We start from the raw sequence: 138,951 nt of genomic DNA, 5'->3' as shown, positions 1-138,951 counted from the left end.
CAGGGGGAAAACGGGAACGTTTTTGTTTTAAGGCTTTTTGTTTTTTAAAATTCTTATTTATTTGAAAGGCAGAGTGACAGGGAGAGACAGATCTTCCACCCACTGGTTCACTTCCTCAAATGGCTGTAATGGCCAAAGCTGGGCCAGGCTGAAGCCAGGAGCATCATCCGGGTCTCCCATGTGGGTGGCAGGATCCCAAGCACTTGGACCATCTTCCGCTGCTTTCCCAGGCACATTAACAGGGAGCTGGATTGGAAGTGGAGCAGCCGGGACTCGAACCCATGCCCATATAGGCTTAACCCACTGCCCAACGCCAGCCCAGGAGAAAAGTCTCAGTGATGCTAGCTTTGATTGTCTCACCTAATTGGTCCTTGGTTGAGAGGTGGTTGTGGCATCGTTTTATTTGGAAACTGCTCTGGCACAAGACCACTGAGCCGCATGTTGAGGGAAACGCCACCCTGGTGCCCCTGCACACAATGCCCCCACCTTGTGCTTGGGGTGGGACTCAGTGCATGACCCGGAAGTGATTCTGCCAAGTGGAACTCAAAGCCTCCCACAAAGTCTTCTTCACGGTGTCCCATACCTGCTGCTTCCAGAAAATGGCACTGCCTTGTTTACAAATGACTTTTTTCCCATCAATAACTGTATTTCAGATTAAATGGCTACCTTTGGGTCCCTGTTTTTCGGGGCAAGAAGCTGAAATACTGGATTGTCCAGTTCATTATCAGGCACTTGGCAATGCCAAGTGACTTGTCCAAGGTTCCATGGAGGAGGACTGACTGGAGCAGGGCCTTGTACTGGTCCCCCAGCCCCCAGATCTGAGGAAGGGAAGGGCCTCAGACACCAGGAGCCCGAGTAGCCCCACCGCCGCACCCTCCTGTGCTGTGGAGCTTGGAGGCTCTGAGGCCTCAGGGGCCACCTAGAAGGGGAAGTAGGGAGCTCTCTCACCCCTCCTCCCACCCACGTGCCCACTGGCCATGGACTTGGGAGCTCACACTTGCTTCTTGACCGGGGCTGAACTCTTGGTCACTTGCTGCTTCTGCCTGTGTGCAGGGGTGGGGCGGGGAGCGACTCTGCGGGCAGGTGGGCAGCGGGCAGCAGGTGCCGGCTGGCTGTGGTTGTCTGGAGGTGTGGTCTGGTCCTACAGGTTTATCCATGGGTGCCAACGATGACAGCAGGGCCCGTGCAGCAGGTGCCGAGCTCTGTGGAGGATCTGGTCCGTTCTGCCCTTCCTTGTGGGCCCAAGCTTGTAGCCTGTGCTTTCCCGGCAGCCTTGGCCACACTACGCTGGCCATCGATGCTTGGAGCTTCCCTTGGGGCCTCTTTCCCAATCTGGCTTCCAAGCAGAGCTACTCAGAAGCTTCCAGGCCCAATGCCCAGGCTAGTTCTTCCCCCTGGCTTAGGTTTTAACTCTGCAAGTTCTCCCCACTGCCTCCTGTCACACTCCTTCAAGTGGCTTAAACAGGTGGCACTTCCTCCCAGGGTCTGTCTCCACCTCTCCACCTTCTATACTTCCCAAGAGGATACCCCAGTCTGTGTGTTGGCAGCAGGAGAGGGAGGTGGCCTGGGTTCACCCAGGCCCACTCACTTCCCCTCTCGACAGCCTCAACTCCCATCCCCACCCCCCCAGCTCTGGTGATCTGTACAGGACAGGGTGGCAGGAACAGAATGTGACTCCTGAGACCAAAGCTCAAACCATGGAGACGGCGGCAGCTGCTGAGAGGGATCAAACTCCAGGTGGCTTCCCCACGCGCTCTTTCCTCCTCTGGCTTTCCTGGTTCCAGGAGCCAAGAAGCTGATGGGGAAAACTGGCCAGTATGCAAATTCCTGCGCTGTTGGGAAATGACAGAGAGGACTGGCGCCTCCCACCCACTTTTTCCCACACCCCCAAAGGCCCTCCTTCCACCCCGGCCTGTGGCTGTCTTGGACAGGTGCCCAACCCTGGGCTGTCTTGCAAGTTCTGACTCGCACAGGGGTTCACCCCCGCTTGGGGTGCAGATTGCAGAAGCCGGGATGACCATGGCCTGCCCGGAGAGAAGGAAGCAGCCCACAACAGGAAGGCGTCCTGGCCGCTCAGTCCCCGCCCCCTCCTCCCCACCGGGGGCAGCTCGGCAGTGGCTAAGAACCGGGGACCTACACTAGCAGCAGGAGAGCGTGCTCTGGGCTCCGGCGGAGTGGCTCTCCCAAGGCCCGCAGTGCTGCTGGTCCGCTGCAGGCTGAGCTGAGAAGTGGCCGGGCCAGCCTCCCGCGCTGTGCGAGGTGCTGGGCAGGCCCTGTCAGACAATGTGCCCATCACAGAAAACTGGCTTCCAAGGAGCTGGGAGGAGCTGGTTCCCAGGGGCTCTTGCCCTCAAAGGCAGCCCAAGGACTTTTGCCTGTGGGCTTCTCAAACCCACAGCTCATGTTTTTCTTCCTATTCCACAGCCAAGTGGGTGGTGGAAGCCCATTCCGGGGACCTCCTGGCTCACGGGAAGGGTGGGGCAGACTTGGCTGCGGGAGGCAGGAAGTTGGGCCCTATAATTAAGGAAATCCAGGCCATCCCAAGGCGGTGGCGTGTAAATCCTTCCGGTTGGTTCCTGGAGCGGGAGGAGGCCACAGGTTGTCACCCAGGGCGTGGCTGTTTGAAGCTCCTCTGAACACAGCTGCTGGCGATCTTCAAATATTCACCTGTTTGAGAAATGGCAGCAAAACGAGGCGGGAGGAAAGGCTCGGGGAGCCCACCACACACTGAGCTGGACCTGCGGCTGGGAGATCAGGTCACGGGGCCGTCTCAAGGCAGATTCTGGCTGCTCTCCAGAGGAAGACCTCACTGAAGGCCAAGGTGCTGCTGGCACCTCGCCTGCCACCTGCTGGCACCTCCCGGTACTACTGCCTGGCACGAATCACGGGGAGACCAGGGTCTCCTGCAGGACCCAGGCAAAAGTGGGCAATGCTTCATGGCACCTGCAGCTCCGCCTTGGAAAGCAACACCAGAGGTCACTGCCGTGCCTTTGGCAAAGTCTAAAGCTCCTAAAAGTGCTAACTCTTCCAGGCATTAAAAAAAAAAAAAAAGTCTAAGTAGAACAGCAGCAGAAGGAAGAAAAAAGTACAAGGATTCACATTTAACAAATGATTTCAAAAATAGAAATAGTGAGGTGCCAGCATCCTGCCCCTCTCGTTTCAGCTCGGTCCTCTTGCTGGCAGGGATGCCAACAACAGAGCGGAGCCAGAGCTCCAGGTTCCCTGGGGTGGGGGGAGCCCTTGCCCCTTGACTCAGCAACCTCCCTGCTGGGCACTCACACTTGCAAACCACGTGTGTAAGACTAGCCACAGGGCTGGCGCTGTGGCATAGTGGGTAAAACCTACAGTGCCAGCACCCATATGGGTGCTGATTCGAGTCTCAGCTGCTCCACTCCTGGTCCAGCTCTCTGCTGGCCTGGGAAAGCAGTGGAAGATGGCCCAAGTCCTTGGGCGCCTGCACCGACATGGGAGACCTGGAAGAAGCTCCTGATCGGCATGACTCCAGCCGTTGTGGCCAGTTGGGGAGTGAACCAGTGAGTAGAAGTCCGCCTGCTCTCTGCCTCTCTGTAACTCTGCCTTTCAAATAAATAAATACATCTTAAAAAAAAAAAAAAAAAAAAAAAAAAGACTATCCACTACAACACCATTGGAAGCTTGGAAGCAGCCACGACGGAAAATAGTATCAACGCCATCAAAACAGGCTGGTTAAATGCATTTTGGTATACACATGCAATGGAATATTAAGCAAATAAACTGAGGTCACTGTAAATATGGAATGTTTTCTAAGTTACACTGCTAGATAAAAAAGGCAAGGGTAGGCCCGACATTGCAGCGCAGTGGGTTAAGCCTCCACTTGGACATCTGCATCCCCTTTTTGAGTGCTGATTTGAGCATCAACTCCTGATCCAGTTCCCTGCTCTGGGATGGCAGCAGCTGATGGTTCGCCGCCAATCATGTGGGAGACCCTGATGGAGTTCCTGGCTTCTGGTTCCCGTCTGGTACAGACCTGGCTATTGCAGCCATTTGGGGAGTGACCCAGTGGATGGAAGCTCTCTCTCTGTTGCTCTACATTTCAAATAGATGAATAAATCTTTTAAAAAAAAACAATAAAACAAGGCTAGGTCAGTAGGCGTGGTGGGCTACATGCTGACAGGCACTCAGGTAAGTATGCAGTTGCCCTGTTCCCACAAGTTCCTGTGAAGGTGCACCACTCAGGCTGTCTCTGGGCGGGGGAGCTGGAGGCCCGGGACAGCAGGACCGGCTTCACTGAGCACACCTGAGCACCACTGAACTGGATGCTTTCCGCCTGGTGCGTGGTCTGAATGTGCGTCCCCTGCACAGCCCCCGTGCTGAATCCTTTCCCCAGGTGACAGTGCTAGGAAGCGAGGCCTCTGAGGGGTGATCAGATCAGGAGACAAACCTCATGAATGGGGGGGGGCTGCGTCCAAGAGACCCGTGGGGTCACGGCAAGGGACCATTTCTGAGCCAGAAAGGGGGTCCTCACTAGATCGGACTTCCTGGCCTCCAGGAATATAATAAATAACTGTTACTCAGAAGCCACCGACTCTGGTATTTTTGATTTAGCTGTCCAAAGAGACCAAGACACACATATGCAAATTAAGTATTCTAACGCCATTCCCCTAGGACCACCCCATGACAGAGAAATAAGTTATGGGTTTACGGGTGAGGAGCTGGAAGAGCTGTACTGGCCAGGGTTCTCCAAAGTTATTTGCTGTATATGAACTATAAAACTTGATACACATCTCCAACATGTGTATGCTGCAAAGCTAATGATATGGGCCAGCACTGTGAGCTGGTTTAAGTTCATACGGGCACGGGTTCAAGTCCTCGCTGCTCCTTGCTAATGGCCTGGGAAAGCAGTGAAGACCTTCTTGGGGGAGTGAACCAAGATGGAAGACCTCTGTCTCTCCCTCTATCTGTAATTCTGCCTCTCAAATAAATAAAAAATAAATAAATAAAAAAATAAAAACCTATGATAGCAGTCAGTGCTGTGGCGTAGCAGTCAAGCTGCTGCCTGTGATCCCAGCATCCCATCCAGGCACTGCTTCGAGTCCCAGCTGTTCCACTGCCAATCCAGCTCCCTGCTGATGTGCCTGGGAAAGCAGCGGAAGATGCTTGGGCCCCTGTGCCATGCACGTAGATCAGAATGAAGATCCTGGCTCCCGGCTTGCAGCTGGCTCAGCTCAGGCCACGGTGGCCCGATGGAATATCTCCGCATTTCTCCCTCTCTCTTCAACTCTAACAAATAAACTATAAGAAAAAAAAAACCCTTATGATAGTTGCCATTTGTCTACAACAAAATAATTAAGTATCAGCAACTTCTAATTGTTCAGACCAATGACATATATTATCTGCATGCACTGATGAACTCGTATTTACATGTATCACGGAACGTATTCAAAGTGAAGGACTAAGTAAGGCTGCACCTGAGAAGTGCAGACCAAAGGCCAGATTCCACCCCACACTCTTTCCCGTGGACAGTACTGTGCTGGGCGAGGGTCAGCAAGAATCCTGCCACGCCGCGGTGCTGCCTCACTTTCAGCCGCCAGCCGCCAACTTTTACTCCACAGAGTTTTGTCAAAATGAAAACTGTGTTTCAAAACATGAAGCTTGGAGCTGGGGCTGTGGTGCAGCAGCTTAAAACCCCAGCCCACAGTGCCAGCATCCCATATGGGCGCCCGTTTAAATCCTGGCCGTTCCACTTCCAATCCAGCTCCCTGCTAATGCGCCTGGGAAAGCAGCGGAGGATGGCCCCAGTCCTTGGGCCCCTGCACCCATGTGGGAGACCCAGAAGAAGCTCCTGGCTCCTGGCTTCGGATTGGCTCAGCTCTGGCCATTGCGACCATTTAGGGAGCGAACCAGCAGATGGAAGACTTCCTTTCTCTGTCTCTACCTTTCTGTAAATCTTTCAAACAAAAACAAATAAAAGAATCTTTTTTTAAAAAAATGAAGCTTACCCCTTAGAAAATGCAGAGTAGCTAAGGGTAATTCAGACTGATCTGGAATGGAAAATCCCAAGTCCTCTTCACGGCTGCACCTCATATGCACACCACCTTCCTGGCACACATGCCACAGCATCCTGGGAGGAGCAGATGCAAACAAAGCAGCACCCGCATTCTCCCCACACTTTCAAAACAAACCAGGGCCCCTGCAGCTGGGGCTGCAGATAGGAATTTTTATTTTTAATGTATTTCAAAGAGAGGTATCATCCACCTACTTAGTTTACTCCCCAAACCCCCGCAGCAACCACGCTGGGCAGGACAAAGCCAGAGGACAGAATGCAGTCTGGGTCTCCCATGTAGCTGGTAGGGATCCAAGCACCTAAGCCATTCCGTGCTGTCTCCTAGGGTGTGCAACAGCAGGAAGCCAGAATCAGAAAGGGAGCTGGGACCCAGGACAGGGGCTGCACCAAATGCCCATCCCCCAGATAGGAATGTTTACGCATAATAATGCCTCAGTAATTTGGAGCTGAGATGCAGATGAAGCCAAAGCAACATAGTTGCCTACTTTCAAGCTTTAGCTACTGAACACTGGTTTCAATTCTCTTCTTTACTGCGTATATCCAGATTCGGATTTGGAAATAATTCTGATGCCCGTTCCTGCTCTTTCAGAGCAAGGGGTTTTCCTCTAAGCAAATAAACCCAATCATGGAGAGCATGTTGAACCTACCCTATTAGTGATCAGTAGGAAAGAATGCCAAATCCACCCAATTACCGATCAATTTCTTCCAGAGCTCCAGGCTCCTGGACACATGGCCTCTCCAGACCAGTGCAGCAGCTCTGAAGTCCACATACTCTCAACCCACACTGGCCCTGTGCACGCCAATAAGCTTCCACACTGTGCCTCCCCCAGCCCCCTGTGGCTTCTACTCCTCTGCTTTCTGGGTTGCTCACATTCTCCATCTTGAACTTGTAGGGTCGGAGATTTGGAATTTAGACAGATGAAATTCCTCAGTCCTAAGGAAGAGCACACCCGGAAACCCCCAAAGCTCTGTACTGGCACCAGCCTCCCAGTCGAAGACAAGAACTCTAACTACAATGGACCTATGCTTGCTTTTTAAATGTCTTACAACTACCAAGGGAGTAAAGGACAAACTCTTCCTCCTGAGAGGGAGGAGGATAAAGTGCAGAACACAGCAGCACGGCTCACGGCTCTCAGCTCTCAGCCCTCAGCCCTCCAGTTCCCTCTTGGCGCCTCTGGCCTACCAGGCAGACAGGCTCCAGACTCAGCTCTGTGTAACTCGGCTCCTGCTTTTTAATCCAGTTCCTTTTTTGTCCCCATTCCACACGCAGCTGCGGCAGTGAAGCATGCCTGAGACAGAGGCGCCTTTTCTGTCCTGGTGGTCGTCCCAGTCCAGGGATCACTGCTGGGGGCTCTGGGATGGGAGGCCACAGGCCACTGGTGGACTCCACCTGAAGTCACCTACTGTCCCTCCAGGTTAGCATATCTGTGCTTTGGATCAACGACTTCTCCAAAGTCATTAGCTCATACTGTCTAAAAAGTAAGGCAAACCCAATTTATAACCAAAGCTAATACCATGAGCATGGTGGAGGGGGGGGTGCCTTTTCCCAAACCAGCCCTGTGTGGGGACTGCAAACAACCTCTCAGGACGTGAACACCTACGGCAGAATACGTTCCCTAGTCCCCTACCCAATGGTTAAACCTTAGAGAAAAGCTAAGTAGAAAGCAAGCAGCCTGTCTCTAACCATGACTATGGTGTATTCAAATGCAGAGAGGCTTCTCAACAACACAGCTTTCCAAGGGCAGTGCTACTGTGTTTCTGGCAAAAGCCAAATTCTGAGGGTCAGACACATTCTAAGGCCCACTGTGTGCTTTCTAGAGTTAAGGAAGTGGCAGGCACCCCACTCTTCCCTCCCCCCATAAGAGGACAGGAGAAAAGGAAACAGGATGCTTCAGGTTTCGTTTTTCTTTTTTTTCTTTTTTTAAGGAACAATCTAAATACAAGAAACTATTTCCTTAAAAACCCTGACACGGGAGTTCTGTTAGCAAAGACATCTAAATAGCCACAGAGTCCAAAAAGAAAAAAGAAAGAAAAGCTTGAGAACGTGGGTGAAGGTTCTGCACACCAGACAAGGCAGGCGGTTTGGTTACAGATGCCACTGTCATCCATGTTCGGCTCCATCAGTGTCACAAGTGGAACGGGTTTTTCTTTAAAAAATATGGGCAGAAGTAAAGGACTGGGACCAACTAGAGTTAAGGGAAAGGTGAGGCCCCAAACTGTATCCCTGGACTGTCTCCTGACATGGGATTGAACTCAAAAACCATTCCGTGTCCCAACACAAAGATCTTCAGCTTGGCTTTTAATCAGAATTCCACGGACTCTTTGAAAGAAAATCCCAGTCACGTGGCTGTAGCCGTCCTCTGGAGTGTCTGGGGTGGGTCCCAGGCGTCAGTGTTAGGTTCACCAGGTGACCCCGGTGCACAGCTGAGGACCAGCACTGCACAGAGGCAGGGAGTGACGGCGCAGGTTCCTGGGCGAGGACGGGCCATCTGCTGGGCAGCACTGGCTCGCAAACCCTGGGGGCTCTCTGCTCAGGAGTGCCACACGTTACCAGCTTTCAGCGTTAACTTTGAGCCTTTCCATACACTTTGGTGATTTTTAGAGCAATATTTAATCAGGTAAATACCAGCAAAGAGAGAGGGGGGGGGGGGGGGCAAAGAAAGAATCTCCATAAGGCATGATATGAATGAACAGGTGAACAAACAATCTCGGGTTTAAGAGTAGTGCATGAGAAGTCAAAGCCTATGAAATTTTATTCATACAAAAGAATAAAAAGATCTATTTTAAGAGGATTGATTTGAACTGATGTTTTTCAGCTTTTCCTGTTCTATGAACATGAAATTGTTTCTCAGAAAGACTTAAGATAGGTAATCATTAAATAAACACCTTTACCTTACCCCTGCAAAAGGACAAAAAGCCGAGCGCCCCACTTTACAGACGGCAAAGCAGACTCTTTTCAGTTAAGGACACTGGCAAGTGCATGAAACTGATCTCAGGCACGCCAGCCGCCGTGCCTGCGGACAGGAAGTGATGAGCTGTCCGAAGGCCTTACGACAAGTCCCCAGAGACTGAGATGGTCAAAGCAACACCAGGAAAACAACAAAACCAAAACAAACGGCGCCAGCTATTTACAGCCTCCATCTGCAATGTGACTCGGGCTCCACTTTCAGCACAAAACAAAACCAGAGCACAGACGAAGCAGGTGCCAGCCAGGCTGAGGGCAGAAACGCGCGGCAGCAACCTGCCAGGAGCACAGCCGTGTCTTGGTCTTCCTGCGGTTCTGTCACTACAAATGACACAAAGTAAAGGGGCCAATGTCTTACAGAAATGACTCGTCACCACATTTAGGACAAACTACTCGAAGTCACAAGCACTGGGTCTGGGAGAGCAGAGTGGACGGCCACACACTCAGATGAAGGATGCGCGTCTCCATGAGGCTGGAGAAGGGAAGCAGGGCTCTGCGCGGCCGGCGGCTTCTGCACGGAGGAGTCTTCTAATAGTCCTGGACACAGAGACAAGAGCCCCGGCTTACTTTCGGCAGAACACTGGTTTGAGTCTAAGGAAAAAAATCATAGCAACAGTTCTGCTAGGGGACTGTTCTGTAGCTGGATTCCATTTCAAGTGTGACGTACAGCGTGACGACATACAGCGTGACAACCTCAGCAAATGGCCCGGGCAGGGACTGACACATCAGTTCTGCTCTTACTGAACACAGCAGCTGGCGGTGGGAGGCCGGCCTTCTTTAATCAAAGGGAATATTTCTTTAGTAAAACTGTGTGTGACCTTTCTCTCTCCCAAACATACAAAAAAAAAAAAAAAAAGTAACTAATACTAGAAACTAAACGGTATCCAGATGGATGGCCCTGACTTTGAAAGGAGAGCACTGATCCCAACTGGGAGGGAGCCCTCAAACTCTGAAAATGGATACACTTTTCTAATCAGTCACAAAATTGCCAGCCTGTACCAAGTGGTCTGATACTTACAGCTCGAGGTTTTTTGTTTAACTTCAGATCAATCCTGTGAGAGGAAAGATAAGAGAGTTGCATTTTAAAGCACGGAAAGAGGGTCCAACAATCAGCTACTGCACAGGGCACAGGCTATAACAGAGACTATTGGGTTAAGTCAAGTCCACATTCTTCATTAGACTATGTCATATTTAGCTGTCTACCCGGATAGTATTAAGCAAGTATTAAAAAGCGAGCAGGTAATTTGCCATAAGGCAAACTTGGGTGACTCAAAAGGAAATATGCAGCAGTTACAAAAAAAGCCATACAATTTTTAAAAACTATTCCCGTATTATATGTTAAAGAGATTGAATTAAGAGGGCATGCTCTATGTTAATGTGTTAACTCTTAACTATTTATCACTGAGAATTACTGAGACACAGGTGATTAAGAACAGGAAAGAGACTAGGAGTTTGTATTTCTGGACATGAAACACAAAAGAAATTAAATGAATTTTAACTTTTTAAATCTTTCCAAAGCAAAGTATCAAATTTTTAAACTATTAATCTCCTTAAGAAGCAAAGCCAGAAAATCAATTTGAATATGAATTAAAGGTTATCTATTTAAAAAGAAATTAAAATGCATAAAAGTGAAGTTTACTTAATTTTGCTTAAGTTATTAAATAAAATGTTACCTCCATCACGTTTTTCTGTTTTTAAAAAAAACTTCCCAGCCTAACCTAATATACATACCTACAATTAAACAGATAAACTATGGGTTAGAAGGGTCTCAAAAAGGCATACCGGTGTCTACACACTAAACAACACAGCACAAATACTAATTCAAATCAAACTTACTCAAAGTCATAATCAAACATGCCAGACGGGCTGGGGCAGCATTGGAAAGGAAGAAAGCAGTAGAGATTAATACACTAATTGAATCAATTAGTCGATTAGCCACCTTAGCAAGATTTGTAGAAACAAAATCAGCTTTAGGAATCTTAGGCAATAAAGGTTCAAATATCAAAGCACCAAAGATTTGTGGTCAGGAGACTCCCTTCCCTCAACGGAATTCATATCAGAAGAACAGACTATGAAAAGAAACGTTATTTCATTAGAAAGCTACAGAAACCTGGAGCCCTTTTATCAGCTGCCAGATTCAGAGTTAGAACTTTTAACGTATTGAATTAAATTGAAAAATATCATTAGGACATTAGAAGAAACAGAAAGGAAGGCTTGGTCACATAGCGAAAGGCATTTAAGACAGTGCCAACAGCTCAGGGCAATACACCTTCACTACAATAAAAGATGACAAAAACAGTCCAAACATTAAAGCAGGAAAACATATGGCCACTTTTGACTCAAGTGACAAATTCTAAAGGTGGTCCAGGGACACGGTACCCCTTCCCCACAGCCTGCATGCTAGCAGCCCACAGGCGAACAAGCACACTTGGGGGCAGGTCCACAAACAGAACAGCAGTACGACTGCCCCCAGGCAGGTGATGACAGGGACCCACACGCATCAGGGCTACATAAAGGACAAGGAAGTTCGCCAAGCCCCTATTAAAACAAAGGAAAATTGGCATCCGTAAGTATCCAAGACTCAGGGGCCTACATGGGAGTGGAACAGACGGCCACTTTGTGACATCACCACTCACAGAGGTTGGTCTGAAAAACACGCGCGACCCTGGAGCTGGACCCGGCTCCCTTGCTGGCTCCCATGCCTTTCAGACTGCAGGCGGGGGTAAAACCACATATACAGATGGCCACACTTTCCTCCCAACGTTTACAAGAGTGACGCTGGAAGAAAGCTTCCCACTGGCATGGATCTTCAGCAGGGGACACGGTAAATGTACAGGAGGGATTATCCACACTCCGCTTTCAGCCTGACTCCGCTTAGCTCACAGACTGAAATGCACTAGACCTGGCTAACCAGCATTGACAGACTCCCTGGGAGAATTCTAGGGTTTGGTATTGTAGTAAAAACCTGGAAGAGCAGCTGTGAGTTGTCATTTCATCTTTTTCATTAGTGGCACTGGGACTTATTGTTCAGACATCATGAAAACATCAGGACACTGTGATCATTTATGCTAAAAATTATCTGATAAATTTTCACATTCATGAAGAGGGCAAATTCAAAAGCAACTTCTTTTTGTCTAAATACCATTGCTATCTGTACTTTGCCTTGAGTAAATGAACAGTGCCTGGCACGCGGTGAGCCTTCAAACACCTGCTGGAGTAACGGACTGCCGACGGTCTACCCGACGTGGCATGTGGGCAGGGAAAGCCTGTGCTGGCTGCAAACTTCCCAGTGCTGTAGATGGTGTCTGTCCCACCCCAGCCAGAGCTCCTGACTAAAGATGGCAGGAATCCAAGAACCTGAACTGGCCACCAAAGTCCCTGCCCCACGGGCCACCGAACCTGGCTTCCCTAGACAGAAGTCATCAGCTCCCTTCTCCCTTGGGGCAGAGGAGAAGACCAGCTAGACGCTGAATCAGAGAAAAGACGGAGGGACAGCAATAAAAGCCAGGATCCTTTCCAGTGTGCAAGCAATCACTAACACCAGAGACTGACATAAGTCCTCGTATTTTTCTGGAAGCAGATGCCTCCTAAGGTGCAGAGCTGAAAGGATGTGGAAGAAGTGCTGACACCAACGCAAGTTGTTGAATGCTCTGTTCAGTCCTTGTGTCAGCGATCAGCTAATCCCTCACTACCGACAATGAGGCGTTACCTGAAACAGACAGCTATCTAGAGTCCACTGCCCAGCAATGGAAAGGAGTCCCAGAAACTCTCAAGGAATCTTCTCCCTACTCTAGACGCCCTGGAGTAGGGAAAGAATGATTACTTTCAGATCACACTGGAGCAAGTTTAATAAAAACAACGTGAGTATGACATTTGGCTATCTTGACAAAATTGAAAGTATTTCTTAAAGAGCATGGTTCTCTGTTTTTTTGTGATAAGCTAGCACCAGTTCTATCACAGTGGCCAAATAGATTGAAGCTTTACAAAAAAAAAATATGCAATTTTTGCTATTTCTTACTACAGTTATGAGATTAGTATGGTGAATTCTGGTTTGCAGAAAAATGTTAAGTAACAGTCCATCATCACTGTTCAGAAGAAATACTATTTCTGTAGTTCAGAAACACCACTACCATCAACAACAAAAACTCTCAAAAGAATTAATCAGCTGGTGCCAAGGAGGCTCCATAAGAGTTAATCCTACATGATCCCATCATGCCATATTCCCGAGGCTAACAGTTTCAGTATCCTGGGTACATAAAGAAACAGCCTACAGGCTTGCAAAGGAAGCCAGAGACTCACCCATTCCTTGCATGCCCCCCTTCGCTACTCAGCACACAGGGGAGTAGGACCAGCACCAGCCTATGCATACGTGGGCTGAGGCCAGGGCAAGATGCCTTACTCTGTGAACCATGGATTACTCTCTCTGAGTGACGCTGCCTAATTCTCAACATTTGAGTTCCCAGGCCCCAACATTATCATACAAACTGCAGGCACAGGGAGCACTACCATCACCTGGGTGACACCTGACCTTTCTGTCCACGGATGTCCTGGCTCCTTATGGACTCGCCGCAAAACACACGACGGAGCAATGCTATCTAGGAAAGCAGTCTCCTATTTTGCAGGCTTCCTATGGTTCTTCCAGTATCTGAAGTCAGCACATTGCGAAGAAATACAAAAACAGAAAACCACAAGCAACCAAAAAACTTGCACTGAAAAGGGGGGAAAAAAAAGGCATGCTAAATCAGTTTTCTCCATCTACAAAGGAACAGGGTAGAAAGGGTCAGGATTAACAGCAAAAGACCGTACCCCACTGGACAGCTTCCCAAGATGTACCGTGGCATTTGTGAAACACCAACACACAGGTTCTGCTTCCGTTTCCCCTCTTTTCCAAAAGGATTCCAACGCACTGTGTCAATGTTGCTATGGAACAAAACCCTTCTGCACTAGAAACGGGGGGGAGGGGTCCCAGAATTCTCTTCTGGGTTACTCTATGCCCTCCGCCCCACAAGGGAACATCAGCCCAGTTCATTTGGGCCAAAGGCAGCTCTTCCGCAACAATCCTGAAGCGTCCTGACGAAGTCCTCCCCAGCAGTGGCCACTGACCTGTGTCGGTTTTTATTCTTCCGCTTTTTATGGCTGCTGTGATGACTCCCTGAGGAGGTGGAGGAGGCAGCCTTCTGAGGCTTCACCCCCTGCACAGATCCGTCCAGGTCCTCCGCGTCCTCCTGGCTGGGCTCGTTCTCCTGATTGTGGAAGTCTGGAGAGGTATCACTTTCCGTCCCACTGCCGGGCTCCCCTGCAGGGAATAAACACAGGCCCACCAAGCGCCATCAGCGTCCCCGGCAATCACGCCAGTGCCCGGAAAGGGCTGCTGAGGCAGGAAAAAGCGCTTCCTTTTCCTCAAGGTCAGACATTCTCAAGGCCAGAGCACAATGATACTAAGATCACGGTCACCAGGGGTCATGAAAAACATAGCCCGGGAAACAGGGTAACCAGAGGCAGCAGCTCTGCTCACTGCTGGGACGCCATGGGGAGAAACGCACAGGCAGGATGACCCCACTGCACAAAGGGAATTTAAACAGAGACCATGCTGATGGGACTAACATAGTTATTCAGTAGATAGGTTTCCAGGGGGTAGAGGATATCTTGGGGAAAAGCCCATGGTTGGGACTAGATCCTTTCCCAAATCATACAGGAGTCCTTTTTCTTCTTTCAACAGAGCTCATCTTTTCCCTTTTTAAAATTTATTTGAAAGGCAGAAGAGAAGAAAAGAGAGACACAAAGAGAGAATATATATATTCCCATACATGTTCACTCCCTAAATACCTGCAACAGCTGGAGCTGAGTCAGGTCGAAGTCAGGAGTCCAGAACTCAATCCAAGACTCCAGTGTGGGTAACAGGGACCTAACTACCTAAGCCATCACCTGCTGCCTCCCGGGGTGCACATTAGCAGGAAGCTGGAATCAGAATAGGGCCAGGAGGACTCGAGCTAAGGCACCTCAATATGCGATACAGGCATCCCAAGCAATGTCTTTTTTTTTTTTTTAAGATTCATTTGAGAGGCAGAGTTACAGACAGAGAGGGAGAGATAGAGAGAGGGTCTTCCATCCACTTGTTCACACCCTAAATGGCCACAACAGCCAAAGCTGGGACAATCTGAGGCCAGAAGCCAGGAGCTTCTTCCGGGTCTACCATGTGGGTTCAGGGTCCCAAGGACTTGGGTCATCTTCTACTGCTTTCCCAGGCCATAGTAGAGAGCGGGATTGGAAGTGAAGCAGCCAGGAATTGATCCAGCACTCATTTGGGATACTGGCACTACACATGGCAGCTTTACACACTACGCCACAGTGCCGGCCCCTCTCCAAACAGTGTCTTAACCGTTGTGCCAAACGTCCACCCTAAGAATTCTTTCTCTAAAGAGAGGTCCAAGGAGACAAGCCTATTACCCAAATAACTCTGAGAGGCTTCTTTTCTTTTCAAGATTTGTGTATTTATTTAAAGGCAGAGCAATACTGCAGGGTACAGGTTGGGGGAAACACAGAGATATCTTCCATCTGTTGGTACACCCCCTAAATGAGCACAACAGCCAGAACTGGGCCCCTGCTACCCATGTGGGAGATCCAGATGGAGTTCCTGGTTCCTAACTTTGGCCTGCACCAGCCCTGGCCATTGGGGTCATTCAGGGAGTGAACCAGCAGATGGAAGATATCGCTCTCCCTCTCTCTTTCTGTAACTCTGCCTTTCAAATAAGTAATTTATAAATAAATCTTAAAAAAAAAAAAAAAGAGGACCTAGTGCTGTGGCATAGTGGATTAAACCACTGCCCACAGTGCTGGCATCCCATGTGGGCATAGGTTAAAGTCCCAGCTGCTCCACTTCTGATCCAGCTCCCTGCTAATGTGCCTGGGAAAGCAGTGGAGGATAACTCAAGTGCTTGGGCCCCTGCACCCATGTAGGAGACCCAGATGAAGCTCCTGGCTTTGGCCTGGCCCAACCCTGGCCATTGCAGCCATTTGGGGAGTAAACCAGCCAATGGAAGACTCTGTTTCTCCCTCTCTATAATTCGGCCTTTCAGATACATAAATCTTTAAAAAAAAAAAAGTGTGTGTTTTTTTTTTAAGATTTATTTCTTTATTTATCTGAAAGTCAGAGTTACAAAGAGAGAGAAGGAGAGACAGAGAGACAGAGACAGAGACAGAGAGAGAGAGAGTTCTTCCAGCCACTAGTTCCCAATTGGCAGCATTGGCTGGAGCTGCATTGATCTGAAGCCAGGAGCCAGGAACTTCTTCCAGGTCTCCCATGCGGGTGCAGAGGCCCAAGGACTTGGGCCATCTTCTACTGCTTTCTCAAGCCATAGCAGAGAGCTGGACTGCAAGTGGAGCAGTTGGGACTTGAACCAGTGCCCATATGGAATGCCAGCACTGCAGGTGGTGGCTTTACTAACTACAGCGCTAGCACCCCCCCAAAAAAGTGTTTTTTAAGAAGCATGAATACAGCCGGCGCCGTGGCTCAATAGGCTAATCCTCCACCTTGCGGCGCCGGCACACCGGGTTCTAGTCCCGGTCGGGGCGCCGGATTCTGTCCCGGTTGCCCCTCTTCCAGGCCAGCTCTCTGCTGTGGCCAGGGAGTGCAGTGGAGGATGGCCCAGGTGCTTGGGCCCTGCACCCCATGGGAGACCAGGAAAAGCACCTGGATCCTGGCTCCTGCCATCGGATCAGCGCGGTGCGCCAGCTGCAGCGGCGGCCATTGGAGGGTGAACCAACGGCAAAAGGAAGACCTTTCTCTCTCTGTCTCTCTCTCACTGTCCACTCTGCCTGTCAAAAAAAAAAAAAAAAAAAAAAAAAAAAAAAAAAAAGGCACGAATACTCTTCAACTGACACATTTCTAATGTGAAAAATCATCACATATTAATTAAACAAAACCAAGTTCAAGATGAACTCGTATATGCCTTGAAGAATATAACTAAGCCAGCACCATGGCTCAATAGGCTAATCCTCTGCCTTGCGGCACCGGCACACCGGGTTCTAGTCCCGGTCGGGGTGCCGGATTCTGTCCCAGTTGCCCCTCTTCCAGGCCAGCTCTCTGCTGTGGCCCAGGAAGGCAGTGGAGGATGGGCCCTGCACCCCATGGGAGACCAGAAGAAGCACATGGCTCCTGCCATCTGATCAGCACGGTACGCTGGCCGCAGTGCGCCGGCCGCAGCAGCCATTGGAGGGTGAACCAACAGCAAAGGAAGACCTTTCTTTCTCTCTCTCTCTCTCTCTCTCTCTCACTCTCCACTCTGCCTGTCAAAAGAACAAAAAACAAAAGAATATAACTGGATATATTTTGATAAATATATATTTACTTTCCTGGAAGGAATCTTTTAAAACTTTTAATAATCAATTAAAAGGCAAAGTAACAGAATAAGAGGAAGATTATATATATAGAGAGAAATCCTCCATCCACTGGTTCTTTCCTCAAATGCCTGTAACAGCAAGGGCTGGGCCAAAGAGGTGAGTCCAGAATTCCATCTGGGTCTCCCATGTGGGTGGCAAGAACCCAAGTACTTGAGCCATCACCTTCTGCCTCCCAGGCACACAATGTGGAAGCGGCTTGATTCCAGGCGTGCTGTGACAGGAGATGCAGGCATCCCAAGCAGTGGCTTAACCTGCTGCGCCACAATGTTCACCCCAGCAATTTCTTAATAGAAATAAACAGGTGAAGACTACACTTTACTCAACTCTTGGGGGACCCTAACTACAAACATTATCTGTTTCTAAAAATTATCTAAAGGGGTTACGTAGGCAGCAGGATCAGCAACCAGTAAGCCCACTCTTTTTTAAAGATTTATTTATCTGAAAGACAAAGTGACACAGAGAGATCTTGTATCTACTGATTCACTCCCCAAATGCCAGCAACGTCCAGGACTGTGCCAGCTGAAGCCAGGAGCCAGGAATTCCACTCAAGTCTCCTACATAAGTTGCAGGAACTTACGTCATCATCCACTGCATCCCAGAAGCACTAGCAGGACACAGGGTGGGCAGCAGAGCCGCTGGCACTCAAATCTGCACTCTCTTACGGGATGCCGGGGTCCCAAGCAGTAGCTTTACCCTCTATGCCACAACTCCTGCACCCTGGTTTTCTTCTTTTGGCCTTTTTATGATAAACTTCTAGGAAGAGACTTTGAGTTGAGTAGCACATAGATATAAGAAGTAAAGAAGCAGTCCCCAAAACTAAGAAATAGCCAGATCCGAGAAATCATGCAACAATATTTTTGAACACATTTCATGAAAACCACAGGAGAGGGAGTACTAGAGATATTAAACTGGAAAAAGTATCCTTCTAAATTCAAGAAAATGTATTTCACATAAAAAAAATCACAAAAGAACTCGAAAACTTACTACACAAAGCTACAATAAGCAATACTGCATGGTACTAGCATTAAGCATAAACATGGAGATCCAGGGAACAGAATTCAGAGTCCAGACACAAGCCCTCACATTCATGTTCAGCAGTTTTGTGACAGGGTGACAAAACAATTCAATGAAGAAGGAAGAGTGGTGCTGGGACAACTGGGTATTTACATGCAAAGGAATGAAGCTGGGCCTCTCTCCAGTTCTATACAAAATGTAACTCAAAATGGACCACACACCTGAATATAAGAGCTAGAAGTCCTAGGATCCATTGTGTTAGGCAGTGCTTTCTTAGTTATGCCCACAAAAGCAATTCCAACAAAAGAAAAAGATAAATTGGGCTGTATCATTTACTTAAAAACTGAAACACAAAAAAAAATGCCACCCTGAAATTGAAAGACAGCTCATAGAATGGGAGAAGATTTGTGAATCATATACAGTATCTGAAAATGGACTTGTACGTGGGGGCCAGCCATTGTGGCATAGAGGGCTAAGCTGTTGCCTGCAACACCAACATCCCATATGGGCGCTGGCACAAGTCTCACTGCTCCACTTCCAATCCAGCTCCCCGCTAATGCACCTAGGAAAGCAGCAGAGAAAGGCCCAAGTGTGTGGGCCCCTACACACACATGGGAGGCCCTCCTGGCTCCTGGTTTTAGTCTGGCTGTGGAGGCCATTTGGGGCGTGAACCAGCAGATGAAAAATCTGTCTCTCCCTCTCTGTAACTCTGCCTTTCAAATAAATAAATAATTTTTCAAGAAAGGGACTTTTATCTAATATATATGTAAAGAACTCAGAATTCAATAATAAAAAGACACAAATTTAAAAAGTTGGCAAAAGATTTGAATAGACATTTCTCCCAAGAAGACATCCAAATAGTCATAAGCCATTCAGAAAGATGAGTTAGGATAACACCAAGCTGCTTAGGATGGTTCTCTCAGAAAGCTGGAAGTTAGGCAGCACAGGAGCTAATGAACCCTTTTCACATTCATATCTGAATAATTACTTGAATGATTACCATTTGCTGATTTTAAAAACCAGTGAGATACAGTTTATAAAGACTGTTCTGGGGCTGGCGCTGTGGTGCAGCAGATCAAGCCACTGCCATCCCACAGTGCCGGTTTGAGTGTCAACTGCTCTGCTTCCCATCCAGCTCCCTGGGAAACAGCAGATGCTGGGTCAAGTACTCGAGTCCCTGCCAACCATTGTGGGAGACCACGATGGCGTTCTTAGTTCCTGATTGGCCTGGCCCAGCCCTGGTTGTTGCAGTCATTTGGGGAATGAAACAGTGCATGGAAGACATCTCTGTCACCCGTGTTAACATCCCAGGCATTAACAGATGATGCAAAAAACTGACGTGGACATTAAATACCCTGGGAGTCAGAGAACAGTGGACTTCTGAGAAGAAACTTTCGTGCAGGGGATAGAGTTTAAACTGAAAAATGAAGTCAAGATAAATACAAAAGGCCGGCGCCGCGGCTCACTAGGCTAATCCTCCACCTGCGGCGCCAGCACACCGGGTTCTAGTCCCAGTCAGGGCGCCGGATTCTGTCCCGGTTGCCCCTCTTCCAGGCCAGCTCTCTGCTATGGCCCGGGAAGGTAGTGGAGGATGGCCCAAGTGCTTGGGCCCTGCACCCCATGGGAGACCAGGAGAAGCACCTGGCTCCTGACATTGGATCAGTGCCGTGCACCAGCCGCAACACGCCGGCTGCAGCGGCCATTAGAGGGTGAACCAACGGTAAATGAAGACCTTTCTCTCTGTCTCTCTCTCTCACTGTCCACTCTGCCTGTCAAAAAAAAAAAAAAAAAGATAAATACAAAAAACAGCACAAGCAAAGGCACAGAGGTAGGCAACATAAGGTGCATTTGAAACAAACAAATGGAACAGTGTTTCTTACACAAGGAGCTTGAGAAGTGAAAGGTAACACGGAAGGACATGTGTACATGTTTGTGGGCCCAAGGGAGACAGGATGAAGTTAGCTAAGAAAACTGACTTGTCCCCTCTTAATCTTTTGAGCCATTTCCCCATCTGCAAAACACAGTCTCCTGTGTCAACTATCCGTGCGAATCTCTAGGGTGAGGCACCTGGCTGGACCCTGAGCCACAGCAACGTTCCCTAATTTCATGCAACTTGCAATCTATGCCAACCTCCAAGGACAAGGACAGGCTTTGAGGATTAAAGAAGGTAATGGAAGCACAGTGTCTGGAACACAGAAACGCAAGCATGAAAGTCAAACTCTAAAAACAGGGAAGATCATTTGTAGAAAAAACAGCTGTATGCAGGACCTAGCAAGGGGAAGGAATTTCCAACAGAGCAATGACATAAAATAATGACTATCTGTGTTCTCTTTACAAACTCATGAGGATTACTATGAGAGAAGTGGTTTATAAGAGGAATTTAAGAGCCAGGGAGATTGGATTAAACACTATTAAGATACAAAGGGAGGGTCAGCACTGTGGTGTAACAGGTCAAGCCGCCACCTGCAGTGCCCGCATCCTATATGGGTGCCGGTTCAAGTCCTGGCTGCTCCACTTCCCATCCAGCTCTCTGCTATGGCTTGGGAAAGCGGTGGAAGATGGCCCAAGTGCTTGGGCCCCTGCACCAGCATGGGAGATCCGGAAGACGCTCCTGGCTCTTGGCTTCAGATCGGCCCAGCTCCAGCCACTGCAGCCACCTGGGGAATGACTCAGCAGATGGAAGACCCACCTCTCTCTCTCTCTCTCTGTAACACTTTCAAATAAATAAACAAAATATTTTTTAAAAAGTTTTAATGGAGGAAGACACCAGGAAGGATGCTTCCTCCTTGGCACACTATGAATCCTGAAGAGACCCGGCTGGCTGCGAGTTTCTGAGAAGCCCAGTAAAACAAACAGCAGAGACTGTGCTGAACCTTAAAAGCAAACGAGACAAAACTTGCCTGTTCTCTATTCTATTTACAAAAACAGGCAATGCTTCACAGATTTGCATGAAATTCTTCAGTGAAGCCCAGGTGAATGCACTCTACCCTAGTCTGGGTATGCAGGAAGCCAAATGAAGCAGAGAGGAACCCATTTTTGAGGAGCATTTTCAGAATGGCTTGAAAGTAAACTACCAAAAGTGGAAAACTCAAAAATCCTTGAGATCAAATTCTATGCAAGTCAAAATTTTAAGAGAAAAAAATATTTTACTCCAATCAAAGCTCAAAGGCAAAAAAAAAAAAGGAACTCATTCCACAAGATTTGTTATACAGAAATCCAGAGGCGATGGAGGGATTTTGTGCAGAGGAAAGGAACAAGAGGCAAAGAACATTCCTCTCACAGAAGCAAAGCTGGGTGTGCACCACCTGGGTCATCTAGCACTCTCGAGGCCTTGGCCTAGTTCAAAGAGGGGCAAGCACTTGGCAGAAGGCAAGGTCTCTCCGAAAGACGGGACCACCATCCTAGCCCTCAAGTTATTTTGCATACAGTCAGCCTTTTGCTTCTCTACTCTCCACACCTGTGGATTCAAAAAAACACAGATCAAGAATATTTGGATGGCCAGCGCCGTGGCTCACTAGGCTAATCCTCCACCTTGCGGCGCCGGTACACCAGGTTCCAGTCCCGGTCAGGGCACCGGATTCTGTCCCGGTTGCCCCTCTTCCAGGCCAGCTCTCTGCTGTGGCCAGGGAGTGCAGTGGAGGATGGCCCAAGTGCTTGGGCCCTGCACCCCATGGGAGACCAGGAGAAGCACCTGGCTCCTGGCTTCGGATCAGCGCTGTGCGCCAGCCGCAGCGGCCATTGGAGGGTGAACCAATGGTAAAGGAAGACCTTTCTCTCTCTCTCTCTCTCTCTCACTGTCCACTCTGTCTGTAAAAAAAAAAAAAAAAAAAAAAAAAAAAAAAAAAAAAAAAAAAAAAATTTGGAAAGAAAAACTGTGCTTGTACTGAACATGTACAGACTTTTCTTTATCATTATCCCCCAAACGACAGAGTGTAACAACTGTTCGCATACCATTACGGTAAGGTATATAGAATGAGGTGCATAGGCTCCATACAAATAACTACAAACACCATATATGGGGAACTTAAGCATTTGCAGATTTGGGTATCCTGCCCTGAGGGCACTGAAGGATGGCTGTACGTTTAACTATAACGAACAGCACACAAAGATAACCTAGCAAACAAGGTTATCACATTTTAACCAAGAAAAACAACAGATGACAGAAACAGCCCCAAAGACTTCAGAGATTGAAATTACACAGACTACAGAAGAGTTACTATGCTTAAGAAGCTGCTGAACAAATAACAAAAGAAGATCAATGTGCATTTAGCAACAACAGAACACTACACGTGTGACACAGTGAACTATGAGCCCATTCAAAGAGACTGGGGCAAGGGGAAGTTTTGCTTGTTTTTTTTGGTTTAGTGATTTATTTTCATCTACTTGAAAGGCACTGTGATAGAGAGAGACAGACACAGAGAGATCGAGAGCTTCCATCTGCTGAGTTACTCCTCAAATGCCCACAACACGCACAGCTAGGCCAGGCTGCCACCAAGAGCCTAGAACTCCATCCAGGGCTCCCACGTGGGTGGCAGGGACCCAAGCACTTGAGCCATCATCTGCTGTCCCCCAGGATGCATCAGCAGTAAGCTGGATCAGAAGCAGAGAAGCCAGGACTCAACAGGCACTCCATTATGAGTCGCAGTGTCCCAAGCAGTGGTTTAACCCACTGGACCACAATACCTGCCCCAAGGAGAAGTTTTTAAAGGCAAAACAAGGAGAACCACACTTCCCATCAATCCCTATCCAATAAAATGATTCAATCAAGTTTGAATGTATGTGTGTGTGTATGTCTATATATATGTATGTATACACATACACACGCATATTTTGGGGGTCAGTTATACTTGGCTATCAAGATCAGGAACAAGGTGGCATCAGTTCAAAGTTGGACAGACAACTGCTGGACGTACATCCCTACGAAAGTACTTCCTGTATAAGGCGTCAGTGACCTCTGTACAAGGCTGTGGCTCTGCAGCAGAGCTGTGAGACGGCTCCTGTCAGGAGTGAGCGCTCCTCCTTCAGAACCTCTCATCTTTGCTTTTGTTGTTGTGAGGTTCTGACACAGCAGCTCCATCTCGATTCTGATCATTTTCACAAAGTAAAAGTTAAATAATTCTAGAAAATCTATTAGAAAACTAAACACTATATTTATAACATAACAAACCACTGAATATTAAAAATGAAAAGGAGATATAAAATAAAGAAGGGGAGCCTATCAGGTCTAGCAGTTAGGCTGCCTGGTAAGACACTCCCACTCCCAGACCAGGGCGCCTGGGTATCTTGATGCCCACCTCCAGCCCCTGTTCCAGCTTCCTGCTAATGCAGACCCTGGGGAGCAACAGTAATGGCTGAAGTTACTGGGTTCTTGGCACCCGTGAGAGAAACCTGGATAGAGTACCTAGCTCCCAGCTTTGGCCTTGGCCCAGCCCTGCTGTCACAGGCAACTGAGAAGTGAACCAGTGCCTGGGGCACTCTCTCTTTTTCTCTCTCTTTCCCTCTCTCCCTCCCTCTCTTTGCCTCTCAAATAAATAAAAACAAAGGAAAGGTTTAACAGATCAGAAACAGCTGAAAAGAGTACTGGTAAACAGGACAGAAAAAAATGTTCATAATATAGCACAAAGACAAAAAGTAAAACACATAAAAGGTAACTGGATAAGGTTCAAATACATTAACCAGAGTACCAGAAAAAGAAGGAAGAAGGCATGGGGCAAATGCTATATCTGAAGAAAACAGCTGCTAATTTTGAGAACTGATGAAAACTACCAAACAGTTCCTTTTTCTTTGAAAAAAAATATTTATTTGAAAGAGAGAGAGAGAGAGAGAGAGAGAGAGAGAGAGAGGTCTTCCATCCTTTAGTTCATTCCCCAAATGGCCACAAGAGCCAGAGCTGGGCTGATCCAAACCAGAAGCTTCTTCCAGGTCTCCCACATGAGTGCAGGGGCCCAAGCACTTGGGCCATCTTCCACTGCTTTCCCAGGCCATAGCAGAGAGCTGGATCGGAAGTGGAGCAGCCGGGATTTGAACCTGCACCCATGTGGGTTGCTGGCACTGCAGGCAGCGAATTTACCCACTATGCCACAGCACCAGCCCCCAAACAATAGTTTTAAGAAGCACAGGACAGGCAGGCACTGTGGCATAACAGGTTGAAGCCACAGCTTGGGACATCCATATCCCACCCTGAAGTGCCAAGTCCCAGATATTCTGCTTCTGATCCAGCTCCCTACTAATGTGCCTAGAAAGCAGCAGATGGTGGGGCCAGTGCTGTGGTGCAGCGGGTTAAGCCACTGTCACCTGCACTGCCGGCATCCCATGTGGGCGCCAGTTCAAGTCCTGGCTGCTCTAATTCCAATGCAGGTTTCCGCTATGGCCTGAGAAAACAGTAGAAGACGGCTCAAGTACTTGGGCCCCTTCACCTGCGTGGGAAGACCCAGAGGAAGCTCCTGGCTCCTGACTTCAGATCGGTGCAGCTCCGGCCATTGTGGCCAATTGGGGAGTGAACCAGTGGATGGAAGACCTCTCTCTCTCTCTCTCTCTGCCTCTCCTTCTCCTTCTGTGTAACTCTTTCAAATAAATAAATAAATCTTAAAAGAAAGAAAGCAAGCAGCAGATGGCTCAAGTACTTGCGATCCTGCCACCCACATAGGACACCCAGATGAAGTTCCCGGCTCCTGGCTTCAGTCTAGCCGCTGGCATTTGGGGAGTAAACCAACAAAAGGGAGATCTCTCCTCTCTCTCTGTTGCCTTTCAAATAAATAAATCTTTAAAAAAAAATAGTCCAGTGAAATACTATTCAGCCATTAAATAGAATGAAACTCATTTTCAGCAATAGTGATGAACCCAACATTATGTTAAGTGAAATGTTACATAAGCCAGGCACAAAACAAATATACACTACATGAGTCTCACTCATTTGTAGAATCTAAAAAGTTAATCTCAGGAATAGAAAGTAGAACTGTGGTTACCAAAGGCGAGGAAAGGAAGGGAGATAGGAAGAGCTGTGACAACGCATACAAAGTGACAGATGGCAGGAATAAATTCTAGTGTTCTACTGAACAGTAGGGTGACTTTAATGAACAATAATATATTGTATTTTTCAAAATAGCTAGAAGGGCAGGTGTGTGGCATAGTGATTAAGAAACTGCCGAGGGATGGGGCCGGAGCTGTGGCGCAGTAGGGTTAATCCCCCGCCTGCAGCGCTGGCATCCCACTTGGGCGATGGATCTAGTCCCGGCTGCTCCTCTCCCAATCCAGCTCTCTGCTATCACCTGGGAAAGCAGAAGATGGCCCAAGTCCTTGGGCCCCTGCACCCACAAGGGAGATCTAGAAGAAGCTCCTGGCTCCTGGCCTCGGATCAGCCCAGTTCCAGCCATCGTGGCCATTTGGGGAGTGAATCAGCAGATGGAAGACCTCTTTCTCTCTGTCTCTCCCTCTAACTCTGACTTTCAAATAAATAAATATTTAAAAGAAAAAGATTTCAATAAAAAAATCAAACAAGTTGCATAAAAAAACTGTTCCAAAAGGGGATGATAACTAGTGCTGACACAGAGGCCTGTAGCCCGCTATTACTAACATACAGGCCACCTTCTACACTCAGTACAACTCAGCAACAACCAAGGAATACTGACATGATGCGTTCCAAGGGTGTGGCTCAACCCGGGGAGATGACGCAGCTCTGCATTCTAGAAGTGGCACTAACTGAGCATAAGAGTCACCGTAAAGGAAAATCAAAAGGACTCAGTACAACTGACTAGGCTGGCAAAAAGGTATCAAAAATGACTCTAACGTTGTAATGGAGGAAGAATGGAACCAAAAACTGGGCACATGAATTTTAAAGGAAATACAATGTTTATTTTAGACAAAATGTTTGCATTGGAACATCTGAGTAGAAATGTCTAGAAGAAAACAAAGAGGTTAGGGGCAGAGCAACAATTTTAGAAATCTGTATACAGAGACCATAACTGAAGTCACTGTGTAGTTCTAACTCCCAAACTACTAAGATTCCTTTTCCTCAAACTAGTGCCCCATTGCAAAAAAACTGGATCCCACAAAATACACCATCTGGAGGAAGCACACAGGCACAATACTAAAAAGGAGGCTGTGTCTCAAAAACAGGCAACCCGGGATAACACCAGCAGAGCTTTACAGAGTCTGACTCGGAAAGACCAATGTACAGATCTCTGTCCCATCACTGGCAAGCAAACAGAATCAGGCTGCACAGCCACACACGGAAACATCATCACTGCTCACCACGTGCACAGCGCCTACTCTCCATCTTACACTCAACAGCACGCAGATACACTCTGTTTACAGGATCAGAACTCCCCCCTCCGCTGGGTACATCCGGATTTATTAGGTGTGTGTGAAATGCTCCATAAAAGTTTTCCTCTTATTGCTAGGAAAAAAGTTCCCTCAGAAATATAAAAGACTTGCCAGGAGCAGAGACATAACTTTGAGCTGCTAAACCGACCTGAACGTGACCGAAGAGGCAGGAAGACACAGTGGTTTCTTCCTCAAAAGCAAAAATGATTCAGGATACCCAAAAGCTTCCCAGCTTCTAGAAGGAGGGAGAGCACAGGAGATGCAGTCCTTAGATCACAGTGGGAGGTGAACCAAAATCAGGGGCCATGGAAGCTTAAAAACACACTGATGAACACAGTCAAAAAATAAACTTACTCTTTTCAATGAGCTGGTCCTGAACTCCTGCCAACGCACTCACTGCCTGAAAGAGAAGCCACCAGTTACTAGAAAAGTGACCACAGGCCTCAGGAGGGCACTCAGGAGGGACAGGGAAGGAAGGGAGAGAGAAGGCGGCCGCCCCACAACAGCCGGCCTCCACTTACAGCTGCCGACGTCACCGAGGATTTACTGAAGAGCCGCTCGGCTTCCTTAAACTTCCGGTTCCTTCGATCATTTTTGCTATTGGAGTTTCTACAACACACAGAAGGATTTCATTATAAGCACCAAGCTGTCTATGATTATGGCTCAGGCTAGGGATGCCCCAGGGCAAATGCACAGAGAGCTTTGCTTCTATTTAATCAAGTTCCACCCAGAAAAGCTCCAGGTCACCTGGACTACTGGCGGATGGCCCACGCTCACACGACACAGCCAGCCACGTTTCCCAGGGCTGGGCTGGGCTGCGCCCACCCAGGAAGACACTAGTGTTACAGTTGCCTCACAAACACTTGCATATGGATTGATTTTAATGCTTACTACTAAAAATAACCAACAGAGACTAGTAATAGGAAGTATCTCAGTTACATAAGTTTAAGTTTGAAATTTAAAGAAAGAACTAGGGGGCCGGCGCCGTGGCTCACTTGGTTAATCCTCCACCTGTGGTGCTAGCATCCCATATGGGCGCCGCGTTCTAGTCCCGGTTGCTCCTCTTCTGGTCCAGCTCTCTGCTGTGGCCCGGGAGGGCAGAGGGAGGATGGCCCAAGTGCTTGGGTCCTGCACCCGCATGGGAGACCAGGAGAAGCACCTGGCTCCTGGCTTCGGATCGGCGCAGCGCCAGCTGTAGCGGCCATTTCAGGAGTGAATCAACGGAAGAAAGACCTTTCTCTCTGTCTCTCCCTCTCACTGTCTATAACTCTACCTGTCAAATAAAAAAAAAAAAAAAAAAAAAAAAAAAGAAAGAAAGAAAGAAAGAACGAACGAACAAACGAATGAACGAACTAGAGGCCAGGGGTTAACGCCCTGGCCTGAAGTGCTGGCATGCCGTATGCGCGCCGGTTCGAGACCCGGCTGCTCCACTTCCTGTCCAGCTCTCTACGATGGCCCGGGAAAGCAGCAAAAGATGGCCCAAGTTCTTGGGCCCCTGCACCCACATGGGAGACCCAGAAGAAGCTCCTGGTTCCTGGCTTCAGATCAGCACAGCTCCGGCCATTGCGGCCATTTGGGGAGTCAGCCATCGGATGGAGGACCTCTCTCTCTCTGTTTCTCTCTGCCTCTACTCTCTCTGTGTGGAAGGAAGGAAGGAAGGAAGGAAGGAAGGAAGGAAGGAAGGAGAGAGAGAAAGAAAGAGAGAAAGAAAGAGAGAAAAAGGAAAGGGAAGGGAAGGGGAGGGGAGGGGAGGGGAGGGGAGGGGAGGGGAGGGGAGGGGAGGGGAGGGGAGGGGAGGGGAGGGGAGGACAGAACTAGGGGCCAGCATTGTGGCACAGCAGGTTAAGCTGCAGCTTCCAAAGCCAGCAAGTCCTTGCTGCTCCACTTCTGATCCAGTTCCCTGATACTGTACCTGGGAAAGCAGTGGAAGATAGCCCAAATGAATGGACCCCTACCATCCACTTGGGAAACCTGGATGGAGTTCCTGGCTCCTGGCTCCTGGCTCCTGGCTTCACAGCCCTGGCTGTTGCAGCCGTTTGGAGAATGAAACAATAGACAAAAGAGCTCCCTCTCTCTCTTCCTCTCTGTAACTCAACCTTCCAGATAAGTAAATCTAAACATAAATAAATACACAGATAAAGGATCCAGAGCTCCTTAGAGAAATGGTGGATACCAGCTTTAAGTCAAGAAAAGGATAAGTCGAGCCTGGAATAATTTGGGGGCCAGAAAGCAGCAAACTGCTCCAAGACTAATGAGGGTCATACAAAAAGGGCCAAGGAGCCAACTTAGGGGACTCCTCTGACCACATTGAGGGGCAAACAATGAAAGGTAACGGTGGGTATGTTTAGTTTGTGAAAACTCATTGTACTGAATAACCAGGATATGTGCACATCACTGTATTTATTTCAATAAAAAAACTTATACTAGGGGCCGGCGCTGTGGTGTAGTAGGTTAATCCTCCACCTGCGGTGCCAGCAACCCATGTGGGCACCAATTCTAGTCCCGGCTGCTCCTCTTCCAGTCCAGCTCTCTGCTGTGGCCTGGGAAAGTGGTGGAGGAGGCCCAGGTCCTTGGGTCCCTGCACCCTCATGGGAGACCAGGAGGGGGCACCTGGCTCCTGGTTTCAGATCAGCGCAGCTCCGGTCGTTGCAGCCACCTGGGGAGTGAACCAGCGGATGGAAAACCTTTCTCTCTGTCTCTCCCTCTCACTGTGGCTCTATCTCTCAAAAAAATAAATAAAATCTTAAAAAAAAAAAAAAAAAACTTATACTAGAAAAAAATTTTTAAAAGTATAAGATCTCAACCCATTGACTCTTGGAAAAAAACCCATGACTATATAATGACACTAGAGACAGGGAAACAAAGAGAAGAAAGGAATGGACTCTCTAGAATATCAGTAATAAATGTAAAGAGAATAACGTTAGAATCACCATTATGCAACTTCCAGGACAATAACTGATTTAGCACCCATCAACAATGCAGGGAGGCTGTTCCACAGAGGCTCAGATGCTGCTTAGGAGGGCTACGTCCCATACACGAGCCTGCTCCAGATTCTAGCTTCCTGCTGTGTGTCAGATGGGAGGCACCCGAGTCCCTGCCACCCACAGGGGAGACCTGGATTGAATTCTGGGCTCCTGGCTTCAGCTTGGCCCAATCCCAGCTGTTGTGGGCATTTGGGGAGTGAACCAATAGAGGGAGGAGCTCTGTCTCTGTCTCTCTGCCTTTTAAATAAAATCAAAACAATAAAAAATCTGTTTTAAAAAAGGATCAAGGGCTGGCACCGTGGCTCAATAGGCTAATCCTCCGCCTGCGGCGCCGGCACACCAGGTTCTAGTCCCAGTCCGGGCGCCGGATTCTGTCCTGGTTGCTCCTCTTCCAGTCCAGCTCTCTGCTGTGGCCCGGGAGTGCAGTGGAGGATGGCCCAAGTGCTTGGGCCCTGCACCCCATGGGAGACCAGGAGAAGCACCTGGCTCCTGGCTTCAGATCAGCGCAGTGCGACGGCCGCAGCGCGCCAGCCGCGGTGGCCACTGGAGGGTAAACCAATAGCAAAAGCAAGACCTTTCTCTCTGTCTCTCTCTTTCTCACTGTCTACTCTGCCTGTCAAAAAAAAAAAAAAAAAAAAAAAAAAGGATCAAGGGGCCGGTGCTGTGATGTAGTGGCTAAAGCTTCTGCCTGCAGTGCCTGCATCGCATATGGACACCGGTTTGAGTCCCTGCTGCTCCAATTCCGATCCAGCTCTCTGCTATGGCCTGGGAAAGCAGTAGAAGATGGCCCAAGTGCTTGGGCCCCTGCACCCATGTGAGAGACCGGAAGAGGCTCCTGGACCCTGGCTTCGGATCGACGCAGCTCTGGCCATTGCAGCCAGTTGGGGAGTTGAACCAGCGGATGGAAGACCTCTTTCTCTTTCTCTCTCTCTGCCTCTCTGTGTAACTCTGACTTTCAAATAAAAAACAATTAAAAAAAATGATCAAGAGTGGCAATGACTACTGAAATAAATTTGAGAAAGTGTAATGTCCAAAATTACTTGTTATTACAGTGGGGGAAAAATGTACTTTCACAGCAGAGAAATCCCGCGATTAAACTTAGCAGCATCGGAAATGGGACAATCTGACGCTGATAAAACAGAGGCAGATAATAAGAGGTATAAAGTAACATGCAATGGTCCCCCAGAAATGTCTAAAGGATCTCTCATGAAGTCACAATAAGAGAAATCTGGAACTGGAACATTCTGCAAGACAATGTCATCAACCACAACACAAGCACCACCAAAAGGAGTGAGAAAGGGACAGGCATCTAGGGCAGCAGCCTAGGCTGCTGGTGCGAACACCCAACCCCGGCCTTGCAGGCATCTGCGAGGTGAGCCAGTGGATCAAAGACTCTGTCTCCCTTCCTTTCAAATAAAATACAAGTAGACAAACATTAGACAAAACGAATGAGGGATTATCCTAAACCTTAAGACTAAAGAGAGGGGCCAGCGCTACGGCATAGCAGGTAAAGCTGCCACCTGCAGTGCTGACATCCCATATGGCCGCTGGTTTGAGTCCCTGCTGCTCCTCTTCCGATCCAGCTCTCTGCTATGGCCTGAGAAAGCAGTAGAAGATGGCCCAAGTCCTTGGGACCCTGTACCCATGTAGGAGACCCAGAAGAAGCTCCTGGCTTCAGATTGGCTCAGCTCCGGCCATTGCAGCCAACTGAGGAGTGAACCAGCGGATGGAAGATCTGTCTCTCCCCTCTACCGGTCTATAACTCTACCTCTCAAATAAATAATAAAATAAAATCTTAAAAAAGACCAAAGACAGGACCGGCGCTGTGGCTCAATAGGCTAATCCTTGCGGTGCCGGCACACCGGGTTCTAGTCCCGGTCGGGGCACCGGATTCTGTCCCGGTTGCCCCTCTTCCAGGCCAGCTCTCTGTTATGGCCCGGGAGTGCAGTGGAGGATGGCCCAGGTCCTTGGGCCCTGCACCCGCATGGGAGACCAGGAGAAGCACCTGGCTCCTGGCTTCGGATCAGTGTGATACGCCGGCCGCGGCAGCCATTGGAGGGTGAACCAACGGCAAAGGAAGACCTTTCTCTCTGTCTCTCTCTCTCACTGTCCACTCTGCCTGTCAAAAAAAAAAAAAAAAAAAAAAAAAAAAGACCAAAGACAAATAACAGCCAAACATGCAAACATGGTGAATGAAGGCTGAACAGACCCTGGGTCGGAACAGAGCAAAACATTCTGGGGACAACTGAGGAAAGATGAACAGACTGTGTACCGGATGTTTTACTGCAGTATTAATTTTCTAGGTATGATGTTGTGGCTAGGTCAGAGTTCTTATTCTCAGGAGGCAGCCGCTGACAGTTAGGTACAAAGTGTCGTGCATAACCTCTGCTCAAACTCTGTAGCGCTTCAGCAAGAAAAAGTCTAAGGGGAGCAGGCACAGAAGCGCAGAATGGTGTGGAGGAGACCTATGTGGCGACTGAACAGTTCTGTGCACTGACTATGGTTACATGAACCTACACATGTGATAAAATGACATCCAACTGTAGATACCCATTGTACCAATGAGCATGTCCTGGTGCTGATGTGGCACCATATAGTTCTACGAAACATAACCAGTGGGGCAAACTGGTGGACTACATGAGGCCGCTCTGCACAATTTTTGCAACTTCCTATTAATCTATAAATATTTCAAATCTTAAAAAAAAATTTTAAGGTAGATACAGGTGTTTACATAGGTACAGTACAGTAAGGAAAACAAAGCAAATTTGGCAACATGTTACCAACTGGTAAATGTAGATGAACATGGAGTGCTCATGAACTATTTTTTCAACTTTTCCATAGAAACAAAAATTGTCAAGGGGCAGGCCTTTGGCACAGCGGTTAGGCCGCTGTTTGGGAGGCCCAGAGAAGCTGACAGGCTTGAGTCCCATCTGCTTCCAATTCCAATGTCCTGCTAATGTGCGCCCAGGGAGGCTGCAGGTGGTGACTCAAGGAGTCACCCAGGAGAGACTAGGACTGAGTTCTGCCTCCAGGCTTCAGCCTGCCTTTAACCTGATGGAAAATCTCTCTGCCTGCCACTCTGTCTTCCAAATAAACGTAAAAAAAAAAAATTCTACCTAAGGCCCGCGCTGTGGCGCAGCGGGTTAACACCCTGGCCTGAAGCGCTGGCAGCCCATATAGGCACCAGTTCTAGTCCTGGCTGTTCCTCTTCTGATCCAGCTCTCTTCTATGGCCTGGAATAGCAGTGGAAGATGGCCCAAGTCTTTGGGACCCTGCACCTACGTGGGGAACCCAGAAGAGGCTCCTGGCTCCTGGCTTCGGATCAGCGCAGTTCCAGTCCTTGCAGCCATCTGGGGAGTGAATGAACCAGCAGATGGAGGACCTCCCTCTCTCTCTCTGCGTAACTCTTTCAAATAAATAAGTAAATTTTTTAAAAAATTCTACTTAAATTTTTAAAAATTTCCAAAATTTGAAAAGAATCATTTTTTTAACATTTTACTTATATGGGGGTTAGCACTGTAGCGTAGCAGGTTAAGTGGGTGCTGGCATCCCATATGGGCACCGGTTTCTGTCCCAGTTCCTCCACTTCCAATCCAGCTCCCTGCTGATGTGCCTGGAAGGGCAGCCGAAGACGGCCCAAATGCTTGGGGCCCTTGCAACACGCAGGGGACCTGGATGGAATTCCTGGCTCCTGGCTTCAGATCAGTCCAGCCCCAGCTGTTGCACCATTTGGGGAGTGAACCAGCATATGAAAGATCTCTGTCACTCTGCCTTTCAAATAAATGAAATATTTTTTTAAAAGATTTATTTATTTGAAAGGCAGAGTAACAGAAAGGGAGAGACAAAGAAAGAGAGGTCTTCCATCCGTGGTTCACTCCCCAAATGCCCACAACAGCCAGGGCTGGGCCAGGCCAAAATCAAAAGCCTGGAACTCTACCTGGTCTCCCACACGGTTGGCAGGGACCCAACCTTGTGGGCCATCTTCCACCGCCTTCCTAGCACATCAGCAGGGAGCTGGATTGAAAACAGAACAGCTGGGATTAGAACTGGCTCTCTTAAACAGGATGCTGACGTCACAGGTTGCAGTTTAACCCCCTGTGCCACACAGCCAGTCCCAAAGAATAACACTGTAGTACAGTAGCCACACAGGTATGGCAAAACTTCCAAGGGTTGAACTCAAGACTGATCAAAATGTGGAAAACACTACCAGAGCTGTGCAGACTGTCACACGCCGTACTCCATCCAAGCCTTACACAGCTCTTGGGCAGGGCCAGACTCCCCCTGTTCTACTCGGGGAGGCAGGGGCGGACCCTCAGTGCCAGCTCAAGCCCAGACCTCCCTGCACACCACCACCTGACGGCTGCTGCCTCCCCGGCCCCATGGCTGTCAACAACACACAATCCCACAAATGGGTATTTCGAGAGCACAACCTTTGGAAACTCACTTTTGGTTGGTTAGATAGCGGTCCCAGCCACGAATGATATTGCCATACATCTGAGTGTCTTCCAGGTAGCTTCCTTCAAAAGCATAGATCTGTCTCTCCAAGTTGGCCAGAGTTTCCTGGGAGACGACAAGCCAGGCCGGGGATTAGCTGTGCCCACACTGAAAGCCTGACCCTGGGCTTATCATAAACCCAAACTCACCCACATTAAACTACCTTCGTGGAGGGCTGGAGGACTCCAGGAACGGTAGGCCATTCAAGTCCAAGAGTCTGGATCTTTCGGGGTGATGGCCCGACCCCTTTGGGAACAGAACGGACTCCACAGAGCCTGTCCCCAGGTAAACGCCCACACGTGCGGAATTCTGCACAGGGCTCTCGGAAACCCAAGTGTCAAGAACCGGGCCGAGGCAGAACAGGGGCAGGCTCCACGCCCACGCACAAAGGGGACCGCCACCAGGCGCGGAATGAGCGAGGCACTGGGCACTGCCCTCCCAAGGGCTCGGCGAGGCCGCCGGCCCCGGGCTGCCCGTTGTCATGGAAACCTGGAAGGGCGGCAGCAGGTGCGCCCAAACGCGGGGTGCACGTCACGGCTCCCAGTTTCCCAACCCGGTCCTCGTCCCCCGCCTGTCACCTTCTGGAAAGATCACACCCCTGCCCATCCCAGACACCCTCCCACGGATGGGCTCCTAGGACCAAAAGGGACCTACCCCCCCACCATCCTCTCAGAGACCAGACCGGCTCCCACACTCGGCTCATCCCCAAAGCCCACCCGCAGGCCGGGACCCGCCTCCGCCCGCGCCCACCCGCACGACCCACGACACCCGCCCTCTCAGGCGCCCGCACGCACACGCCCCGGCCCGCGGCGCCCTTCCTCCTCCGCGCCGCCGAGGCCCGCTCCCCGCCCCCTCCGGGCTCCGGCCGCCGCTCCGCCTCCGCACCGCCGGAAACGGCGCTCGGCGGCACGCGCCCCGGCCCAGGCCGCCGGACTCCCGGGCCGCGCGCGGCGTCCCCGGAGTAACCGACGGCCTGGTGCGGCCGGGCTGGCGGTCGGCGGCCGGGCGAGCGCGGGGCCCCACGCCGGAGCCCCGGGTCCCAGCCGCTCACCGCCAGCTCCTGCTTCCGCTTCACGAGCTCGGCAAGCTCCCGCCGGGTGTCCGGGATCTGCGGCGGCGCCGCCTTGTTGTGCATCGCCATGTTGGGCTGAGGCGGGCAGCAGCGGCGGGCGGCTGGGGGCGGGCCCTGCGATCCGCTGCCGACCGCCAGGGGGCGCCCGCTGCACTGCGCCTGCGCGAGCGGCTTCCGGAGACGCGCGCCGCCGGGCGCCGCGCTTGGGCGGGGCGCTGGGAAACCCTGCCCCGGGGATGGATCCGGCAGGTGGGGCTGCCGCACCTGCTGGGATCTGCCTTTCCGCACTAGGATTGGCCGGCGAGCTTTAGGGGCACCGCGGGCTCACAGTGTCCAAAGCCAGGCTCGTGCTTAGAGTTCCTAGTCATTCCCCTGGGGAATGACTTCACTGCCACCGAGGGGCCCGAGTCAGAGCCTGAGGGTTATCCTCACTCCACCCACCCTGGGTGAAGCTCCTGGCTCCTGCTTGGCTTGGCCCAGCCATGGCCATTGCAGCCGTTTGCGGAGTGAAGCAGCGTTTGGAAGACCTCTCTCTCTGTAACTCTGCCTTTCAAATAATTTTTTTTAAAGAATCCTTTATTTGGGGGTGGGCATTTGGCTCAGGAGTTAAGCGCCAGCTTGAGATGCTGGCGTCCCATATCGAAGGGCCCCAGTTTCAGTCCTGGGTATGTTGATTCCAGCTTCCTGCTAACCTGCACCCTGGGAGGCAGAAGGGGATGTCATGGGATCCTGCCACCCAGTTGGGAAACCTGGGTTAGGTTCTAGGCTCCTGGTTTGGGCTTGGCCCAGCCCCAGCTGTTGTGGGCATTTGGGGAGTGAAGCAGCCAATGGAAGCTCTCTGCCTCTCTCTCTGCCTTTCAAGTAAAGAAAGAAACGTCTTTAATCCTTTAAGTTTTACTATCTATATTCTCCATCTTGTCTATCTGCTAATTTCTGGAAATTTCTTTTCGTGTATAGATTTAGTAACCTGGGATCTTGCCAAGCTCCCTTATTAATTTTAGGAAGGGTTTTCTAGTCCAGATTCCTTGGAATTTTTTCTGTGACAATCATTTTATTTGCAAATAGGGAATTGTTTTATATTGTTACTCCTTCCCAATATGTATACTGTTTTTAAAATATTACTTTTTAAAGGCTTATTTTATTTATTTGAAAGGCAGAGTTAGAGAGGGAGAGAGACAGAGACAGAGACTATGAGATTGAGCGATCTTCCATCCACTAGTTCAATCCCCAAATGACCACAACATGACCATCCAGCCAGGCTGGATGAGGCTAAACCCATAGAAGTCTCCCAGATCGGTAGCAGGGGCCCAAGGACTTGGGCCATCCCCAGCTGCTTTCCTGGGCACACTTGCAGGAAGCTGGACTGGAAACGGAGTAGCTGAACTCCAGCCTGCACTCTGATACGACATGTGGGCATCCCTGGGAGTACCTTAAGCTGCTGTGGCACAACACCAGCCCTGAGTGCTCTTTACTCCCTCTCCTGTCTCACTGTGCTGATCAGCATTCCTAGTCATATATTAAATAAGAGTGAGGAAAGTAGACATTGTTGCCTTATTTCCTATCTTTGGGGAAAAGCACTCCATCTTTTTTTTTTACAGGCAGAGTGGACAGTGAGAGAGACAGAGAGAAAGGTCTTCCTTTGCCATTGGTTCACCCTCCAATGGCCACCGCGGCCGGTGCACCGCGCTGATCCGATGGCAGGAGCCAGGTGCTTCTCCTGGTCTCCCATGGGGTGCAGGGCCCAAGTACTCGGCCATCCTCCACTGCACTCCCTGGCCACAGCAGAGAGCTGGCCTGGAAGAGGGGCAACCGGGACAGAATCCGGTGCCCCGACCAGGACTAGAACCCGGTGTGCCGGCGCCGCAAGGCGGAGGATTAGCCTAGTGAGCCACGGCGCCAGCTAAGCACTCCATCTTTAACCATGAGGTACAATGTTAGCTGAAGGGGTTTGTAGGTACTGTTTATCATGATGAGAAAGTTCCTCTGTGTTCCTAGGGTACTGAGAGCTTTTATCATAAATGGTATTGACGTTCATCGGGTGTTTTTCTTGTGCCAACTGACACGTTCATATGAATGTTCCTTTGTTAAAGATGTATGTATGTATGTATGTATTTGAAAGGCAGAGTTACAGAGAAGAGATACATACATAGAGGGACAGAGAAAGGGATCTTCCATCTGCTGGTTCGCTTCTCAAATGCCCACAGTAGCCAGGGCTGGGTGAGGCTGAAGACGAGAGCCAGGAGCTCCATCCTCTACTTCCACATGGGTGGCAGGGACCCAGCCATTTGAGCCATCATCTGCTGCCTCCCAAGGAGCAATTACAGGAAGCAGAGCAGCTGGGACTTGAGCCCCGATATGGGATGTTGCAAGTGGGGGCCACACCACCAGCACGTGAGTTTTCTTCATCAGCTTTGGATTATGTAAAAATTCACGTTCAAATGTTGAACCAGGCGTGCCTATCTGAAATAAACCCTGCTTGGCCATCTTGTGTAACTTTTTAATATACTGCTGGATTCAGTCTGTTAATATTTTGTTGAGGATTTTTGCAGCTAACTTCATTAGAAATATTGATCTGCAGCTTTTCTTTTGTACTGTCCTATCTGTATTACAGGCATTTTAAATGAGATGTGAAAGTTTCCCTGATTTTTTTTTTTAAAGATTGATTTATTTTACTTGAAAGTCAGAGTTACAGAAAGGCAGAGGTGGATAGAGAAATTGAAGTCTTCCATCTGCTGGTTCACTCCCCAAATGGCCGCAACAGCCAGAACTGGGCCCATTTGAAGCCAGGAGCCAGATGCTTCTTCTGGGTCTCCCACATGAGTGCAGGGGCCCAAGAATTTGGGCCATCTTCTACTGCTTTCCTAGGGTATAGCAGAGAGCTGATTTGGAAGTGGAGCAGCTGGGTCTTGAACCGGTGCCTATATGGGACACCGGCATTACAGGTGGCGGCTTTACCCACTATGCCACAGCATTGGCCCCTGAATTTTTTTAAGATTTATTTATTTGAAAAGCAGGATTACAGAGAGAGAAAATAAGATACAGAAAGAGATATCCCATCTGCCACTCCCTATATGGTAACATTAGCTGGGACTGCGCCAGGCTGAAGCCAGAAGTTTTATCTGGTCTACCATGTGGGAGTGGGAGGGACTTGGGCCATCTTCCGCTGCTTTCCTAGGCACATTAGCAAGGAGTTGGAGCAAAAGTGGAGCAATCAGGTGCCCATTTGGGATGCTGGTGCTGAGGCACCAATTTAACCCCTTGTACCACAGCAACAGCTCCTGTTCCCTACTTTTCTTTAAAAGATTTATTTATTTGAAAGGTGGAGTTTATAGAGAGATTCTCCACCTGTTGGTTCACTAGCCAAATGGCCATGATGGTCAGAGCTGGGACAGTCTGAAGCCAGGAGCCAGGAGCTTCTTCCAGGTTTCCCATGTAGGTGCAGGGGCCCAAGCCCTTGGGCCATCTTCTTTCCCAGGAACATTGACAGGGAGCTGGATCAGAAATGGAGCAGCCAGACTCCAAATGACGCCCACGTGGGTTGGCAACATCACATGCAGTGGCTCCACCGGCTAGGCCACAGCACCAGGCCCAGGGTTGTGGACATTTTTTTTTTTTTAATTTATTTGACAGGTAGAGTTATGGACAGTGAGAGAGAGAGAGACAGAGAGAAAGGTCCTCCCTCTGTTGGTTCACTCCCCAAATGGCCGCAACAGCTAGCGCTGCGTCCATCTGAAGCCAGGAGCCAGGTGCTTCCTCCTGGTCTCCCATGCGAGTGCAGGGGCCCAAGCACTGGGCCATCCTCCACTGCACTCCCGGGTCACAGCAGAGAGCTGGACTGGAAGAGGAGCAACCCGGACAGAACCTGGCACTCATATGGGATGCTGGCGCCGCAGGTGGAGGATTAACCAAGTGAGCCACGCGGTGCCAGCCCCAGGGTTGTGGACATCTTAACCACCAGGATGAAGCCTAGCGTTAATGTTTGGTAGAATTCTCCAGGAAACCCTCACCAGCTGAGCCTGGAGATTTCTTTTGGAAGCTTTTTTTAATCCAAAATTCAATTTCTTTAATAGTTACAGGATTACTCAGATCAGGAAAGATTGGTAGTTTATGGTTTGCAAGGAATTGGCCCATTTACCTAATTTAATGTACATGGAGGCAGGCCTTTGTCCTTGTGATTAAGCTACGAGTTGGGACATCTTCATCCCCTTGTGAGAGGAACTGTCTGGATTTGAATCCTGGATCTGCTCTCATTTCCAGTGTCTTGCTAGTGCAGACCCTGGAAGGCAATGGATGATGGGTCAACTACTTAGCTGCCTACCCCCAATCCCCCCGCCAAGTAAAGGGGCTAGTGTGTGGCACAGCAGGTAAAGCTGGGGCATGCAATGCCAGCATCCCATTAGGGCACCAGTTTGAGTCCCAGCTGTTCCAGTCCAATCCAGGTCCTTGCTAATGCACCTGGAAAGCAGCAGAGAGTGGCCCAATTACTTGGGTCCCTGCACCCATGTGGGAGACCCTGAAGAACCTCCTGGCTCTTTGGCCATTGCAGCCATCTAGGGTGTGAACCACTGGATGGAAGATTTCCCTCCCTCCTTCTTTAAGTTTGCCTTTCAAATAAATGTCTTAAAAAAAAAAAAAAAAAGGTTGGGGCTGGCGTTATGGCGTATTGGGTAAAGCTGCCACCTGTGACATCGGCATCCAATATGAGCAACAGCTGGAATCCCAGCTGCTCCACTTCCGATCTAGCTCCCTGCTAATGGCCTAGGAAAAGCAATAGAGGATGGCCCAAGTGTTTGGGCCCCTGCTACCAACATGGGAGACCTGGAAGAAGTCCTAGCTCCTGGCTTTGGCCTGGACCAGTCGAAGCCATTGTAGCCATTTTGGGAGTGAACCAGTAAACTGAAGATCTTTTTCTGTCTCTCTCTCTCAACTCTGCCTTTCAAATAAAAGTTAAAAAAAAAAAAAAAGTATTGGCCGGCTCACTAGGCTAATCCTCCGCCTGCGGCGCCAGCACCCCAGGTTCTAGTCCCAGTTGGGGCACCAGATTCTGTCCCGGTTGCTCCTCTTCCAGTCCAGCTCTCTGCTGTGGCCTGGGAGTGCAGTGGAGGATGGCCCAGTGCTTGGGCCCCTGCACCCGCATGGGAGACCAGGAGGAAGAACCTGGCTCCTGGCTTCCGATCTGCGCAGTGTGCCGGTCGCAACGCGCCAGCCGTAGCGGCCACTTGGGGGGTGAACCAACGGAAAAGGAAGACCTTTCTCTCTGTCTCTCACTGTCCACTCTGCCTGTCAAAAAAAAAAAAAAAAAAAAGTATTTAGGTCCCTGCTTTGCATGTGGCAGACCCAGATTGATCTCCTGGCTCCAGGCTTCAACCTGACCCAGCCCCAGCAAATTAGACACTTGGGGAGTGAGCCAGTCAGTGGTTCACTCATGCTTGCAACATCCCATAAAAGAGAGCTCATGCTCTTTTTTAAAAAAAATAAAAATAAAAAAATTAAAAAACCTGTCTTCTGTTCAGATTCTCCCTGAAACTATCTGATTGTTTTAATTCTTTTATTTTAAAAAATTTACTTATTTATTCTAAACACAGAGTGAGAGAGATTGATCTTCCATCTTCTGGTTCACTCCCCCAAATGGCTGCTACTGCCAAGCTGGGCCAGGCTGAAGCCAGGAACCAGGAGCTTCATCCAGGTCTCCCATGCAGGTGCAGGGGCTCAAACACTTGGGCCATCTTCCCCTGCTTTCCCAGGCCATAAGTATAGAGCTGGATTGGAAGAGGAGCAGCTGGGACACAAACTGGTGCCTATATGGGATGCCAGTGCCGTAGGTGAAGGCTTAACCTACTATGCCACAGTACTGGCCCACTTGTTTTAATTTCTAAAAGTTCCACTTTGTCTTTTAACTCCATTTATTTCTTTTTGGGCCATCTTTTATTGCTTTCCCAGGCCATAGCAGAGAGCTGGATCAGAAGTGGAGCAGCAGGGACTCGAACCGGCACCCATATGCAATGCCAGCACTGCACATGGAGGCTTTACCTGCTATGCCACAGCGCCGGCCACTTAACTCCCTTTTCACAGGTTCCCATTTCTTTTTTCCCTTTGGGTAGTTTTAAGTTTGTCGTGTGCTTCTTTGAAAACAGTAACCATGGGGGCGCTCTGGCATAGCAGGGTAAGCTACCTCCTACAACACTGCAAGCACCTCATACAGACACCAGTTCTTGTCCCAGCTGCTCCACTTCCAATCCAATTCCCTGCTGATGTGACTGGGAAAGCATCAGAAAATGACCCAAGTGCTTGGGCCCCTGCAATCAAGTGGGAGACCCGAAAGCAGTTCCTGGTTCCTAGCTTTAGTCTGGCCAAGCTCCAGCCATTGTGGCCATTTGGGGACTGAACCAATGGATGGAAGATCTCATAACTCTGCCTTTCAATAAATCTTATTTATTTGAAAGGCATAATTACAGAGAGGCAGAGGCATAGGCAGAGAGAGAGAGAGAGAGAAAATGATCTTCTACCCACTGTTCACTCCCCAAATGGCCACAATGGATGGAGCTGGGCCAATTCAAAGCCAGGAGCTTCCTCCAGGTCCCCCACGCAGGTGCAGAGGCCCAAGGACATGGTCCATCTTCCACTCCTTTCCCAGGCCATAGCAGAGAGCTGGATAGAAAATGGAGCAGCCAGGACTCGAACTAGCACCCATATGCAATGCCAGTACTGCAGGTAGCAGCTTTATGCACTACGCCACAGAATCAGCCCCAATAAAACAATCTTTACAAAAATATAGTAACCATGATCATTTTATAGTGTTTTATAATTCAAGTACTGAAGTCTATGAAAATCCATTTGTGACCTTTTGGGTTTTGCTGGTTCTTCCCTACTATGCCTTAATTTCTTTTTCTTTTTCTTTTCTTTTATTTATTTATTTTTTTTGACAGGCAGAGTGGATAGTGAGAGAGAGAGAGAAAGAGAAAGGTCTTCCTTTTGCCGTTGGTTCACCCTCCAATGGCCGCCACAGCTAGTGCGCTGCGGCCGGCGCACCACGCTGATCCGATGGCAGGAGCCAGGTGCTTATCCTGGTCTTCCATGGGGCGCAGGGCCCAAGCACTTGGGCCATCCTCCACTGCACTCCCTGGCCACAGCAGAGAGCTGGCCTGGAAGAGGGGCAACCGGGAAAGAATCCAGCGCCCCGAATGGGACTAGAACCCGGTGTGCCAGTGCCGCTAGGTGGAGGATTAGCCTATTGAGCCACAGCGCCGGCCCTTAATTTCTTGTGTGCTTCAGAAATAAAATCCTATCTTTCAGGGGAAGAACACAGAAATACTTGAAGGGCCAGCACTGTGGCGCAGCAGGTTAACACCCTGGCCTGAAGCACTGGCATCCCATATGGGCACCAGATTGAGTCCTGGCTGACCCTCTTCCAATCCAGCTCTCTGCTATGGCCTGGGAAAGCAGTAGAAGATGGCCAGAGGCCTTGGGCCCCTGCACCTGCATGGGAGATCAGGAAGAAGCTTGTGGCTCCTGGCTTTGGAGAGGCACAACTCCAGCTGTTGTGGCCATCTGGGGAGTGAACCAGCGGATGGAAGATCTCTCTCTCTCTCTGCCTCTCCTCTGTGTAACTCTTTCAAGTAAATAAATAAATCTTTTAAAAAAAATACTTGTAAAGGTAATTTTAAAAATTTCCTTCCTCCAGAAAATAATTTTAACTTAGTTTTTTTAGCAGACCTAGAGACACTAACAGTTCAGGGTTAAGGTTCATGTTCCAGGCTACAGATCCCTGGGACGGTTTGACATGTAATCCACTCTTCACTCTGAAAGGTTTGTTCCTTTCCCTGGGAAATACCTGCTACTACTGGATTCCTCTCTGGGCTCTGGGTTTTCACTTCTGTCTCATCCAACCCAGAGTAAGGTCTGATTTGCCAGAACCAAATGTATTCTTCATTTCTTTCTGGATTTTTGTGGTGTTTTTCTCGTGGCTGGTAATTTTTTTACTAAATTGCCAGTTTTTGGATGCCCTGAGAGATGTCTGTTATTTTTATCTGGGTGTTTTAGCTGTTTTCAGCAGGAAGGCTCAGCAAATAACAGTCCACCATTACCAGCAGAGCTCCACTCCCACACTGAAGTGCTCAGAGCTTTGCCAGGTTATCACCCAGGCATCTCCAAGTGGCATCCTGCAAGCCTAGAAACACTCCTTTCTTTCCCGGTCTCCCCCAGCCTCCTCGAACCACCTGCTCCTTCCTACCTGATTTTCTTTGTGCTTTCATAACTCTCAACACCTCTCCTATACAGCAGTGTCGGTGGCTGCTGGGAGCATGGATCTGCAAGGGCCAGACCCTGTAATCTCGAACTGCAGTAAGTGGCAGAGTAGTGGTTGACAATGTGGCATCTGGGAGCTTAGCACTGTGGTGCAGGGGTAAAGGCACCGCCTGCAACACAGGCATCTCACATGGGTGCTGGTTTGAGTCCTCGCTGCTCCAGTTCCAACCCAGCTCTCTGCTAATCTGCCTGGGGACTCAGCAGAGAACGGCCCAAGCCCATGGGCCCCTCAACCACATGGGAGACCTGGATGGAATTCCAGGCTCCCGGCTTCAACCTGGCCCAGCCCTGGCCACTGCAGCCATTTGGGGAGTGAACCAGTGGATGGATGTGCTCTCTCTCTCTCCTGCTCCCTAATTCTGCCTTTCAAATAAATAATAAATCTTTTTTTAAATAAAGATTAATTTATTCATTTGAAAGAGTTACAGAGAGGCGGGGGGGGGGGGATTAAAGTCTTCCATCTGCTAGTTCACTGACCAAATGGCCACCATTGACAGAGCTGAGCTGATCTGAAGCCAGGAGCCAGGAGCTTCCTCTGGATCTCCCACGTGGGTGCAGGGGCCCAAGCACCTGGGCCATTTTGCACTTCCTTTCCAGGTGCATTAGCAGGGAGCCAGATAGGAAGTGGAGCAGCTAGGACCTGAATCGGCACCAATATGGGATGCTGGCACTGCAGGCAGCAGCTTTACCCATTACGCCACAGCACTGGCCACAATAATAAATCTTAAAAAGAACATGGCATCTGCAATCAGAATTGAATCCCAGTCCGGCCTACCAATGTGTGACCTGCACTTCTGTATGTTTCAGTTTTCGTTTTCTGTTTCATTGGGCTATGAGGATGAAACGAGATCACTCAGAGCTATGCCTGCTACGTACAAAGTGCTTCTCAGTATTGGCTGGTTTTATTATTGAAGTAACAGTTCATGGCGCTTCTTCAGCACTCAAGTGCTGAGTTATCTGTGTGCTTTTACTAACACGATTTTCAAGTAGCTCTGGCTGTGAGCTGGTGAGGACTGGCCTGGCGCACTCTACCCATGACAGTCCTCACTCACTATTATTTCCTTGAACCCTTTGTGAACTGGGCGTTCTAACGCATTGGTTGTCTTTTCCCTCCCCCTGGGCCCTCCACTAAGCTTTGCAGGTAGGACAGTCCAGGGGCTAGACCACTGAACTGAGACGGGGGTGATTTCTCATCCCAGCCCTGTCACCGACTTGCTGTGGGACTTTGGGTAAACAATGTCATCTTACAGGACCCTTTCCACTGAGTCCAGTCTGCTGTTCTCTGAACCGTTCGGTCTGGCACAACACTCTCCTCTCCTACCGGTTTGGAATCAGTCTGTTCTCTCAGGCATCCCTCGAAAGTCATCTCTTCCAGAGTGGAGCCCTCCTCCCAGTGCTGCTGCGCCTCTCACAGCTGCCAACCAGCTGCTAGCACACTACTGTTTCTGCCACTGCTGATAGGATCCATTCATTTTATCTTTAGTGCAAATGTAAGCAAATCTGTTGTCTTAAATTAGTTTCCTAGGGAAGGTGTTGTAGGGGGGAGTTAAACTGCTTCTTGGGAGGCCTGCACCTCAGAGTGCCTGGGATTAAGCCATACCTCTGCTTCTGATCCAGCTTCCTGCTAACCCTGGGGCGAGGGGATGATGGTGCAAGTATTTGAGTCCCAGCCACCCACGTGGGAAACCTGGACAGGGTTCCGAGCTCCTGATTTCAGCCTGGCCCAGAAAGCTGTAGACATTTGGGGGTGAACTGGAAGATGAAGATCTCCCTCTCTCTCTGCCCTTCAAATAAATAAATATTTTTTAAAAAAATAGAAAGTTTCCCATTGGATAAATACACCAGAAGCTTTACCCAAAAGACCAAAGGAAGCTTTAAATTCCAAAACTTTAATTTAAATCAAGTAGTCTTTTCACTGGATAAACTCATACAGCAGGAACACGGGGTCAGAACAGAATTCACAAGCAGCATCAATGGCATGGCGTCAGCGTCACGTTGCATTTAACGACCATGACATTTTATTCCTCAAAAACAGACCCACCTGTGGGGCCGGCATTGTGGCTGAGCAGGTAAAGCTGCCACCTGGGGCGCGAGCGTCCCACATCAGTTCCTGTCCCAGCTGTTGGGATCCTGTTCCTGATCCTGGGAAGTGGAGCAGGCTGCTAATGGCCTGGGGAAAAGAGAAGATGGCCCAAGTGTTTAGGACCCTGCCACCCAGATAAAGCTCCTGGCTCCTGGCTTCAGTCTGGCCCAGCACTGAACATTTCAGCCATCTGGGGAGTGAACAAGCAGATGGAATATTTCTCTGTCTCTCCTTCTTTTAAAATAAGTAAATAAATCTTTAAAAAAACATATAAACATCTGTGTATCATATCAAATGATAATCAACTGGAAAAATATATAAATATTTTAATTCTAAGCTTTTTAAAATCAAATACATATCCTGGCATATTCAATAAAAATTTTTTTGAATCTTCCATTATCTCACTTAATAAGTTGTTTTAATGTATTACCAGTATTTGAAAGTCACATGACCATTTTCATTTAGTGAGTTGTGGTTTGTCAATGTTAGAATGAAGTGACCAGAATATGATGAAGGGGGGAAATCAAAGATCTAGTCCCAGACCTCTGCAGAACTGTGGCCCACAACAGAGGACTGGGGGAGGGGCTCAGAAGCAAAGGGCCACTTTGCCCATCGCTTGATTCTAACAGCAGTGATCTGCAGACCAGCCAGCCAAGGTGGATGAAGAGAATGAAGAAGCTGTTAATAGCTAATATGAACATCAGCAGCTAAAACAATTACTTTAAGAAGAAAAGGTCAGGGGGCCTGCACTGTGGCCTAGCAGGTGAAGCCTCCATCTGTGGCAACAGCATCCCATCTGGGCACCGGTTTGTGCCCTGGCTGCTCCTCTTCCCATTCAGCTCTCTGCTACAGCCTGGGAAAGCAGTGGAAGATGGCCCATGTCCTTGGGCCCTTGCACCCACGTGGGAGACTGTAAGTGCTGGCTGTAGTGTCCCCTGATCTTATTTTTCATCTAGTCGACCGAAAAGAGGTGTTCGTTCCTCAAAGAGGATCTTTTAATTAATTCTGGACACTGGTCAGCGGGTCCTCCCACCCCACCCAAAACCAGCCAACCTTTAGCCCTGAGCACATGAATATGTGAGACCACAACATAAGAACAAGGTAAAGGATGAGATTCTAATTTGAAAGCATCAGAAGTTTCAGCCCAGGAGGAAGAGTTCGTAGCAGCACTGACTGGAGCTGCATCATCCTCCCCCGGCCCGGCCCCGCGTCCCAGGATGAAAAGGCGTGGCCGGGTGCTGCACTGGCGTGAAGGCCAACTCTGTATGGAGGCAGAGCCCCGTCCCGGGAGGAAGCCCTGCACAGTCACCTCAGAAAGCACTGCTGCGTCACCGGAGGACCCGGGAGGATCCAGGCTCCAGTGCGGCTGGACGTCCCATCTTCACTGTTCCTGGGTCTCTGCCCGGGACACCTACACGCTGCCTGCTTTGACCTTAAAAACACTGAGACTCTGTTAGCAGCCAACAGACCGCTATGCTGGGAAAGTATTACCCTTTGAAATGGGGCTATATTTACAAATTTTATTATTTTTTATCCCAAAAATACATATAAATGAAAACCTGCTCTTCAAATGCAGGAAGTCCTTTGCCTATCATGTGGTATTACATTTTATCACAAAACCTTGTCATATGAAAATCAGTACGCAGCTCTTTAACGCACAATTTATATATATATATATATATTATATATACACACACATACACACTGTATGTAAGCAGTCAATACTTCTCTACTCACACGTATTCCTCTGGTGGGAAATCAGGAAATCGGGCATTCCTCTTGCTTTCCAGTCTCGGGAAGGCAGATACCACCTCTCTGAGTGACTTTTTAAAATGTGTAGAAACATGGAGGCTACACACCCTCCTTCAGAAATACATACACGTTGTTAGAATAAAGCAAGGGCCCTGCCACATAAATGGCGTAAATTCTTTCTCAAAGAAGAAAAAACAAGAGGTAACAATTGAATAAAAACACAAACCTGGAGAACAGAAAAGATGATCAAAATTGTTATGTACACGTTCCATGGGGAAATCAGGAATTCCCTCAAAGGAAATGGATCCACAACCCATTCCAGCCTCACATGTTCTTAAACCAGCACCCGCTGGTAGCAGCCATGATCTTCCTAGACAGTCCTACACTTAAGCAGGGGCCATGAAGCATTTGTTTGACAGCCAGGAATGAGGTCATGTGGTAGATTCCCACCCCCAAAAAACTAAGTGCAAAATAAACTTCTATGACTCAAGAGCTCAACCAGGTCAAAGCTTTGGTGCACATGGAGGCTGCTGTGATAACCAAAGCTCACTAAGAGTCACTGCTCAGGAACAGAAACACCTGGCCCACGAAGCTTCACCACTGTATAAATAAAGTACCTGTACAAAAAGAACAAGCTGAGATTCCCCTCTAGCCAAGGGTTTCATTTCCAAGGCAGCACCAACTAAAGCCACAACGCTTCTACCAAAACATGGTGTTTTAATCGGTGAGACTGTTCTGAAAACAAATGCCCACAGGCTTGTGGCTGAGGTGCCAGAGGAAAGTTCATCAAAACCCAAGTCAGTGTCCTTACACTTGAACATAAGCTGGCCAGCAACAGAGTAAAGACTTAAGGCAACAAGAGGCATTACGGAGTGCACCACAGTGCTCTCTGAGTCAATCCAAACGCCTTCCACGAAGGAAAAGGAGTCTTTTTAGCTTGGGTTGTTTCTTAGTTTGCTAGCTGTCGGAAACGGCTTCTTCCTCCTCCTCCTCATACTCGTCTTCTTTCCTGTCTAGTTCAGAGGTATCCGATGACTCATGGAGCAAAACATACTCTCTGCTACTGAACCCAAATTTAAGTACATCCTTTTCCTTCAGTTCATAGTATCTCTGTGGCTCAATACGCTTGTTGTTCAAGAAGGTTCCATTGCCTGAGCCAAGGTCAATGATGTATGGCCTTACCCTTCGGCCAACTGTGCCATCAGCACGGGTGTATTCCACAAGCCTAGCAGAGAAAAGAAGAGAAACCCGTGAGGAAAATTTTGCCTCACATCATCCAGTCTCTCTAGAGCCCTTTGCTCACACTGCCCAGATGACGTAAATAACCTGGCTTGAACACGATTCAAGTTACAACTCCGGAAGATCAAGAAACCTAGGGAAAGGCAAGCATTGCACAGGGATATTGGGAGCAGTTTAAATATGTAGGTACTTCAAAAAGTTCATGAGAAAATGAACTTTAAATGTATGAGTTTATTTTAGGGCAAAAACAATTTTGAAATCCACACATGGTTTTTTCATAATACGCATTTCCCATGTGTTATGAAACAAACTGTTTATATGCCAAATTCTTTTTCCACAAACTTTTTAAAGTGCCTTCCTAATAGTACCTAGTAGAAAAAAACATTTTCTGTTGTATAATGAATAAAATACTTTCACTGACACTTTAATATATTTCAGTTCCCATCCAAACAGTAAAACACAGTGGACTTGAACTTCAGAGGTACGGAGCTAGAAACTGCATTAGAGTTCTGCTATGGCAATCATTTATTAGGCTCTGCTGAGCTTCAGTCTTCTCATCTGTCAAATGGGGACATTAATACCTGACTTATCTTCCTCTCAGGATCATTTTAAAGTACAGATAACAGATGTACTATGCAAGCTGCAAGATCCAGAAGTGGCTAACAGTTAAGCCAGCCATTTTTATTATATTTAGCCATCTTGACAGCACATGGGGTGGGTGGACACCGAGGCTGAGGGAATGGCTTGTCATTGGGCAAGTATTTACTGAGGTACAGGCACAGGATTCAAAGTCTAGTCTCCTGACAGAGGGTTCAATGCTCCTACAATCATAAGTGGCTAATCAAAGGACAGGTAGGTTTACAATGCTCCTTAAGACTAGCATTAGACACAGGGTATGGGTTCCCCGGACACATGAATGCAAATCTCAGTCATCCTAATGAGCTGAACCCTTCCGCTTCTCCTGGCCCTTCCATTCTCCCTTCACCTGTATACCTACCGATACTGAAAGACGGCGTGCTGCTTGGAACACGACGGATGATCGATCGGAATGTCGGCGATGCGGCGGTGTCGCCCCAGAAGGTAAGCGCTCTGTCGATGGATGTACATGACGGGAAGTACCTCATCGTTTTTAAAGGGGTAGAGGCGCCACCGCTTTTTGGGGATACGTGCTTCTGGGGGCTCACTGTATTTAATAACGACACCCCGGAAGGTGTTGGTGTCCTCAAGAAGTGCTCCAGAAAGTTCGAAGCTTGGTTTTTCTTTAACAGGCACCACTTTTTCTTTCTTGCCAGCAGGCCGGGGACCCAGCTCCTGTGACTCATTACCACCTGCACTGACTTCATTCTTCTGGCGATGCTCGCGACGCCTGGCGTTGTAGAACTCCCGTTCTTCTTCCTGAGCCTGCAGGGTCTGAAGGTCTCGGTCCCGTCCCTGAGCCTGTGCACTTCCAGGCCTCTCGGCGGAGCTCCTCCTTTGGCGTGAATGGCCCCGGTGTCTGTCTCGGTCACTGTTCCTAGATCTCCTGTGTTCCTGTTCCGATGATTCACGGTGCTGCCGATCCTCCCGTCCTCTCCGGGGATGATCCTCACGTTCCTAAAATTCAGATCCAGTAGATTAAAGACAGTCTGCAATCTGTGAACAACCTACATTCAAAAGATCATTTGGGATTTGGACTTTGGCGTTAGAAGAAAATAACAAGGTTATTTGTAGTGGTTACAAAGACTACACTGCTACTCAGCTATGCCCCAGCAGCATAAGCCCATGGCCAGAGGCTTAAAAACAAAATATTTGGTATAGAAAGGAGAAGGAAAAATAACTCCCTTGCTTTCAAAACAAAGGTAACTACAGACAACCTTGCAGGAAAAAGAACACAGAAAACTTAACAGAGAGTTAAGTAGGCATGTAAAAGATATGTAAAGAAAACAGTTGGCTTGCTATTAAAACAAAATGAAAAATAATAATTTTTAAAAAAGATTTATTCATTAATTTGAAAGGCAGAGTTAGAGAGAGGCAGAGGCAGAGGCAAACAGAGAGATCTTCTATCTGCGGTCCACTCCCAAGATAGCCTCAATGGCCAGAGCTGGGCTGATCAGAAGCCAGGAGCCAGGAGCCTCTTCTGAGTCTCCCATGCAGGTGCAGGGGCCCAAGCATCTGGGCCATCCTTTCCTGCTTTCCCACGCTATAGCAGTGAGCTGGATCAGAAGTGGAGTAGCTGGGACTCAAACCAGCGCCCATACAGGATGCCAGCATTGCAGGTGGTGGTTTCACCTGCTATGCCACAGTGCTGGCCCCGAAAAATAATAATCTTAAAAGACCCTATTGGCCGGCGCCGCGGCTCAATAGGCTAATCCTCCGCCTAGCGGCGCCGGCACACCGGGTTCTAGTCCCGGTCAGGGTGCCGGATTCTGTCCCGGTTGCCCCTCTTCCAGGCCAGCTCTCTGCTGTGGCCCGGGAGTGCAGTGGAGGATGGCCCAAGTGCTTGGGCCCTGCACCCCATGGGAGACCAGGAGAAGCACCTGGCTCCTGGCTTCGGATCAGCACGATGCGCTGGCTGCAGCACACCAGCCACGGCGGCCATTGGAGGGTGAACCAACGGCAAAAAAAAAGGAAGACCTTTCTCTCTGTCTCTCTCACTCACTGTCCACTCTGCCTGTCAAAAAAAAAAAAAAAAAAAAGACCCTATTAACCAGTAACAAAAATTATTCAATAGCTAGGAATAAGCTTAAGAAAAATGAAAAACAAATAAGAACGAAACTACAAAAATTTACTGACGTGTTTGAAGATCTGAAAAGATGCAGAAACGTATCATGGTTTGTTGATAAAGGCAGCACTGAAAATTAGCCAGGAAGATGTTTAAAACATATGCCACATGCTAATACATCAATATGAAAGCATAGCAGCAAGACAAACAATTCAACAGAAAAAGGGACCGAAGATATTAACAAGCAGTTTTCAAGAGTCTAATACATGACTATGTTTACCCTTACTAATAACTACAACCAACAGTACTCAAATAAATATGAATTTTCTTTTTAGAATAACAAAATTAAAAAGATCAATAGCTCGTGTCAAAAAGAAAGTACAGGAGAATGAATATTCCCAGTCACTACTAGGCAAGGATAAACTATATAGCCTATTGAGGGCAATCTGGCAGCACTTCATCAAAATTTCATCAACCAGGAATCCCAATTAAAGAAATCAATCCTACAGAAATACTAGCCAAAAGTAAGAGCACGATTTATATGAGCTTACTGCAATCTTATTATTATTATTATTATTTTGACAGGCAGAGTGGACAGTGAGAGAGACAGAGAGAAAGGTCTTCCTTTTGCCATTGGTTGACCCTCCAATGGCCGCTGCAGCCGGCAGACCGCGCTGATGCAAAAGCAGGAGCCAGGTGCTTCTCCTGGTCTCCGATGCGGGTGCAGGGCCCAAGCACTTGGGCCATCCTCCACTGCACTCCCGGGCCACAGCAGAGAGCTGGCCTGGAAGAGGGGCAACCGGGACAGAATCCGGCACCCCAACCGGGACTGGAACCCGGTGTGCCAGCGCCACAAGGCGGAGGATTAGCCTATTGAGCTGCGGCGCCGGCCACTGCAATCTTATTTTAATAAAGACTGTAAACAACCTAATGTTCCTGCCATAGTTTGAACATGACTTGGTTCCTGAGCTAATGCGGATATTTAAACCCAAAGTCAAAACTTAACGGTATTGGGGTGGGGCGGGTGGATGCTTAACCAATTATGCTGTTTGGGAGGCAGCCCTAGTGGGAGGTCCCTAGGACACTAGGAGTTCTTGCAAAAGGATTTTTTTTTTCTTAAGATTTATTTACTTAATTGAAAGGCACAGTCACAGAGAGGCAGAGAGAGACAGAGAGTCTTCCATCCGCTGGTTCCACCCCCTTCCCCCCCGCAAACGGCCGCAATAGCCAGAGCTGGGTTGCTCAGAAGCTAGGAGCCAGGAGCTTCTTCTGGGTCTCCTATTTGGGTGCAAAGGCCCAAGCACTTAGGGCATCTTCCACTGTTTTCCCAGGCCATAGCAGAGAATTAGATTGGAAGTGGAGCTGCCAGGTCCTTGGGCCCCTGCCCCTACATGGGAGACCCAGAGGAAGCTCCTGGCTCCTGATCAGCCCAGCTCCGGCTATTACAGCCAACTGGGAGGTGAGCCAGTGGATGGAGGACCCCCCTATACCCCAGCAGATGGAAGATCTCTCTGCTTCTGCCTCTCTATCGTTCTGCCTTCAAATAAATAAATAGATCTTTAAAATAAAAATAAAAAAAAAAACAGAATTACTACTTAAAGGTAAAAGCAATCCAAGTGTGCATCCACTGATGAAAGGATTACAAATGTGCTAGACCCATAAAATGCAGTATTCAGCCCTAAAAAAGGAAATCAACACATGCCACAACATGGACAATCTTGAGGACATTTTGCTAACTGAAATAAGTTAGACACAAAAGAACATCCTGCCTGATTCCATCCAGAGGAGGTACCCAGAGCAGCCAAATTCACAAACACAGAAAGTAGAATGGTGGTTTCCAGTGGCTAGGGAGAGATGAGAGTTGTTTAACGGGTACTGAGTTTCAGTTTTATAAGACAAAAAAAAGTTCTGGTGATAGATAGCAGTGAGTTGTACAACAATGTGAATACACCTACTGCTACTGAACTGTACACGTAAAATGGTTAACATAAAACGTTCTGTTATATATACTACACAATTGAAATCTTTCACAAATTAAGTGAGATAATGGATTTGTGGTTGTGTGCAAGACTGAGAGACTTTCTATCTGCTGGTTCACCCCCAAAAGGGCCACAACAGCAGGGGCTGGGCCAGGTCAAAGCCAGGAGACAGGAACTCCATTTGGGTCACCCACATGGATGGCGGGAACTCGAGTGCTAAAGCCATCATCTGCTGCTTTTTAGGACATTAGCAGAGAGCTAGATGGGAAGTGGAGTAGCCGGGGCTCAAACTGGCAAAGACGTGCCAAGCAGTAATTTCTTTTCTTTTCTTTTCTTTTCTTTTCTTTTCTTTTCTTTTCTTTTCTTTTCTTTTCTTTTCTTTCTTTTTTTTTTTTTTTTTATTAGGCAGAGTTAGACAGTGAGAGAGACAGAGAGAAAGGTCTTCCCTCCATTGGTTCACCAACCAAATGGCTGCTACGGCCGGCACACTGCGCCGATCCAAAGCCAAGAGCCAAGTGCTTCTTCCCAGTCTCCCATGCAGGTGCAGGGGCCCAAGCACTTGAGCCATCCTTCACTGCCCTCCTGGGCCACAGCAGAAAGCTGGACCAGAAGAGGAGCAACTGGGACTAGAACCCGGCACCCATATGGGATGCCAGTGCAACAGGCAGAGAATTAACCAAGTGAGCTACGGTGCCAGCCTCCCAAGCAGCAATTTCACCCACTGCACCACAATGCCTGCCCACATGATTATGCTTTTAAAATAATTCTTATCTTCTGAAGCTATGTGCTAAAATATTTATAGATGAAATGTTATGTTTGGAACTGGCTTCAAAATAACCTTGGGGAGAAGAAGGTATAGACATTAAACAAGGTTTAATCTAAATGATGCATACATCATTTAGATGTTCATTAGACATGCTTGACATTTTCCACAGTCAACAAAAAAGCTCAGATAACTGGGGCAAAGAAACAACGTGTTTTTTGTTTTTTTTTTTTTTTTTTTGTCTTCTAATATTTATTTATTTGAAAGTCAGAGGGGCCAGTGCCATGGCGCAGTAGGTTAATCTTCTGCTTGTGGCACCAGCATCCCATATGGGCACCGGTTCTGGTCCCAGATGCTCCTCTTCCAATCCAGCTCTCTGCTATGGCCTGGGAAAGCAGTAGAAGATGGCCCAGGTCCTTGGGCCCCTGCCCCCACATGGGAGACCAGGAAGAAGTTCCTGGCTTCGGATTGGCACAGTTCCAGCCGTTGCGACCATTTGGGGAGTGAACCAATGGAAGGAAGACCTTTTGCTCTCTGTCTCTCCATCTCACTGTATGTAACTCCACCTATCAAATAAATATCTCTAAAAAAAAAAAAAAGAGAGAGAGAGAGAGAGAGAAAAGAAAGTCAGAGCTAGAGAGAGAGAGAGAGAGAGAGAGAGAGAGAGAGAGGGAGAAGCAGACAGAAAGATCTTCCATCTGCTGGTTTGCTCCCCAGACAGCCGAAATTGCCAGGGTTGGGCCAGTAGCTCCATGCAGGTCTCCTTCATGGGTAGCAGGGGCCCAAGAATTTGAATCATCTTCCGCTGCATTTCCCAGATCTTTAGCAGGGAACTGGATTGGAAGCGGAACAGCTGGAACTCAAAAGGGCACTCATATGGGACACCGGTGTCAGGCTGGGGCTTCACCCGCTACAACACAATGCTGGCCCCTCAAACAGAACTTCTAATGATAAAAAAAAAATCTATCTTTAGATTCAAGGAGCCAAATAGAATGTAAACTGGATAGTAGCAGGTAAAGGTGCTACCCACAATACTGGCATCCCATATGGGTGCTGGTTCATGTCCCAGCTGCTCCACTTCCCACCCAGCTCTCTACTAATGGCCTGGGAAAAGCAGAAGATATTCCAAGTACTTGGGCCCCTGATACCCACATGGGAGACCTAGAAGAAGCTCCTGGCTCCTGGCTTCAGCCTGGTCCAGCCCTGGCCATTGTGGTCTTCTGGGAAGTGAACCAGAGGATGGAGATCTCTCTCTCTCCCTAACTCTTTCAAATAAATAAATAAATCTTTAAAAAAAGGTGGGGGGGGGGGCCAGCAGCCAAAAGAGCAAGCAATCATCAGGAGGCAAGGAGTGCGGGAAGGCGTAGCCATACTCAGCTCAAGTCCTCACTTGCCCAGACTTGAGGTCTAGAGTCAAGAGGGAGCCTTGCACACCATAAGAGCTGTCTTTCCTGGAAAGGGGTAGACAGGAAATCCTGAACAGTGGGGCCAAGCTCTCACCCCCAGGCCTTCTTCCTACCAGACCACAAGTCATGTGGGGGCCTGCTTGCTCAGTTTCTCCAGAGTCCCTAGCCTCGAAAGAGAAGCATCCAGAGGAAACCTCTGACACTCACTCCCACTCCTCCTACTCCAAAACATTCAGAAACTTGCCAGGACTCTATACCTTGAGTTCATCAAGATTAATCTCCTTACACTCTTTAGCCCTGATTAAGTCATTGCATGAAGCCATGGGTTCCCAGTCACCACCCCCTACCTCCCTTGTATTCTTGCATGTAATCCCCGTAAGGCTCTGTATGTCCACAATTCTGTCCCTAAATCCCACCCTTCTTCACTCCTGAAACCACTGTACTGTACTACGCCCTCTGGAACCGCAAGCTCAGCAGAATCTACATCCTCAACATTTCCTCCCACAGCTCCTTCCCTTCATTTCCTCTTTACCAGAACCTTCCCTCTGCCCGAAGAACAGCGGTCCTTGCAGCTCTCTCAAATAACAGCTGTTTCTGTCTCCCATCTTCCCCTAACACATACAACACACACACCGTTCCTGGGCCTGCACATAAGGAAGGTGTCCTTGTTTCTCATTGCCAATTCTAGAATATTTCCCAACACCTCCTTTCTACCTAAAAATCTCCAGCTCTGATCTCACATCAGACCATTATCACCCACTATCTCACTGTTGCTAACATCTACTAACTCTAAATCATCTCCCCTCACTTCTTGCCCCTTTTACTTCTAGCTCAAGTCACTCTCTCCAACACTCCCAAGTGATTCAGTACCACACAGGTGACCTTTCCAACATGCTGACCTGTTCTTTGAGGTCTCCTCTTCTCACAATGTTATTTAGCTTCATTTCGCCTCAGTTACTCATTCCCTTGTAATACGCAGACCTCTTAACTGGCACTAAATGCAACCACATTATGGTTTCAATTCCAAGGACCCCTCTTTCCGGCTACCATTTATCTTTCCAGCTCACACTTTACCCCAACTCCGAAGATCCTCATTCCAATCCTTATCCTACTACCTTCACACGAGTCTCAATGTTCCTTCCTAGATTAGTCCAGCAGGATGATCACTCCCTTGCACCCACATTCAAATCCCTTGCTCCTGTGCCATTCTGTGTACTCTCCTGGCAAAGCTACAACCAGCACCAAAAGAAACCACACACCATTCTGACTGTTCCCATTTCAGATGCATGATGCTAAGCCTACTTAAGAATGCCCAGCAGGGGCTAGTGCAAAGCCACAGTGGGTAAAGCTGCCACCTGCAGTGCCAGCATCCCATATGGATGTTAATATAAAGTCCCAGCTGCTCCACTTCTAATCCAGCTCCCTGCTAACGGCCTGAGAAAGCAGCGGATGATGGCCCAAGTACTTGGCCCTCTGTACCCATGTGGGAGACCAGAAGAAGCTCCTAGCTTCAGCATGGCTCAGCCCTGGCTGCTGTAGCCATTTGGGGAGTGAACCAGTGGAGGGAAGGTCTTTCTCTCTCTCTCTGCCTCTCTGTAACTTTGCCTTTTATATAAAAAAAATTTTAAAAAAAGAAGAAAACAATGCCCAGCGGGGGCTGGTTTTGTGGTACAGCAAGTTAAGTTACCACCTGGGATATCAGCATCCAATATGGGTGCCAGTTCGAGTCCCGGGTGCTCCACTTCTGATCCAGGTCTCTGCTATGGCAAGGGAAAGCAGTAGAAGATGGCCAAGTCCTTGGACCCCTGCATCTGCGTGGGAGACCCGGAGAAGCTCCTGGCTTCGGATTGGCCCAGCTCTGGCCACTGCGGCCATCTGGGGAGTGAACCAGAGGATGGAAGATCTCTCTCTGTTTCTGCCTCTGTAACTCTGCCTTTCAAACAAATAAATAAATCTTAAAAAAAAAAAAAAAAAAACCTTAGTCCAGTTATTATTTACATTTTTAAATTTATATAAATGGAACAAATTTCATGTATCTCATACATATAGTTTTCACAACATAATGACACTTCCCACCCCATCCTCCCTCCCTCACTCCCATCCTTCCTCCTACTTTCTTTTAATTTTTATGATAATATACTTTTTTTCCTTTGAGAACAAGTTTTATCACTAATTGAAGAAGTACCTAAGAAAACTAACAATCAACACTCTTATGTATGATGTCAGTGATCAATTGAGGTGCTTGACATGAGCTGCCTATGCTATGAAAGCCTTTTGAATTCACAGACTCCTTCAATATTTAGACAAGACCATAAGCAAAGTCTAAGTTCTCTCCTCCCTTCAGAGAAAAGTACATCTTTCTTTGATGATCACTTCTTTCCATTGGGGTCTCACCCAGAGGTCCTTCATGTAGGACCCTTTTTGCCAGTGTCTTGAAATGCTCTTGTGGGCTTTTCAGCCACACCAGAACCCCTTAAGGGCTGATTCTGAGGTCAGAGTACTACTTTAAGCAACTGTCTTTCTATGAGTCTGCTGTATGGATTGGTTCCCATGTTGGAGGATTTTTAATTCTATTATTATCACCAAACAATCCTATGTGTTTCACTGTAATACTTAATCCTATCTTATGATCACTTTAACACTTAAAATGCTTTCTTTACCACCCCACTTGTGGAGATTTGGCATCCCATGGCAAGTTATCAAACTGTACCCTCCTAACCAGTCCACCCCTCCTCCCACCACTGGGTCACTCGGACCAGCAGGGGAATATGCTCTTCTCCACCCCATTTCTTCACTCCTCTTTGCAGTAAACTACCTTGAAAGAGTTATTTTATTGTTGTTTTAAATAGGTACCAAGTCCTCTCCTCTTGAACCCCTCCAATTAGGTTTCACTCTTACTGCTCCACTAAAATTGCCGGTCAAGATCACCAATGACCCCCACACTGCTAAATCCAATGATTAATTTTTGGTCTTCACTTAAACTTAACTGTCAGCAGCATCTACCAGAGTTGATCATTTTGTTCACAATATATTTTCTTCTTAAGGCTTCAGTTACTAGATTCTGGTTGGTTTTTTGTTTTGTTTTGTTTTCTTTTGTTTTGTTTTGTTTTACAGGCAGAGTGGACAGTGAGAGAGAGACAGAGAGAAAGGTCTTCCTTTTGCTGTTGGTTCACCCTCCAATGGCCAGCACACTGCGCTGATCCAAAGCCAGGAGCCAGGTGCTTCTCCTGGTCTCCCATGCGGGTGCAGGGCCCAAGGACTTGGGCCATCCTCCACTGCACTCCCGGGCCATAGCAGAGAGCTGGCCTGGAAGAGGGGCAACTGGGACAGAATCTGGCACCCTGACCAAGACTAGAACCCGGTGTGCCGGCGCCGCTAGGTGGAGGATTAGCCTGTTGAGCTGCGGTGCCGGCAGTTACTAGATTCTTTTGCTTTTCTTTCTTTCTAGTCTGCTGATACAGTCTCTGCAATTTCTTCCCAACAGATGCCACTAGATTCAGACCTTGGTCTGCTCATGTTGTTTCCTAACATTTCCTTTGTAATCTCATCTGATACTAACACTTTACATATACCTATATGCAGGTGACTCCCAAATGCTTATCTCCAGCCCAGATGTCTCTTCTGAATTCCACTGTTCATGTCAACACTTCCACTTGGATATCTAAAGGCATTTCAAACTTAACATTACATAACTACAGTAGTCATGACTGTGTGGTATTGGCAGAATGGCAGATATATGGAAAAAAGAAGAAAATAGAGAATCCAGTAATAGACCCACACACATATACTCAGCCAATTTTTTTTTAAACAAAGATGCAAAAGCAATTCAATGAAGGAAAGACAACGATTTCAACAAATATGTTAAAGCCAAGAACACATTCACAGGACACAAAATTAACCTCGACCTAAGTCTTAGAGTTTACTATTTTTAAAAATATTTGGGCCGGTGCCTTGGCTCACTTGGTTAATCCTCCACCTGCAGCGCCGGCATCCCATATGGGCACCGGGTTCTAGTCCCGGTTGTTCCTCTTCCAATCTAGCTCTCTGCTGTGGCCCGGAAGGGCAGTGAAGGATGGCCCAAGTGCTTGGGACCCTGCACCCGCATGGGAGACCAGGAAGAAGCTCCTGGCTTCGGATCGATGCAGCACCAGCCATGGCGGCCGTTTGGGGGACGAACCGATGGAAGGAAGACCTTTCTCTCTCTCTCTCTGTCTATAACTCTACCTGTCAAATAAATTTTATATATATATATATATATATATATACACACACACACATATATATATATGAAAGGCAGAGAGAGAGAGAGGGAAGGAGGGAAGGAGGGAGGGAGGTAGCGAGGGAGGGATGGAAGGAGAGAAGGAGGAGGAAGGAAGAGGCACAAGAAATAGCTTCCATCTGCTGGTTCAATCCTCAAATGCCTGCAACAGCCAAGGCTGTACCAGTCAGAAGCCAGGAGCCAGGAACACCATCTGAGTCTCTTATACCAGTGGCAGGAACTAAGTACTTGGGCCATCAACCACTGCCTTCCCAGGGACATCACTAGAAAGCTGGATCACACGCAGAGTAGCCAGAACTCAAACTGGCCTCCTAGTATGAGACACTGGTGTTGCAAAGGGCAGTTTAACCTGCTGTGCCACAATGCTGGTGTCACTCTTACACCTTATATTAAAACAAACTGAAAACGGATCATGGACTGGAGGAGAAAGCCTGAATGCCAAGGCACAATTCCTAAAAGGAAAAATGGATAAACTGTACTTCATCAAAACTAAAAACTTCTGCTCTGAGAAAAACCCTGCTAAGTGAGTAAAAAAATAGGCTATCGACTTGGAGAAAATATCTCCAAATCACACACCCAAAAAAGGACTAGTATCCATAGTATACAAAGCACTCTTAAAGCCTCAACAGTAAAAGAGCAGATCTGACTAGAAAACAGGCAAAGGGCATGAAGGACACTTCATGTAGGAGGTTATTTGCACACACAGATGGCAACAAGCACATTAAAATATGCTTAGCACCACTGACCATTATTGAAACACAAATAAAAATCTCAATGACATATCACTACACACCTATTAGAATGGCTAAAAGAAAAAACAGTGACAACAACAAATGCTGGTGAAGACATGGAGCAACTGGATCACTCATACACTGCTGGTGGAGTGTACCACCAGCAGTACCACTGGTACCGCTGGGGCCAGTGCTGTGGTACAGAGGGTTAAGCTGCCTCCTGAGACAGCAGCACCCCATATGGGCACCAGTTTGATTACCAGCTGCTCCACTTCCAATCCAGCTCCCTGCTAATGCCCCTGGGAAAGCACAGGAAGGCTGCCCAAGTGCTTGGGCCCCCGCACCCACAAGGGAGACTTGGATGAAGCTCCTGGCTTCGGCCTGGCCAAGCCCTGGCCATTTCAGCCATTAGGGGAGACCACCAGCTGATGAAGCTCGCGCTCTCTGCCTCTCCCTCTGTAACTCTTTCAAATAAATAAGAAAACCCTAAAAAAAAAAAAAAAAAAAAAAAAAAAAAAAAAAAAAAAGGTGCAGCCCCTACTGTAGACTAAATGGTGCCCACTAACATGAATGTGTCTAAACCCCAAACTCCACTACCTCAGAATGTAATCACCCTTGGAGATGAACCCTTCAAAGAGATGATTAAGTTAAGGTAAGGGTAAGGCTCTGAAAGATTATGTGAGAACAGCATGAGAAGGTAACTTACCACCTGCAAGCCAAAAAGCAGTTCCCTACCCCCACACAGGTGAAACTAAACCTGACACCTTATTTGACACCTTATTCTTCAAATTCTAGACTTCAGAATAACGAGAAAATAAGTTTCTAACATTTAAGCGACCTAGTCTGTATTTCGTTATGGCAGTCCTAGCAAACGAACACAGCCACTATGGAAAATAAACAATTTCTTTAAAAATTAAACATGCAACTACTATACTATACTATAGTATAATATATAGCATATATACTATATATGCTATACTATACTATATACTATACTCCTGGGCATTTATCCCAAAGAAATGAAATCTTATGTTCACATAAAACCTGTTCACAAATGTTTATACAGCAGTTTTATGTGTAAGAGTCAAAAACTGGAAACCTAGATGTTCTTTAATGGACAAACGGCTAAACTAATACTACAGATACCACTCAAGAAGAAGGAATGAACTGATCAATGCAACAACCTACATGCCAAAGAACTTTGCTGAGTGAAAAAAGCCAGTCCCAAAGGTTACATGGTGTGTGATGCCGCTTATGTAACTTTTTTTTTTTTTTGACAGGCAGAGTGGACAGTAAGAGAGACAGAGAGAAAGGTCTTCTTTTGCCGTTGGTTCACCCTCTAATGGCCGCTACACCGCGCTGATCCGAAAGCAGGAACCAGGTGCTTCTCCTGGTCTCCCATGCGGGTGCAGGGCCCAAGCACTTGGGCCATCCTCCACTGCACTCCCGGGCCACAGCAGAGAGCTGGCCTGGAAGAGGGGCAACCAGGACAGAATCCGGGGCCCTGACCGGGACTAGAACCCGGTGTACCGAGTGCCGCAGGCGGAGGATTAGCCAAGTGAGCCGTGACGCCGGCCTGTAACATTCTTGACACATGACAAAATTAAGCCAACAGATTAAAAGTTGCCAGGACTTATGGAAGGGAGAAGGTGGGAAAGAAGTGGGTGTGCTATAACAGGACAACATGCCATGTCCAGGTGGCAGGAAAAACGTTTTGTAACTTATGCCAATATTTTGATTGTGATATTGTGACTACACTTCTGTACCATGCTTCCATTGGGAGAAACACCTGTCTTTATTAAATCTGATCTAAATCAGTAATTATCTCAAAATAAAAAAGCTTAAGAAAACCAGCAGAAATTTACCAACAACCAAAACAAACTCACACACTCAGTTTTCAGAAAAGCCCGCTGCAGGTGTAGGTGCTGTCTCTGTGGGTGTGCTTCTGGCTGGCTGTTTCCCTGGCTGCGGTGGCAGGAAGAGGCGCTGGCCTAAGACCCCACCTCAACACACCCCAGCCCACTTACCTGCTTCACTTTGACTGCCGAGTGGTGAGGACTCCGACTTCTCTTGCTCCGAGGAGACTTGCTTCTTCTCCCCGAGGACTTGTTTTTCTTTTTGGCTGGAGACCTTTCAGGGCATGGTACACACAGGATTTTATCTCAGTTTCCCTTCCCCCACATAAGCTAGCTTCTGGTATGGGGCTTACCTACTAACACAAACACATTTGTGAAAGACTGCTGATCACACCAAAGGAGCCGGGGGGCTTCCCGTTCCTCACCTACTCTCCCGCCTACGCCGCTGCCTCGGAGCCTCGGATCCTCCTCACTCAGGGAACACGGCTCTCCATCCCCTACCCTTTGAAGACTCTCCTGTCCAGGTCTGTCCCTTGGCTGTTCGCCCACCACCATGCAGAAGTCACTCTCATCACCACAATTCACGGGAGGCACCTCCTCCCCGGCCCACCTCATCGCTACCATCCTCCTCCTCCTCCACGATCACGACTTCTAGCTCACGTTCCTTGCACGTTTCCTCGGCGGCCAGATCACTCAGGTCTCTGCTCAAACGGCACCTCTTTCAAAGAGTTCTATCCCCGCTTCCTTCCAGTCTCTCACGATCACCTTACTGGGCCGACCTAGCCCTGAGACCTGTTGCCATCGGAAACTGTTTTGTTTGCATGTTGGCAGTCTTCCTGGGGCTCAAGCTCGTCCAATTTCACGAAAGCCTCACCCGTGTGGCCCAGGTCCCTAGTGCACTCTTTAGTACCCTATAGGCATTCAGTAAAAGTACGCTGAACGATGAACAAACAGTGCACCTAGCAGATCGCTTATACTCGCGTGGGGTGGATAAGGGCGAAGACAACGCCCGCACTCCCTGCGCGGGCAGACGGGGGGAAAATCTTTCAACTTAACGGACGATGAGTGCTAGCCGCTGGGCCACGCGCTCCGCGAAGTGCTGGCGACACACGAAAGAGGGGGCGAGGCCCTGACCCACAGGCATCAGCTCGACCCCAGCTGTCACGCAAGTAACCAGCACCGGAGCACACACGCCTTTACCCGAGCGCGACCCGGCCACTCCCACCGCCTCCCGCTGCTGGGCTCGGCATTCAGAACCCACTTCTGATGCCGGCCCTGTGCTCTTTTCTCAATGAGTCCGACCCAAGGTCCACCCCGGCTGTTCTCTGCTTACCGGCTCTCTCCCCGGGCTCTGCTCCCGCGGTGGCCAGGGCGGCCCGGCTCGCCGGCCGGCGGGGACGGAGTAGCGCCGAGGTCCGGCCGGCGGGGGGCGGGCGGCTCGGCTTCCGGGCTGAGGCGCTCCTGCTTCACCACCACCGCCGCCGCCGCCGCCGCCACGTCCCCCTCCCGGTGCCTCCGCCGGCTCCTCCGCTCCCGCTCGCTCTTCACCTCTTTCATTCTGCGACTCGGGTCGGGCAAAAGAAAAGAGGTCCGTTGAGCCACTCTCTCCGAAGGAAATGACGAGCTTGACCTCTGGACTTCCGCTTCCGGGGTGTGAGCTCTCCCAGCAACCCTCGCGGCGGAGCGCTGAACATGTGACGGCGCCCCCCCCGTGGGCGGGGCTGCAGGGAGCCGGCCCGAAGGGCGGGAGTTTTAAGTTTGGAAAGCAAACTACTGGGGAAAAGCGAACCTCTCAAGTTAATTCTTCACCGCGTAACTACAGAGCATGTGGGCAACCTCAGTGTACAGCTGTAGGGGGCTCCTTAGCCAATCACTGGGCATTACGTAGCTATTAGTAACGTTATCACGAACCATATACCGCTTTGTGGAAAAAGCCCGGACCGACACGGTAGAGGAAGGCGACGAAACTGCGCGCCAACCGTGATTCCATTTGGCCTTGGAAATACAAAAATGCAATCATAGTAGCCCGTGGACAAATCCTGCTATGTCAGTTCGCCATTTAACCTTGAGGAATACTTTTTAAAGCCCTGGGGATTCCAGAGACCCTCTTTTGGGGAATGGTCTCCAGCCCTTCACTGAGGTGACAATCTTGGGGCTCAGCGAAGGGGGATCTACCCAATCACGCAAGTTGCGCGCTATACGCAGCGCAGGGACTCGAACCCCCGTCTCCCGGGCGACCCGGCTGGCAGCAAGATTAAGACGCCGAGTGCCGGGGCCGAGCGCCAGGGCTGCGCGGGACGCGTCCGCGCGCCGCGCCACGCCCACCCGAGGCCCCGCCCCGGCCGGGAGGGGGGGCGGTTTCCATGGTGACCGCAAACCAGGCCCCCATCGCCGCCATGATCCCCCCGGCCGACTCTCTGCTCAAGTACGACACCCCGGTGTTGGTGAGCCGGAACACGGAGAAACGGAGCCCCAAAGTGAGGACGGGCCTCGGGGGACCGGGCCAGGCAGATCCCCGCGGCGAGAGTCCGGAGTCCGGGGACGGGCCCTGGGACGGGCGGAGAGGGAGCGAGTGGTCCGGGTGGTCCAGATGTCGCTGGGTGTGAGCGCCGCAGGTTAGACCTGGTCGCGGGGAGACAGACGGTAGGGATTCCTCTCCCGGTAGTCGGGTTCAAGGACAGGTCAGGTCGCGATGTCCCCACCGCTACAGGTGGGAGCGCAGACGCCTGACCGCTTCCTCCAGAAACACTGGTCCGCGCATTGCGTTGGGACCAGGGACTCTTCACGGGCTGGGGGTAGGGGAGGGGGTGCGCAAGACCCGGAGGCGTCCAGGGGGCTGAAGGCCTGAATCGTCTCTTCCCAGGCTCGGCCACTGAAAGCCAGCCCCCAGCAGCCGGGACCCTCCAGTCCAATCCCACAGATAACCAAGACCAAGCTCCCCTCAACTTCCTGTGTCCCAGATCCTACAAAGCAGGCAGAAGAAATTTTGAATGCCATTCTGCCCCCAAGGTAAAGCGTGGGCGCAGAGGCTGGGAGAAGACCAGACTTTGGTAGTGTGGGGAGAGGCGTTCGGCCCCCGTGCCTGGCCAGGGTTTCCTCCCTTGCTGGCCTGGAGCCGAGTCCAGAGGGTGGCAGGAGACCGCATCTCATTTCCTGAGTGCTCCCACCCAACCTCAGGGCCGGGGATGCCATCTTTGAAAGGTGTATTTCCCGCCCTGTCCTCTCTCCTAAACTCCAGGACTTCCTCAGTAGCTCTGTGAAGGTGTCCAGTGGACATCCCACACTCAGTGTGTCCACACTCACTCACAGCTTCGCACTCGCCCGACCGCTCATCCCGATCTTCTCCTTTCTGCTGGGAAACTCAGGCCACTTTTTGTTCCTTTTGGTCTTTGTGTCCTGTATCCTTCAGCAAACGATTCTGGCCCCACCTTCCAACCACTTTCTCCGCTTCTGCCTGCACCACCTCTTTCCCGGGCGCTGTTCGTCCCCTGCGCTTCAGCGTTGGCCTCTTATCTGGAAACCCCACTTACTCCTGCTCCAACAGCCTGTTCTCCACGCAGCCTCTAAGTCACGAGTCAGACTGTGCCACTCCTCTGCCAGAAACTGGTGTCCCTTGCCACTCACACGGAAGCCTGAAGCATGATCTGGCCCGGGCTGTAGTCCCAAATCCTATCACCTGTAATCCTCCTTCTCGTGAAGGCAAAGGGTTTCTGAAACACCTCGGTCCTCCCCGCCCCCACTCAGGGCCTGGACAGTTGCTGTCCTCACTGCCAGTCACGCAGATCCCTTGCGATCCGCCCTCACCCCGGCCCCGGTGGTTCCCTGGGGTGATTCCCTGCGTGTTTCTGCTAGGTCCTTGCTCCAATGACGTTTCCCCCCAGGAGGCCTTCCTTGAGACCTCTGCCCAGCTCGACCCCTTTCCCTGGCCTTTTTCTCCCGCAGCCACACTGAGCACAGACACACCCTTTTAATGTCTTATGCAATAACACACAGAACAGTTTGCAAGGCGATGAGGAAAGGGGAAACTCTGAGCTCCAAGATGGAGGTCAAAGGAGCAGGGTGGCTTTTCGGTTGCTTCTCTCCCTCCCCCATGGCATAGAAACACCCTCCCTTGTGGTGGTTCTGTCTCCAAACCCCCTCACTGTGGTTCCTGAATTGGTCTGAGCCTGGATCGCAGAGTTCACTGCGGGAAGCCCATGCAGGCACATACCTTAAAGAACCTCTGCACGGGCTCACTTGGTTAATCCTCTGCCTGCAGTGCTGGCATCCCATATGGGCACCGGGTTCTAGTCCCGGTTGCTCCTCTTCCAGTCCAGCTCTCTGCTGTGGCCTGGGAAGGCAGTGGAGGATGGCCCAAGCCCTTGGGCCCCTGCACCTGCATGGGAGACCAGGAAGAAGCACCTGGCTCCTGCCTTTGGATCAGCGCGGTGCACCGGCCGCAGCAGCCTTTGGAGGGTGAACCAACGGACAAGGAAGACCTTTCTCTCTGCCTCTCTCTGTCTCTCTCTCTCTCACTGTCCACTCTGCCTGTCAAAAAAGAAGGGGGTGGGGGGGAGCTGGAGCATGGGTGATTTCACAGAGATCACCCACCTACTCTAGACCCAGAGTAGAGTGCCTATGGAGGCAGCATGGTGGGGTTGGTGAGAGAGGCCTGGAGGACCCTGATGGGTAGCTGACAGAGCTGCCCCTCACTCTTGCTTAGGCAGAGAACTCCAAGGGCTCGGAGTCCCTGCTCAGGTCGGTGTGTGTCTGGCTCAGCCTGGCTGTTTCTCTGCCACAGGGAGTGGGTAGAAGACACGCAGCTATGGATCCAGCAGGTGTCCAGCACCCCCAGCACCAGGATGGACGTGGTGCACCTGCAGGAGCAGCTGGACCTGAAGCTGCAGCAGCGGCAGGCCAGGGAGACCGGCATCTGCCCGGTCCGCAGGGAGCTCTACTCGCAGTGTTTTGGTGAGTGGGCCTGGGGGAGGTGGGCACTGCACCCCCACACAGAAGCCCACCCCAACAGAATCATCTCTTCTCCCCCAGCCCGGCCCACCCAGAAACTGCCAAGTGCACGGTCTACTCCCAGCTCCGCCTCTCCCTAGTCCCCCACCTAGCTCTGCTCTTGACAACCTGGGATCCTTACCCCTTAGCAGATACTTGGGGCAAAACAAAAATTTCCATTTTAAATCTTGCATTTTTTTCCAAAGATTTCTGTAGTAAGTATGTATGTGCTAATTTTTTAATCAGAAAAACTGGTTCTGTATTTCCACCCATTCATCAACATTTGGCCTTTAGTCCAGAAAAAACATGGTCTAACTTGTTGACTGACAGACACAAGGGATTCTTTTCTTTAAAGATTTATTTATTTGAAAGTCAGAGATACAGAGAGAGGAGAGGCAGAGAGAGAGAGAGAGGTCTTCCATCTGATGGATGGTTCACTCCCCAGATGTACTCGATGGCCGGAGCTACGTCGATCTGAAGCCAGGAGCCAGGAGCCTCCTCCGGGTCTCCCACGCGGGTGCAGGGTCCCAAGGGCTTGGGCCATCTTCTACTGCTTTCCCAGGCCATAGCAGAGAGCTGGATTGGAAGAGGAGCAGCCAGGACCAGAACCGGTGTCCATATGGGATGCCGGTGCTTCAGGCCTGGGCGTTAACCCACTGAGCCACAGTGCCGGCCCCAGACACAAGGGATTTAAGCTCTATGCCCTTGAGTGCTGGTGTCCCCTGCTGTACCCTGGCCCAGTCCCGCAGGCCCTGTGGCCTAGGATTTACAAATGGCCTTCAAACCCTCAAGCAGCTACAGGGTCTATCAGGGTTCCCCCCAGTCTGGATAGGGCTGTGGTGTGTCCTGCAGGTCAGCCTGGAGGGAGGAAAGAGGTGGGCGGGCTCTAGACCCCAGCCGACTGGTTCAGCCAAGGGTTCCCAGTGCTACTGACCACCATCTTCAAACTCAGAGTCAGATTTGCCCAGTTTGTGCTGCAGACGGCCCTGAACCCTGGGCTCCCTCGGCCTTGGCCAGGTCAGGCTCGTGAGTGCTTACTGCACCCAAGTGCCAAGTTCAGGACAGCTGCGTGGCAGGTCTCCCTGGGCCTCTGAAGGCACCTTCCCGAGGGGCAGGGGGTCTTCAGCAGGTGCCTCCCAGGCCCCCTTTCAGCCACCTTCTCCCTCCGCCCGGAAGACGAGCTGATCCGGGAGGTCACGATCAACTGCGCCGAGCGGGGGCTGCTGCTGCTGCGCGTCCGGGACGAGATCCGCATGACCATCGCCGCCTACCAGACCCTGTACGAGAGCAGCGTGGCCTTCGGCATGCGGAAGGCGCTGCAGGCCGAGCAGGGGAAGTCGGACATGGAGAGGAAAGTGAGTGGGGTGCAGGGGACCTCTGGCCCTCTGAGACTCTTCCGGCAGCCCTGGGGGGCCCTGCGTCTTCGCCTCAGGCTGGACCCTCAGCTGGGTCTGATGCCTGCCTGGCCTCCAGGTGGACGCTGCTGCGTGCCAGTCGCCAGCTTCCCACTGGGTGGCAGTACATGGCTGGGGTTGGACAGCTGTGCCCCCGCGGCTCCCCTCCTCCAGCCACCCAGGGTGACGGGACATTCTGTCTTCAGATTGCAGAACTGGAGACGGAAAAGAGAGACCTGGAGAGGCAAGTAAATGAGCAGAAGGCAAAATGTGAGGCCACGGAGAAGCGGGAGAGCGAGAAGCGCCAGGTGGAGGAGAAGCGGCACAACGAGGAGATTCAGTTCCTGAAGCGGACCAACCAGCAGCTGAAGGTAGAGGCGCAGCCCAGGGCCCGCGAGCCTGCTGGCCCAGCCTGCACTCGTCCCTTCCCCACCCACCCCTGCCAGTGTGTGCCCTGTACTGCCACGGAGCGAGAGGAGACACCTGGATACAGCACAGAATGGGGCTTTGTCCCCTCAAAGCTGCTACCCCAGAGGCTTCCTCCAGTGTCTTGGGCCCCACCCGCAGGCTCTGTCGCTGACAGTCCCTCGGAGTGTCGACATGTGTGGGGACAGTGGCAGGAGGAAGGCAGAACTGGGGGCAGGCACACTGGAAAGCTTCCCCAGTGGGTGTGGGGCAGGTGTTTTATGAAGACAGGAGGGAGGAAGATCCATGGAAGAGGCCATGGCACCGGCCCCTGCACCTCCATGCTGCGTGGTGCAGTGGCTCTCAAAGGTTGGGCCCCTGCCCGGCACCCTCCTCAGCACCAGGGAACTCTCAGAAATGCAAAGTGCTCACTAGTCTCTGCCTGCTGGGTCACAGCTGGGACTCAGCGCAGCTCCGGTTTACCAAGGTCTCCGTGACTCGGACGCTTGCTGAAGTCAGAATCACTGTCTAGACAGACGGATGAGAGTATTAAGAAAGTATATGCAACATGGAATGACGAGTCGGGCTTATCTTGATGCAAACAGAATGGAAATGCACCCATGGTTTTCTCCATCCTGAGGACCCCTCACATGAGGCGTACTGATGTGCAGGGCTTGCTCCCGTGCCCCTGGAAGTAGCCCTCTGCTCCCCAGGCTCACAGGAAGCTCACATTCTGAGGTCAGTGGACCTGGTGACTCCACAAACCAAAACAGCCCACCATGCCCGAGAGGGAAGGCTTCATACGAACCGCCACGCAGGACCACAGATTTTCTTGAAACTCCCCCAACCAGACGTGAATCTGTTGACGTAAAGCCTCTGAAGGGGCGCCCCTTTCCTGCCACATCCCTTTACCCCAGTCCCCAGTTCCTTGGCGCCCCCTGCAGTTGTAGCAGCAAGAGCAGAGTGCCTTAGCATCTTGCTAACATTTCAAAGCAGCCGTGTCCTCCCTGGGGTGAAGGATTCTTTAGGTGAGTTGTTTTCATTGGCTCAAGGCTGCACTGCACATAAAGCAGTGTTTGCAGTCCCCAGGACAGGCCTACTTAAAGATCTCTGCGTCCCATCCCAGGAAATTACTGGACTGGCTGGGAGAGGCGCAGGGGAAGTCTCCCCCGGGTGTCCTCAGCTTTATGTACAAGACAGACAGCTCCCCGTTCACTGGTAGCAACTTCCTGTACTTGGGTGTCAAGTTGTCTCGGTGGCTGAAAATCTGCTGTTTCCCAAACCTCTGGTCCCGGCAGAGTTCCTAGGATCTTAAACCAGAACGCCAACTGTTTAACTTAGCACACATATTCAGGACTGAAACCTGAGCCATGAAAAACCGCTATTTCAACAACTTTTATTCAATTTCCTTTTCAATGCTTTCTATGATACAATGAGCCGTTATTGTATGGAAACCAGGGCAGCTCTGGTTTCTCCTAATGCAGCAAGACCGTTTGCCAAGCCAGAAAACTAGCTAATCCAGAAAACATGGATCTGGGAATGAAGGGAAAGAGAACACGTGGAGCGGCAGTGTCTGGATGGCTCTTCCCCACAGACTTTTATCACCTCTCAGCTATGTGTGTCAGACTGCAAGCTTCAAATATTAATGGAGTTTGTTTTTGTTTTTCAGGCCCAACTGGAAGGCATTATTGCACCGAAGAAGTGATAATTTCCATATGGGCCTTAGCAAGCGTGACCACCCCATCAAAAGCCCTTGGTAATAAAAAGCTAGTTTCCTGAGTGAACAAGCCATCCCTCCCCTGATCACCACCTGCATGTGCCAGATGCCACCTGAGCTCTGGCAGCCAGGCCCCTGGTTGGGCAATGGAAGGTGGCGTAGCCGAGTCTCCGTAGGTGGCTGACTGACCGGGTCTCTGCCAACTCTGACTCTCAAAGTACTGCTCCCCTGCCATCTCTGCACACCATCACTAACTTCTGGTCAAATGAAGCTGTCTGCCCTTCCAAGGCTGGGTTCACGACGCATCGCAAACCCTAACGTGGGCTTCTCTGGTCTCTCTTCCCTTATTGGATGTCTTTTTCCCTCCTCCAAAACGTTTCCACTAACTCATTTTGGAACTTTGGTTTTCTACTGCAGCATCTCATCCCCACCTACCAAGTCAGCTCCCCTCCCTCCTTAGTTTCAGACAGTCCAGGTGAGGGAGCAGTGACAGGCAACCTGCAGCTTTGGAGGGAGGAAATGTTTGCTGGAGGGGAGGCCAAGCCCCAACTTGGCAACTGTGTGCACCTGAGCTCCTCCATACTGAATGAGATCTGGTCACCTTCTGCAGAGATCCAACCCCAAACACCTCGCAAATTAGCTGTGTTTCATTAACACAGAGGCAGCCAAATCTCACGTGCAGTTCTCATTACAATGATCAGGCCTGGCCTCTACACAGCCGCACTTTTCTATTCCTCTAAGCTAAACGTCAGGAGGCTTAGCACTTTAAGCGATTGGCAGACTCAGAAGACTGAATCAGTGACATAAATCTGTCATTCAGGGCCGCAAGCTGGGCGACCCCGTCACTGAGTAGAGGCTGACCAGTGCCATGAGCTAAGGCAGCACTCACAGGCCTGCTGGGGGCCTGAAGCACTCAGTGTCCGTGCAGCCGTGAGAAGAGGCGCCCTCCCTGGCACAGCCTTGAGCTGACATCCCTCCTGCTCGGGGAGTCCAGACACCTGACTCACTCTTCGCTGTAACTTGCTGTCCCAGCTCTTCCCCTTGTCAGTGCTGTAAGGTAACCCACCCACGGGCATTTCCACAGGAGGCCACTGTTGTTCCTTGAGATCCTAAATGGGTCCACGAGACAGACTCAGTGAGAGACAGGAGCTGCTGGAGCTCTTCCCGCATGCATGACAGGCTGGCCCATGGCCACCAGCACCTTTGCCATGCGCTTCTGATAGTTCTGTTGCAAGCAAGGCCACTTTCCACCATGTAGACCTCACCTCCCGTCTCCGCCAGGCATTTCCAGAGCAAGGCTGCGCTCGGAGGGACCGGGAGGGCTCACTGCAGCATGCAGTGCCAATGGACTTGACCACGAAACCCGGAAGCGTGAGGGGCTCTGTCAGTATTGTCAGCAGACGGCAGCGCTGTGGCCCTAGAAATGCCAACTGGGTGGAAGAAAATGGACACACGTTCTAGTTGCGTATTTTTGTATAATTTAATAAACCTTGGAAGCATTACTGCTTATGTCTGAATGCTTTGTGTCGCTGTCGCTGTCGCTGACCCTGTCCCTCTGAGTCACTGGTCTTCTTTTTGTTCCTGTTCCTGTTCTTCACGTTGTGTGTGTCGTAGTAGCGGACCCCAACTTTTTTGGACTGCTGCTGCCGTGCCGCTCGCCTCCGCTGTAAGAGGTGGCAGACAGGAGAAAGCAGTCAAACACCAAAAGTCACAAAGCAAGAGCCTCTGTTGCCTCCTCTCGGGCTCCCGCAGAGGCACCGAGGAGGGAGGGCTCGCTCAGACCCAGCGCGCTCTCCCCGGGTGACGTCCAGAGTCATCCCCGAGTCACATTCTCACTCAGGCCGGGTGTAGTCAGTATGGTCAGACACCTGTGAGGACAGCCACCCTCCTGCCCAGAGGGTCCACTCCAGCGAAGGGTCGGGGACGTCTGGCCCTGCCCAGGCAAGCGCAGGTAGGATTTGAGATTCAGTAAATCCACAGCAGGCTAATTTTTAAGTTGATAATTCTGGATGGCCTGAGAATGACGTTATAAATATCCACATGGCCCTGGGCAGAAAAAAGTGTCCCCACCCTGAAACACTCTTGCTTATCACACGTCATCTCCCCGGGACCACAAAACAAACCAACTCCTCCACGTGATTTTTATGTGTGGGAGGACAGGGCCGGGGGCCTCCTAAGACACAGGACAGGGACTCAAGAGCCCCCACCCACGGGCCACCTACTGATCCTGTCTAAGGGTGCCCAGGTCACTGAGAGCTGGGGTTCCCGGGACTCGCTCTGGAGCATCAGTTTCGAGAGTGGGTCTTGAGAACTGGGCTCCCCTCAACTTGCTCTACCCGGGCTGTACTTACTTCTCTACACGTGAGCGTCCTGCGCGTTTTATCTGAGCACTCCTCGTCCCTCTGTGCCTTCCGCTTCTTTCCTTTGTTGGTAGGTGCTGGATAAGAACAATCCACAGACACACAGTAAACAAACCAGTATTTTCTGTTCAAAATTTGCAAACCCTAGGGTGGAACAGGTTAACTGTGTCGGAAGGAAGGTGTGGACAGAGAGGGTGAGCAAAGCAGGGTGAGGCTGGGAGGGCGCCAGGCCAGGACAGACGTCACAGGCCACAGCCGGATCTGCATTTATATCAGGTAAACAGGCTGATGTGAAGCCAGTCGTCAAATGAGGTAAAGAATAAACGAAACACGCTCTGTTCCCCAATTTGTGGTCTCACCCTTGGGTTCTAAGGTTAATAGTGGACCCTTCTTAAGAGGTTTCCTCTGTTGAAATCTTTACTTAGTATAGAGTTGATCTTCTGCGTATAAAGATAATTAAAAATGAATCTCAATGAAGAATGGGAAGGGAGAGGGAGTAGGTGAAACGGGAATTGGGGGGCGTATAAGGGGGGAAGAACTGCTATATTCCAAAAGGTGTACCTACAAAATTTATTAAATAAAAGCTTTCTAAAAAAAAAATAAACAAAAAGTTTCCTGGGGGCCTGGCACTGTGGCATAGCTGTTAAGGCTGTTGCCTGCGGTGCCAGCATCCCATATGGGCATCAGTTCAAGTCCTGGCTGCTCCACTTCCAATCCAGCTCTCTGCTATGGCCTGGGAAAGCAGCAGAAGATGGCCCAAGTCCTTGAGCCCCTGCACCCACGTGGGAGACCCAGAAGAAGCTCCCGGCTCCTGGTTTCAGATTGGTGCAGCTCCGGCCATTGAGGCCAATTGGGGAGTAAACCAGTGGATGGAAGATCTCTCTCCTCTCTCTGCCTTTCCTTCTCTGTGTATCTCTGACTTTCAAATAAATAAAACTTTAAAAAAAAAAGTTTCCTGAATTGCCAAAAGAATCGTAAGAAATGCACGGAATGAAAGTGGATGTGATGTAATTCATACGATACACAGCACGTGTGGCAGATCCACTGAGGACCTGAGCGGTGGACAGCACTAGAGAATCTGCAGATCCAGATCGCATCTCAGCGGCAGAACACTTACCTTCACCTGCATCTTCTGCCTCTTGAGATGTTTTTCTCTGTTCTTCAGACTTCGCAAAAACCATTTCACTTAGCCCCTTGGATATCCTGAAACAGAAAAGCAGAGTCACGAAGCCACCCAGCGCTCCTCTCAATGGCACAACTCACACCTGACTTGCAGGCCGGGAACAAGCTCCAGGCTACAGAGGTGGCACCCCACGGCCACAATCACCACAGGGAAGGGTCGATGCCCAACAGCCCCCGGAGCCCTGCAGGCGTCTCTAACAAGCCCGGACACTAATCTCATACATCCACTAGTGCAAATGTCACAAAATTTATCCATCAAGGATCAAAAATGCCAACAGTCTTCCCTCCAAAAGCACTGCTCTAATAGTGATGGCAGGTCTGGGGGAAAGGGACAAACACACTGTGGTTCGAGACAGAGGGACATCAATACCTGACTGCTGAAAACTTTTTGGCTTTGGCTTTGTTTAAAAACTTCTGATACTTGGCGATCTTTTCATCCAGGGCTTTAAGAACTGCTTTGGTGCTGCTTCCGACAGGCTCTCCCTGGGGCTCCTGGCAAGGCTCTTCCTCGTCGCCTCCGGGCTGCTCCAGCTCCTCCTCCTCCTCCTCCTCCTCCTCCCCCGCAGACAAGCTCTCAAGCTCTTCGTCAAGCTCTGACATCTCCACGGGCACCAGGTCGTCCCCAGAGAACTGGGGCACCACGTTGATCTTGCCGAAGTTCTGCCGAACCCGCGCCAGGATCTCCTGCATCTCTGAGCTAACAGTGCAGTGACCGGCCCCTTCCTTCTCATTCTCCGTCACTCGCTCCAGCCCTTTGCCGCTGGCTTCTGGGGTTCTCTCCTCTGGGTCGTTCTGGGGAGTTTCCACGGCAGCGTCCAGGGGTGAGGAGGGGCGATGCTGCTGAGTGAGGACAAGGAGGGGCCAGTGGGGAACAGAAACAGAAGATGGGAGTGGATTTTTTCACTCCCTCAAACGCCTGTACCAGCTGCCTCTGGGCTAGACCAAAGACAAGAGCCTGCAGGAACCCAATTCAGGTCCCCCAGTGGGTGGCAGGGACCCAAGTACTTGAGTCATCATTTCTTGCCTCCCAGGATCTGTATTAGCAGGAAGCCGGGGGCAGGTATCAAACCCAAGCACTATGATGTGGTACATGGGCGTCATAACCAATAATGTAACCACTAGGCCAAATGCCTACCAGAAAACTGAATTTCTCAACTCATAAGAGGGCGTTCTCTCATCAAGGCTAAGGAGAAGTGGGGCTGGCACTGTGGCATAGTAGGTTAAAGCCCTAGCCAGTATCGCTGGCATCCCATATGGGCGCCAGTTCGAGTCCTGGCTGCTCCTCTTTGATCCAGCTCTCTGTGATGGACTGGGAAAGCAGTGAAGGATGGCCTAAGAGCTTGGGCTCCTGAACCTACATGGGAGACCCAGAGGAAGCTCCTGGCTCTGGATCAGCTCAACTCCGACTGTCACAGCCATTTGGGGAGTGAACCAACGGATGAAAGATCTCTCTCTGTGTCTCTACCTCTTTCTAACTCTGCCTATCAAATAAATAAAATATTAAAAAAAAAAAAAGACTAAGGAAAAGAACAGAAAGCACCCAAATTCTGAGTCACACCATTACTGTACTCTAAGCCAATGTATATTAAGCGCAGAAACCAGTGCTAAAGGATCAGAGGAACGCAAATGTATCAGTGGCTGCAGAGGATAACTGAGAGCACTCAACCCTTAAAATCAATCCCTGTTTACTGTGCACTCATAAAATTCCCTAGATTTTCCAGGAGTACTGTAAGGGAGAGGGGGCCACTGGGACAAGCACAGTGACAGAAAAATGAAGCCAGGCAGATTGGGAGGGATCAGAGGACTCATCCAGGCGTCAGTTACTAAGGAGCAGCAGCGAGGCGCATGAGGTGACACGAGGCAGATGTGACACGAGGCGGGGGAAGGACTGAGTGACGGGGCCGTAGTAGTGGCGCTGCAAGAGAGCTGTGCACCGAGCTCTCCACTGGCGCTCCCCTTGCATATCCCTGTCTTCCTGCTACTGAGGCTCGCAACATGTCAGTCATTTCCCAAAGTCAAGAATGGCTGTTGGGGCAGCGAGTTAAAGCCCTGGCCTGAAGCGCCGGTATCCCATTTGGGCGCCAGTTCGAGTCCAGGCTGCTCTTCTTCCAATCCAGCTCTCTGCTATGGCCTGGGATAGCAGCAGAGGATGGCCCAAGTCCTTGCCTTGGGTCCCTGCACCCACATGGGAGACCTGGAAGAAGCTCCTGGCTTTGGATCGGCACAGCTCCAGCCACTGCGGCCATCTGGGGAGTGAACCAGCAGATGGAAGACCTCTCTCTCTGTCTCTACCTCTCTCTAACTCTTCCAAATAAATAAAATAAAAAGAATGGCTGGGCAAAATGTTACAGAAGTTAGGAACTCATGGAATTCAGGAAACCATATACAAAATATATAAGCAGCTAGGTATACGTGGGGATAGCCTGGGAACCCCATCTGCACGTGGCACCCAAAGTGGGGCCGTCTTGTGGGGTCTGCACAACTCTGGGAGTCACCATGCCAACACTCCCCACTGGAATACCAGTGCAGGGGTCAGGGACTTGCCTGGCTTCTACTGCAGCAACCCCAGGACCGAGAAGGGTACCTGGTACATGGGGAGGCTGACAGGAGACTGCTGAAGGTGTGTGTCCAGAACCAGTGACCTAACCCCCAAAGCACAGGGTCAGGGACTGCTGTGTGGTTAGCTGGTGGGTTTAGCTAGGGGAGGGGGGACAAGGCCCATTAACACCTGCCTCAGGGGTGCTGATTTTGAAATGCAGTCGAGAATATTCAACCAAAAATACGAAGCTGCAGCTGCCGCCCGGGTATGCCCTGGGAACAGCCTGGGGACTGAGTGCAGGTAAAAGGAAACTGGAGCCAGACAGATCCAAGTGGTGTTAGTATAGAAGCAAAGCCTGAAGCCACCTCTTCCACGGGCTTGGCTGAGTTCCGAAAGAGGCAAAAGCAAAGCAAAGCACTGAGTCTGAGCCTGGGGCAGTCGGCCACCAGGGAAAGGGGCGCGGGACAGCAGGGAACCTTCCGGACTCAGCCCCGGGCCCCAAACCTCAGTATCACCCCTACCACTCTCCACCTGACCACGGCATGTCAAGGGCGAGAGCTGATTCACGCCTGGATCCCCGGGCCTGGCACACAGCTGGCTTGAGGAATGTTTTCACCAAAGGAATCTTGGCAAGCCTCCGCTCCTCAAGCATAAGAAAAACTAAAGGGGTCAGCAGGTCATCCACTGAGGCCTCTTTCCCCAGGCCCTGCAGACTGGGCTTCACCCCACTCCTACGTATTAGTGTCTAAGTGCCTCCCCCATAAAGCTCACGGCTGGGGCACTCGGCAATGAGACATGGTGGCTCAAAGATGCAGCAGAGAAGGAAGGGAGGCCGTGCAAAGTCCCCCCACACCTGCGTGAGAGCCCTGCTTCCCAAGAGCTGGCTCCCCCCGGGTCTTACCTGGGGGGCTGCAGGAGGCTCTGCGTTGGGAGGTTTGACAAAGAAAGGAATCCGGCCCCTCTGCCAGTCATTGAGGACCATCTTACCCACAGTCTGCAAGTCGGGCTCCCCACCCTGAAACGGCAGAGACTCCCAGTCAAAGCCCACGAATGAAACCACCTCCCACTCTGGGGCATTTCAGCCGTCCCGGTGTCCATCAACCCTTAGCTGACAAATTTCACACTGCTCGGGAAAGGCCCACACCAAAGGCCCATTCTCTCTCTCTCTCTCTCTCTCTCTCTCACACACACACACACACACGCACAGGCATATGGTACACACCAGTCTCAATTCTCACAGCCCCGGCTCACCTTCAGTAACTTCCCAGTCCGGAAAGCTAGCTTCTCAAGGAAGTCCTCAGCGTTCTCCCAAGAGTCGATCTTGTATGTCTTGCTGATATACTCTGGCTTGGCTCGTTCAAGTACGGCACCAACATGGTCTTCAGGAGTCTTAATTTTTTCGACTTGAACCTAGATGTCAATAGGAAATTCTTGGGGAAGCTGTGGGATCCCCAGTGTTCTCTGTAGCACTGTTTGCAAACAGATCTCTACAGGAGGTGGCAAGGGGAGCCTGGCCGTGCCAGGGAGCTCAGAATTTAGCCGTTAAACCCTGCTCACCACAAACTACCCGTATGTGGCTTCTGCAAGCAGTTTAAGCTTGGGATGCTTCATGTTACTTGCAGAAATGGTTAAAAGCCTGCCAATCCCAGGACACAAAAAGAACAGATTAGTTTAAGAAAGGAGGGAAGGAATGTGCACAGGATGTATAGCCAGAAGCATGGTCAAGGTTAAGTGGAACCATTCAAAGTTTTCGGTCACATTTAGAAACAAGTGAGGAAATGACTGGGTTCCATGATGACTCAACCCATAAACCCACGAAGATGAATTATCACTAAACATAAACAGGCCCTGCCTCCCTCTGGACCCAGTGTGTAAACTACAAACCCTCTTGTGGGATGATACTGACCAGATATGCCCGTGGTTCCACTAACTCCTCCAACAGGCTGAAGTGGGAAGGAGAGGCCGCCCTGTTCAGCATCACGCTCCCAAAGTTTGGTCGGACAGGGTGACCAAACTGACCCCAACGTGCCTTCTGAACGAGCAGGAAGCAAAGCAGCCCAGACTCCCCGCAGACGGCAAACAAGGAGGCCCTCAGGACCCAGTACTCACAACTCCTTTCAGCACAATGTCTGTCTCCGAGTCCTCCGACGGGTAAACCACACCTGGACAGTCGATCAGGAAAATCCGACGCATCAAGGTGATGTACTGCCAGACCTGAGGACAGAAAAAAGCCAGGGACACCTCCGTGTTACACACACAGTGTGTCTCACTTCCAAAGCCCCGAGACTCACATACCAAGCCCGAGAGGAAGGAGGGAGGTGAGAGATTAACCTGCGGAGTAATCAAGCTACCAACTCTCTCCTCTGCCTGCGCCAGACCCGAGACGCTTCCACTAAGTATAAACTCCGGCTTCTGTCCCCTGAGGGCCTAGCAGCACTGCACAGGCAGGAGCTGCACGCAGCCCTGCGCAGTGAGACCCTGCTTGACCCTTCCCTGGGCTTGCAGCGTTGCCTGCAAGCACAGCCCTGTTTGGCCTCCTTGCCTCCAGAAGAGCCACGCTGCTCCCCCGCACTCTGGGTTCCAGGGCAGGGCCCCGACTGTCAGAATCCACCCTCCGCGGAGTCTCCCTTCTTCACCCAGGCAATGACGATTCTTGACCAAAGGCTGCAGTGATCATTTCAAACAGTCTTAGAAATGAATGGCATGAACCAAATCGTGCCAAAGCCACACTGTGGCAGACAAAGTACTCTCAGTCTTATCCAAGTGGGCAGAAAAAACTCGAACATTCCAAACTACTACAGGGAAAGCTAAAGTCCCCATGGCGAGAAGTGAAGGGAAATCTCCATGTCTTAAATAATCAGCCCCCCATGGAAACAAAACATGCAAAAGTAAGACCCCCAAGCCAGACACACCTTTGTTTCACCTGCAATGGGGGCCACGTTGCACACTTTCTTGGAACGCAGCGTGTTGATCACAGAGCTCTTGCCAACGTTTGGATAGCCAATAAAGCCAACGCTGATCTGCTTCTTGTCAGTGTGCAACTGCTCAGAAAGAGAACACACAACACAGACATGCAGTCACAAGGGTCCTTTGGGACAAACAGGCTGTGCTACCTAGATAATGTAAAGAACAGAGTGCAGGGACCGGCATTCTGGCACAGCAGGGTAAGCTGCGGCTTATGGCGTCCCATGCCCAAGCGCTGGTTAGAGACCTGGCTACTCTGCTTCTGGCCCAGCTCCCTGCTAATGAGCCTGGGAAAGCAGCAGAGGATGGTGCAAGTACCTGGGTCCCTGCCACCCATGTGGGAGACCCGGATGGAGTTCCAGGCTCTCAGCTTCACCCTAGCCTAGCCCCAGCTGTTGTGGCCATTTGGGGAATGAGTAAACAAGTGGGTGGAAGATCTCTTTCTGTTTCTTCTCTGCCTTTCAAATAAATAATCAAATCTAATAAATAAATAACTCAGTGCAAAACAAAATGTCTGGACACCCAATCACATCACACCTTCCCAAGTCAAGTACACAGCACCCCTGTCCTAATGTATCAATCAGAGACGAGTCAATTCCTCAGCTATCCATGTGAAGTTATCCTTGAATGTGCGAAGGTTACAAGTAAACAGACTGAGAACAAAGGAAGAGCTGGTGTTGTATTAGTCACTGACTTAGACCACCACCACCCACGGACAAATGTCTTCAGAGAAGAGAACCTCAAAACTCAGACCACTGGGTGGAGTCTCAGTGAGGCAGAGCTCAGCTTGTTTTCAGGAAAGTCCGTTCAGTGGGTGGGACTTGGGACGAAAGGTGGTGACCTCCACATACACACTGACCTCATTCCCTCCAAGTCCCCAGCATGACAGCCGTGCAAATCAACACTCAAAAACCAAAAGTAAGAGATCAGACAATAAAAATGAACCCGTGATGGTAACAAAACACCGAAGCTAACCTGGCCAACTACAAAACATGAACGCTAAGTGGCCACAAAGGGAGACAAAGAGCCGGGCAGCAAGCCTGTGGAAGCAGCCACTCCTCCCAGTGCAGGCGCACAGCTGCCCTAGACCAGCAGAAGGCCAGGGCGTGGGGAAATAGTGATTTGAAAAACCCTGCATGTCTGACAACGCTTTTAAGCAAACAAAGGCCAGTGTTCCCAGAGCAATAAACTGAAAGTCTAAATACCGAACAGTGAGACCCCAGCCCACACCTGCCCTGACTCCCAGAAGCCCAGCAGCCAGGCTTATGCCTGAAGAACAAGACTCCTTTCTGGGCAAACTTTTAGGCCCAAGAAAGAAAGACCCACACATCTGAGCCTTACAGGATGTCCACCAACAAAATTCAATCAATCTGCAATGAGGCCAGTCAGTTAGCAAACCCAATCTGGCAAAACAAAGTCTGGTTTTTGTCTAAATTTTTATGCATTTATTTTCATATTATCGGAAAGGCAGATCTCCCATCTGTTGGTTCACCCTCTAAATGCCCACAGCAGCCAAGGGCTGTGCTGGGCTGGGCGGACCTCAGTCTGGTCTCCCACATAGAGCATTTGGACCATCATCTGCTGCCTCCCAGGGTATGCATTAGCAGGAAACTGGATCAGAAGCAGAGCGGCCACGACTCGAATCAGGGATTCCAACATGGAATGTGGGCCTCCCAGAGCGATTTAACCACTGAGCCAAATGCCTGTCCCTCTATCACTTTATAAAGGTTTATTTATTTGAAAGGCAGAGGAACAGAGAGAGATCTCTCTCATCTGCTGGTTCACTCCCCAAATGCCTGCAAGAGCCAGGAACTCCATCTGGATCTCCTGTGTGGGGTGGCATGGGCTCAGCACTTGCACCACCATCTGCTACCTCCCAGCTGCATTAGCAGGAAGTTGGATCAGAAGCAGAGGTGGAGGTGGGGCTCAAACCCACACGAAGTGAAAACCCCAAGTAGGAGCTGCACCCACTGCCCCACAAAACCTGCCCCCTTTACCAGCTTTTCCACGCCTGCCCCTTCCAAGTGAATGGAGAACCAAGACTGAGCAGACATTTGAAGTAAGACTCCAGCAGAACAGACAGAAAAACAAAGAAACCTGGAGGCCAGGGAGTTAACGTTGGGAGAAGAAAATTTCAAAACACACCATCAACACTGTCGGAGAAGCAGAAGAGAGATCACAGCTGTGAAAGATGTGAAAGGGGCGGGGCGAGTCAGAGCTAAACAAGAGCTCTCAGAAATTAAAAGTGTTAGGCAAAATAAATGTTGTGATACGGCAGCTGGATGAGTCAGTCAGGGGAGCTGCCCAGAAAACAGAGCCGAAACGCCACGTATACACCGAAAGGAAGAAAAGGTAAGGAAGTTCAAGAATGAAACCAGAAGGTAGGACCCAACTCCTAAGTAAGAATACAGACTTTGGAGGGGGTAAATGAAATCTCAAATAGCAGAAGACAGCACTGGGGAAGGCGTGTGACGCAGCAGGCTAAGCTGTGGCTTGAGACGTTCACATCCCTCGTCAGGGTGCCTGAGACTGAGTGTCGCCCCTCCTTCTGGTCCAGCTTCTGATAGCACCCCAGGAGGAGGCACACGATGGCTCAAGTGCCTGGATCCCTGCCACTCACAAGGGAGGCCCAGCAGAGGGCGCTCTCAGCTCCTGGCTTCCACTTGGCCTCACCTTGCCTGTCGTGGGCATCTGGAGACTGAACCAGCAGATGGAAGAGTTCCCCCTCTCCCTGCCTTTCTAAATAAGTAAAACTAAACAAATTTTAAAAAAAGAAACAGTATCAGCCCGAAAGCCCCACCTCCTGCTGCACAGCAAAGTCCTTCCCTTCCAGACACATCACTGTGGAATTTTCAAACAGGACTTTTTAAAAAAGATACAACTGCAAAGGATTAGGAGTCGAAATGATCTCACATTTCTCAACATCAACGCCAGAAGTCAGAAGCCAACAGCGGGGCCTTTGACACTGAGGAGAGACCGTGTAGGGACAGGATGCAGACTTTCAGAGTCACAGGGCCTCTCAAAATAATCTTCCTTCTAAGCTCCCCCTTCTCAGGAAGCTTTTGAAAACTACATTCCATCAAAAGGCAGGCACAACCCAGAGAAGAAAAGGGCTCCAACACAGGCAAACAGCCACAGGCAGGGGTCCTCAGGACCGGGGCGGAAGGCAAGCCCTGCAGCCGGCTAGGGTGTGGCCAGCCCCATGGGAAGGGAGGAGCAGGGGGGCCTGTGCCCTCTGTGGGCCCACATGTTCTGCAGTTCCTCCTCCACAGATACAACGAAGGAGCAACTCAACACGGGAGACGAGGCGAGCTCCTCTCAGGAGGAACTACACTCACAGTGCACCATGTGCGCAGGCCTAACCACGTAAATGGAGAACTGGGCAACCCAACATATCGCCCAACAAGATGGCAAAGTGGAAACGGGAGGATGTGCGGACAGAGGACGGCCAAGAGAAACTCAGTGCCCACTTCCCACAGCAGGAAATTAGTAACTGGCCAAAACCCAGGGGCAGGAGGCGTCGGGATGAAATGGTAGGCACGGACTAAACATGCGGGGAACAGCTCCCCGACTCAGCTCTGCGCTGGCATCTGCTTCAGCTGAGCGGGAAAGGATGGGACAGGAGATGCACATCTTTCTTGAAGCCAGGTACGGTTACTCAGATACACAAGTACACGGCACGGGTGCAGAGCAGGACACCTGGCAAACACTCGGCAGGGTTCGCTTGTGCTGGGGTCCCCAAGGAGCCAAGCTCTGCCCAGGGACCCCGGGTTTGGCAGGGCCCTGTCTGGGCACAGGGATGGACACTGCCAGTGCCCAGGGGTGGGGAAGACACAGCTAGGGGGAGGGGCCAGGGAAAGGGCAGGAAGGGAAGCCATACTGGTCAGGGATGGGGCAAAGGCCGAGCGAGCACACCTCTCCCGTGAGTTCTTGCATTCTTGCACCTCCAGGCCACAGGCCAGGTGTGGGACGCGAGCCTGGCAGCTTCCGACACGACGCAGTGAAGGAGACTCTTACACAGAGCACAGCCGCGCGCCCCAGGATGAGCAGCTCGGGCCCATACCTTTCCGAACTGCCGTAAGAGCTGAATGAATGCCCCTTTGCCGAAGGGGTTGGTGAGACTCGCGTGGAAAGCCAGGGTCGGATAATCCTGGGACAGCACGGCAACCCACCGCTTCTACAGGGAGACAGGAAAACCAGGCTGAGTGCAGTTCATCTACTTTCAAGCTGGGGAAGAATCAGAGCCAGAACGGAAGGACTGTGTTTCAAAGACATTGCTGTCCACCGTTGCCCGTGCTGAAAAGGCTAGATATAATTCTCCACAGTGTGTCTTCTTCAATCACGACAGCGAATGCTTTCTGTCTGAAAAAAATGCAAACCGGTATCTGCAAAATGCCTTCCCTGCGACCAAATGCAGTTAACAGAACACGACGAGAAGCTGGCCAGAGGCCAGGGCAGTGGTCTCCTTCTGCAGGGGCACGCACTCCTTCTCCAGGTGGGGGCGCCATAGTTGCCCCCTCGGGCCTGCCAGGAGACAGCAGGGGCCTCTGCCCACCCTCAGCAAAGCACACTTCAGCTCTGTCTTCCAATGAAAAGACCTCCACTGACTAATTTCAAGATGGCAACACTTCAATGTCTCAGATGTTTTCTAGGGAAAAACCATGAACTGGTTTATTAACAGAACTCAAAGTCTCCCCGGGCCGAGTGGCCTGCATGGTCTGTTTTGGATTAGCTGCTGTACTTACTGTTGCCCAGGTTGGAACAAGGTCACACTTGTTAAGTACAAAAATGAGGTGTTTCCAGGGCTTCTCCTTCTTCAAGTAAGTCTCGATGTGAGGGGAACGGGTCCCCATGGGGTCCCTAGCATCAAGAACTTGAACAACAACATCTGATGAGTCGATCACCTGCAATGGCAGAGGGAAAAATGGCCTGCTACAGTACAAGCACAAAATTAAACAGGACGGGAGGCTGGGGAAAGCAATAATATTCAGAAACATCGGCAAGGCGGTTACGCGGGGGAGGAGGTTGCAGCCACGCAGCGTCCCATGATCAGGTACCAGTTAGCCTGTGGGCATGTAAAACTCGCCGAATTTCAGACAGGAAACTAGCTTACGTGAAACTCCTCCTCCAGCTGCACGGCCTGTAGAGCGGGACCAGACTCCGGGGCTTCTCTAAGTTTCTACTGTTAATCTGGCTGGCCTTATCGGTGGTGGATTCCTATTATGTTACTGTTTACTCATGTAACTCTGCTTAAAGGGCTGTCTTCCCAAGAATATTATTAGTCTGTGGACATGAAACTCAGCAGTTAAAGAGCCCTCAGTCAGAACTCAGGACGCATAAAGCCTCTGCCACTGGCAAGGTAGGCGAGCTCGTGTTCTGTATGTAAACCGAGACGGCTGGACCAAGTAACTTAGAACTGCTCACGTGGCTGGTACCAGGCATGCGCAACCTAAGCAGCACTATCACTGTAGTAGACTGTCAGGGAATACAGACTGGAAACGTGCACGAGGCAGCTGTGACTCTCAGGAGGGATTGTACAACTGCAGTCAGCTGGGACAACGGTAGTGTGTCCGTGGCTGCATCAATCAGAGCTTCTTTGTGGGGGGCAGAAGACAAAGCAGGCAGTGGAATCCATTTTATCGGACAGAGCTGCAGTTTATCACAATCTGTTTTGTCACCTGAGAACACAAAGCCAGCGGAACCACACAATGAGCGAACGCGAGGGTCTCACCTTGTAGAGCTCACCCCATATTCTTTTGGATTGTCCCTTTTTATATATCTCTTCTTGGGCTTCATTTCTAAACAAGAAAACACCCAATGAGCAAGTGTATCCAGATGGAAAGATGCTGCAGGGAGAAGCCCACACACTAAGGAAAGGGCTTCCAAACTAGCTGGGTGGGGATAGAGCACAGCGAACTGAATGTGTTAAAAGCAACTACAGAGGCAACAGGTCAAGCTACCACCTGCAGAGCCGGCATCCCAAACAGGTGCCAATTTGAGTCTTGGCTGCTCCACTTTCGATCCAGCTCCCTGTTTATGATCCTGGGAGAGCAGTGGAAGATGGCCCAAATCCCTGGGAGATCCCAGAAGGAGTTCCAGGCTCCTGGCTCCAGCCTGGCCCAGCTCCTGCTATTTTGGCCATATGGAGAGTGAACCAGAGGATGGAAGATACCTCTCACTCTTTCTAATTCTGCGTTTCAAATAAACAAACCTCAAAAAAATTAAAAAATAAAAAGGGACTCTAGCCAAACCTCAGGAGATGACTGGACATCAGAGTGGTGCATACAAACAAGGAAGGAGACAGTGAGAGACACTGCAACACGGTGGACTTCGGAAATGATGCTAAGTGAAGTCATTCAGACACACAGGACAAACACCACGGCTTTCACTTCTGCAAGGCACTGCTACCTACTCTGACTCCTGACTCCCGAGGGACATGGCGCAGAACAGTGGCTGCCAGGGGCCGGGGTAAGGGATACCGGGAAGCAGCTCCTGGCTCCTGCCTGACCCAGTGCCTGGCCGTTGCAGGCAACAGGGAAGTCAACCAGTAGATGGCAAGATTGATCTCTATCTCTCTTTGTCTCTCTCCCCCATAACTCTTTCAAAATAAATAAATAAATAAATAGATCTTAAAAAAAAAAAAAAAATGTGTCTTTTCCCCCAGTACCTTTTGAAGGAGGAAAAATTGCAAATCAGAATACAGAGTCAACCAGAAAGTTCAAAGAAGTCTGAGAATGAGCGAACCTGCTGCCTCCTTTTGCTGGACCTCACCCCTAGGAGACCCACAGCTGGCAGGGGTGACAGCCGTGAGAGGAACATGGCTGCAGAGACCATGCAAGGCCGCTTCACCCCTTCATTCTGCTGCTCATGAGAAACCAAAGCGGGGCACCCTTTCTGGAGAGCAAGCTGGCAGGGGCCTACCCGAGAGCAGGCACCCCTCTGATGACATCACGTGTCCCCTGGGAAGAACCAAGGACGAGGAAGATTTGCACGTGGATGTTTCACCCTCATCTTGTTTATCACAGGGAGAAAGGGCATATCTGTCTGACAATGGGCCCATCACAAAACACAACTGACTAGAAACGTATTCTAACTCATTTAGGAAAACACATGAACATAAAAGGCAAGTTGAAATACTGCCTGAAGATATGTTTGTAAATAAAAAAAAAGAGCCTAAGAGAGACCTAGAAGGATGCCCATCAGGCACCGTCTTCTGGGTACGGGTCTCTACGAGGTGAGTAAGGGGCCTATGAACCGGTTTTCCATCACCACTGTATTTTCTAGCTAATCGAGGCCAGAACGTACCGCTGCTATAAAGAGCACAGTGTGACCTACTTACTAACATGACGTCACCGTAAGCGTGAAGGGAGAACTGGGCGACGGAGCCGCCTTCCATGTTCTGGTCTCGGGGACGAGGACAAGGCCCCACCCGAGTCAAATCGCCGCCAGGCGAAGGCGAAGGCCGCCAAAGAGGACGCGCCGCGCAGGCCCTGTCACTGTACCTCACGCCAGTGTCCTCATTCACCAGGTCGCGGTCCTTGCCCTGGTCGTAGCTCTCAGTGGACAGCTCAGCATTCTCCACGAGGGACTGCATGTCGCTCGCCGCTAAGTTGGGTCGCTTCCTCTGCGACTTGGGGCCAAAAGTCGTTTCGAAACTTTCAGTATCAAGAATGTGCACCTTCGCGTTCTAGAGGGAGAAGACGACGACAGGTGAGGCGAAGGAAAGGACGGAGGAAAGGCACCACGCTCGAAAGCCTGTCCCAAAGCCCCACCCACGCCAGAATCCCCCGGGACGCAGGTGCTTCGCGCTGCCTTCGAGGCAGAAATGCTTCTTTAAATAGCACAGCACTGATGCCCCCACTGTGAATTCCTGTAAACCTCTCTGGAGAAACAGAAGAGTAACACAAACAACCAAGCAGATAGGAACCGTGGTAGAAGACTTGCCAAAAACGCTGCTTTATTTCATTTATCATAAACTTTTGTCCACGATGCTGAAAATCAACTTATCATTTCTGACCCTTTATTCTTAGCTTTCAAGCAAGTGTGGAAAATTCGCCAAATTCAGAGATTTTGTCAGGGACAATCATACTCAAATTTGTGTTTTTTTTTTAAACCAACTGTAAATGCCAACTTTTTCTTGGAAGTTACATTTCTTTCATGGCTAAAAGGAATTGCTTGTTTTGTACGATGCATTTTAGTTTCAGATAACATTTTCCCTAATTTAGGTAAGGTCTTTTATTAAATGCACATGGAAAGTCTTCAGATGAAAAACATCTAGCAAAAGTCCAAAATAAAAGTTTAGATGTGATAAAAGGAACCTGATACTAACTAGAACTTGATGGGCCTGTAAAGGAGTTACAGACATAGGAATGTTTGAAGCAGGATAAAAGGCGAAGTTTGTGTTGGGATCTATCACGTAACAGAATGCAGCAGCTGGCAGAAAATCTCCTTAAAAAGAAAGAAACAAAGGAAGAAAAACCATCCACTTCCCCCTCAGTACAAACTGCTCCTCAAGCACTAACTCCCAAACTCAGGAAGATGGAGCAAACCTTGTGGCTTCTAAACTTTAATGGATCCCCCCCTCCAAATCCCAGAGTTCCATAAAATGCCATCATTCCGTCAGATTCTCTGGCTCGTTTCTTGGCTTACTTTCACTAACCACCCGCATCAGCGGAACACCCACACAAGAGAATGGCATGAACAGCACTGCACATGGGACCCAGGTTCTAAGATCATGGGTATAATCACGTACGGTCACACTGTCCTTGACGATCTCCAACAATCCATAAGCACAGCATACATAGATTTGTGCCTGTAAACCTACACATGAAGAGGCGCGATGCACTAATACCTATTTTAGGTAGGCAAAATAAGTTATAGTACTTTTGCTGTGTTGCTACAGAAATCACATTCTCATACACACGGGCGTGAATGTGCGCAAGATAAAAGCATGTCCGACTTGACACTACTGTGCCAACAAACTCAGAATTCCACTTTACAGGAAGTAACAGACACTGTACTAACACCAAAAATGTAAGGATTTCTAGGAGCAAAGCAGAAAACTCAATGACCCCGAGAACCTGTCTGCATCAAAACGGCAGCTGCGGCAGCTGCAGGTACCGTTCCAAGGGCAGCAACTTAAGCACTGAATCTTAGATGCCCCGAACAACTGGAACAGGCAACAAAGCAATGAGTCCATAATAGAACTTCTCTGTTCTTCCCATAAACAGGATTCAAGAGTTGGTTACAAGATGGCTTTAGGGAGAATAGACAAAGAGAACAAGGGAAATGAGCAACTTGTCTGTGGTTCATGAATTACACTCATGTGCTTCCCTGAAAGAAAACAGTCATTTCACTAATAGGTGCCATTCTTCTAGTCCGTCATAAAACAAAACATAATTGACAAAACCTGAGGCAGCAACCAGGCCTTGGTTTAGATTTTGTTCCGCAAGTAAACACTTTTCTTTGAACTGTTTAATCCTTGTACGCACGTCACCAGTCTCCTTCCCTCCTTATGCTGGAACTGAAGCGTACGCACTGGCTACACTTCTGGGAATTATTATTCAGCGCAAGTAAAGATGTGCAGGCAGACGCCAGGCCATCCCTTCGTCCTGTGTGAAACTCAGGCCACTCCGGCCAGACCTAGTCCTGACCGTAATGCAGGCTGCAGTGGCAGCCACCAATCTGGACAGCACCTTCTTTTCAGTGGAAAAGTCCCCAAGGGTCCCACAGAAGCTGGAAGGGACCCTCACCACCTCAATCCTAATCCTACAGTCCCTCGAAGCTTGATGGAATTACTACTTAAGCAGCTGTGCCTACCAAGATAAATAAATGATCAAAAATCGTAACAATGCTGTTGATTCAGCTCTCATTAGGTGGTGTGCTGTGTGCTCACTAGGGGCTGAGTGCTCTCCACACGTTGCATCTGCACGCAGTCGTCCACGGTGCTGATGCATCTTTATGTCACAGGCGGGGACGTGTAAACTCCCAGAGAATCCTCACTAAGGGGCAGAGCAAGAACTACACTTCAGGGGCTGGTGCTGTGGCACAGTGGGTTAAAGTCCTGGCCTGCAGCACCAGCATCCCATAAGGGCGCTGGTTCAAGTCCCAGCTGCTCCTTTTCTGATCCAGCTCTCTGCTATGGCCTGGGAAAGCAGCAGAAGATGGCCCAAATACTTGGGCCCCTGTATCCACATGGGAGACCCAGAAGAAGCTCCTGGTTCCTGGCTTCAGATCAGCACAGCTCTGGCCACTGTGGCCATCTTGGGAGTGAACCAGCAGACGGGAGACCTCTCTCCATCTCTACCTCTTTAACTCTTTCAAAGAAATAAAAATCTTAAAAACAACAACAACAACAACAAAACACACTACACTTCAGGCCTCACTCCCAAGCCTGTGCTGTGAGCCACCACGCTACTGCACCTCCCTGACAAAACTCGACCCAGACTACAGGTGAGACCCCTATCAAAGGTGAACAAGGAAGTCTCAGGACATTCACCACTGCTGTATTAAGGCCAGAGACAAACATGTTGGAAAGGTATCTGTGTGGAGTCCACCCAAGAAGTTCCATGGCCAGGGATCTCCCACAGCTTACATGAGGCTGGATTCGATCGTGCAGAAGAGACATCGGCAACTTGCTCTGCTTCATGACGACTTTGTATGGATCCTTCATGACAGCCTCCATTTCCTCTTGAAACTTTTGCAATGACGACTGCTTAATCACACGTGTGTTTCCTGTTTTCAAACAAAGAGTGTCGCCATGTAATAAACAATTCTGTGTGGCTTCTGCCACCTCCCCACTGGCACAGGGAAAGGCAAGACTTAAATTGCCCTCCACCACCCAAGCACCAGACACACCCACTCCTGTGGCCCTTTCAAACTCAGAGGGGTGGGGGGGGAACCACCACAAAACCGCTTCTGCACTCGCACACTATGATCTAATCCACCCAACTCAGACACACAGAGGATTTCGTGGTTTTCCAAGCCCGATTTCCTGACTGGATGAAACTGAAAATCAAACATCAACAAAGGGAACTGCCTTTGAGATCTGTCCTACTCCCTGTTCCATCCGGCCATGGGATCCAGAGCACTCCCGGCTGATCGGTCTCTGGTCAGGCGCACAGAGGCGCGGTTACAAAGGCTGGGGAGGAGGGTGCTATCAACATATAAATCTCCGCAAGGGAACACATCGGAGCCACACAACCACACGACAGGACCCGGCGAACACCTTGCAAGAGACCGGGCCTCAGAAAGTGTTCAGTTAAACAGCGCATTACAGCACGAGTGCAAAACCTCCAGGCAGTGATGGCAAGAGCAGTCAGCGCCTACACTGCACTCCCTACTCGTGGGGACCCCTCCAAGCACCCCACGTCTTTTCTCTTTAATCACCACCACACTGCTGTGGGACAGGCATGACTTCTACTCCCACTGCAGAGAAGAGCAAACAGATGAACGGGCAGACGCTGTAACTAGTCCACAGTCACCTGCATGGCAGAACCAGAATTCAAACTCAGGCAGCCTGGATCTACACAGTCGCGTGCCCAGTCACCTGGTCCTCTCAGGTATTTTCCTGTTGCGGTTCTTAGGCGCTATCCTATCAAGAGGTGTGCCCAAGCACAGAGATCAAACACCAGGCAAGCAGTGGGGTCTGACAGTCTGCATCAGCTTGGGCCCGTCCTTAGCCCCCCCCAGCTATTGGTGGCTAAGAGCAAGTCCAGACTGAGATGAAGGCAGAGATCCCAAAGGAAGAAACCCCGTTCCTCCTGAGACTCCAGACACCCCATCCATTCCCGGAAGGACCAACCAAAAATGAGGCTCTTTCATTGTCATGCAGGTTCAGATGGTTTCATTACGACAAAGTATTGCAGAGGAACTTGAGGCTAGTGTGCTTTGTGATCTAAAAGCACAACCCCACTGGCAAGGCCAGTCTCAAGCAGTAATCACTCCAGAAATGCAGAGTTCAAGGTCTGCGAAGGCTAGTCTTTAAGGCTGGTGGGCTGGCATGGCAGGGTCTGCTGACATTTAACAACAGAGAGCTCTCTTCAAAAGCAAAGTTAGGGGGCCAACACTGTGGCGCAGGCTGATCCTCCGCCTGCAGCGCCAGCAATCCCATATGGGCGCCGGTTCTAGTCCTGGTTGCTCCTCTTCCGATCCAGCTCGCTGCTATGGCCTAGGAAAGCAGTAGAAGATGGCCCAAATACTTGGGCCCCTGCACCCACGTGGGAGACCCAGAAGAAGCTCCTGGCTCCTGGCTTCAGATCAGTGCAGCTCCGGCCATTGTGGCCATCTGGGGAGCGAACCAGCAGATGGAAGATCTTTCTCTCTGTCTCCCCTCTCACTGTCTGTAACTCTACCTCTCAAATAAATAAATAAAATCTTTAAAAAAAAAAAAAAAAGAAGTTCGTTTTGAACCCCCCCAGCACTACTTTTCTGAGCCCCCTCCCGTGGAATCCATGACAGTGCCACTCACCCCAGAACCGCACCTGTTAGAAATTTACACATTCCAGCCTTTCCATACAACACCCTTTGGAGAGCAAAGGAAAGGGAGACAACACTCACCAAACCACTTAATATTTGGCTCCACTCTTGCCACTGTGCCAGAAGCCACCGTCGATTGATACTGGAGGGGCTTGATCACTTTACCACGACTATTCCTAAATTGAGGAAGTAACAGATTTCCGATTACGACAGAAGAAAGGCAACACAAAGCCTGGCCATCAGAACAGCCTTTCCAGCAAAAGGGCTTTTTTTCATTTTTTTTGGTTCAAAGGATCATGAAACACAGATTTCAGTAAACAAAAAGAACTTTTACATTTAAAACAGATTGCCCAAAGCCATTTATTCTCTTGCAACAGAGCACGTAATGATTTCTGCTCGATGAGTAACAATGCTGATGTTTAAAAATCCATTTACTGTTTGTTTTTTTTTTTTTTTAAATCACATACTTGAGTTTTTTGAGTAATTATTTGAAACCTGTTTTAAATGAATTCTAAGTAGAGGGCGATTTATGCTGGAACTCAACACTCTAAAACAAACTGCAAAGTAGGTGACTAAGGCAGATTAAGTTCATCGACATTTGTTCTAGACATATCTTTCAGAAGAGACAAAGATCCAATTACCGGCCAAATTAAAAGCAGCTAGCAAAGTGCCACACTCAGCAAGTCCCTGCAGCAAAGGCTGTGTCTGCTCCACTCCCAGCTGGGATGGGACTCTGAGGGCCACAGTGTCAGCATCTCAATCTGGCATGAGAAACAAGTTCCCTGGCTGCTTTCGGTCCTCCGTGCAACGAATCTCTAGCTCACGGATCCTTAACTCTGAGACTTAACGTGCTGTTCACGGAGGCCAGGGCTGTGAGCACCAACACCTCTTCTTGCTCTGGAGAACTGAGAAACCTCCACCAGTTCAGGACCCGTTACCCATGCCTGTAACCAAAAGTCAGTAACAGAACGCCGCTCCTACAAAACATTCCTCTTTGGAGCAGGGGTGGGAAGATCAAAGGCAACGAGTCGAGGGCATTTCGGGAGGGAGAGGACGGCAGTGCCCCGTGCTTACCTGCGCTCCTTCTGCCTGTACATATTCAGGCGCCGGATGGTGGCCCGGTCCCTCATGTTTTGGCCTCCCGGTCCCTGCACTCGATCTGAGAGAGGCAGAAAGAGACAGTGCACTATGTGGTAACCAGCAAGTGGGAATGCTCATGGCTTAAAACGCACCAAGTAGCTTACCCACACCAGGCTAGCTGCCACCTCACCACGACACAACAATATCTTTCTCCGGAAGCTGCTCCAACACGTGACAACTTGAACATGACGCGACAAAGCTACGCCAACCTTTGCACACTATTCCACCTCCTGTTTTCTAGCACTCATCATCCATGTTACCAGCATCATCTCATGTAAGCCATAGAAAAATCACGCTAAATCCCCACGCTGGAGGCTGAGAAACTGAGGCACACAGCTCCTACAGGGCAGAGCCAGAATCTGCACGTGGCTTTCAATCGCCACCTGCACTCTGCGCTGCCAAGACACCCACCTCTTCATTCAGTTTGACAAACACTGAGCACCTGCCTGCTACACGCCAGGCGCCATGGAGACCACAATGCTGACACACATGTGCCAGCTTCCTAATTAGGAAATTGTTGATGCTCATGGAATAAACAGCACAACAGGGAGCAATTCTTACCCTCTCAGAGAGAAAGAGAAATGTCAAATGAGCAAGGTAGATAGTAGCCTCGCCTCTCATTTTGGGAGCTGGAGAAGGCAGGCTGAAATCACAGCGCCGGGGGGCTCCCCGGCTCGCTCGCTGCACCAACTGGAACTCAATACTTCCCCCGCCCGGGTTCAGCTCCGCTCAGCTACACGACCGTGATTTCTAAGGGCCCGTTCAGGCCCAGCGTTCGGAGGCTGCCGTCTGCACAAACTGAGTAACTGGTGACCAGTCCAGGCAAAACATTCACCACGCACTAAGTCGTCAAAGGCCGCACACTGCATTCCGAAGCAAATTCTTTATTAACGCAATCCGAATGGAAGGCATGCCCTAAAGGCTACCTTGTTGGTCCTGCAAGTGCAGACTGGACAAAAGGTCTGTGTTGGAACGACCCTATTTATTGATCGGTAAGGTTTTCTATGTACTTTACCGGGTGGAATGCCAAGAACCAAATCCACCATCCTTTTCCCGCATAAATGGTCCAACTACGGCGGCAGGGGAGTGTGGTCAGGGGCAAAAGGCCCCCGGGTCGGCCTACCGCGCTCTTCATGGCTTCCTCTGCCTCTCACCCCGGCAGAGGACCCGAGGCTGCCCGGCCTGAGCGACCACGCTCGCCTGACTTCAGGCCAGGTGAGGCACACCTTGGCCTGTCAGCCACGCCAGTTGTCAGACTTCCTCGGCGCTTCCCAACCGGAGACACCACCGCCAAGGCGGCGTTCCTTCCCATTCCCCAAGGCCACTCCGCTCGAGGTCACTCCAGGCCAAGCCACCCAGGTGCCCACCCTCCCCACCTCCCCCCGGCCGCCTCCGCGCCCCGCTTCCGCCCAGCTCCACCCTCCTCGAGCCCCGCCGCCCGTACCCGGGTTCGTGCTGGCCTTAGAGGGGTTGATGGTGCTCCGTCCTTTGTACTTGGGCTTCACCATCTTGCCGGCCGAACAGGGACCCGAGGGCTAGGCCTGGCTCACGTCGGGTGAACGAGTTCCGAACTTCTCCACGACCCGCGTGAACCACACCGGACCACGCGTGCAAGGGCTACGTCACTTCCGCTCGCGCCCCTCCCTTCCCCTGAGCGACTTCCTGGGACGCGCGGCGCGCGCTGCCACTCCCCTGGCTCCGCCCCCGCCCGGCCGCCTAGGCGGCGCCCTACACCAGCCCCCGCCCACTCCCGCCCTAGCAACCGCCAAGCTGCCCCTCCATAGCAACCGCCTAGTTACCCCGGACGCGGGGCCCAGCGCTTCTATTGGATCCACCTCCAAATAAAAAAGGCCTCTTCTCAGGCCAATGACACAAGCTCAAGTTTAATTATCTTTCGGATTTGTCCTCTAAGCTCTTCCAAATATCAATCAGGGCAGGTCACGCTCTTCCTTTAAATTCCAATGGCTTACCATTCTTTTAGGACGAGAGATTCAAACTCTGCTGTTCCTACAGAATTCCGTGTTGGCCCCTGCCCACTTGTCTGACTGTGTTTGCACCTTGCTGCCTCTGGTTAGTCTCACGATTACCCTGCATTTTTCCTCTTCCTGAATCACTGCTTCACTGAATTCTTGCATAGCTCTTTCCTTCTGATCACTCAATGTCAGCTACTGATAGAGCTGCAAGAATTAAGAAATAAAAGAATACCCAGTTGAATTTGAATTTCAGACAAAGAATGAATTTTTTTTAGTATAAGTGTGTCCCAAGTATTGCCTAGGACTTTGTTTTGTTTTAAAGATTATTTATTTGAAAGGTAGAATTACAGAGAGGCAGAGGCACAGAGAGAGAGCTCTTCCATCTGCTGGTTCACTCCCCAGTTGGCCGCAATGGCTGGAGCTGGGCCGATCCGAAGCCAGGAGCCAGGCGCTTCTTCTGGGTCTCCCACATGAATGCAGGGGCCCAAACACTTGGACTGCCTTCTGCTGCTTTCCCAGGCCATAGCAGAGAGCTGGATTGGAAGCAGAGTAGCCAGGTTTTGAACCGGTGTCCAAATGCGATGCTGGCACTGCAGGTGGTAGCTTTACCCGCTACACCACAGTGCCAGCCCTTGGGACTTAATTTTATTTAAAAAAAATCATTCATGGGGCTGGCGTTGTGATGTGGCAGGTAAAGCCACTGCCTGTGAAGCCGGCATCCTATGTGGGCACTGGTTCCAGTCCTGACTGCTCCACTTCCTATCCGGCTCTCTGCTAATGGCCTGGGAAAGAAGAAGATGGCCCAGGTCCTTGGGCCCCTGCACCCATGTGGGAGACCTGGAAGAAACTCCTGGCTCCTGGCTTTGGATCGGTCCAGTTCCAGCTGTCACTGTCATTTGGGGAGTGACCCAGCAGATGGAAGACCTCTCTTTCTGTGTCTCTCCCTCTCTCTGTAATTCTGCCTTTCAAATAAATAAGTGAAACTTTAAAAAAAAGTCATTCATGGTTCATCTGACATTCAAGCTGGACTGTACATCCTGTATTTTAACTGGTAATCATCCTACTGGGAGAACTCTTCCCTGAATGATCTGTCCAGGGAAGCGATGGTCGGGCAGGGAGGGGTGGTTCATGCTCTGTCATCTGTTGCATAAAAACAAACAACTTATTATAAAGTGAGGCACTCTAATTGAAGGATGAATGATTGAGTCTTCTTTTCTCTGAGTCTGAAACAAACAAACGCAAGAAAAACAAGCTTTCTAGAGCAGACGCAGGCCAGGTCCCAGCCGGGAGCTGGAAGCACCTTCTCTCCCTGGAGTTGCACTTTTCTTGCCCCAGGGGCAGCTGTCCTGAGATTGGACACAACTCTTGAGGAGGGCTCCGACTCTGACACGTGTCTCAGGGACTCAGCGCTCCGTGGAAAACGCCTGGTGCTCAGTAGGGATCGGCACTGCCCCCTTCCACCCCGTACTGTCCCCTCGATCCCCAAGTGAGGGGACGATCGCCTTCTCCCCGAGACAATTCAAAGTTAATGTGTTTCTGATGCTTCAACTTAGTGCAAACCAGAATAAACACGAATGGCAAAAATCAGCCCATGAGCTCATTCGGGCTTTGATCAGAGACATAATTTCATTATGAAATTTTGCATCAGGCTGTTGTGAAGTCTTGCCAAGCAGTTTCGTTTTCCCAGATGATACGGCTGCTTCTTTCTCTCCTATTCATATCCTCTGCCTGTATGCATCGTACAAGGCTCCCATCTATTTTTACAATCTGACCCGGCAATCCTTTCACGACAGTATTTGCCAGCCTCCTAACCAGTCTCAGTCCTACCGGGAGACAAGGAGCCTCATTGAGGTGGCTCGAGCTTGTTACTGGTTCCGTTGGCCTGCTCTGCTTGCTGCAACTGTAATACCGTGACTAACTTTTCACTTTCTTTTCTGGTGTCCTGTCCAACACAGGAGGCAGGACCCACCTCCAGGCCTACAGTTCCTCAGCTTTAAAATAGGACATCGATGGGGCTGGCACAGTGGCGTAGCGGGAGAAGCTGCCGCCTGTGGTATCGGCGTCCCATGTGGGCGCTGGTTCAAGTCCCAGCTGCTCCATTTCTGATCCAGCTCTCTGCTATAGTCCTTGGGCCCCTGCACCCGCGTGGGAGACTAGAAGGAGGCGCCTGGCTTGTGGCTTCAGGTTGGCACAGCTCTGGCCGTTACGTCCACTGGGGAGTGGACCAGGGGATGAAAGACCTCTCTCTTTCTCTCTCTCTGCCTCTGTCTTTCTGTAACTCTGTCTTTCAAGTAAAATGGGTAAATTAAAAAAAAAAAAAAAAAGGACATCATCATGACTGCACTGCGCCAGAAGATTGCGATGTGATCCTCTGTGTGATGTTGTGAGAAGGTGTGGCAGACCTGGTACACACCTGGGATGCTTTGTTTTTTCTCGGGACCCAGGGTTAGCCCCTATTCCCTGGAATCTTACTCATCCATAACCCCCGGTGGGTATTATTGGGAAAATTCCAGCAGAGATGAGCTGGAAACTCCACACAGCCCCATGCTGTGTTCTGGACTGGTGTTCTCATGGGAAGCACAGAAGATCGGCCTCGCTTTCATCTTCATCCCGTTAGAGACGTGGTCGCTGGCGTCTGATGGACAGATACTAGCAGTTCCTAAAATAGCATTTTTCAAGTGTGGTCTGAGGGTCACTAACATGGGGATCGCTTGGGGGGCAGCTGGTTAAAAAATGCAGACTGCTGGACTTTACCCCAAAGCCTCGGGAAGTCAGACCCTCCCCGAGGGGAGGCCCAGAGAATCTATATATCAGGGATTCTTGTAGACACCGAGGCTTTAGATCTGAAAAGCCAAGTTTTTCCCATAGTCGCCTGTAGTTTTCTGCTCAGCTGACCAGAAGGCAGCCCTAGAAGATCCAGCCACCTCCCACCTTGCTGGTGTCCTGTCGCTCTTCTCAGCAGAGCTAGACTGAGGCAGGCTGCAACCCCGTCTAAGGCACTCTGAAGATCTACGTCTTGGCTCTTCCCCAAATGCTGTGATATCTATGCTGCAGCCAGAGGGTCGTTATCCTTTGGCAAAGCTCCATTGTTGGGCCATTAGCTCTTAATTAGTGCCAGCTTGTTGATTTATACTTACCAGTTCAACTGCAAGCAGAGGTTCTTCAACTGAGCCCTCTGTGTCTCGCCTCTGCTCCGTCCATGACACAATGACTCCTTGCCTGCTGGGGCCAAGTGCTGGGTTCCTAGAGTGGCTACTGCTCTATGTGAACCTGATCCAGTCCCCAGGTAGGAGGCTATGGTATGCCACGGAGAGCGAGCAAGGGCTCAGAAAATACTTTCAGAGTTTTGTTGTCTTATTTCATTTGTACTAAATAAAAAATGTTCTTGGTGATATGCGGGTACTTTAAAAAAAATTGGAGGAGTCTGGGTTGTGGCATAGCAGTTAAAGTTCCTGCTTGCAATACCAGCATCCAATATGGGCAGCTGGTTTTTGTCCCAGTTGCTCTACTTCTGATCCAGCTCCTTGCTAATGGCCTGGGAAAAGCAGTGGAGGATGGCCCAATGTTTGGGCCCCTGCCACCCGCAGGGGAGACCTGGAAGAAGCTCTTGGCTTTGCCCTGGCCCAGTGCTAGCCATTGCGGCCATCTGGGGAGTGAACCAGCAGATGGAAGATCTCTCTCTCTCTCTCTCTCTCTCTCTCTGTGTAACTCTGAGTTTCAAGTAAATAAATAAATCTTTTTGTTAAGTTTGTGAAACATGGAATCAAAGGATAAGTTTATTTCTGTACAAAAAGAATTTGAAATCCATGTGCAGATTTTTCATGATATGCATCTTGCTTGAACTTTTTAAAAAAGATTTACTTATTTATTTGAAAGGTAGAGTTAGAGAGAGAGAGAGAGCGAGAGAGAGAACAACAGAGAGAGAGAGAGAGAGATCTTCCATCTGCTTGGTTCACTCCCCAAATGGCCCCAGTAGAACTCTTAAGTGGGTGCAAGGACTCAAGTATTTGGGCCATCTTCCAGTGCTCTCCCAGGTGTATAAGCAGGGAGCTGGATTGGAAGTGGAGCAGTCAGGATATAAATTGGCATTCATGTGAGATGCTAGCATGGTAAGCTGTGGCTTAACCCACTGTGCCATAACCAGTCCCCTTGAACTCTTTGAAGATCCTCCTCATATAACTTCAACAATTCACCGGCAAATGTGGGTGGGTATTTGGTGGGGTGGTTAAGTTGCTGCTTGGGACACCAGCATCCCATTTCCAAGTGCCTGGTTCAAGACCCAGTTACTCCACTTCTGATCCAGCTGCCTGTTAACATGCACTCTGGGTTGCAGCAAGTTATGGCTCAAGTGCTTGGGTCCCTGGGCAGTGGGTTAAGGCACCACCTGGGAAGTCCACATCTCATATCAGAGTACTGGTTCAAGTACTGGACACTCCGCTTCTAATCTAGCTTCCTGCTAATGTGCCTGGAAAGCAGCAGATGACGGACCCAGTACTGGAGTTCCTGCCACCCACATGGGAGACTTGCATGGAGTTCCTGGCTCCTGGCTTTGGCCTGGCCCAACCCTAGCTACTGTGGGCATTTGGGGAGTAAACCAGCAGATGGAAGACTTTCTCTCTCTCCCTTTCAAATAAAATGAAAATAATAAAAAAAACTTATTTTACAAAGAAAACAGTTTCTCAGCAAAAATAAGAAAACTAAGATGTAAGAAACTGGAATTCCCTCGGCCACCTTGCCTTCTGTTTTCAGCGTGGGGTGCTGGAGATTTTCTGGGCAAGGATCTAGCAAGCTTGCCCAGCATGGGAGTGGGTGGAGGCTCACCTCTGGGAACTCCGGGAAGCCTCTCTTCATTGAGGATGTATCTGGACACTGCTTCTAAGTTGGAAAAACATCCCTGTGTTAGTCTTGGTGTTCACCTCACAGCAGGGTGAGGGGCTCTTCAGAAGGATTCCTAGGAATCTTGGGAAAATAGCAAGCAGCGCTCTGCTGCATCCCCCTGCGGAGTCCCCGTGGTCCTCAGCGCATGCCACTTCCGAAAACCTGAGAAGCCCTTGGAAGAGATGCCTCTGATGGCCTCAAATTTTCAGCCTGCTTTGGGTAACTCAGCGTTGCTGGCTGCATTCTGAGAGGTGCATCCAGAGCACACGCTGATGTGGGAATTGAAAGCATAATTCCAAATCGTAGGGAATTGTTTAAGCTCCGAGGAGACTGGAGGGCCCATATTCAGTCATCTCTCCGGGATCAGCGTGTTTTCTATTACCCTTGATATCTATCTGTCCAGTGATCCTTTTGATGTCTACGCCGTTAGACCCAATCTTTGTGTAATTCTTTATCCCTCGTCTCCTGCCCACCTCCCCGTTTCTCCTTAGGAAAACACTTTTTAAAAATGTTAACCAGGTCCCTTGGATTATTTCCAGAAGAATAAAGTCTCGTTAAGGAATTTAAAAACTCAGTTGTGTGTGTGTGTGTGTGTGTGTATGTGTGTATGTGTGTGTAGGAATGGAGGGAGGCCTGTCTATCAGAAGGCCAGTCTTGCCCTAAGGGCAGCTTCTGCCCAGTGAGACATTAAGGTTTCCCTTGACCTCCACCGTCCCTCTTGCTCCCCTGTCTGGTCAAGTCTAGACTGAGAATAAATCTTGTTTCCCACATAGAGGTTTGAGCTAAGGTATGGAATAAAGTTAGGGCAAATCCCTTCCCAAACAGCAGAGCACAAGCTGGTCAAAACCTTTAGTTATATAACTTTTTAGAGCACTGATTAGAAAAAGACAAGTTTATTGCCACTATCTTAGGAAAAGGTGATCCTTCCAACTCCCTGTGCAATGCAGGGTGGAGGAATCTTGATGCTTCAAATGCCTGTTGGAGAGACTTTAGAGTTGTCAGCTTTGCTTCCAGCTAAAGCTGGGAAGATCCACAAGATGCCTAACCACTGGTGCCCAAGACAAGGGGACTCAGGTGTCTGCTACGGCTCTCCCTCCCCCATGTCATCACTGTACAGAAAGGTTATGAACTGAATCGAGTAGCTTATTTCAAATGCAAGGGCAGGCAGACTACAGCCTGTGGGCCACATTCCAGCAGCTGCCTGTTTTTATACGGCCCGTGAGCAAAGAATGGTTTGTGTCTTCAAATGGTTGGAAAAAGTCAAAATGAGAGTAACGTTCTGTGACACATGAAAATTATATCAAGTTCTAATTTCAGGGTTCATAAATTAAGTTTTACTGGCACATAGCCACACCACTTGCTTATGTATGATCTATGATGATCATGGCTGCTTTCACACTGCACAAATAGAGACATATGGCCCACAAAGCCCAAAATATTTGTTTCCTGACCCTTTGAGTGAAAAGCCTGTCTACAAGCACACTCTAGGATGCTGGCGTTTGTTCTAAGCATGTAATCGACTAACAGAGACTATCAGCTGTGGCTTTCTAACAGTGAATGTTGCCCATTTTGTATTTTTCATTTCATATTTTCATCTCATTTTTCATTTATATTTCCTGCCCTGGGAATTCAGATGAGGGGGTCCTCTGTACCCCTGAGTGTAGCTTCAGCCTGAGTGGATCAGCTGTGAGCACTAGGCAGAGGCTGAAGTTTCACAGGATGCAGCAGAGAGAGCCTGGGCTGGAGAGCGAATTGATATCTAGGGGAGCATCACTGATTTGTCTGTCCCGTGGCCAAGTCTGAAGATTGTTTTTGAGCCCAAAGAAAAAGGAGTGTCAGGCAGAAACCCGAAGAGCCCTTTGCCCAGAGTCTTTTAGAGATCAGCTCTGGTGACCTTGAGCCCAAGCACGACACAAAGCAGAGGAGACCGTTCAGCTTGCCCGGCATGACCTCTGATGTACCGAGGTCTGCAGGGGCTGTGCTCAGCATGGGTAGTTTCGCAGACATCCCCGGGCAGCCTCCGTGCGTGTCCTTTGGACACATTGGCAGCCCTAGTCATAGCAAGGTGGTCTCAAAAGGCTTGGATGCTAGGGGCCGGTGCCGTGGCTCACTTGGTTAATCCTCCACCTGCGGTGCCGGCAACCCATATGGGTGTCGGGTTCTAGTTCCAGTTGCTCCTCTTCTGGTCCAGCTCTCTGCTGTGGCCTGGGCGGGCAGTGGAGAGTGGCCCAAGTGCTTGGGCCCCTGCACCCGCATGGGAGACCAGGAGGAAGCACTTGGCTTCTGGCTCCTGGTTTTGGGTCGGCGTAGCTCTGGCCATAGTGGCCATTTAGGAGGTGAACCAACGGAAGGAAGACCTTTCTCTCTGTCTCTCTCTCTCACTGTCTAACTCTATCTGTCAAATTAAAAAAAAAAAAAAAAAGGAAAGAAAGAAAAAAAAGGCTTGGATGCTAATGAGAGGCTGGAGTAGAGAGGCAGAGCCTGGTGAATGCCTGTGTGTGCACTCTACAGCATTATTTTTTTTTAAAGATTTATTTATTTTGCTTGAAAGTCAGAGTTACACAGAGAGAAGGAAAGGCAGAGAGAGGTCTTCCATCTGCTGGTTCACTCCCCAATTAGCTGCAACGGCTGAAGCTGTGCTGATCTGAAGCCAGGAGCCAGGAGCTTCTTCCGGGTCTCCCATGTGGGTGCAGGGGCCCAAGGACTTGGGCCATCTCCTGCTGCTTTCCCAGGCCATAGCAGAGAGCTGGATTGGAAGAGGAGCAGCCGGGACTTGAACTGGCGCCCATATGGGATGCCGGCACTTCAGGCAGCATTTTTACCTGCTACGCCACAATGCCGGCCCCTCTACAGCATTGTTTGCAAACCCATGCAATCACACCCTTGGGCACCCTCTCCTCCCAGCAAACGAGTTGCTGAACAGGCTGATGCTGTGCATGCGGGTGGGGAACAGGACATGCAAACAGTTAGGAGGTAGCAGAGCTCAGTCCTGACCTCCCTGGCAGCCTTTGACCTCTTTGTGTCTCGTTTGTCTCATCTGATGTCTGCATCATAATTGTATCCACCTCACAAGACTGTGTTGTGGATTAAGTGAAACAATGCAAGTACTCCATCCATTAGTATTACTTTGTCTCCAACCACACCTGCTCTCAGGTCCCGGCTCTCAGGAGCGCTCCTTCCCGTGGGGCCCAGGCACCGACTGCAGGAGGTGCACAGAAGTCCATCGGAGGGGCAGCATCATGGAGGAAGAGCAATTTAACGAAGACCTCTTGGTGACAGCATCAGGGAAACACCTCTCAGGAGGAGGGGACAGCAGGGACAAAGGGCGCCTTTGGGAAATGCACCCATATTGGGCACCAGGGAGTCATTCTGAGTGGAAAGAACAAGAGAAGACCCCAGAAAGGTGAGTGACCACAACCAGTTATGGGCAAATGACAGAACAAGCGAGTCAGCTTGCTGGTGGCCAGAGCCTTGGTGGCTGGCTTTTGCTCCCAGGAGGAAAGAAGGGTCAGCACCATTCAACACCGATCAGCTCCGGGAACAATGTGAAGAAAAAATTCACATTCCAGCACCACCTCTTCACTCACTCACTTGTTTTCTCACTCATTCAACAAACATCTAGCCTGTGGTAGCAGAAGATAAATGCCACTGGCCAAATATGCCCGAGAAAGACTGGGCCAGGAGTGGTCATGCAGATCCTAGGGCTACGCACTGAACAGGGAAACAAGAAGGAAAAAAGGAAAAAGGCACAAAGGATGATGATGGAGGGGGCAGAGAAGATTCCAAGAGGGCAAAACAGCCAACGCCAACGCCAACATGGAGAGAATTTGGGGTCAGCAGAATGAAGCAGGTTTGGAAAAGGGAAATAAATAAATAATAAAAATAGATAAATAAATAAATGAATGAATAGCACCGGTTCAAGTCCTGACTGCTCCACTTCCAATCCAGCTCCCTGCTAATGCACCTGGGAAAGCATTAGATGATGGCCCAAGTCCTTGGGCTCCTGCCACCCATGTGAGAGACTTGGAGGGAGCTCCTGGCTCCTGGCTTTGGCCTGGCTCAGTCCTGGCTGTTGCAGCCATTTGGGGAGTGAACCAGTGGATGGAAGATCTCTCTCTCTCTCTCTTTCTCCTCTCCTCTCTTACTCCTCTCTCGTTAACTCTCCCCTTAAAAAAAAAAAAAAAAAAAAAAAAAAAAACCTTTTAAAAAAAAAAGCAAAAAACAAATCTCCCAGCAATGGTCCTGTCCTTGGGATAAAGGCCAAGGTATACTAAAGGCAGTTTTCACAGAGTCTCCAAGCCCTGGGGGCAAACCCAAAGTCTAAACCAGATGGGTTTGTGTATCTCAGCCTGGCACCAGTGGCTTTTGATCAGGCTTCTCCCCTCTGAGCCCAGCCCTGGAGGTGGCTGTGCAGGCTGGGACTCTGCTCTGGTGCCCATGGAGAGGTGGCCCCCGCTCCAGCCATCCCAGGGCTCACTTGGGGCTTGCTGTGCTGTTGGCTCCAAGTACATCAGGTTGAATCAGTCAAGGTCAATTCAGCGTCCTTGAGGATGTAGTTGCCTCATGCTGCAGGCAAGGACCAGCACAGAAGGGAGACGCTGATTCCATCAAGAGCCATCATCCACTTGTGTAGTTCTCAGAGCTAAAGCTAACAGTAGAGATGTCCAGATGAAAACACTGGGTTCTGCAGTCGTAAGCCTGCTTATCACTTGGCCTTGACACCAAATCCTCCCCTTCGAATCTTCCAAGATGAGACAGTGGCCCACAACTGGCCAAATGGCCGTCCTCGTGCATCCACAAGACAGGCCTGGGGCCAGCACAGCCACAGCTCACTGACCCACCCACCTGCCCGCCCCAGATGCTTTCCATCTCAGTGTCTCGCTCCAGCCCCCAGTGCTTGAGAAAACACTTCCCGTGGATTGTGACACCCTCATTGTCACCACCTTTGCCAAGTGAGCCTTCCAGGGCTGGCTTGGGAAAACGCTTCTCTCTGTTCTTTGAGCTGCCAGCTTGTTTGACAGGCTCAGCTCTGGTCTGGCTGTTCCACCATCACCTAACCCCTCCGCTACCCTCAAGTCCTTGCTCCCCCTCCTCCCGTTCCGTTCCTCTGCCCTGAAGGCTGCGCCTTATTCCTTTTGGAGATGAACTCATTGTTGACTTTAACTCACTTCGATGTTTCCCAGGGAAGCATGCTGGCAGGAGGCCCACCCCAGCTCCTTGAAGAAGACAATCCTGCCAGGGCCAAGCCTGGGTGCCAGGGGCCTTGGAAGTGCCAAAATGCTTCCCGTTTTATGGACAGGCCTAACTCAATCTGAAGACATTCCAAGTATTCAATCAGCAGCCCTTGGTACATATTGGGTTGCGGCGGGAGCGCTCAGAAGCCAGCCCCTGCAGGAGACAGAGCTCAGCCAGAGGAAGGAACCGGCCTGCTCTGTGGGCCAGGCTGATGCTCAACAGATGGCAAAAGCACATCCCAATCACAGTGATCAATAATCAAAGGCAAGCAGCTGCTGGGACCTGGTCTGGGGGGCCCTGGGAGCCTGGCTGTGCCCCCCTTCCCACACCAGAATGAGCCCAGCCAAGAATCCATCTCACCCACCTCCTTGCACCAAGCTCCGGGGGAGCGAACAGGCGAGGGAGGAACCATTTTTCACATACTTTCTCTTTCAAAATGTAACTCTGTTTCGCAATTTCCTGCTTCAATTCTGGAAAGCGCTAGGGCAGAACCCAAGCCACCATCCCCAGCCACTGGACTGGGTCTCTCATCATTACTGCCACCAACCTGGTAGACCCCGGGGTTGCCGTAGGAAGGGGGGGTTCAGATTTTCTAATTCCTGCCATCCTCTCCTGTGCTGGCTCACCCAAGGGTCTACGGAGTGCCTCAGGGGAGCCTCCAGCCAAGATCTGTTTATCCTTCACCCCATGTTGGCTGTTTCCCCTGGGAGAGCGGGGAGGTATGCCACACCAAAGCAGGTGCACCCTACCCTGGTATGTTCACAACTCAGCAACCCCGGAGGCATCTAATCTGCAGATCTCTACTCCCCTATAACTAGGCTTTTGTCTGGCTCGCTGTGAACAGCAGTCCTAGACAGCCCTCCAGCCCTTTTGCAGCAAATCCATTTCCTCCTTCGAAGTGGAACCTGTTCTTTCAAGTTGTTACTGCTACCTTTCCAGCGCCGGCTGAGGTCTCTGCCTGTTTCCCATTTCGATCCGGTCTGGCCCACAGCTGGAGAAGCAGTGAAATATCGACCTGGGTAGCTGGCCCTGCATCAGGGACTTGTAGCTGGCTCCAAGAAGCTGACCCTTTTCCTAACTTCCCTCTTAGCCATTCTGAACCAAACCAAACAAGCAAGCCAGAAGGGGGGAAAATCCCTGCTTACAAAAAATAAATCCAAACCACACAACTGCAACACCCCAAGTACTGAAATGGAAAACAAATCCATTTTCTGAAGACTTGGGTTGAAATATACCAGAGCTGGGACTGGATGATGTGGCCAGAAATGTGTTAGTCTAGGCAAGACTGTGACAACGTAGAGAACAAAGCTAACATTTTCCCGAAAAACAGTGTGGGCAGATCACGTGCTGTCATGCCTCAACCTGGGGGTAGGCTTAGGCAACCCTCCGTCGCCACATAGATCCCCTCTCTCCAGCACCTGCTGGAGTACATGGTCCAGTTTCTGGCCCAACTGGAAGGGGCTTTCAGTCTGTTTCCAGGACTACAAGCAGGTGTGAAAGCCACGCCTCCCTCCAGTTCAAGAAGGGGCCCAGTGAGACGGATGGCAGGTGGGGCGCATGGTCGCCAGGGCTGCACCTGGCAGGGGATCTGCAGATGTGGAAGCAGCCCAGACTCAGATGTCCCGATACCCACATTGTGTTGCCCGCCTCGTTACCACAGCAGCCCTCGGGAGCTCTGAGAAAGGGATGCAGAGAAGCCGAATGTTTTGGAGGCCATGTGGGCAGCCCCTGCTCAGTCTGGGGTGCCAGGAACCTGGATTTGTGTCTGGGGGTGGCTTTACAGGGCACCCGGCTGCAGTGCATCTCGCAGGCTGGATGGGGGCGTGAATTGCCCAGTGGTCTTTCTCACAGGGCGGATCCTCGTTCTTCCGGGCTTGCTGTCCCCCCACTTTGCCATTTGCCTGGCCCCCTCCCTGAGAACGGTGCCAACTGATGCTCCACCATCCAGCCTGCTGTTTCAGGAGCCACAGAGCAGTGTCCTGAGACTGCTCTTCAGGTAGTGCTCTCTTGTTCATCGTCTCCACGCTACTGTCAACCCCAGCCCTAGCTTGCCCTGACCGATCCAGGCCTGCATTTATGTCCAGGCAATGTGAACTCACCGTCCCCACTGGGATGTCTCAAAGGCGCCTCCAGCCCACTCCAGCCACAACCAGACCTGTGGACTTCTGCATGGGCTCCCATCTCAGAACACAGCGCCATCCCCGGTGTGCAGGCCAGGATCAGGGGCTGCCGTCTTGATACCTCCATCGCCCTCCCTCCCCTCTTATGTATCAATGACCCTGACAACTTTATTCTCCAAACACCTTTTGCCTTTGTCCACTTCTCCTCATTTCCACTAACACCCCTCCCCCCAGTCCAAGCCTCCAACATCTCTCACCTGGGCCACAGCAACATTCGCCTAAGCAGCCCCTTCTTCAGCTGTCTTCCATGCTACAGAGAGCATGTTCTTTGCAAAACACAAATCTGGGCATGTAGTCCTGCCGCCTCCGACCCTCCAGGAGAATAAAGGCCCAATCCAGGTGACCTTTCTAAAATCACGTCACGTTGCTTACCTTATGGGCTTTCCAGGTGTACTGGCTTTCTCTAAGTTCCTTGAATACCAAGCTACTCTGCCACAGGACATTTGCCTGTGCTATGCCTCCCATGGAGAGCTGTACTCCTCAAGGGCAGGTATTTGACCTGGTGGTTGGGATGCCCTCGTCCTGTATCAGAGCACCTGGGTTTGATGCCTGCCTCTGGTTCATGACTCCAGCTTCCTGCTAGTGCAGACTCCGGGGGACGGTGGTGGTGGCTCAAGTGGTTGGGTTTCTGCTGTCCGTGCAGTAGACCTGGCTCCTGGCTTCGGCCTCAACCATCACAGGCGCTTGAGGATTGAACAACAGGATGGGAGGCCTCTCTCTATGTCTCTCTCTCTCTGCAGCTCAAATAATAAATACATTTTATTAAAAAAAACTGTGCCTGTTCTACAGAGTAGCCACTACTATGTGAAATGTGGCTTACACAGCTGAAGGACTGAATTTTTAATGCTATTTCATTTTAATCCATTGAATTTACATTTTAAAATATATTCAACTTAGTTATTAGAAAACTTAGGTATTTATGAAGCAGCTTGGGTAGGCAAATCTTGTTCAACTTTAATTTCCATGAAATCTGAACACGGGTCAAGTTTTTTTTTTTTTTTTTCCAACAGGCAGAGTGGACAGTGAGAGAGAGAGACAGAGAGGAAGGTCTTCCTTTTTGCCATTGGTTCACCCTCCAATGGCCACCACGGCTGGCGCGCTGCGGCCGGCATATCGCGCTGATCCGAAGCCAGGAGCCAGGTGCTTTCCCTGGTCTCCCATGGGGTGCACGGCCCAAGTACTTGGGCCATCCTCCACTGCACTCCCTGGCCATAGCAGAGAGCTGGCCTGGAAGAGGGGCAACCGGGACAGAATCCGGCGCCCTGACCGGGACTAGAACCTGGTGTGCCGGCACCGCAAGGCAGAGGATTAGCCTATTGAGCCGCGGCGCCGGCCACAGGTCAAGTATTTCTGGGGAAAATTCAGCATCTAGATTGAGATTTGCTCCAAGTGTAAAAATACACACAGAAGGCTGGAGACCTAGTTTTTTAAAAATATTAAAGATCTAATAATTTTTATATTGATCAGATGTTAAATAAGAGTATAGTTGGGTAAATAACAGGTACAATTAAACTTTCTGTTTCTTTTTACTTTTTAAACTGTGGCTGAAAAGATTTGGAATTACATTCCTGGCCCCTACATTTCTCCTGGGCAGGGCCAGTCTAGAATGCAATTCCTGCAGTCTCCGTTTAAATCCTTCATCTCATCCTTCAGGGCTTAGTTCAAATAGCACTTCTTCCGAGAAGCTACCCCGACATGATGAGTTTGTATTTTGATTGCATTTCAGTTGCTTTCACAGCTATGGGCGTTTGCCAGTGCTGGCCAGGCCTGGCCTCTGTCCATTTGTAACTGTCACACATTTGTTTGTGTGATGACTCGTTCGATGCACCCCCGCCTTCCCTCCCAACATCCAAGCTCCAGGAGAACAAGGCCTGTGTCTGTCTGGCTCCCCGCTGGAGACCAGGTGCCTAGGCCAGAGCCGGGCACACAGACTGCTGCCTGGGGCCATGTTAGAACGGCACAGGAAGTCATTCCACTCGCTGCCTTGGTAGGACTGTGCCCTGCATCTGAGAGAGCCTGAGCTCTCTGTTGCCCTGGAAATGCCACAGTAGCCCTCAGTCTGTAGATTTGGCCCCTCTCTAATGTAAAGTCCTCCTTTATAGCTGACCAGCATCCGCCCTACTGCAAGCTGCCCGGGGCCCTTTATTCCATCCGTAGGACTAATTAGAGTGGCGCTTCTGCAGCCTAAATGTGCAAGTCGACCACCTAGAGTCTGGTTAAAAATGCAGGCCCTGGTCGTCTGGTCTGAGATGGCACCTGCGATCCTCATTCCTAACAAGCCACACAGATGGCGCTCTGAGTAACACGGATGTGCAGGACCCGGCTTCCACGCTCAGCCAACTGCTCTGTCCCCTGACCCTCTGGCCCAGCTGGGATCACTGGAAACGTGGCCCTGTCACCTCTTGCTCCCATGGGCACCCCACCAACCCTCGCACCCTGGAAAGGAATTCGGAGCTAGGAGCTATTGCTGGCGTTGTTGTTGATTTCTTTTTAATTTGAAATAAACTTTTAAGCAGTTTTCAGAGTCAGGTCAGCCCTGATATGCATTATGGATGTGTAACAATTCTCTCCAATGATAAAGTCACTTGGCTGGGAGTGCCCAATAGGGCAGGAAGGGACTTCCAGCCCAGGTCCCCATCAGGCTTCGACTTGGACTCCCATCAGCCTCTCCTGGCCGATCTGATCCCAGAAGTTCCTCCAGAAGACTCCGTGCTGCAAGGATGGGCTCAGATGCCAGAATGTTCTCTGTGCCATGTCTACTGCGAGCATCACAAGCCGATGTGTACTGTTGGTCCCGGGGGATGGAAGTGTCTTCTGATGGCCTCGTGTGTGTGTGCGTGTGTGTGTGTGTGTGTCTGCTGGTTCCCTCTGGTTTGAGTGTGTGTTTGTGTGCACGGATGGATGCCAGGTGTGTGTCCATCAACCCCGACATTCCCGTCCAGGAAAGCGTCATCACACAGAGCAGCGTTGAACTCTTTCGGACGGGCCTGGCGCTGGACCCGGGGCCTAGGTGGGCCCTGCAGTCGTGAATGGCCTGGCTGTGCCCGGCTGCTGCTGCTGCCCCTTGCGTCTCCGAGAGCCAGCGCCCGTCTCCTTGCTGTCCTTCCTGGCCAGGTTCCTGTGGGTGTTCTCACGTCGGCCCTGGCCTCCCTTCCTCCTCTTCTGCCCTGTAATGACCCCATCGGTGGGAAGAATCAGCAGGTGTACCGGGAGCACGCGGGCCTCTTTTGGGCCAAGGCCCAAAGAGGGGGTGGCGAGGAGGCTGGGGCGAGGCAGGAAGGAGGCCTGGAGACTGGGTCACCTCGAGGCCACCTCTGAGCAGCAGCCACTTCAGAGGACCACGCGGCATGGGTACCGTGCAGCCTGGGGACCGAGACAGTTCTCAAGAACCTTTCCACCCTCCACTTCTCAAGGCACATCAGATGTTCTCTTCATCACGCCTCCCTCAGACCCAGGATCCTGGAGGGCCAACAGCCCTTCCCAGGCACTCCGTGCAGCTCTCAGAACAGCCCCCAGCGTCCCCGACTGTGTACCTCTGGGGCTGGTGCTCACAGCCAAGTGCAGGCTGGGCGACCTTGGTTGAGTCACTGCACCTCTCTGAGACCCTGTGCCTCTTCCTAGCACCCCATCTGACCTCCACAGGCCCTTCAAGCATGAACCCCTACAGCTCAGAGGAAATGAGGAGACCGGAAGGAGGGTGGCCTCACATGCTTCCGGCTCCCATTGCACAGGGTTCCGGGGGCACCGTTCCCTGCCAGTTGGACAGCCCTGGGTCTTGTCCTGGGGCCATCTCAGAGACAAGTGGCCCTCTGTGCCTGGTTCTGAGCCCCAATCCCAGGGAGGCAGTGGCTGCAGCTCACCCTCAGGACACGGCGTCCTTCGCACTGTGCACCTCCGGGCTTCCTTGGTGTCGGAGCAGGCGGTGTGGTCCCCTGCAGGGGCGTGGAGCACCCTGCGCGTCCGCTCCTCGGAGCCCCTCCGGAAGCCACAGAGCTTCTTCTTCTTGGAGCATGGCCCCCACGGCGACCACTCGCTCATTTCACATTGTGCTGGCCGCAAGAGAGGGAAGGGGGAAGAAGAGGAGCAGGGGGGTCAGCAATGCTTCCAAGCCCACAGTCCCCCCAGGGAGCCTCTAGGACCAGAAGGGCCTCAGAGAAACCACAGAAGCCACGAGACGGCCTTTCTGCCCTCTCCCAGGCCGCACTCCCTTGGCTGCAGCCCCAGCCAGCCCTCCTCTGGGGGTGCCTGGGCCCTCTGCCCCCAGCGCCCACGGAAGCTCACCAGGACTGCCGCACTCCAGGGTGCCATTGGAAGCTGTGGAGCCCTCGGGACAGGCCGGATAGCAGCGGCCCTTGTGCAGGTACAAGCCCTCCCGACACTTGGTGCAGAAGTTGTGGCTGAAGCAGGCCTCGCAGTGTTCGATCTTGCATTCTGCGGAGAGGACCAGATTGGGGCCTCCAGCCCAGCCTGCAACGCACATTTCCCTCAGCCCCGGCCCCAGTGCCTTCCCCCCTCCCCAACATGCAGGGCAAGGCCTTGGCCTAGAAGTGTCAGGGAAGGGAGAGGAAGGACAAGGGCAGGACAGGGGAGAAGAGGCTGAAGTGGCCTCTCTGGGGACTGCTGGGGCTCTTGCCACTGCTAGCCACCCCTGGTCTGAACCTGGTCTCAGGCCCTTGGACTCAGGCAGAGACCCAGGAAGGCTGGTTTCAGAGGAGAAGTTGGGGGAGGAGTGGTCAGCATCTCAAGCTTCCCAGGGGCCAGCCTGCTCCCAGTGGGACAGAGGGACAGAATGGTCCCTAGGGAGCAGTTGTGTGGCCTCCTCTGCCCTGCCTTGGCTGGCACCAACAACCTCCTAAACTCTGGGTCTCCCCCTGCCCAGGACAGAGAGTCTGCTGGGAGGAGGGGGAGCAATCTCAGGGCAAATTCCTCTCCATATGCAGGGCCTGGTTCCAGGAACCACTTTAGTTGGGCTCCTGGGGCCCTCCCTGCTTCCCTCCTGCCAGTTCTCTCCTCCAAGGAAACAGGGGAGGGTGGGTTGCCCAGGGCTTGGCAGGAAGCTTCCAGGGTCTTTCACAACCTCTCCCTTCGCTGATGGTGGGTGGGGCTGACTTCCCCCCATCTCTGGCACCTGAAGCCTAAGCTGCCAGTTCCCCAGGAGCTGGCACAGCCAGGAACTCCTTGCCCCAAACACCCCGGGGACCAAAAGGACAGGTGCCAGGGTCCTACTTCCATCCCCCAAGTTCCCCTCCCCCACCGCCACCCTCCTCTGTAGCCTGAGCACAGGAGCAGCTCCCTCGCTTCCTCCCATTTTCCCTCCTTGACTGATTCCTGGGTTTGGTTGTCAGTAAAATAAGAACAGAAAGGAGGACAACAGCAGCCACCATTTATTGAGTGCCAGCCACTAACATGCGTGTCTCATGACAACTAATGCTCCCACATTAAAGACGAGGCATTGAGAGGCTGAGACATGGGCGCAGTCACGCAAAGAACAAGTAACAGAGTCAAGATCAGAACCCCATCGGCTAATCTGGGGCCATTCATTTCCCTTCCAGAGATCAGCTATGAAACAGGGAGCCCATCCATTTGGTCCTGACACCTCCAGAGGTTGTCATGAGGGCTCAACTGATCCGAGATCTGGAAATGCATCCAAGACCTTGAACAGATGGGAGGGCACTGGCACTGTGCACCTGTGTGCACTCACTGCATGGCCCCCACGATGTCACGGCTGCAGCTACAGACATGGGAAGAAGACAGGGGCCACATGTGACTTGGAGCATGTGGAGCTACAGCTGGTACAGAGAAGCAGAGCCAGAAGTCCTTGGGGCGGGGTGAGGAGAAGAGGCTGGAAGAGCAGTCTGAGTGTACTTGGACTTCCCTGTGGTCAGTGTGGAGCCAACAGTGGCTTTTCAGTGGAAGTGTGATGGAATGGGCTGTGTCCTGGCTGCAGCACGAAGGACAGACTGAGAAGAACCAGATGAGGGCTGGAGACGAGGAGCAAGGCTCCAGCAATGGTCCAGGAGAGGTGCTGGGGGCCTGGGCAAGACCCTGGCGGGGAGCAGGGAAAGGAGGTGGAGCAGGCAGGACGTGGTGATTGAGTGGATGTGGGTGGGACAATTGACAGGTTGGCTGCAGGTCTGTGGCATACCAGGCTAGGAATGACCCAAGCAATGCAGGGGGTGCAGGGAGAGCAGGGGCAAGATGAGGTTCTGAAGTTTTGGGGACATAGAGTTGCAAGTGTGGGGAGATGTCTGGCCAGCAGCTGGAAATGTGGCTTAGGAGTGTCCTCTCCTCTCTTCAGGGTCACTTCTACCCTCTCCCCAGCCACCAGTTGTTCAAAGCCCCCACACCCAGTACAGCGTCTCTGGCACGTGCACCCCCCAAGGGAGCACCCACACTCACTGATGCACTTGTTCATGTCGGGGTTGCGGGCGTCGAAGTATCCAGGCGGGCAGGACGGCAAGCAGACGCCCACCTGGCGGATGTCACTCCTCTCCAGCAGGATGAACAGCTTGGGCGAGCACTTGAGACAGCCGTTGACCTCAGAGCAGAGCTCGCAGCCTTTGGCGCAGGCCTGGCTCCCCTCGGCACTGACTGCAAGGGTGGAGCGAGGGTGAAAAAGCGGCTGCAGGAGTGACCCTTGTCCCCCCAACCCCGTGCCCCCGACTCCCAGGAGGAGGGAAGTCAGGAGATGGGAGTCTCTGTCTACAGAAAGAACGTGCTTCTTAGAAAGCCCCGGCCAGCCTGGCAGCTCTCTGCAGGCTACTTTGCACGAGTTCCCAGAATCCTTTCTCAGGGCCTGGAGCAAGGGCATCCATGGATGCCAGAGGCCTCCCTAGCTCCAGGCACAACACAAGCTCGCCCCTGCCCCCACCTCTGTTTGCTCCACCGTCCCTCCCTGGGCTTGAGCCCGACTCTCCCCAGAGTAAAAGGAATGGAGCCCCAGGTATGGACGGAGGATTTTTTTTAACCTTGAGAACATCTTGAGACAACTGTGATATGACTTAAACTGCCTGAAAAAAGGACCACCTGCCCAGAGCCAGGAAGACAACTGGAGCAGCCCACGTCCAGAGCGGTGGTCTCATCCAGGAGGTTTGCACTCCCCAGGGGACATTTGGCCAAGTTTGATTGTCACAGCTGGGGTGGCGGTGGCGGAGGGCTTGCTGCTGGCATCAAGGGAGTAGAGGCCAGAGTTGCTGGACACCTGACAACGCAGGAGGCATGACCAGGAACTGTTTGATCCAACATGCCAATGGCGCCGGGGTTGAGGGAGCCTGGCTTAGACCCACCCTTTGGGACAGTGTGACCTTCCGTCCCTTGGATTTTGTATGTCATTCACTAGTTACCGGCAGTCACCAAGTGCCTCCCACCGGCCAAGCCACCGTGAGTGCTGGGGATGGGGAGGCAAAGAAACCCAACAGGAGAGGTGCTGGTCCTTCCACTGGGCCTGCAAACAGGAAAAGGCTGACGGCCCCAGGCCAGGCAGTGGTGCACCCAAAATGCAGAGAGGGAAAGGATCCACCAGCGAGGTGCCAGTGGGGCCAACTCCTGAAGAATTAATGGAGCTTTGTCTGCAGGAAGTAGAGGAAAGGGCTTTGGTAGAGGCAGGACCACGGAGGCATAGAACTACCCACAGGAAAATGGCAGATAATGCTCGGTGGAGGTGGGAAGGGGCGCGCCAGCAGGGAGCAGCAACGTAACTTCGCTTTTTAGCACACTAGGGAAAGAGAAGTCGGCCTTGTAGTGGCCGTTCCCTCTGAGTGCTCCCCAGAGCACCATTCCTCCAAGCGTTAACAGGAGGGTGCAAGATCCTCCTGCAGCCTGTCAGACCTGGAACCAGGGGAGCAGGCAAATCTGGACAGGATCCTTGGGGACAAGGCTTCTTGCAACCTTGTCACACTCCTACACAAGTGACCCTTGAAAACAGGGACAGAGTGGGCTCCATTTCCCCAGCAGTCTCGCCACAGAGCCCTTGTTGGGCAGAGTTTTTCTTGGAACATTTTCAGAGCTGGTTGGATGACAGGGAACCTGGGAAAATGTTAAGGAGAGGTGAGAGTGGTCCAAGGAACCGAGTGGAAAGGTTCCTCAGGCAACCAGGGCAGAGACCCGAGACCCAAGAACCACCTGCAAGGAAGCTGACGCAGCTTCCAGGTCACAACGGTGAGACAGACTTAACAAGGCTGTGCAGTGGAGAAGGGGAGGAAAGGACAGATTTGAGGCGTGCTCAGGGAATACAACTGGTAGGCTAACAGGCAGGGAGAGGCGTGCAGCAGCCCAGGAGCCCAGGTGTCCGGCCAGGGTATGAACCATGGGGCCAGACAATGAAGGAGGCCCATGGGAAGAGAAGAGAGTGAAGAAGGAAAGACAGTAGCTACGAGCCGCTTAGGAGACCCAGGCAGCAAGGAGCTGTTGATGTGGGCTGGAGACAGGGAGCTGGGAAAGTCAGGAGCAAGGCGATAGGAGATGGCGCAGTGTGGCAGACCCACACTGCAAGTAGACGTCAGTCTGAGCCTGGGCAAAACCCGGAATCCTGTTGCCTCCCTTCCCCACCCGAGGAAAGGGCTGATACAGGGGCCACTCTGGATGGCTGCTGAGAGGGCACTTCCAAAGGTTCATGGGGAAACGAAATGGAAACATCCGTTTATTTTTGGTGCAAGAAAATCCCTGAAATTCGTGCACAGTTTTTGCATAACATGCACTTTCCACAAACATTCTGAAGACCCCTTGTATGCATGGATTTCAAACTTTTTGGCACCAATATAAGTATTTTTAGTAATTTCATTCTCCACGGACTTTTTTGAAGTCCCCTGGTTGCCCCAAGATGCTTCCTGGTTTCTAACAACAGGCGGGGAAGAGCTAGGAAGTCGAGGGGAAGAAAGAGGAAGAGAAAAACAAAGACAGCAATCATCATCACCACACAATGATAATGAGGACAGCAGCTTATCACCAAATGTTGAGCCCTTGTTCTCAGAGCTTGGTAAATATTAACTCATTTAGTCCTTACAACAACCCCTGAGGAAGGAACTCTTACTATTATTAATCCTCATTTTTATAGATGAAATGGAGAGGTTAAATTATTTGAACAAGATTTCTCAGCCAGCTTGGGTAGCAGGCAGAGGGAACAAAGTATACTTTGATGCCAGGACTGTTCCCCCCACCCACCCCAGTACCAAAATCTGCCAACGCACGAATCAACTAACATGGTGTGGGCATACAACCTACAGACACCTGCTCGTATATCTTAAGTTATCTCTAGATGACTTCTTTTTCTTTTTAAGATTTATGTATTTACTTGAAAGACAGAGTTACAAAGAGAGGCAGAGACAGAGAGAGGTCTTCCATCTGCTGGTTCACTCCCCAAAGGCTGCAATGAGGCTGAAGCCAGGAGCCAGGAGCTTGATCCAGTTCTCCCATGTGGGTGCAGGGGCCCAAGTGCTCAGGTCGTTTTCCTCTGGTTTCCCAGCAGATTAGCAGGGAGCTGGATGAGAAGTGAAGTAGCCAGGTCTCGAACTGGCGTCCATATGGGGTGCTGCCTACACTGCAGTCAGTGGCTTGACCCACTGCACCACAGCACCAGCCCTCTAGGGGACTTCTAAAACCTAATGCAGTGTAAATGCTATGGAAATCATTGTTATACTGCATTGTTAATAAATGCTATGGAAATCATTGTTATACTGTATTGTTAAGAATTCTGTGGAAATCATTGTTATACTGCATTGTTAATAAATGCTGTGGAAATCATTGTTATACTGTATTGTTAATAGTTCTGTGGAAATCATTGTTATACTGTATTGTTTATAAATGCTGTAGAAATCATAGTTATACTGCATTGTTAATAAGTGCTATGGAAATCATTGTTATACTGTTTTGCTCAGGGCATGAGGACTAGAAAATAAAGGTCTATACATGCTCAGGACAGGCACAATTGTTTTTCTAAGTATTTTTGATCCACAATTAGTTGACTCCAGGGATGGGGAACCCAGAGATATAGAGAGTCGACAACACAGAAAAGCCAGAGTGATGATAACAGTAGGTGGCATGACCACTGAGAGTACAGACTGATCAATTAATTTCTACTTTCTTCTTCTCTTTTTTTTTTATTTTCTAAATATTTATTTATCTGAAAGACAGAGCTACAAAGAGGCAGAGGCAGAGAGACAGAGATCCTTCGTCCTCTGGCCCATCCCCTCCCCCAAATGGCCAAAATGGCCAGAGCTGGGTGGATCTGAAGCCAGGAGGCAGGAGCCTTCTCCAGGTTCCTGATGTGGGCGCAGGGACCCAGGCACCTGGGCCATCTTTTACTGCCCTCCCGGGCTATAGCAGATAGTTAGATCAGAAGTAGAGCAGCCAGGACATGAACTTGTGCCCATATGGGATGCTGGCACAACAGGCAGTGGCCCCACCCACTATGCCTCAGTGCCGGTCCCACTTTTCTCATCTTTTACATTTTATTTGAAAGCCAGACAGACAGAAAGAGAGAGATGGGAACAGAGAGATCTTCCATTGACTGGATCATTCCTCAAACTCCCACAACAGCTGGCACTGGACCAGGCTAAAGCCCAGAGCCAGGGATCTATGCACGTCTCCCCCATGAGCGGCAGGGACCCAAGCACTTGAGCCATCACTCACTGCCTCCCAGGGTGGGCATTAGCAGGAAACTGAGTCAGAAGTGGAGTAGCTGGGACTCAAACCAGGCACTCCGATATGCGACCGACCTCAGTGTCCTAAGCAGCAACTTAACAGCTGTGCCAAACACCACTTCTTGATTAAAAAAAATACACAATTTATTTGTAGAGAGTCAATGTTACTATTTAATTAACCAGTACGTTTTTTATGTTACTATAGTTCTTGTTGGTTTCCTCATTATCTGAGCACAAATCGCAGTGCAGCTGCTGGAGGGGGCGGGCTTAGGATGATTTTTCAACCTTGGGCCTTCATGTGATTGGGCTGTGCTACAGATGAATATGTCACTGTGGATTTTAGGTGGCACTTCCACTCCAAGGCTGTGACATCCTCTAGTACTCACTGCTCTTACTTAATTTATCGTCGGAATGAACGCTTCCTCTCGGGCTTCCCGCCCCGGGTCCTCTTAGCAGCCCGCAGCAGCTCCACGGTCCTACCCCTTCCTGCCTTTCTTCCCTGTCACCTTTGCGAGGGACAGATTTGCAAAAGGCCTCCTCAGTTTGCCTCTGTCCACCTCCCTTTCAACCAGCAAGAAATCCCCGGGGCATTTGTCTTCAGTGGTCAGTAACACACTCGGGGGTCAGCATGGCAGGGGTGTGGAGTGAGTGGCCAGATGTGCAGCTGGAGAGGGACGCAGGGGCCAGATGTGCACAGGTGTTGAGCTCACTTAAAAGAGTTCAGACTGTGTCCTAAAGAAAGGGTTAAAACAGCAGACACAGTCAGGATCCCAAGGGTAGCAGGATCACTCCCGTAGAAGGGAGAATGACTGTGAGGTGGGCAAAAGTGGGGGCAAGGTTTCCAGGTTAGCCCTCCAGGGGGCAAGAGCTGAGGCTGGACCAAGAGAAGGGAAAGCTAGTGAGGCAGCAGATCCATAGGAACAGGTGATGGGGAAGTTGGGGGAGGCTCAGAGCAAAGCACAAGTCAAGGTGACTGGGAGGTGCTGGCTTGAATAAAGGGAGCTGAGAGGGGTACAGGAGGGGGGCAGGGCAGGTGGGAGACGAGAGTGTAGGTGGGAGACACACGTTGGGTGTGTGGTTCCCATGAGGCCTCCAGAAGGTGCCCATGTCGCAGCAGGACACGTGGGTTTGGAACTCAAGAGAAACATTTTGGCTGGAGATTGAAACATGGAGCCTTCCTCAGGGCAACAGTCATCCGCGGCACGGAGATCCACGGATGGCCCACGGATGGCCTGCAGTGTGAGAAGAGGGGGGCAGAGAAAGAAGTGGCAACGCGGAGCCCGAGAAGGAGCCCAGAGACAGGCAGGGGCCACAGAAAAGCACCCGGGAAGCCAAGAGCAGTAAGAGAGAGGCTCCAGCCAGCCAAATGCTGCTGCGATGCCAGAATCAACAAGCAGCACACGGGCTGTCACCCACCCTGGTGAGCAGAGTTTCAGGGGCCGGAGGGCAGAGAGCAGAGAGCTCGGGGATCACCGGTCTGTGTAAGCTGTCACAGGTGGCTAAACCCATGGCAGCAGAAGGGCAGCCCCAGGCAGAAGCTGTGCTGGTGAGAGGAGGCTGAGGCGGGGGCAACACCTGCCTTGAACAGAGAAGCAGAGGGAGAGAGGGGCTGGGGCAAGAAGCAGATGAGGAGTCCTTGGAGAGGTGGGAGGATACCCAGAAAGGGCTGATGGACAAGGGAGAGGTCTCTGGGAACCAGGGCTGGGAGGAGACCAAGGCTGGCTGACCTGGACGCAAACCTACAGGACTCGACCATTAGCAGTCATTGATTGGGTGACCTTGAGAAGGGCAGTTTATGTGGAGGAGGGGTCGGATGGAAGCCAAACCACAGTGGGCTGAGGAGTGAGTGGAAAGGATGAAGTTGGAGGAGAAGCCAGAGGAGGGATATAGAAAGGAGGGGAGAGCCGACGGGGGTGGGGGTGGGACGGCAAGGCTCAGGGGCAGTCAGCGCTGTGGTGCAGTGGGTTAAAGCCCTGGCCTGGGGCATCCCATATGGGCGCCAGTTCTAGTCCTGGCTGCTCCTCTTCCAATCCAGCTCTCTGCTATGGCCTGGGAAGGCAGTGGGTGGAGGATGGCCCAGGTCCTTGGGCCCCTGCACCCACATGGGAGACCAGGAAGAAGTTCCTGGCTCCTGGCTTCAAATTGGCGCAGCTCCAGCCAGTGTGACCATCTGGGGAGTGAGCCAGTGGATGGAAGACCTCTCTCTCTGTCTCTACCTCTCTAACTCTCTTTCAAATAAATAAAATAAATCTTTACAAAAAAAAAAAAAAAAGGCTTGGGGTAGTAACAAGCCAAGACCTGAGGATCCAAGACTCTGGCCACAGCACAGAGCATGTAGGGGGCGTGGTGGAGAGAGGACGGTTGAGTGTGGGGTGGAGGAGCAAATCTCCCCACTAACAACAGAGGGACTAGGGTAACACCAACTGATTGCATAGTTCAAAATAATTAGTAGAGCATATTTTAAGTCTTACTCACACAAAGACATGATAAATGTTTGAGGTGATGGATATCCCAATTATGCTTCTCTGATCATTACACGTCGTACACGAGTGCTGCAGTGGTACCCTGTACCTCATAAATACGTACGTCGTATCTCGATTAAACATTTTAGAAACAAGGGCAGGTGTGTGGTCTAGTGTCCCGCATCGAAGTGCCTAGGTTCAAGTCCTGGCTCTGCCCCCAATTCCATCTTCCTGCCAAAGTGCACCCTGGGAAGAGGCGGTGGGGGTGGCTCAGGTAGTGGAATCCCAGCCAGCCGTGTGGAAGGCCTGGATTGAGTTCTCAGCTCCTGGCTTTGACCCAGCCTAGCCCAGGCCACTGTGGGCATTTGGGAAATGAACCCCAGGATGGGAGCTCTCTCTATCTCTTTGCCTCTCGAAAACATAAAGAAAAATGTCTATTAAAGAAAAACTTTGGGGTTCAGTGTTGTGGCGTAGCAGGTTAATCTGCCAACTGTGGTGCTGGCACCCCATATATATACAAAATGCTGGTTTGAGTCCTGACTGTTCTGCTTCTGATCCAGCTCCCTGCTAATGCACCTGTTAAGGCAGCAGAAAATGGCCCAAGTACTTGGGTCCCTGTCACCCACGTGGGAGACCCTGATGCAAGGTCTCTCTCTCTTTCTCAGCAAAAACAAAACAAAACAACAACAAAAACCACCCACACTTTAAAAAGTCCATCAAGAAGTGAGAGAAGCTGAGCTGGTTATACACGGGTGAGTCGTGGAGGGCACAGACACACACACCCCCACCCCAGCAAGCTGGGGAGAGGCCAGCACGCAGGAGGACCAGCCTGTGCAAAAGCTCCGGGCATCCGTGGGATGGAGCACAGCATAGGCCTTGCTGCATTGGAGAGGCAGGGTGGGCGTGGCCAGCCAGAAAGCTCCCTCCCGGGAGGGCACCTGCTGTCAGGGCGGCCTGCTCCGGGAGGGTACCTACTGTCAGGGTGACCTGCTCAGGACGCAGGGGAGGAGGCTGAGGGAATTCTGTGAAGGGGAAGGGGCTCAGGAGGGGAAAGAGCCTGCCTCCCCGTGCGCTCCAACCCTCCGCACCCCTGCACAGCTCTGCCGTCCCCAGTGCACTGCCCTGACCCAGCGAGGCACGGCTGTGCCCTCCTCAGCCTCCTTCATCCTTGTGCAAAACCCTTTCAAGTCGCTAAGCTGAGACGCAGCCTGGCCCCAGGGTGGCCCAGCCCCTGCCCCTCCCTGAGGAATGGCCTTTGGTCCACACTCCCCAGAGGCTATACTGCTCCCAGGTCCCAACTTTCACAAACCAGAACTCTGACAGCAGCACGTTTTTCCAGCCGACAGCTCCCAGACACCTGCAGAACACACACCAGCGCCTTATCTGGCCTGACGACCCCACCCACCTCCTCGCTCCACACTGCCCCTGAGCTACATGGAGGATTTTTGTTTCTCTGGACACATCGAACGCCTTCACATGTATGGGTCTTTTCTCAAGTTGCCCTTCTTCTTCTTCTTCTTCTTTTTAATGCTTTATTTATTTTGAAGGCAGAATCACACACACACACACACACACACACATACTGAGAGAGAGAGAGCGAGCGAGCGAGTGAGCGAGTGAGCTGGGACAGGCCAAAGACCGGAGCCGGGAACTCCATCCTAGTCTCCTACATGGGTGACAGGTGACTCAAGTCCTTGAGCCATCATCCACTCCTTCCCAGCTGGATTAGAAGCATTGTAGCTGGAACTTGAACCAGCACTCTGATTCGGGATGCTGGCATCCCAAGAGACTGCTTAACCCATGGCGCCCACAAAACCTGCCCACAAGTTGGCCTTCCTGCCTGGACTCCTCTCTGCCTGCTCCTGAGCCTGACTGACTCCTTCAAGACTGAGAACTAAAATCACCTTCTCCAGGAAGCCCTCCCTGATCCCACCTCCTTGGGAAGTCTGGGGGAGTATTTATCTCTGTTCCTGAACCCTCAGAGCTTGAATCCATCATGGCAAACATCACTCCATATTGTTATTAACGGCTATGTCTTTGTCTCCACCAGAGAGGGCAGAGACCATCTTATTCCTGGATGGGAGCCCAGTGAAGGGGTGAAGCCCCTTCCCTTCTCCCGCCGAACAGGGCTGCCCAGGGGTTGCATGGTCTGGGATACAGCAAGAGAGCAGCTCAAGGTAGGGGTGGTGAGAGTATTCACTCAAGCGTGGGAGGGGGGCTGGTTAGGAAGAGTTAGACCGGGTCAGTGGGGGAGGGGTGGAGAGAACGCCTCCTGACCCAGAGAAGGGATGACCTGGGTTGGTGGTGGAGTCTGGCCTAGGAGGACCTAGATTCGGAGAGAGACCCGTGTTCCACTGGCCAGGATGGGGGAGAGAGGATAGGGCCAGAGGAAGGGGCACAGGAACTTCCAGGAGGTTCCCATCTCGACTTGCGGTTTTCTCGCCCAGGGTCATCTGCTGCCCGTTCTTCCAGCCGCCGGCCTGGCCCCGTGGGAAGACCCGGGACTGCAGCTCAGCTGTGGGCTTGCACCTTTGCTTGCTCTCACCTGGGCCAAACAGCCTTTCAAAGGAGCCCGTTTACCGCTAACCTCAGGTCCCCTTCCCCCACCTGGACTGCAGCTGGAACAGGTGCTCCCTGGACTAAAAACCCTCAGGGGCTCCAGGTCACCTGCAGCTCAAGGTAGGTCAAGTCCAAACTCCTCCGCAGGGCAAGAGCTGACCGCGGTCTGAGCTGCGCCCACTGCGGCAGCCGCACCCTGTCCCCGGGAGCCTGCCTTCAGCCCTAGGCGGCTCAAGGTGCTCTATCCTAGTGGGGCCTGGGGCTTGACTTTGAGCAGCAGAACCCTGCTTTCTGGCGGAAAAGCTCCCCAGTATGCAAAACCGCCAGGAGCACAGCTGCTCCAGCCCTGGGGGCTCTCCAGAGCTCCACTCCGCTCCTAGCTGTACCCCTCACTTCCTGGACACACACGCTGTGCCTGCTCCGGGACCCCCGGCTTCCTGCATGCGCAGTCGTCACGACACGGGGGTGAACTGGCACCTCCCCCCTAGTGTGGGCTCCTCAACATTCAGCTCTGCCCTCCAGAGGCAGAATCTGCAGATTCGGGGAACATTCGCTGAACGACCCCAAGAATGAATGGGATTCAGGGAGGGAAGAGGGACCCTAAGGATGGTGGTGTTGGTGGGAAACGGATGCTCTGGATGGAGGAGGGGAGGTGAGGAGGGGCAACTCCAGCTCTTGGGCAGTCAGGGCTCAGGGAAGACACGGGGCAGGACCGCGCAGGCACCCAGGAAGCGGATAGAAGGGGCTGGGTAAGGGGAGTACTCGGGAGTGCGATGGGGCGGGAAGGAGGTGTCGGGAGGTGCAGGGACTCCAGGTGGGAAAAGGCAGTCACAAATGCCAGTGAGAAGCCAGGGGCTCAAGGAGGGGATGGGTCCTGCGTGAGTAAGGAGGAGGGGGAGGAGGGGGGGGAGGAGGAGGAGGAGGAGGAGGAGGAGGAGGGCGTCCTGGCCGGGGTAGTCACAGCTCATGGCCAAAGAGGAGTTCTTTGCTCAGCTTCTCTCCCTCAGTGCAGGGAGGCCTCCAGTGGGACACGGAGATCAGACATTCCTGACCAAGGCTCAGGTCTCCCCGTGGTGTCCCGCCAGTGCCACTGAGGTGCAGCTGTGGGCTGTCAGTCATGGCTCCGGGGCGGCCCGACACCGCAAGCCCACGGCTGCCCCCAGGTTGCCCAGGGCCCTTCCTTGCTGTCAGGAGGCCCCGGCAGCACGCACAGTATCCTGGTCTTCCCTCTTTTCTCCCCCCCTCCCTGGGAAACCCTGGGACAAAATGGCCCACAAGCTGTTTATTTTTATGCATTTTACAAAGGTTGTTAACAATACATCGATATGGCATCAGCACTTGGCCCAGTGGTTAAGACACGAGTTAACAGGCCTGTGTTCCACACTAGAGTACCTGAGTTCAACCCGAAGTACCTGCTCTCAGCTGACTCCAGCACTCCTGCTAACGTAGACCCCGGGCAGCAGTAGGTTGTGGCTCAGTTCTTGGGTCCCTGCCACTCATGTGAGAGACCTGGATTGAGCTCCAACCTCCTGGCTTTGAACCCTGGCCATGGCAGGCATTTGGAAAGTGAACCAGTGGAGGGGAACACACACACACACACACACACACACACTGTCTCTCTCTATCTCTCTCTCTCCAATTAATTATATCTACTAGTATTAATATCTAATTCTATGTAATCCTTACTCTAGTCCTACGCAGGAATACAGTATACATTTCAGCTTTAGGACGGTGATTATTGTGAACAAGGCCTGCCTCACCGCACTCTCACATCTCCCTGAGCCCCTACACATCTGGGGCTCTGGCTGCACCCTTGAGGCCTCCCCTACACCTCCAACACCCTTGACTCTCACCATCAGGGGCGTCTGTCCCCTGCTTTGCTTTGTAATAACAGCTGGTTTATGCGCTGCTGAGGCTACTCAAGGTGGCTGTACCAAAAGTGGGCGTAGTTCCCTCTGTTTCTCAAGCAAAAAATAATACATAGACATTTTTTAAATGGCTGTGAGGGGGCCGGCCTTGTGACACAGTGGACTAAGCCACCGTCTGCAAGGCCAGCATCCCATGCCGTATTGATGGTTCAAGTCCTGGCTACTCCTGATCCAGCCTCCTGCCAATACACCTGGGAAAGCAGAGGAAGGTGGCCCAAGCACCTACGTGGGAGATCTAGATGGAGTTCCAGGCTCCTGGCGTGGGCCTGACCCAGCCCCTGCTGTCGTGGCTATTTGAGGGGTGAACCAGTGGATGGAAGATCTCTTTCTCTCTCTCGCTCTCTCCCTTCCTCTCTCTCTCTGTCACTCTGCCTTACAAATAAATAAAATCTTAAAAAAACAAATTGGAACACACACATCTCATCAGGGAGTGGTTGGGTTTGACTTGTTGGGTTTGAGTCCCTGTTCCACTCCCAGTTCCAGCTTCTGCAGACCCTGGGAGGCAGCAGGTGATGGCTGGCGGGGGGTGACTGGAGTGTTGGGTCCCTTGCCATCCACCTGGGAGACCCAGACTGAGCTCCAGGCCTCTGGCTTCGACCTGGCCCAGCCCCAATCATCAAGGGCCTTTGGGAAGTGAACCAGCAGGAAACAGCTCTCTCTGCTCTCTGCCCCTCAAATAAATAAACATGTTTTTAAAGGGGGCGTTAGAAAGTCGACTGCATTGGCCATTGCTAGGACCAGGCCCTCTGCAATAGCCAGTACTTCCTTTTCAGTTCCACAGACTTGAACCTGGGCCTTAGGTCCCCAGGCTAGGTGGGGGCGTGGTGCGTGTGAGCGCGAACAGAGCCGCTCGAGTGTGCTCCCTGAGTGTGAGTGGCTCCTCTCCTTTCGGAAGCAGAGGGGACTAACTGTGGCTGCTACACCACGCCTGGCCCAGGGCGTCCCAAACACTGCCCCCCGCCCCGCCCCGGCAGAAGAGGATGGAGGGAAATCATGGCCAATGGAACCGAGCTGTCTCTAATTGTTTGTTAAGCTCGGGATTTTCAGCTTCACCAGTTCTCTGAGCTCCTCTCCCTGGGCTGAGTCCTGGCCTTGGCCACTCCCTCAGAGACCCAACAAAACTCCAAGCGGCCTGTCAGACTCCAGGGGCCGGCCTCAGGCTGAAGGGAAAAGCAAAGCAGGACACAGTAGGCTAGACTTGGGGAGGACTTCCAGCCTCTGGGGGGGATGTCCAGAGAGAGAGACCCTCCCCTACCCCGCTCCCTCCCGGAGGCCACGCCCACACAGAACGGCCCTATCTCTGTCAGTGTCCAGCAGCAGCTGAAGATGCCCAGCCAGGAGGCCATGGGAGCGGGGGCAGGGGTAGGGCGGGTCTATCTTGAACTCTATCAAGCTCTGCTTTGAAGAAAGCTGCCGTGCCCTTCCCACACTGTGTGTCCACAGGCCACTTTCTCCCCTGTCTTAGCACCCACCGGGGACCACGGGACCACAACAGGATCTTGTTTGCCTTTACAAACCGCGAGAATCCTTTATCCAGTGATAGCTTCCATGCAAGCCCATGACGGGAAGCACAGAAAAGCAAAGCCCCCCTGGTCTGCAGAGCAGGAGGCCAGACCCCTGCCTGCCTGCCTCCTTGCTGCTCCCCGAATCCCCACCCCCCATCATGGTTTAAAAGCCGACAAGAGATAACACCCCCAGCCCCCAGCCCACTGCTCCTGCCCCATCCGTCGGAGCAGAGGAAGCTCTGTTACCCATGGCCAAGACGTGGTCTTCCAGGCCCAAGGGGCTGAGGGCTGCACTTCAGTTCCCACTAAAAGAAAGGGGCCTTGAACTCCCGGGACAGCGAGGAGACAACCCAGCACGCACACGGCGGGGCGGGGGTGGGGGCATCTCCATGGATACCACACAAAGCTGGTGTTATGTCAAAGGGCATAATCCCCAAAGGCGTAATCCACGCACTGGATCCTCCCAAGACAGGGCTTCATCTAGGAAACCTTCTACCGGGGGAAAACAAAGTGAGTAATGGATAGAGTGGGTAATCGCAACTAATTAATCCACCCACTGGATAATACACAACCAGAATAATCCGCTGCGTAATCTACAAAGCTGTAAGAGACAAAGTAGAAGCCAGTGGCGGTCATGTCAATGAAACTGCCCGAGCCCCCGCATCCCCAGGTGGCCCCCTCCCACTGCCAAGGCCAGCTGTGGCCCAGCCCACTCTGGTACTTACTCCGTCTCTGCCTCTTCCCCCTGATCCCCCGGCTGCCGGCAGCAAGGTGCACCCAGCTCAGAGTCAGGGCCACCACACACAGTCCAAGCCGCATAGTCACTCGCCAGCTCCAAGCCCCTGGGAGGAGGGCTGGTGTCTGGGGATGGCGCAGGGCTCTTGCTAACGCCTCCGGGGCTGGGTCAGCAGCAGGAGGCCCAGGCCTGGGCCGGAGCCCAAATCCACCATAATCTCAGCTGGAGACAGAGAGGGTGTGGGGAGCCCAATTCTCCATCAGCCCAAGGGAGGTTCTCCAAAGCAGTGCTCCTCAGGGGGGCACCTCCGGGTGTCACATGCGCAATGGTGTATCTGTCCCTTCAGCAAGCAGCACTCCACAAACCAACCTGTTGGGGGGAAAAGAGAGAAGGGTTACTTCCGTGGTTTTAGGAGGGTCCCAGCCTGGGCCTCCTACCTTCCCACGAGGTCCCCTACCCAGGCCACTAGAATTCAGAGTGTCTGAATAGTACAGTTACCCACCTGGCACCTCTGGAGAAGAGACCTGCTCCTCTTGCTGTCCTACAGAACTCCCGACTCCCTAAGCTGGGACCAGGGCCTGCTGCCCCAGTGGCTGGACTATTGTGGTCGCTCAAACCAAAACTGTGGCTCACGGGTGAGTCTCAATCCTGGGAACCGGCCAGCCCCACCCCTGCCTAATAGTGGCCAGCTCCAACTGGAAGTCCTCCTTTACGTCTACCCTACAGCCCTGCTGCTGCAGTAAGACCCTGTCTCTAGAAGAGGAGCTCTCTCTGCCCTTCCTGAGTGACCCCACAGCTGGCTGGTCCCGGTGCTGAGTCACCCACGCGCCTTTCACCTGGGCCGGAGCTAGCACAGTGGCCCCCGCGAGCCGGCACGCTGTACAGCCCTCTGGGCTTGGTGGGAGAAAAGGAAGTAAGGCTTCCCTCCAGCCACAGAAACTCTGACACAGCAGGCCCGGCGGGCCTGGCCTTTGTGAGAGGATAAAAGAGGCAGCAGTGCCCGCCCTGGCCAGAGGCAGAGAGAATGGGGATAATCCCCAGCGCAGAGAGCCGGGTCTCTGCACCCGCTGGCCGGGGTGATGGGGGCAGGGGAGCCGGCCCCTCCCCTGATGAGATGTGTCTGGGAAGTCGGACATCTGAGCCCCGGAGCCCACCTGGGAGTGAGGACAGGAACCCTGCTTCCCTCTCGAGGATCCCACGCTCCCGCTCGGACGCTTGTACCACGCAGGCTGCCCACATGGTGCCCTGCACACCTAGGCACGCCCACACAGGGACGTGGAGGGCCCCGGCAGGGGCGGCGGGGGGAGCGCCATCCTCCCTGGTCCGATGCATCTGGACTTCAGTGTCCTCGTCCATAAAATGGGAACATGGGAACGCGGGTGACTGTTTCACAGGCTTGCTCTGCGAGCCAGCTGAGCCTGGGCTCAGTCATGAGAAATCCGAGACTGTGAAGGTGTCCGTCCCCCACACCCCTACGCCCCCCTTGCAGTGCAGGGAGGCCCCCAGAGAGCCCACCTGCAGAGGAGATAAATCATTATCCCCCAGGGGAGTTCGGTACCTCCCTCCTTGGCCTCTCCCGCTGGCTTTGAAGGCCAGACACACTCAAGTGGTTAAGCTGCCTGTGAGAAGTGTTTATACAAGGCTGACGGGTCCCACCTGGTGCTGTGGTGGGAGCCAGCAGAAATGCCCCCAGCTACCCCCAAATGCCCCATCAGCTGCCAACTCCTACACGCCCCTCTGGGCCTCCCTCCGTGACCTGCCAAAGCCTCCCCAACCTCCCCAGCCCCCACTGTGCACTTCCACCATCCACAAATTGCAAATGTGCAGCTGGGGTCTTCAGCTCCCAGGACCCCATCTCAGAGGCTGGCCATATGGAGTGATGGCGTGAGTGTCACATTGCCCGGATTTGAATGTTGGCTCTGCTACAGTGTAGCTGTGCTGCCTTGAGTTAGTTGCTTAGCTGGTCTGAGCCTGTTTTCCTTCTCTGCAAGGGGGTGGCTGCTTTAGCATGGCTCAAGTGAGTGGATACCGGAAATAGCTTACAGTGGTGCTGGGCACACAGTGAGGACTCAGTAACACTCGCTAGATTTTTTTTTTTTTTTTTTATAGCCAAGGCTTCCTTTGGTGGCTACATTCCGGTGGTCAGGTAAAAAGCAGTATAAACATCTGTATCATCTGGATAGTAACCTTCCTAGTAGTGAGCGCTGTGGTGCAGTTTCCATATTTGCATTTCTCTTTATGGCTGATTGCCTTGGCACCAAAGCGATCACTCGCAGTGTTCGGATTGATCTTTAACTGTGGCCTTTGTCAGCCGGAGCTGAGCCCTTCCCTTTGACAGACACCAGGGAAGACGGCAGCAGGCAAACTCGGTGCGAAGCCCCGAGCCTCTGAGGCTGTGGTCTCACTGTGCGGTCGGTGTCCCTGGGGACCTCGGGACAGTTCTCCTGCGCGTCTCTGCACTCTTCGTGCCTGCCCTGTGTGGAGCCGGGCGGGCGCATCAAGGGTAGTGCCCGGCAAACCTCCCCTTCCTCCACCTTCCTCCCGCCCCCTCCGACTCCTTCTCCACCCTTCCAGGGTCTAACTAACTCCCCAGCCGGCCCTTGCCACACTCACCCAGTGACGGTCTTTTGGCCCACTCCCGCGTGAAGCCACGATCCTGGCAACCAGGAGGAGGGTCCAACTGTGAGTTTCACTGGACCAAGTGACACTGACCTCCCTCAGCTCTGGGATGGGAGGAGTTTCAAGCACTTTTTTGAAAGAGAAAAACAAACAAACACATAACTAGACTCAAGCCCGCTCGCACGGGGGCTGAGCTGATCTCTTTCAGGGGTGCAAGCAATGGATTGAGCAAAGGCAAACGGCAAGGCAGATGTCCCACGTAAAGGGCACCTGTGCTGTTCAACTACAGCTGACCGTGGACAGGCAGAAACGATGGCTCGGTGTTGCCAGACCTTCCGATTTTTTTTTTTAAAGGGAAGCTGGACCTTCAGAATCTTATGTGAACTCTGAGTTGAAACACTGGACGGGTCTCAGACAAGAAACCCTGTGGCACCAAGTCCCAGAGGGGCGCAGGTCCCTGCCTTAGAGGCTCCGCCTCTCTCCAGCTCGCCCCCCCGCCCCCAACAGCCTGGTGCACACATGGGGATGCGACAAGGGCAGAGAGAGGAGATCGGAGCTGATGACTTCCCCTGAAGCAGATCTGCCGCGTGTCTGTTACAGGTCCTCCGTCTGATTTCCTCGGGTGTGGGGCTCTATGGCACACACAGGTCCTATCACCCTCCTGGACAGAAATGGACGGAGGCCTTGGCCTTGGTCTGGGGAAGGAAGGGCGTCTCTGCCAGGGAGAGCTGAGGGACCCACACCTGGTGCCTGCCCCTACCTGCCACGCTGGAGGAGGAAATGACCCTGCTTTATAGAGGAAGAAACCTGGAGGGAGAAGGGAAAGGCCCGGGACCTACAGACTTGGTGAGCAGCAGCTCTCCCAGGCCTGGTGTCCAGAGCACTGGGCAAGGCGCCGCCAGCTCTGCTACCCAGGGCACCAGCAGGCTTTGGGAACGGACCACCGGAGGGGGCAGAGGGGCTGGGACAGAGACAGAGCTGGGGCGGGAGACAGAAGAAAGAGGCTGGAGGAGCCAGGCGGTCCCGGGAAGGGAGGAAGCTTTTTGGACAGGGGGACACAGCCTTGGGGGGGTGGGCAGGATTTGCAGAGGGCGGGGACGCGGTAGCAGCAGAGGGCTGTGATAGCTTTCACCTTCTTGCCTACAACAGTATCAGGATAAATTGGTACTCTGTCAGGGGCCGGATACAGACCCAAAAATGTAAACTATCCTGATAATTTCTCATCAGCTCTCCCGGCCCGGCTGCGGGCTGCAGAGTTTTGGCCGCGGAGCAGGCTGGCGGGCGGGGGGCGGGACCAAGCACTTGCCTGCCCGACCTGTCGGGATTAGCCTGTCGGCCAGAGCCGAGCCAGGTGCTCGGGCCGTCCTTCCCGCCCCCAAAAGCCAGGGCAGGGGAGAGAGGCTCCCTCACACCCCCCACCCATCGCCGCCCGGGAGCGCGAGCGCGCACATTCACCCGCCCCCCTCACTGCCCTGGACAGGCTCCAACAGGTGCGGAGGCGAGACAGACCCGACGTCTCCGCAGCTGCGCCCCGAAAATCCAAGGGAGCTCCCCAAGGCCGAGGGTCGGTTCCAAAGCAGGGCTCCTGCCCCTGACACTCGCACCCAGAGCGCGTCCCTGCTCCTACCGGCGCTCTGCGTCTCCCCAGCCAAAACGCACAGCCCGGCCCTCAGTGCCCGGCTCCGCAGACCAGGGAGCCACTTCGCTTGGGCACGCAGGCCGCCACGTCGGATCCGGCCAGGGCTGCGGGACTCGGGTGGGGGTCGCCAGGGGCTGTGGGAATGCGAGGCAAAGAGCTGGAACCCCAGGAGCTTCTGGATTGGGGGTGGGGTCTCGAGATGGGCTGGCCGGCCCCGGGAGCTGGGACTATGGGTGAGGATGATCATCCCAGAGCTGCCAGGTTGAGGGGAGCCCTAGGCAGCAGCGGGGAGAGGGCAGCCCCCTGGCTTGAGGGGTGATGGGGCCGGCGGGATTTCCTGGTGGGGCCCTCCCGGCTCGCTGACCCCTCGCTGTCTGACCCCGGTACCCAGCGAACCCGGGCCCCCGACGGGAGGGCCCGCGGCGGCCCAAGTCCTGGAAGAAAGGGACGCCGGAGAGGAGGAGGTCGGGGTGGCAAGGGGCGGGGGGTAACTCACCTCGGCGCAGCCAGCCGCGGCGTGGGCAGGCCCGGGAGGGGCGAGGGCGCGGCCCGCTCAGCCGCCCGCCGCAGGACGGTCCTGGGCGCCCGGCTCGCCTGCGCTCCGCCCGCCTGCCCGATCCCAAATTGCTCAATCTGCGGGCGGCTCACGCCCTCCGGGGCCGGCGCCCCACCCGGCGCATCGGCCCTCTGGGGCGGCTCGGGCGGCCCTGACTCCCCGCAGCCCACGAGCGCACAGCCGCAGCCCGGCGGCCGCCGCGGCTCTCCGCCCTGCGCTCGCGCTCTGCTTCGCGCCTCCGCTCGGCCCGAGCTCCCGGCCCGGAGAGGGGCCAGTCCTCCGCTCGCACGAGGGAGGGAATCCCCCCCACCCCTTCGCGGTCCCACCCCCGAGCCGGCCCCCCTGCCTGGGATCCGCAAGAAAAAACGGACTGGAGCGCCGGGCCCCGGACTCCGCAGCCCCCTCCCGCACGCCCCGGCCCGACTCTGGCGCGCTCAGCTCGGGGCGCGGGGCTGGCTCCGGACCTGGCACGCACCCTCCAGCCCCTCCCCGTGCCCTGCACCCTGGGGATTCCACGCAGCCAGAGCACCGGCGGCAGCTCCACGCATCTTGGGGGTCAGAGCAGGGCCTCGGATGCCCGCAAAACCTGTTTCCCCATCAGGAACTTGGAAAGTAGTTAAGGGGCAGGCCACAAAGACCCTTGTCTTGACCACAACCTTCTCCCCTTCAGGGTCAAATCTGCAGAGCATCTTGAAGGTTCAGAAGCAATTCCAAGCTGGGCACCCAGGTGAGGCCACATTCATGGGCATCTGGGACAGAGTGAAACCTAGATTTGAATCCCTGCGGCTGCTCACCGGCTGTGCGGCTGTGCCTGAGTTACTTAACCTCTCTGAGCCTCAGAGGTCTCATCTGTTTGGAGGGCTTGGTGGCAGGAAGGCATCCATGCCCTGTTATTAGCAGGAACTCCATAAATGTTTGCCGACTGCCTTGAAGGGCAGCGGACACCTGCGGTACCCCAGACGAAGTTGAAGTCACGCCCGAGGAGGGAGGATGGGAGACTCCCTTTGCAGGGTGGCACACAGCTGTTCCCCAGTTTCACGTGGGCTGAAGGAAACGAGGCACAAACTGTAGCATGTGTGGCTCAGGCTGGAGCAGAAAAGACATGCCGATGGGAAGAGGGAGGGCACGAGTAAGCGGGACAGGAGGTCTGCTTCTGCTTCATCGGAGAGGAGAAGCTCTGACTCCTGAGCCAAGGGCACAGGGTCGTTCCCAATGCCAGGCATGAGCGGGAGAAGGGGAGATGGATGGAGGGGCCCCCGGAAGAGCGACAGTGGAAAGCTGGAGAAAGCAGACCCACTGGGTCCCCAGTGCCCAGCATCTGCGCCCAGGCAGCCAGAGCATTGACAAGTTTGCAGGGGGCAAACCACCGTTTCCGAGTTGGTCCAGGGGCCCCCTCCAATCCCCTCTCAAGCCCTCCTCTCTCCCCTCTGCCCTGAGCCTTCCCTGCCTCTAACCAGCCCTTGGCTCTGCTCTGCGCCTAATCAAACAGCCCCAAACGCCGAAAACTCAATGTTTATTTTATTTTATTTTTTTACACACTTGCATAACTCCCTGACAAACCACGCCAGGCGTTGGACTTTTTGTTTGGTTTTATTTTGTTGCATTTAGGGGGAAAAAAAAAAAAGAGCGAGAGAGAAGAGAAGAAATAACACAAACCACCCCAGCCCTAGGAGCTGTCTTGGGCCAGGCAGTGGGCTCGGGTTTCCTGCCTGAGGACGAGTCTGTGGGAGTCGGGGGCCTCCCTGCTGGGCTCAGGAATGAGTGAGAAAGGGAAGCAAGCCACCTGGGTCAGAGGACACAGTGAATTAGAACCATGCGACCAGAACCGGCCAATGACAAAGAGCATTTCGTGTGCACCTAATATATGCCGAGCACCGTGCTCTACTGAGACACCCTGTGATGTTTGCAGCCATTTCCATCCCCGCCCTCCCCCCACCCCCACCCCGGTCCTCTCTTTCTCTTTCTTTTCTAAAGGTGAATGCTAAGAGGTCAAGTAAATAGCTCAGTGACACAGACCTGGAAGCAGCCAGATCCGTGCAGGCTGCGCCAAACGCCTCGCAGTTCCCAGAGGCGGCCGTGTTGTCTGAAGTGCGAACTGCTGGTGATGCTGCCGGGAAATGTCTTTTCCCTGACCCATCTCCTCTCGTCTTCAAAACGCCTGTGTGAACGTCGTCCTGGCCACCTTGCAGCCCGGCCCCCAGACTTTGTGCAGACGTGTGCAGCACTCACGGTTGGCCTGGGCTGGTCTCTTCCACAGCACGGAGCAGCAGCCCCGTCTGGTTCATCCTATGGTCCCAGCACCGTGGGCACGCTCTGGTGAATGAAGGTCACGCTGCACCTTTTGTGGCTCCATCAGGCTCACGCCGATGATGACGCAGAGCATCCCCGTCCACCAGGGCCAAGGTCATCCTTCTCATCTGAGGCCCACCCAGGCCGGGGCAGCAGTAGCCCCTGGAGACGGACAGTGCTGCTCCTTCTTCATGTCATCCTTTACCAAGTGACGTCTCTTCGCCTGCATCATCACTGGTTCATGACGCTTTCAGCTGTCAGCAATAGAAGACCACTTCAGAGCAGCCTAGGCAACACAGTGATTTATTTTCTTATATATAAGAAGGACTGATATAAGAATGAACCAGTAGCTCAACACCCACAACAGAAATAAAGTTCTGGGGCCGGTGTTGTGGCACAGCGGGCAAAGCCACCCCCTATGACACCAGCATCCCATGTGAGTGCCAGTTCAAGCCCCAGCTGCTCCACTTCCAATCCAACTCCCTGGGAATGCACCTGGGAAAGCAGCAGAAGACGGCCCAAGCACTTGGGCCCTTGTACCCATAAGGGAGACTCGGATGGAGTTCCAGGCTCCTGGTTTCAACTTGCCCCAGCCCCAGCCATTATGGCCATCTGAGGAGTAAACCAGCAGATGGAAAATCTCTCTCTGTCTCTCTCTCTCTCTCTCTCTATCTCTGCCTCTGCCTCTCTGTAGCTCTGCCTTTTAAAAAAGATCAATCTGGGCCGGCGCCGCGGCTGAATAGGCTAATCCTCCGCCTTGTGGCGCCAGCACACCGGGTTCTAGTCCCAGTCGGGGCACCGGATTCTGTCCCGGTTGCCCCTCTTCCAGGCCAGCTCTCTGCTGTGGCCAGGGAGTGCAGTGGAGGATGGCCCAAGTGCTTGGGCTCTGCACCGCAGTACCTGGCTCCTGCCATCGGATCAGCGGTGCGCCGGCCACAGCGCACTGGCCACGGCGGCCATTGGAGGGTGAACCAATGGCAAAGGAAGACCTTTCTCTCTGTCTCTCTCTCTCTCACTGTCCACTCTGCCTGTCACAATGGCCAGAGCTGGGCCGTGCCAGAGTCAGAAGCTTCTTCCAGGTCTCCCATGTGGGTGCAGGGGCCCAAGCAGTTGGGCCATCTTCACTGCTTTCCCAGGCACATTAGCAGGAAGGTGCATCAGAAGTGGAGCAGCCGGGACATGAAGGGGAGGCTGGCGTTGCAGGTGGCGACTTCATCCGCTACGCCATGACTTTGACCCCTGTTTTCTCATTCTTGCCATCTTTGATGTGTTGGCTGCTGTCCTCGTGAATACAAGATGGCTGTAGCAGCTCCAGACACCACATCTTCACCTATGAGTCCAGCAACAAGTCCAGCTGTCTATTTTTAAAACAGATAATAGGATTACATATTTATCAACAAACCAATCACAGACAAAAAGGATGATTAATTAATTTAGACCAGACAGGGTTATCTGGGGGGGAAATTTGCCAAAGCAAAAGCAGGATTCTGTTAGCTCAGAAGGGTTACGTCTGTGATCATCACTGCTATTCCAGGACAAATGGACTCCGTCATTGCCCATTGCATCCCAAACCCTAGTCTCCATGCCCCACGTGTCCCCTGAGACCTCGAGGCGCTCCCTTCCTGGGAGGCAGTGCAACCTCATGGCTAAGGCCACAGACACTGGGCACCGCCTGGAGTTCAAGGCCCGTTGTCCGCACGGAGTGGCTTCATGCCCTTGGCCCAGTCACTTGGCCTCCCCAAGCCACAGTTTCTTCATCTGTGTAACAAACATGGCAGCAGCGTCCACCCCAGCACGGTGTTTATGGGGCTAATGGAAGACGAAGTGCTTTAAAACCTCGGAATAGGGCGGGCATTGCAGTGCAGTGGACACCCGCATCCTGTGTCTGAGTGCTGGCTTGAGTCCCGGCTGCTCTGCTTCTGATGCAGCTCCCTACTAACATACCTGGGAAGGCAGCAGAAGGTGATCAAGTGCCCAGGTCCCTGCCACCCACGTAGCACACCTGGCTGGAGTTCTGGGCTCCTGGCTTTGGCCTGGCTCAGTCCTGGCTGTTGTGAGTGAACCAGCAGATGGAAGATCTCTCTCTCTCTCTCTCTCTCTCACTCTTCCCCATCTATGTGGTATTGTGCCTTTCAAGTAGATGAAAATAAATAATGATTTTTAAAAGAAAAACTTAGCATGATATTAGGGATTATAGTAAATCCTTAGTACATCCTGGCTCTTTTAAAAAAAAAATATTTAATTTATTTGAAAGGCAGAGGCACAGGCAGAGAGAGAGACAGAGAGAGAGAGAGGTCTTCCATCCATTGGTTCATTCCCCAAATGGCTGCAGCAGCTGGAGCTGCCCTGATCCAAAGCCAGGAGCCAGGAACTTCTTCCAAGTCTCCCTTGTAGCAGGGGCCCAAGGACTTGGGCCTTCTTTTCTTTTTTTAATATTTATTTATTTATTTGAAAGTCAGAGTTACACAGAGAGAGGAGAGGCAGAGAGAGAGAGAGAGAGAGAGAGAGAGAGAGAGAGGTCTTCCATCTGCTGGTTTACTCCCCAGATGGCCGCAACGGCTGGGGCTGTGCCTATCCAAAGGCAGGAGCCAGGAGCTTCTTCCTGGTCTCCCACATGGGTGCAGGAGCCCAAGGACTTGGGCCATCTTCTACTGCTTTCCCAGGCCATAGCAGAGAGCTGAATTGGAAGAGGAGCAGCGGGGACTAGAACCGGCGATCATATGGGATGTTGGCACTGCTACGCCACAGCACTGGCCCCCATCCTGGCTCTTACTATTAGCTATCATCTTGTCTTTTCATTCATTAAATATTGACTGAGCACCCTTGTACCCCAGGCACTGATCTGGGGAGGGAGACTGGAGAGGCACATATTGCTGTGTCTTATCTCCCAAGTAGCTCCTGGTCTCAGCTGAGCAGACGCGTGAAAGTCTGGTGAGATGAGGAGATGGGGTGCAATGACTGTCCACAGGAAAGGGGTGCCCAGGGCTCCTGGAGGGAGTCTGAGAACACTGCTCTGGGGAGGGGAGGCTTGAAAGAGGCACATGAGATGGACAGACCTTCCAGGCAGAGGCTGGCCCGTGCCGACGCCCAGAGGCCTGATGGGTCGTGGTGCCCTCTGAGCTGTAAGTCATTCTGCTTTGCTGGGATTTAAGATGAAAGAGGCAGAGGAGTAGGGAAGAGAGCAGCAGACGAGGCCCTTCCAGAAGCTTCTATGTCACCAGGCCAAGGAGTAAGGATTTCCCTTGAGGGTATCCTCTGAGGGTTCATGAGGCAGGTGAGAAGCAGGATTGGAGCTGTGCTTCAAACGCAGGGCGTGGGGACCGGCTCCGTGGCGTAGCAGGAAAAGCCACCATCTGCGGCGCCTGCATCCCACATGGGTCCCTGCTGCTCCGCTTCCTATCCAGCTCCCTGCTAACGGCCTGGGAAATGCAGCGGGAGACAGCCCAAGTGGTTGGGCCCCTGCAGCCCACATGGGAGACCCGGAGGAAGCTCCTGGCATCTGGCTTTGGTGCTGCCCAGCCCTGGCCATAGCAGCCATCTGGGGAGTGAACCAGTAGATGGAAGATCTCTGTCTCTCTTCCTCTCTCTGTCTCTCTTTCAAATAAAAATAAATAATTTTTTTTTAAAGGCAGTGCCTGGTAGCTCTTGCAAAGGCAAAATTTGTAGGAAGAGACTGGAGGGGGCGAGGGGCCACAGCGAAAACTGATAAGCTGGGTTATTCCCAAGAACACTGCCCAGCTCAGCCCCTCCCCCCCCATCACCCCCTCCTCGAGCCCACTAAATCAGAACAAACAAACAAACAAAAGAAAGATGCTCCCAGAGTCTCCGCCTGGTTAGCACAGGGCTTGGGCTCCTCCAGTGCACACTGGGGTAGATTCTGGAAGAAGCACTCACTCTCCCCCCACCCCCTGGGGTGCGGCAGTGTCCTCTCTTCCCATGCCCCCCCTCTTTGTGACCACCACTCACCTCCGTGCAAACACCCTTGCTGCTCTGCGTGCCCCGCTGTTGCCTTCTTTGCCCACAATAGGACTCTGGTAGCTGTCTTGGGGTCCTCTGTCCCATGGCAGGTTCGAGCATGGTCTTAGGGACCCCATTCTCCAGGTCAGCACTGCCCCCAACATCGTCCCTCCTCCCCTGCCCCAGGTGGTGTCGCGTTCTTCCACTCACACAGCCCCTCCCTCTGTGCCTTACCCAGTGTGCCCCA

The 138,951-nt window shown here is 51.5% G+C and overlaps 5 protein-coding genes and 1 long non-coding RNA gene across 20 annotated transcripts; 1 reads left to right on the top strand and 5 right to left on the bottom strand.

Annotated features, from left to right (window-relative positions):
• Positions 1–34: 34 nt before the first annotated feature.
• On the bottom strand, positions 35–497 carry LOC138850679 (uncharacterized). Its single transcript, XR_011390776.1, has 2 exons — positions 361–497; positions 35–246 (listed from the first exon to the last, which is right to left on the bottom strand). It is a non-coding gene; the product is annotated as an uncharacterized lncRNA (long non-coding RNA).
• A 7,442-nt stretch (positions 498–7,939) lies between these two features.
• Positions 7,940–35,444, bottom strand: MEAF6 (MYST/Esa1 associated factor 6). 14 transcript variants are annotated; one of them, XR_011390774.1, is made up of 9 exons: positions 35,274–35,443; positions 34,173–34,288; positions 27,266–27,353; positions 27,099–27,144; positions 14,112–14,304; positions 13,815–13,928; positions 10,682–10,739; positions 10,027–10,060; positions 7,940–9,545 (listed from the first exon to the last, which is right to left on the bottom strand). XR_011390774.1 is itself a non-coding variant. In XM_051832067.2 (8 exons), the coding sequence occupies exons 1-8, from the start codon at positions 35,361–35,363 to the stop codon at positions 9,537–9,539; spliced, it is 744 nt and encodes a 247-aa protein (XP_051688027.1). In that variant the 5' UTR covers positions 35,364–35,443; the 3' UTR covers positions 7,940–9,536. The 14 variants fall into 14 exon arrangements, 10 of the variants coding, with proteins under 10 accessions (XP_051688027.1, XP_051688030.1, XP_051688031.1 ...); XR_007913855.2 differs by lacking the exon at positions 13,815–13,928 and adding an exon at positions 10,845–10,874; XR_011390775.1 differs by lacking the exon at positions 13,815–13,928 and having other exon boundaries at positions 7,940–9,599.
• Positions 35,445–47,187: 11,743 nt separating this feature from the next.
• SNIP1 (Smad nuclear interacting protein 1) lies at positions 47,188–64,035 on the bottom strand. Its single transcript, XM_002720662.5, has 4 exons — positions 63,721–64,035; positions 62,559–62,661; positions 49,670–50,265; positions 47,188–48,658 (listed from the first exon to the last, which is right to left on the bottom strand). The coding sequence occupies exons 1-4, from the start codon at positions 63,942–63,944 to the stop codon at positions 48,391–48,393; spliced, it is 1,191 nt and encodes a 396-aa protein (XP_002720708.3). The 5' UTR covers positions 63,945–64,035; the 3' UTR covers positions 47,188–48,390.
• A 671-nt stretch (positions 64,036–64,706) lies between these two features.
• DNALI1 (dynein axonemal light intermediate chain 1) lies at positions 64,707–72,391 on the top strand. Its single transcript, XM_008273652.4, has 6 exons — positions 64,707–64,864; positions 65,251–65,396; positions 67,168–67,337; positions 68,550–68,728; positions 68,974–69,138; positions 70,842–72,391. Exons 1-6 carry the CDS (start codon positions 64,751–64,753, stop codon positions 70,875–70,877), a joined length of 810 nt encoding a protein of 269 aa, XP_008271874.3. The 5' UTR covers positions 64,707–64,750; the 3' UTR covers positions 70,878–72,391.
• GNL2 (G protein nucleolar 2) lies at positions 72,348–95,257 on the bottom strand. 2 transcript variants are annotated; one of them, XM_008273654.4, is made up of 16 exons: positions 94,996–95,257; positions 93,486–93,570; positions 92,493–92,587; positions 90,529–90,668; positions 87,437–87,621; positions 85,666–85,732; positions 84,680–84,838; positions 83,998–84,111; positions 79,883–80,011; positions 79,080–79,184; positions 78,222–78,380; positions 77,872–77,985; positions 74,802–75,268; positions 74,367–74,452; positions 73,241–73,326; positions 72,348–72,553 (listed from the first exon to the last, which is right to left on the bottom strand). In XM_008273654.4, exons 1-16 carry the CDS (start codon positions 95,057–95,059, stop codon positions 72,389–72,391), a joined length of 2,220 nt encoding a protein of 739 aa, XP_008271876.2. In that variant the 5' UTR covers positions 95,060–95,257; the 3' UTR covers positions 72,348–72,388. The 2 variants fall into 2 exon arrangements, with proteins under 2 accessions (XP_008271876.2, XP_008271875.2); XM_008273653.4 differs by having other exon boundaries at positions 74,802–75,271; positions 94,996–95,245.
• Positions 95,258–110,290: 15,033 nt separating this feature from the next.
• Positions 110,291–132,740, bottom strand: RSPO1 (R-spondin 1). The gene is made up of 7 exons (XM_002720657.4): positions 132,399–132,740; positions 130,258–130,391; positions 127,634–128,013; positions 114,217–114,408; positions 112,099–112,248; positions 111,678–111,866; positions 110,291–110,984 (listed from the first exon to the last, which is right to left on the bottom strand). The coding sequence occupies exons 3-7, from the start codon at positions 127,725–127,727 to the stop codon at positions 110,824–110,826; spliced, it is 786 nt and encodes a 261-aa protein (XP_002720703.1). The 5' UTR covers positions 127,728–128,013; positions 130,258–130,391; positions 132,399–132,740; the 3' UTR covers positions 110,291–110,823.
• Positions 132,741–138,951: the final 6,211 nt, after the last annotated feature.

The sequence above is a fragment of the Oryctolagus cuniculus genome, chromosome 7, assembly GCF_964237555.1.
Source record: "Oryctolagus cuniculus chromosome 7, mOryCun1.1, whole genome shotgun sequence".
NCBI lineage: Eukaryota > Metazoa > Chordata > Mammalia > Lagomorpha > Leporidae > Oryctolagus > Oryctolagus cuniculus.
Note: the sequence above shows the minus strand (reverse complement) of the source record. Positions and strands in the feature narration are given on the sequence as shown.

What these genes read in the sequence shown, in the direction of transcription:
- MEAF6 (XM_051832067.2), bottom strand. Translation starts at nt 35,363, where the DNA reads ATGGCGATGCACAACAAGGCGGCGCCGCCGCAGATCCCGGACACCCGG. An exon ending in CGCTATCTAACCAACCAAAA is followed by an intron (nt 27,354 to 34,172) that starts GTGAGTTTCCAA and finishes TGTGTGTTGTAG; the next exon opens with AAACTCCAATAGCAAAAATG. An exon ending in GGACCAGCTCATTGAAAAGA is followed by an intron (nt 14,305 to 27,098) that starts GTAAGTTTATTT and finishes TATTCCCTGCAG; the next exon opens with GGGAGCCCGGCAGTGGGACG.
- GNL2 (XM_008273653.4), bottom strand. Translation starts at nt 95,059, where the DNA reads ATGGTGAAGCCCAAGTACAAAGGACGGAGCACCATCAACCCCTCTAAG. An exon ending in ACATTGTGCTGAAAGGAGTT is followed by an intron (nt 78,381 to 79,079) that starts GTGAGTACTGGG and finishes ATTGACATCTAG; the next exon opens with GTTCAAGTCGAAAAAATTAA. An exon ending in AGCCTCCTGCAGCCCCCCAG is followed by an intron (nt 75,272 to 77,871) that starts GTAAGACCCGGG and finishes GTCCTCACTCAG; the next exon opens with CAGCATCGCCCCTCCTCACC.
- DNALI1 (XM_008273652.4), top strand. Translation starts at nt 64,751, where the DNA reads ATGGTGACCGCAAACCAGGCCCCCATCGCCGCCATGATCCCCCCGGCC. An exon ending in CGGAGAAACGGAGCCCCAAA is followed by an intron (nt 64,865 to 65,250) that starts GTGAGGACGGGC and finishes GTCTCTTCCCAG; the next exon opens with GCTCGGCCACTGAAAGCCAG. An exon ending in AGTCGGACATGGAGAGGAAA is followed by an intron (nt 68,729 to 68,973) that starts GTGAGTGGGGTG and finishes TTCTGTCTTCAG; the next exon opens with ATTGCAGAACTGGAGACGGA.
- SNIP1 (XM_002720662.5), bottom strand. Translation starts at nt 63,944, where the DNA reads ATGAAAGAGGTGAAGAGCGAGCGGGAGCGGAGGAGCCGGCGGAGGCAC. An exon ending in AGAGCCCGGGGAGAGAGCCG is followed by an intron (nt 62,662 to 63,720) that starts GTAAGCAGAGAA and finishes ATGCCCTGAAAG; the next exon opens with GTCTCCAGCCAAAAAGAAAA. An exon ending in CGGCAGTCAAAGTGAAGCAG is followed by an intron (nt 50,266 to 62,558) that starts GTAAGTGGGCTG and finishes TCTGAATTTTAG; the next exon opens with GAACGTGAGGATCATCCCCG.
- RSPO1 (XM_002720657.4), bottom strand. Translation starts at nt 127,727, where the DNA reads ATGCGGCTTGGACTGTGTGTGGTGGCCCTGACTCTGAGCTGGGTGCAC. An exon ending in GGGGAAGAGGCAGAGACGGA is followed by an intron (nt 114,409 to 127,633) that starts GTAAGTACCAGA and finishes CCACCCTTGCAG; the next exon opens with TCAGTGCCGAGGGGAGCCAG. An exon ending in CGACATGAACAAGTGCATCA is followed by an intron (nt 112,249 to 114,216) that starts GTGAGTGTGGGT and finishes TCCTCTCCGCAG; the next exon opens with AATGCAAGATCGAACACTGC.